This window comes from Artemia franciscana, chromosome 7 (genome assembly GCF_032884065.1).
Source record: "Artemia franciscana chromosome 7, ASM3288406v1, whole genome shotgun sequence".
Lineage (NCBI taxonomy): Eukaryota > Metazoa > Arthropoda > Branchiopoda > Anostraca > Artemiidae > Artemia > Artemia franciscana.
In genome coordinates, this window is record NC_088869.1 from 21,917,992 (window position 1) to 22,058,005 (window position 140,014).

The 140,014-nt window shown below is 35.1% G+C and overlaps 4 protein-coding genes and 1 long non-coding RNA gene across 5 annotated transcripts in view; 4 read left to right on the forward strand and 1 right to left on the reverse strand.

Annotated features, from left to right (window-relative positions):
- Positions 1-11,804: 11,804 nt before the first annotated feature.
- LOC136028990 (1,5-anhydro-D-fructose reductase-like) lies at positions 11,805-44,634 on the forward strand. The gene is made up of 8 exons (XM_065706989.1): positions 11,805-11,939; positions 27,954-28,121; positions 29,718-29,927; positions 31,544-31,660; positions 36,342-36,472; positions 39,716-39,878; positions 42,511-42,608; positions 44,412-44,634. The coding sequence occupies exons 1-8, from the start codon at positions 11,874-11,876 to the stop codon at positions 44,440-44,442; spliced, it is 984 nt and encodes a 327-aa protein (XP_065563061.1). The 5' UTR covers positions 11,805-11,873; the 3' UTR covers positions 44,443-44,634.
- A 2,899-nt stretch (positions 44,635-47,533) lies between these two features.
- LOC136028992 (proteasome subunit alpha type-3-like) lies at positions 47,534-66,542 on the reverse strand. The gene is made up of 7 exons (XM_065706991.1): positions 66,406-66,542; positions 64,483-64,565; positions 59,661-59,784; positions 57,436-57,537; positions 54,382-54,525; positions 49,466-49,578; positions 47,534-47,772 (listed from the first exon to the last, which is right to left on the reverse strand). The coding sequence occupies exons 1-7, from the start codon at positions 66,424-66,426 to the stop codon at positions 47,592-47,594; spliced, it is 768 nt and encodes a 255-aa protein (XP_065563063.1). The 5' UTR covers positions 66,427-66,542; the 3' UTR covers positions 47,534-47,591.
- Positions 66,543-66,551: 9 nt separating this feature from the next.
- LOC136028991 (pre-mRNA-splicing factor SLU7-like) lies at positions 66,552-118,779 on the forward strand. The gene is made up of 8 exons (XM_065706990.1): positions 66,552-66,801; positions 72,530-72,718; positions 73,576-73,687; positions 81,378-81,559; positions 84,819-85,042; positions 90,841-91,148; positions 107,163-107,416; positions 118,425-118,779. The coding sequence occupies exons 1-8, from the start codon at positions 66,673-66,675 to the stop codon at positions 118,710-118,712; spliced, it is 1,686 nt and encodes a 561-aa protein (XP_065563062.1). The 5' UTR covers positions 66,552-66,672; the 3' UTR covers positions 118,713-118,779.
- Positions 118,780-124,026: 5,247 nt separating this feature from the next.
- The window catches only part of LOC136028998 (uncharacterized), a 148,745-nt gene continuing 132,757 nt past the window's right edge, over positions 124,027-140,014 (forward strand). The window contains exon 1 of the long non-coding RNA XR_010617934.1: positions 124,027-124,654. This is a non-coding gene — a long non-coding RNA (uncharacterized LOC136028998). The remainder of the gene's footprint in view (positions 124,655-140,014) is intronic.
- LOC136028613 (uncharacterized) overlaps positions 139,743-140,014 on the forward strand; it is a 90,356-nt gene continuing 90,084 nt past the window's right edge. Inside the window, exon 1 of the mRNA XM_065706442.1 lies at positions 139,743-139,839. Coding sequence (XP_065562514.1) covers positions 139,831-139,839 — 9 coding nt within the window. The 5' untranslated portion in view covers positions 139,743-139,830. The remainder of the gene's footprint in view (positions 139,840-140,014) is intronic.

Consider the following 140,014-nt stretch of genomic DNA (forward strand, 5'->3'; position numbering starts at 1 on the left):
ACGACTATTGTTATATACAAATAAAAATAACAGGATGAACCACAAAGATTTTATAATCTGTAGTTACAGCGAATAGGCGCAATTAGGTATTAATAACGCTTTGATCTTGGGATTAGCTTTGTACCACTGTAGAGATATCAAGACAATTCAATCATCTCCTGTCTCAACCATTAGAGAAAGCCGGGCCAGGATGCTGCTCCTCCGGAGAATATATAAACCAAGAGAAACAAACATAAGCGATATTAGATTTGTTATGGGTAGGCACGCGGGTGGTATCGGTATTCACAGCTTTGAGAACAGGAAAAGAAATTAAAAAAAAATCGAGCGTCAAAGGAATAAGGAAAAATACAAACGTAGAAGAGATAAAAAAAGAAAAAGGAAAATAATTGATATTATGGCTGTAATAATGCAAAAGATAAAGATAACATTGGTTTGAGAATAGAAAGAAAAACAAAGAATGGATTGATCAAGGTAAAAATAAGCTTTATTTGAACAATGCCATAACGTGATGACATTTGATTAGGAGGTTTGGCGCTTCGTATTGATCTTTCAGCTCCATAGTTTTGTCAATTTTATCTCAAAGGGAAATTAGGAGGTCGGCATGAATGCAGACTCCCAGCTATATTAAATTTAGTCACTTCCTTTTTTCAAATATGTTTATTGCTTGATTGTCAAGTAATGCTTGACAATATTTTGATAGTACCAGACACAATTTTGCTAGCATCATTCTGGATTTTGATAATGACTTACAAGATTTAGGTAATTCTGATAATACAAAACATGATTTTGTAATATTGAAACATAATTTGGTAATATCATGCAAGGCTTTGATGATATAATGCAAGATTATTAATATTTGATAAGATTTTGATTTGATAAGAAAAATATTTTTGTTAATATTAGGTAAAATTTTTATTATACCATTTCAGATTTTGTTAATAGCTTCCATGATTCTGATACTGGTTTTGATATTGCCATAGAAGATTCTCATTATATCAGTCAAGATTTTGATAATGCAGTGCAAGATGTTTCATAATATTAGACAAGATTTTCATTGTATCATCCACGAGTTTTGCAATACATGGCAAGACTTTGATAATGTCTTGTAAGGTTTTGTAATATTTGTCAAGATTTTGATAATCATGATAAAAGAAGACACGATTTTGATAGCACTGTGTTAAGTTTCGTCAATAGATAACATGATTTTGATGGCATCATATTAGATTTTGTAATAGCAATCACGTTTCGATTGTCACTGAAGATATTTCGTCAATAACTTGCAAGATTACGATAATACCATGTAAGATTTTGGTACTAACTTGCATGATTCTGATAAAATCGTGTTTGGTTTTGATAATACAATTGAAGATTCTTGTTATATCAGAAGAGATTTTGATATTGTAGTGCGTGATGTTTGATAATATCAGACAAGATTTTGCAAGAACCATTCTAGACTTAGGTAATGCCCAAAGTTGATGGAATCACAACTATGGAATTGGGGGGGGCAGAAGGGGCGGAAACAGAACCGGAATTGGTAATGGTGGGACGGGAATTGGAATCGACGGAGCAGGGACTAGAACTGGAACCCGGGTGGGAACCAGTAGAATCGGATCTAGAACCACCGTACGCGGTGGGGGGGGGGCAGAAGTTGTAGAAGCGGAATTGGTTATCACATTATTAAAAAAATATAAAAATTGTCTTAGTAATTACCAGGGCTACCATAGCGTGCCAGAGGGCCACTCATAGCGTGGCACAGTGGTGAGAACTGACAGGGTGTATCATGGTGGGTCTGCTTGCAGAAACATGAACCAATGAATTTAATACATCATTTTTAACAATAAAATACCTGAAAATATCTTAGGAACGATGAAGGGTGCCAGAGGGCCAGTCATAGTGTGGTGCGGTGCTGTGAATTGACGTGGTATATCACGGAGGATTGGCTTGCAAAAACATGAACCAATGGATTTAATGCATGATATTTAATAAGAAAAAATATGAAAAATGTCCTGAGAATGATTAAGAGTTGGTAGAAAGGGCCAGAGGGCCAGTTATAGCGTGGCATAGTGGTCCGAAATGACATGGTGTATCACAGAGGATTGGCATGGAAAACACGAATTAATGGATTTAATGGATGATTTTTAGCAAACAAAGATCTGGATGATTTCTTTTTGAAATGATGAGAGGGTGCTAGAGGGGCAGTCATAGTCCGGTACAGTGGTATGAATTGAGATTGTTTGTCACGAAGGGTTGGATTGCGAAAACATAAACCAATGGATTTAATACACGTTTTTAAAACAGAAAATATTTGAAAAATGTTTTAGGGATAATGAAAAGGTGCTAGAGGGCTAGTGGTAGTGTGGCACATTGGCGTGAAATGAAATGGTGTATCACTGAAGGTTGAGTTGGGAAAACATGAATCAATGGGCTTAATGCATGATTTTAACCATAAAATATCTGGAAAATGTCTTAAGAATGCTGAGGGGTGCTAGAGGGTACCCGAGAACAAGTAATAGTGTGGCATAGTGACGTGAATTGCTTGGACTAACGTTTTCTAAGGCTTAAAGTTAAGCTTGGATGTGTCAAAGAATTTTTTCGACTCAGGGGGATGGTATCTAACGCCCCGTCAAAGAAACGAGGTATTTTCATAAAAAGCCCGTTCTTTTTTCTTTTATCTTATCCTTTAAAAGCTTTTCATGTTTCGTTTTCCATTTTTTTGTTGTAATTGCTTTTTTCTTTGTTTCGCGGGCCAGCTACATATTGCCAAGGTGGTGTGAATTGCTTGGACTAACATGTTCTAGAGCTAAAATTTATGTTGGGAGGTGTTAAAGCATTTCTTTCGACTAAAGAGGAATGACATCTAACCCCCAGTCAAAGAAACGAGGTATTTTCATTAAAACCCCCTTAAAATATCTTAATGTGGCTTAAATTTACCTCTAACGAGATTGTGTGAAATTTTAAGGGAAAATATAATTCAAACGTGCCCTTGTCAGTCGGGAATTTATAGTTTTGGCTAAAAGAAAACAGGAGAAAAAACTCCCAAAATATCTTAATATGGTTTAAATTTACCTCTAGTGTAAACCCTCCTCTCTGGAATTGCTTTGTAGCATCCTTGACTTTCTTTAATGCATGGTTCTTTTGCTTATATTTTATCCTTTATAAGCTTTTTCTTGTTTCGTTTTTGCCAGCATCCCCACCTTTCTTTGATTCATGGCTCTTTTTGCTTATATTTTATCCTTTATCAGCTTTTTTATGTTTTGTTTTCGCCATTCTGTGAGTTTGAATTGCTTTTTTCTGTGTTTTACAGACGAGCCACATATTGCCATGGTGGCGTGAATCGTTTGGACTAACATGTTCTACAGCTTAAAGTTAAGGTGAGAGGTGTTAAAAGAAGTTTTTCTACTGAAGTGGAGTGAAATATAACACCTAATCACAGAAATGAGGCATTTTCATTAAAAGTTCTCATTTAATTGAATTGAATTTATCTATAACCCTTTATAATACACATGAAAAACGGAGTATAATGTTAATAAAAGAAAAGAGGCAAAAGAAAATGACCTAAAAAAACTAAACGACACTCTATCTTACTTAAAACAATTAAAACATTCAAAAGCAAAAGCAAAACATTCATTATTTCAAAATAGCACTCCATGGGTGCGAACCAATTCTACTATTATAAGCTTCTATGATTTTTCTGATAGAAGCTTTCGGGTCTATGATGCCGTATCTTTAAATGACCCAGGAGTTGCTTGACCATGGTGGAAGGGCAAGCAGGTATCTGGCATACCGGGAATAGATTCGCTGAAGCTCCTTCGTCTCCGTACACGTTTACAGTTATCGTAAACGTACACCAAAAAAGTGCAAGGTATAGGAAATTCGGGAGTGTAGAAGCATTGTAAAGTTTAGCTAGCAGTTTGCGGTTGAGTCGAAGTTTGTTTGCTACCAAACTTCCGTATGCAGTTGCTGCTCGACACTGGAAATGAAAGATCAAGAGCCTTCTAGTTGCTTTAAGAGTGTCACTGATAGGAAGCCCTAAATATTTCATTTGTGATTTTGGGGTAACTGGTGCGCCGTCAAGATTAACAATAAATCGTGCTCGAGTTTCACCCCAGTTGAAGAGATCCACATCCGATTTTTCTCTATTGAATGTAAGGTTAATCTTAGCATATTCTTTTCTTAAAATAGCAAAATTTCTTTCGAACGACTGTACTGTTCGACTGGGGTTAAAAATATCATCTGAATAAGCGATTAGCGACACATCGATCCCTTTTAAAATACAAGGAACTGCGCTGGACTGGGCGTTCAGGATAGAGTTATTGAAGGCAACTGGAGAAGTGAGGGCACCCTGCCTGACGCCTCGACGGACTGGAATAACGAAACGTGTTATCGTCCCATCAGGTAGCCTGATTACAACAGCAAGATGGTTCTACATATCATACAAAGCACGAATAGCAGCCGTGTCAACTCCACGTTTATACAGCTCAAGGAAAATTTGTGCGTGAATTAGAGAGTCGGAAGCACGGCTCACATCATGACTCCTTAGAACGAGCGAATCACCAGACTTATCAGCATCTATAAGCATTGACTATAGTGCAGTAAGGACGTGGGCACACCCTAGGTCTTTCTGGAAGCCAAACTGATATGGCGGCATGTAGCATTTATCTGGCATAAGTTCTGGCATTACAAGTGTCTTGCAGTATTGACATGTGCGCTTGTCAATCGGGAATGCAGTCTTGGCTCAAAGAAACGAAGGATTGTCATTAAAAGCTCTCAAAATATCTCAATCTGGATGAAATTTACCTGTAACAACAAGCCTCCCTTCTGGAATTGGTTAATAGGATCCCTGCCTTTCTTCAATTCATGGTTTTTTTTGCAAAGAAACAAGATATTTTCACCAAAGCTTTCAAAAATACCTTAATGTGGCTCAAATTTACCTCTAACGAGATTAAGTGTAATTTGAAGGAAGAATATCATTCAGATGTGCGCTTGTCAATTAGGAATGAATAGTCTTGGCTGAAAGAAACGAAGAACTTTCATTAAAATCTCTCAAAATACTTTATTATGGTTTGAATTTACCTCTTATAACAAGCCTCCCTTCTGGAATTGGTTAGTATTTTCCCAGCCTTTTTTTTTTATTTCATTATTCTTTTTGTTTCTATTTTATCCTTTATAAGCTTTTTCATGTTTTGTTTTTTCTACATTTTTTTAGTTTGAATCGCTTTTTATGTCTTTTATGGGGCAGCCACATATTGCCATGGTGGCGTCAATTGCTTGGACTAACATATTCTACAGCTTAAAGTTAGGGTGGGAGGTGTCAACTCTAAAACTCAGTGAACTCTAACGCTCAGTCAAAGAAACGAGGTATTGCCATTAAAAGCCCTCAAAAATATCTTAATGAGACTTAAATTTACCTCTAACAAGATTATGTGATATTTGAAAAGAAAATATTATTCAAATGAGCGCTTGTCAACCGGGGATGTATAGTCTTGGCTCAAAGAAACGAGACATTTTCATTAAAAGCCCTCAAAAATATCAATGTAGCTGAAATTTACCTCTAATGAGCTTATGTGAAATTTGAAGGGAAAATATTATTCAAATATCAACTTGTCAATCGGGAATCCATAGTCTTGGCTCAAAGAAACGCGGAATTTCATTAAAAGCTCTCAAAACATTTTAATGTGGTTTAAATTTACCTCTAATATCAAGCCTCCCCTCCAAAATTGGCTGGTAGGATCCCTGCCTTTCTTCAATTCCTGGTTCTTTTTGCTTATATTTTATCCTATATAAGTTTCTTCACTTTTCGTTTTTCCGTTGTTTTGTTATAACTGCTTTTTTGTAATAATGCTTTGTAAGTTTGTTTTTATTGATAAAACTTGTACTTACAAAAGTCTGTGTCCTTTAGATTTACCGTCCTTACGTAACACCAAAATATGTGTCATTATCAGTAACAAGAGGGGACCCTCCATGGGTGGCCTGAAGAATTAAGTTTTGTGTGACCGTATGCGTCATCCTTAACATAATTAAACATTCCCTATTACGTAAGAACTAAAGAAATCATGAAGGAAACGTCTTTTAGAAAAAATGTCTTAAAACGTACTGAAATGTCTTGACAAAATGTCGTGAAATGTCTTGAAACGTCTTGAAACAACGTCTCAAAGAAAAGTGTCTTAAAAACGTCTTGCAATGTCTTGAAGAAAAATGTCTTAAAAACGTCTTCGACAAAATATCTTGGAAATGTCTTGAAAAAATCTTCTCTAACAACCTTATTACACTTTAACAAACCGTATTACCTAACAGTCAAAGCCCAATTATGTAACAACCAAAAGTAAACGAACCCTATTACGTAACATGAACCTCCATATCTACGAAAACATTCCTTATGACGTAACATACAACACTTCTCCTGAGGGAATCGCCGTTAAGCCTTCTGCGTCATTAAAGAATGAAAGGAGTAGTGGATATGTGTGTCATCAAAATCATCTTGGGGATACTACTTACATTTATTGAAATACATTGAAGTACTTCATATAAATAAAAAAGAAAAATATTACCATTTAAAATGGCTGAAAACTAAGTTTTTAGCAGTATTTGCCTCCCTAAAGAAATCTTCTGACGGGGTTGATAATGGCCTGTCTTGCTTTTCCCACCTCTGTTTCGGTAGATGTCGGAATGTAACATTTTAGGTGTATAGAGAAACATTTTAATTAATTCCTACTCGCCCCTACCTCTTTCAGCATTTATCTGAAACCTCATGCAGAGTAACTAGTTTGTCCATTAAAATGTTTTTTTTTTGGAATCTAGCCTACCCCCACCTAGACAATTACTGATCCCCCCCATTATAGTTGATACGAAATTAAAGATCACCAAAGGTGGCATAATTTCATCACAAATAAAGCGAATAAACTTGGTTGAATCGAGTATTGGTACCGTGTGGTTTGCTTCTTTTGCAACTGGGAGGCCTGAAATATAGTTATTGATACTTTTAAATCAATTAGCTTCTCGGAATTTTAAATTAATTATAAAATTCGACCTCTTATGGGTAAAGTCGTAGTTTGGTGCCATAAAATGGCAGAAAACAAGACTTTAACCTGGCCCAATCTGTATGGTCACTTAAAAAAGAGCTTTAAATTTACGCTTGAATGAACTCACTCTCAATTATCCTGGACCTTCAGTTTGATACAATCACCCTTGGTAAAAAAAAACAACAAAAAAACAAAATAAATATGCATCGACGATGTTTCTTCTGAAAAAAGCCAAATTCCACATTTCGAAGATTACTTGAAACGTCTACGGTAGGGTTCTCGGATATTATGTATCTAATAAAAGCATTTTCAATAAGATCCCTTGCTCTTTTTGGGATATTTCCCCTTTTTTCAAAAATCAGACAAATTTTCTTAATTTTTTTGTTTTGGGTGGGTAACAATAAACTGAAAGAATTTTGTATATTTAGGATCAGCATAAAAAGCAAATATTGCTGGTGTAGCAATTGTCACGAGAATTCTATTTTTAGTTTTAGTGAATGTTGGTCCAAGTAATTTTTTACTTCCAGTTTTTTTTTTATCACAAACTATTTGATAAGATTCTTTTGTGAATTTTTTTTTTTAACCTGGAAAAAGAAAGAGGGTCGATTTGACAGCTGGATAGTTAAGGTTAAATTTTGTTTTTCTTTCGCTATTCTATTTTTTTTAATGTCTGAATAGGCTATACAGGGGATTTGTTCGAGGGGGAGAATTGTCCTCTTATGAAAGAGATACGTTTTACATGTCCGTTATAAAATCAAAGCGTGGTATCTATGCAGGCAAGATGATTTTTGAGTATCTCTATTCCTTCTGTAAACTATTCTAAGACGCTGGAAATTGCATAAGGACAAGTCTAAATCGGTTATAATCTACCAGAGCAATAAATCTTTCTGTAATTTTGGTTTGAGTTTGATTTTCTTTTAAGATTAAATACATAATAAATATATTATTGATTAAATAAATTGGTCCCTTTGCTAGGAATCCTTGTCGTTTAAAATTTCCTGTATTTTGTTTCATTTTGCATGCAATTTAATCGCTCTTTTTGTTTGATATTTTTTTCTTAAAAATATCGAAAAATAAACTTGTTCCTACGAAAGAAATATACTGAAATATATTACCTGCCACTCAACCACCAGTGCTATTTTGGCCTCTGCCACCCCCTGGCAAATTTTCTACCGGCGCCCTTGCTATCTATCTGAATCGTAATTTTACTGTTCTTTACTTAGGCAGCTTTATTGCGCTGCCAATAAAAGCCAATTTCAGCATACATAAATTGAGCGTTTAAGCTGCTTTCTTATACGTACGTGATTTACTACGTTAAGTGGTCAAGATACATTACATTAAGCATAACATTTTCCACTTAAACGAGTCCTTCCACACTAGACTGAAGTAAAAAACTCAAAGAGCAATCATAATTTTAGTCTAAAATTATCACAATCTCAAAAAAGTATTTGAGCTACTCCTACCGAAAGGGATAGTTAGCCCCGCCATAAACCTACACAGTATGAACAATATAGTTTGCCCCGTTTGCCTGCGAGTGCAGGGGACTTGCGGTCATGTGTCAATCCTTAAACTCGGTCGCCCGCCTCAAAACTTCGACCTTCAAGGTTTTATTCATTTCCAATAAGGAATTATACAAAAATTAAAAACATGGAATGGAGATTACGGCAGCTGTTTACTTTCAAGTGAAAGTAAACAATAACCAATTGAAATAGTCGTGGATGTTAACCTCCCCCTCTTTACGCTAATATCAAACTAGTGCTCTTTTCGAATTATTAAATTTAAAAAGATTAAATTATTGAATGGTTGGAAAGAAACCAATTTAACTCCTTGCAACTTTTTTTTGCCTGTGGAGTTAGCTTAAGGAGCAATTTTCTTCTGTTCGTTTTTCCTTTATACAGCTGGGGTGCACCAGTTCATGAACTGACTGACAAAAATTTAAGGATTTGCGAGAGCGCGACTACTGTCGAGTACAAAGATTTTTTAAAATATAAATATAAGGGAGCCCAAAGGGCCGTAAAGCGGTCTACCAGAGCTGATAAACGGATTTTTATTGAGACAAAGCCACCTGGAGCAGAGGCAGCCACCAGTAAGGGCGACAGCTGGACAATCTATCGTATCACAAAGGAAATAACTGGAAATCTCCGAAAGCCGGCTCCTGGGATTGAAAGTAAGACTGGCCAACTTCTTACAAAAAAAGGAAAGAATACTGAGATCCATCTTTCCATCTCTTCTTACAAATAGATGGAAAGAATACTTCAATGAGGTACTAAACTTTCCGCCATCTACAAACCCTGTATGTCCTCTGACTGTGCTACCGTTCCTCCATCTTTACTTAAGGGAAGAACCTGTAAGTCTGCTTGAAGTCATGACAGTTTCGTATAAGCTTAAGAATAGCAAAGCTGCAGGAGTTCACGGCTTACAGCCTGAACTCTTGAAGTATAGAGCTGAAGTCATTGCCGAGCCTTCACAAGGCTCGGAGCCTTCTCGGGAAACTGAGACTATTCCCATCGATTGGAAGAAAGGGGTTATCGTCAATCTCTTTATTAAAGGGAGAACAACTGACTGCAATAACTAGCGATGTACCACTCTGCAGTCTGTAGGGAGTAAAATTTTGTTCCAAGTACTACTGAACCGCATTCAGTCAATTCAATGCTAAGAGATGAGCAATATCGGTTTCCATCGGGCGCTGATTTGATATTCAGTTTGAGGGTACTCAAAGAAAAAGCAAACGAATGGCAGATTGAGATTGACATTGCCTTCATTGACTTTTTGAAAGCGTTTGTTTCGGTCCACAGAGACTCACTATGGAGAATGCTATGGTATTATGGATTCCCAGGCAAGATTGTTTGTATGATTTTCACGCTATACGAGAATCAGTTATATGCTGTGCGGACTGATCATGGGGACTTACCGAATGGTTCAGTGTGAAGTCTGGTGCCCGTCAAAGATGTGTCCTCTCCCCAGTGCTATTCTTATCGACCATGTACTTTGAATATGTAATTTCAGAGGTGGAATTCAGCTGAACCAAAACCGCACATTCTGTGACGGTGATTTCGCTGATGATATAACCCTCCCATCTCATTTAAGAGAGGAAACATAGATCGGATCTGACGTACTAGAGGAGGTTGAAGAATTCAAGTACCTCGGTAGTGTCATTAAATGTGATGGTAGCCTTGAGCGGGGAATAACCACACGCATTGCATGCGCAGGAAGCGCCTTGAATAAATTAAGAAATGTGTGGAGGAATCCAGCATACTCCCTAAAGCTCAAGCTCCGACTTTTCAATAGTAACGTCCTCTCCGCACTAATGTACGGCTCCGAATCTTGGGCGTCGACTAAGTAGCTGGGAAAGCGAAACCAGGGTTAGAGAACATCTGTCTTCGGTGCGTCCTTTGTATCCCGTGGACGGATAAGCTCTCTAACGCCTCTATACGTGAAAAGACAAAGCAGCCACTCGGGATCGATAGAATTGTGACTAGACGATGGTCATATTGGGGTCACATGGTGCGGATGGGTAAGGGCCACCTACCTCATTGGGTTCCTTCTGGCATCAGAAGACGTGGGCGACAGAAAGTAGCACTAGGCAAATTCCTGGAGAAGGATACCGCGCTTTTGAGATCGTCAGTTGAAGAACTGGTCAAAAGCACAAGAGAGGTTGTCATGAAGAGGTGTACCGTTGTCACCTTATGCGACAGCTGGCGTGAGAAGACCTAAGTCTAAGTAAGTAAGTAAGAATCAGGGTATGGGGATTGTGTTTCTGTGGGGGATTTTAAACAGAAGGAGAGAAGGGGCATGCCAGACACCGTTTTATGTCTAAAACTTGCTTCACCAAGTGAAGTTCGGTCACCTGGAAGTAAAACTTAGAAGAACCGAAATAAAATCCTATAATGATTCAAACCTAAACGGTGCCTGATTGATGATTAATAATTCAATCCTTCCTTTTTTTTCTTTTCTTTTTATTGACAAACCAGGCAAAGATGTCACAATTTTTCAACTTTTCAAGGGAGTTAAGCATATGAACAAATACTTTTTTTCACGCCCGAAATTTTTTTTTCAAATGGAATCCGTCACTGCAGAGGTAAGGGGATACCCCCTGGTGTTCAAAAAGGGTCTCCTGATGTCCCACTAATAGCTGGTCAGCAACTATTCAGTATAGTGTACCCGTTCGTATTACTCTATAGGCCTGTACGTTCTATAGTAACCGTTTATTTTGTATTGACTGTATGCATGTTTAGGGACGACTGCACCACCCTGTGTCAGAATCCCCTTTGGAACGGGGATTTTATGTAAATAGCTTTTCGATAGTTCTGAGCTAATCTTCCAAACCTAACTTTACATGTTTAGAATCAGTATTAAAGAAGTTTCTTTTTACGTATTATTTTTGATCAGATTTTTTTTTTAGTTTCGGATGATATTGAAAAGGGTCGCTCTTGCGTACAACTACTGATCACGAATGGTCTGATGAAGGCCGTTGCTAGAACTTCAGTTTGGGGGGAGGGCGGAGGTTACAGAAGAAATCGTTTAAAAACGCATCAAAAATTCGTTTATGTGCGATTGTTCTGTTTTTACGAGTCGGACAAAAGTTCTGGGAGGGGTGGGATTAAACCTCCTAAGCCCCCTCCTTAAATCTGATATTCGTCTCATTAGTGTTTTGTAGAAGTATCAGCTCTTTGTATCTATAAAGTAGTTGTATCTATAAATCTATTATTCAAAAGTATGATTATGCTTTTGAATAAATTCTTACGGTAATGGTCTCCGGTCTGCAAAGAATAAGTTATTCAAATTGCGTAACGGAGATAAGGATCTGGCTGACTAAATTTCACTTTTTTTGACAGTAATTAAGAAGCAGGCAAGATGAAAGACCACGTGGAGTTTTATAATGGTTATAAGATGCCAATATTGGGACTTGGAACTTGGTCGGTAAGTTTTATTTTTTTTTGGCTCAGTCCCCTTCGTTTAGTATCCTTATTGCCTTCTATATTGCAGAAATTGATAAACAGTTAGTTTTTTTTTTTCGCCAGCGACCCCCATAGATTCTGGCTATGACCGCTGTAACTTACAGATGATAAGAAGGAAATCTGTCTTCGGACTATTTTGGATCACCGACATTAATTGTCTAGGTATATTGTCTAGGAGTCCTATTCCATTAAAATTATTTTTTGCAAAAATCAAAATTTATTGCTTTTCTTTGCCCCCCCCCCTCCCCCTAGATTTCAAATATACCTTTCAGTTGGCAATTGAAAAAATGCCGCTAACTGTTTTAAATATATATTGCCTCCGCCCCCCCCACCCTACAAAATAATATGAATTGGTACCACTGGTTTGAGCTATAATACTATTCAGTATAAATATTCGTCGAATAACGTTGAATAAATATTTGACAAGAAATTTTATACGAAAGAGATAAGAACTATCACATATATTGTCTTATTTACAAATTTCACAAGTTAGCACGCGCTTAAAATTTACCAAAGACATAAACCTAAATTGAAAATTAATGATTCGTTCACACTACACTGAAGAACCCTTCATACTAGTAAAATAATTAATGTTGCGTTATGTAGTAACATAAGTAGTGCCATGTAGACTCGAGCCTTACCTAAAATTTTGCGTTACGTAGGCTATTTAGTAGCGACAAAGTGGAATTTCTGGATGAGTTATTGATAATTTAGTAAATTAATTTACCGTCCCTAGAAAGCCTATCACTCTAGATCTGGGATTGAATCTCCATTCCATGTTTTTAATTTTTGTATAATTCCTTATTGGAAATGAATAAAAACTTGAAGGTCGAAGTTTTGAGGCGGGCGACCGAGTTTAAGGATTGACACATGACCGCAAGTCCCCTGCACTCGCAGGCAAACGGGGCAAACTATATTGTTCATACTGTGTAGGTTTATGGCGGGGCTAACTATGCCTTTCGGTGGGAGTAGCTCAAATACTTTTTTGAGATTGTGATAATTTTAGACTAAGATTATGATTGCTCTTTGATTTTTTACTTCAGTCTAGTGTGGAAGGACTCGTTTAAGTGGAAAATGTTATGCTTAATGTAATGTATCTTGACCACTTAACGTAGTAAATCACGTACGTATAAGAAAGCAGCTTAAACGCTCAATTTATGTACGCTGAAATTGGCTTTTATTGGCAGCGCAATAAAGCTGCCTAAGTAAAGAACAGTAAAATTACGATTCAGATAGATAGCAAGGGCGCCGGTAGAAAATTTGCCAGGGGGTGGCAGAGGCCAAAATAGCACTGGTGGTTGAGTGGCAGGTAATATATTTCAGTATATTTCTTTCGTAGGAACAAGTTTATTTTTAGATATTTTTAAGAAAAAAATATCAAACAAAAAGAGCGATTAAATTGCATGCAAAATGAAACAAAATACAGGAAATTTTAAACGACAAGGATTCCTAGCAAAGGGACCAATTTATTTAATCAATAATATATTTATTATGTATTTAATCTTAAAAGAAAATCAAACTCAAACCAAAATTACAGAAAGATTTATTGCTCTGGTAGATTATAACCGATTTAGACTTGTCCTTGTGCAATTTCCAGCGTCTTAGAATAGTTTACAGAAGGAATAGAGATACTCAAAAATCATCTTGCCTGCATAGATACCACGCTTTGATTTTATAACGGACATGTAAAACGTATCTCTTTCATAAGAGGACAATTTTCCCCCTCGAACAAATGCCCTGTATATCCTATTCAGACATTAAAAAAAATAGAATAGCGAAAGAAAAACAAAATTTAACCTTAACTATCCAGCTTTCAAATCGACCCTCTTTCTTTTTCCAGGTTAAAAAAAAAAAAAAAAAAAAAAAAATCACAAAAGAATCTTATCAAATAGTTCGTGATAAAAAAAACTGGAAGTAAAAAATTACTTGGACCAACATTCACTAAAACTAAAAATAGAATCCTCGTGACAATTGCTACACCAGCAATATTTGCTTTTTATGCTGATTCTAAATATTCAAAATTCTTTCAGTTTATTGTTACCCACCCAAAACAAAAAAATTAAGAAAATTTGTCTGATTTTTGAAAAAAGGGGAAATATCCCAAAAAGAGCAAGGGATCTTATTGAAAATCCTTTTATTAGATACATAATATCCGAGAACCCTACCGTAGACGTTTCAAGTAATCTTCGAAATGTGGAATTTGGCTTTTTTCAGAAGAAACATCGTCGATGCATATTTATTTAGTTTTTTTTTTTGTTTTTTTTTACCAAGGGTGATTGTATCAAACTTGAGAGTGAGTTCATTCAAACGTAAATTTAAAGCTCTTTTTTAAGTGACCATACAGATTGGGCCAGGTTAAAGTCTTGTTTTCTGCCATCTTATGGCACCAAACTGCGACTATACCCATAAGAGGTCGAATTTTATAATTAATTTAAAATTCTGAGAAGCTAATTGATTTAAAAGTATCAATAACTATATTTCAGGTCTCCCTGTTGCAAAAGAAGCAAACCACACGGTACCACTACTCGATTCAACCAAGTTTATTCGCTTTATTTGTGATGAAATTGTGTCACGTTTGGTGATCTTTAATTGCGTATCAACTATAATGGGGGGGATCAGTAATTGTCTAGGTGGGGGTAGGCTAGATTCCTAAAAAATACATTTTAATGGACAAACTAGTTAGTCTGCATGAGGTTTCAGATAAATGCTGAAAGAGGTAGGGGCGAGTAGGAATTAATTAAAATGTTTCTCTATACACCTAAAATGTTACATTCCGACATCTATCGAAACAGAGGTGGGAAAAGCAAGACAGGCCATTATCAGCCCCACCAGAAAATTTCTTTAGGGAGGCAAATACTGCTAAAAACTTAGTTTTCAGCCATTTTAAATGGTAATATTTTTCTTTTCTATTTATATGAAGTACTTCAATGTATGTCAATAAATGTAAGTAGTATCCCCAAGATGATTTTGATGACACACATATCCACTACTCCTTTCATCCTTTAATGACGCAGAAGGCTTAACGGCGATTCCTTCAAGAGAAGTGTTGCATGTTACGTCATAAGGAATGTTTTCGTACTATGGAGGTTCATGTTACGTAATAGGGTTTGTTTACTTTTGGTTGTTACATAATTGGGCTTTGACTGTTAGGTAATAGGGTTTGTTAAAGTGTAATAGGGTTGTTAGAGAAGATTTTTTCAAGACATTTCCAAGATATTTTGTCCAAGACGTTTTTAAGACATTTTTTCTTCAAGACATTGCAAGACGTTTTTAAGACACTTTTCTTTGAGACGTTGTTTCAAGACGTTTCAAGACATTTCACGACATTTTGTCAAGACATTTCAGTACGTTTTAAGACATTTTTTCTAAAAGACGTTTCCTTCATGATTTCTTTAGTTCTTACGTAATAGGGAATGTTTACTTATGTTAAGGATGACGCATACGGTCACACATAACTTAATTCTTCAGGCCACCCGTGGAGAGTCCCCTCTTGTAACTGAAAATGACACACATTTTGGCGTTACATAAGGACGGTAAATCTAAAGGACACAGACTTTTGTAAGTACAAGTTTTATCAATAAAAACAAACTTACAAAGCATTATTACAAAAAAAGCAGTTATAACAAAACAACGGAAGAACGAAAAGTGAAGAAACTTATATAGGATAAAATATAAGCAAAAAGAACCATGAATTGAAGAAAGGCAGGGATCCTACCAACCAATTTTGGAGGGGAGGCTTGATATTAGAGGTAAATTTAAACCACATTAAAATGTTTTGAGAGCTTTTAATGAAATTCCGCGTTTCTTTGAGTCAAGACTATGCATTCCCGATTGACAAGTTGATATTTGAATAATATTTTCCCTTCAAATTTCACATAAGCTCATTAGAGGTAAATTTCAGCTACATTGATATTTTTGAGGGCTTTTAATGAAAATGCCTCGTTTCTTTGAGCCAAGACTATACATCCCCGGTTGACAAGCGCTCATTTGAATAATTTTCTTTTCAAATATCACATAATCTTGTTAGAGGTAAATTTAAGTCTCATTGAGATATTTTTGAGGGCTTTTAATGGCAATACCTCGTTTCTTTGACTGAGCGTTAGAGTCCACTGAGTTTTAGAGTTAACACCTCCCACCCTAACTTTAAGCTGTAGAACATGTTAGTCCAAGCAATTGACGCCACCATGGCAATATGTGGCTGCCCCGTAAAAGACATAAAAAGCGATTCAAACTAAAAAAAATGTAGAAAAAACAAAACATGAAAAAGCTTATAAAGGATAAAATAGAAACAAGAAGAATAATGAATTAAAGAAAGGCTGGGAAAATACTAACCAATTCCAGAAGGGAGGCCTGTTATAAGAGGTAAATTCAAACCATACTAAAGTATTTTGAGAGATTTTAATGAAAGTTCTTCGTTTCTTTCAGCCAAGACTACTCATTCCTAATTGACAAGCGCACATCTGAATGATATTCTTCCTTCAAATTACACTTAATCTCGATAGAGGTAAATTTAAGCCACATGAAGGTATTTTTGAGAGCTTTGGTGAAAATATCTTGTTTCTTTGCAAAAAAACCATGAATTGAAGAAAGGCAGGGATCCTATTAACCAATTCCAGAAGGGAGGCTGGTTGTTACAGGTAAATTTCATCCAGATTGAGATATTTTGAGAGCTTTTAATGACAATCCTTCGTTTCTTTGAGCCAAGACTGCATTCCCGATTGACAAGCGCACATTTGAATAACATTTTCCCTTCAAATTTCCCATAATATCGTTAGAGGTAAATTTAAGCCAAATTAAGATATATCGGCCTATTACATTTGCTACTACTTTCTGCAAGACACTTGTAATGCCAGAACTTATGCTAGATAAATGCTACATGCCACCATATCAGTTTGGCTTCCAGAAAGACCTAGGGTGTGCCCACGTCCTTACTGCACTATAGTCAATGCTTATAGATGCTGATAAGTCTGGTGATTCGCTAATATTTTTCTTTTTTATTTATATGAAGTACTTCAATGTATTTCAATAAATGTAAGTAGTATCCCCAAGATGATTTTGATGACACACATATCCACTACTCCTTTCATTCTTTAATGACGCAGAAGGCTTAACGGCGATTCCCTCAGGAGAAGTGTTGCATGTTACGTCATAAGGAATGTTTTCGTAGATATGGAGGCTCATGTTACGTAATAGGGTTTGTTTACTTTTGGTTGTTACATAATTGGGCTTTGACTGTTAGGTAATACGGTTTGTTAAAGGTTAGAGAAGATTTTTTCAAGACATTTCCAAGATATTTTGTCCAAGACGTTTTTAAGACATTTTTCTTCAAGACATTGCAAGACGTTTTTAAGACACTTTTCTTTGAGACGTTGTTTCAAGACGTTTCAAGACATTTCACGACATTTTGTCAAGATATTTCAGTACGTTTTAAGACATTTTTTCTAAAAGACGTTTCCTTCATGATTTCTTTAGTTCTTACGTAATAGGGAATGTTTACTTATGTTAAGGATGACGCATACGGTCACACATAACTTAATTCTTCAGGCCACCCATGGAGGGTCCCCTCTTGTAACTGAAAATGACACACATTTTGGTGTTACGTAAGGACGGTAAATCTAAAGGACACAGACTTTTGTAAGTACAAGTTTTATCAATAAAAACAAACTTACAAAGCATTATTACGAAAAAGCAGTTATAACAAAACAACGGAAAAACGAAAAGTGAAGAAACTTATATAGGATAAAATATAAGCAAAAAGAACCAGGAATTGAAGAAAGGCAGGGATCCTACCAACCAATTTTGGAGGGGAGGCTTGATATTACAGGTAAATTTAAACCACATTAAAATGTTTTGAGAGCTTTTAATGAAATTCCGCGTTTCTTTGAGCCAAGACTGTGCATTCCCGATTGACAAGTTGATATTTGAATAATATTTTCCCTTCAAATTTCACATAAGCTCATTAGAGGTAAATTTCAGCTACATTGATATTTTTGAGGGCTTTTAATGAAAATGTCTCGTTTCTTTGAGCCAAGACTATACATCCCCGGTTGACAAGCGCTCATTTGAATAATATTTTCTTTTCAAATATCACATAATCTTGTTAGAGGTAAATTTAAGTTTCATTGAGATATTTTTGAGGGTTTTTAATGGCAATACCTCGTTTCTTTGACTGAGCGTTAGAGTTCACTGAGTTTTAGAGTTGACACCTCGCACCCTAACTTTAAGCTGTAGAATACGTTAGTCCAAGCAATTGACGTCACCATGGCAATATGTGGCTGCCCCATAAAAGACATAAAAAGCGATTCAAACTAAAAAAATGTAGAAAAAACAATACATGAAAAAGCTTATAAAGGATAAAATAGAAACAAAAAGAATAATGAAATAAAAAAAAGGCTGGGAAAATACTAACAAATTCCAGAAGGGAGGCTTGTTATAAGAGGTAAATTCAAACCATAATAAAGTATTTTGAGAGATTTTAATGAAAGTTCTTCGTTTCTTTCAGCCAAGACTATTCATTCCTAATTGACAAGCGCACATCTGAATGATATTCTTCCTTCAAATTACACTTAATCTCGATAGAGGTAAATTTAAGCCACATTAAGGTATTTTTGAAAGCTTTGGTGAAAATATCTTGTTTCTTTGCAAAAAAAACCATGAATTGAAGAAAGGCAGGGATCCTATTAACCAATTCCAGAAGGAAGGCTTGTTGTTACAGGTAAATTTCATCCAGATTGAGATATTTTGAGAGCTTTTAATGACAATCCTTCGTTTCTTTGAGCCAAGACTGCATTCCCGATTGACAAGCGCACATGTCAATACTGCAAGACACTTGTAATGCCAGAACTTATGCCAGATAAATGCTACATGCCGCCATATCAGTTTGGCTTCCAGAAAGACCTAGGGTGTTCCCACGTCCTTACTGCACTATAGTCAATGCTTATAGATGCTGATAATGATTCGCTCGTTCTAAGGAGTCATGATGTGAGCCGTGCTTCCGACTCTCTAATTCACGCACAAATTTTCCTTGAGCTGTATAAACGTGGAGTTGACACGGCTGCTATTCGTGCTTTGTATGATATGTAGAACCATCTTGCTGTTGTAATCAGGCTACCTGATGGGACGATAACACGTTTCGTTATTCCAGTCCGTCGAGGCGTCAGGCAGGGTGCCCTCACTTCTCCAGTTGCCTTCAATAACTCTATCCTGAACGCCCAGTCCAGCGCAGTTCCTTGTATTTTAAAAGGGATCGATGTGTCGCTAATCGCCTATTCAGATGATATTTTTAACCCCAGTCGAACAGTACAGTCGTTCGAAAGAAATTTTACTATTTTAAGAAAAGAATATGCTAAGATTAACCTTACATTCAATAGAGAAAAATCGGATGTGGATCTCTTCAACTGGGGTGAAACTCGAGCACGATTTATTGTTAATCTTGACGGCGCACCAGTTACCCCAAAATGACAAATGAAATATTTAGGGCTTCCTATCAGTGACACTCTTAAAGCAACTAGAAGGCTCTTGATCCTTCATTTCCAGCGTCGAGTAGCAACTGCATACGGAAGTTTGGTAGCAAACAAACTTCGACTCAACCGCAAACTGCTAGCTAAACTTTACAATGCTTCTGCACTCCCGAATTTCCTATACCTTGCACTTTTTTGGTGTACGTTTACGATAACTGTAAACGTGTAAACGTGTACGGAGACGAAGGAGCTTCGGCGAATCTGTTCCCGGTATGCCAAATACCTGCTTGCCCTTCCACCATGGTCAAGAAACTCCTGGGTCATTTAAAGATATGGCATCATAGACCCGAAAGCTTCTATCAGAAAAAGCATAGAAGCTTATATTAGTAGAATTGGTTCGCACCCATGGAGTGCTATTTTGAAACAATGAATGTTTTGCTCTTGCTTTTGAATGTTTTCATTGTTTTAAGTAAGATAGAGTGTCGTTTAGTTTTTTTTAGGTCATTTTCTTTTGCCTCTTTTCTTTTATTCACATTATACTCCGTTTTTCATGTGTATTATAAAGGGTTATAGATAAATTCAATTCAATTAAATGAGAACTTTTAATGAAAATGCCTCATTTCTGTGATTAGGTGTTATATTTCACTCCACTTCAGTAGAAAAACTTCTTTTAACACTTCTCACCTTAACTTTAAGCTGTAGAACATGTTAGTCCAAACGATTCACGCCGCCATGGCAATATGTGGCTCGTCCGTAAAACACAGAAAAAAGCAATTCAAACTCACAGAATGGCGAAAACAAAACATAAAAAAGCTGATAAAGGATAAAATATAAGCAAAAAGAACCATGAATTAGAGAAAGTCAAGGATGCTACAAAGCAATTCCAGAGAGGAGGGTTTACACTAGAGGTAAATTTAAACCATATTAAGATATTTTGGGAGTTTTTTCTCCTGTTTTTTTTAGCCAAAACTATAAATTCCCGACTGACAAGCGCACGTTTGAATTACATTTTCCCTTAAAATTTCACACAATCTCGTTAGAGGTAAATTTAAGCCACATTAAGATATTTTAAGGGGGTTTTAATGAAAATACCTCGTTACTTTGATTGGGTTTTAGATTTCATTCCTCTTTAGTCGAAAGAAATGCTTTAACACCTCCCAACATAAATTTTAGCTCTAGAACATGTTAGTCCAAGTAATTCACACCACCATGGCAATATGTAGCTGGCCCGCGAAACAAAGAAAAAAGCAATTACAACTTAAAAATGGAAAACGAAACATGAAAAGCTTTTAAAGGATAAGATACAAGAAAAAAGAACGGGCTTTTTATGAAAATACCTCGTTTCTTTGACGGAGCGTTAGATACCATCCCCCTGAGTCAAAAAAATTCTTTGACACATCCAAGCTTAACTTTAAGCCTTAGAAAACGTTAGTCCAAGCAATTCACGTCACTATGCCACATTATTACTTGTTCTCGGGTACCCTCTAGCACCCCTCAGCATTCTTAAGACATTTTCCAGATATTTTATGGTTAAAATCATGCATTAAGCCCATTGATTCATGTTTTCCCAACTCAACCTTCTGTGATACACCATTTCATTTCACGCCAATGTGCCACACTACTACTAGCCCTCTAGCACCTTTTCATTATCCCTAAAACATTTTTCAAATATTTTCTGTTTTAAAAACGTGTATTAAATCCATTGGTTTATGTTTTCGCAATCCAACCCTTCGTGACAAACAATCTCAATTCACACCACTGTACCGGACTATGACTGCCCCTCTAGCACCCTCTCATCATTTCAAAGAAATCATCCAGATCTTTGTTTGCTAAAAATCATCCATTAAAACTATTAATTCGTGTTTTCCAAGCCAATCCTCTGTGATACACCATGTCATTTCAGACCACTATGCCACACTATGACTGGCCCTTTGGCCCTTTCTACCAACTCTTAATCATTCTCAGGACATTTTTCATATTTTTTCTTGTTAAATATCATGCATTAAATCCATTGGTTCATGTTTTTGCAAGCCAATCCTCCGTGATATACCACGTCAATTCACAGCACCACACTATGACTGGCCCTCTGGCACCCTTCATCGTTCCTAAGATATTTTCAGGTATTTTATTGTTAAAAATGATGTATTAAATTCATTGGCTCATGTTTCTGCAAGCAGACCCACCATGATACACCCTGTCAGTTCTCACCACTGTGCCACGCTGTGAGTGGCCCTCTGGCACGCTATGGTAGCCCTGGTAATTACTAAGACATTTTTTATATTTTTTTAAATAATGTGATAACCAATTCCGCTTCTACAACTTCTGCCCCCCCCCACCGCATACGGTGGTTCTAGATCCGATTCTACTGGTTCCCACCCGGGTTCAAGTTCTAGTCCCCGTTCCGTCGATTCCAATTCCCGTCCCGCCATTACCAATTCCGGTTCTGTTTCCGCCACTTCTGCCCCCCCCCAATTCCATAGTTCTGATTCCATCAACTTTGGGCATTACCTAAATCTAGAATGGTTCTTGCAAAATCTTGTCTGATATTATCAAACATCATGCACTACAATATCAAAATCTCTTCTGATATAACAAGAATCTTCAATTGTATTATCAAAACCAAACACGATTGTATCAGAATCATGCAAGTTAGTACCAAAATCTTACATAGTATTATCGTAATCTTGCAAGTTATTGACGAAATATCTTCAGTGACAATCGAAACGTGACTGCTATTACAAAATCTAATATGATGCCATCAAAATCATGTTATCTATTGACGAAACTTAACACAGTGCTATCAAAATCGTGTCTGCTTTTATCAAGATTATCATAATCTTGACAAATATTACAAAACCTTACAAGACATTATCAAAGTCTTGCCATATATTGCAAAACTCGTGGATGATACAATGAAAATCTTGTCTAATAATATAAAACATCTTGCACTGCATTATCAAAATCTTGACTGATATAATGAGAATCCTCTATGGCAATATCAAAACCAGTATCAGAATCATGGAAGCTATTAACAAAATCTGAAATGGTATAATAAAAAGTTTACCTGATATTAACAAAAATATTTTTCTTATCAAATATCAAATCAAAATCTTATCAAATATTAATAATCTACATTATGTCATCAAAGCCTTGCATGATATTACCAAATTATGTCTAAATATTACAAAATCATGTTTTGTATTATCAGAATTACCTAAATCTTGTAAGTCATTATCAAAATCCAGAATGATGCTAGCAAAATTGTGTCTGGTACTATCAAAATATTGTCAAGCATTACTAAAATCATGTTTAATGTTATCAAAATCATGCCTGAAATTATCAAATATCTTGGGCTACATTATCAAAACCCCACGTGGTATAATTAAAATTCTCTTTGATATATTATTCTCTATGATATGCTCTTTGCTTATATTTTATCCTTTATAAGTATTTCTCGTTTTTTGTTTTTTTTTCCATTTTTTTAGTTTGAATTGCTTTTTCAGTGTTTTACAGGGCAGCAACCTATTGACTTGATGGCGTGAATCGCTTGGACTATCATGTTCTATTGGTTAAAGTTAAGTTGGGAGGTGCTAAAAGAATTTTTCAACTGAGGGGGATTGAAATCTAACGCCCAGTCAAAGAAACGACGTAGTTTTTATTAAAAACCTTCAAAAATATCTGAATGTGGCTTAAATTTACCTCTAACGAGATTATGTAAAAGTTGAAGGGAAAATATTATTCAAATGTGCGCTTGTAAATCGGGAATGCACAGTCTTGGCTCAAAGAAAAGAGTAATCTCATTAAAGGCTCTCAAAATATCTTAATATGGTTAAAATTTACCTCTAATAACAAGCCTCTCCTCAGGAAATGGTCGGTAGGATCCCTGCCTTTCTTTAATTCATGCTTCTTTTTGCTTTTTTTCCTTTATAAGCTTTTTTCATGTTTTTTTTCTATTTCTTGAGTTGAATTGCTTTTCTGTGTTTTACGGGGCAGACATCTATTGCCATAGTAGCGTTGGACTAACATGTTCTATATCTTAGACTTAAGGTGGGAGGTGTTAAAAGAATTCTTTTGACTGAAGAAGAGTAAATTCTAACGTGCTGTCAAAAATGGATGTGTTTTCATTAAAAGCCCTCATAAATATCTTAATGTGACTTAAATCTACCTTTAACGAGATTATGTGAAATTTGAAGGGAATTATTATTCAAATGTGCGTTTGTCCATTGGGGCTGTAGATTATATATGAAGGTTTAGCATATTTTAGCCATGATGAACCTTTTGCTTTTATTTCATCTCTGATAGCAATATTATTTGATAACACTCTCTAAAGTGTTACTGAATATTCTGGTGCATAACAAGTGTAAGCAATTTCTAGTAATCGATTTTTCCCACTGCATTACAATTATTGCAGACATAGGAAAGACGTAATCAATTACTTAACCATTCTAGTAAGCGGGACATGGGAATTCTCCGAGCAACGAATTTGTTTTTTCGTAGAATTTATTTCCTGAATTAACATATTAGAAAAGGTTTCATGGTCCAGATGTCTAGGACTCCATTCCATTGATGGGAGATCTTTTTAGAATCCTAAAGTGGACATAAATATTTAGAATATAAAAGTTCCCTGAGAAAAAAGCATTGAAAGAAAATGCAATCTCTTAAAGTACTATGTAACATCCCATGTATGTACTGTCATTACGTAGAGAAAGAACGTCTTGAAGAGAAATTTCTTAAAAAACATCTTTAGATGTCTTGAAGAAAAGTTTCTTAAAAAAAACTTCCCTGCTTGACTTGTGGACTCTAACAAACCCTATTATGTAGCAGTTAAAACCCTATTATGTAAATCAAAAGTAAACGAACTTTACTACACGACATGCACCTGCATATCTTAGAAAACATTCCCTATGACATAATATCCACCTTTACTTGCCCTGGGGGAATCGCCGTTAAAGCTTCTTCGTTATTAAAGGTAGAAAGGAGTAGTTGGTATGTGCGTCATCAAAACCATCTTGGGGATACTACTAATGTATGTAATGTATTTATCGATAAAAAAAATACAATTGAAGATGTTGTGATGGCTACAGTTATGTAAAAGATCCAAAATCTCACAAAATTCCTATCCATACAAGCAACGATACTTCTTTTCATCCAACCGAAATTCTTTAGTAGTAATATTAACAAAGACTTTTTACCAAAATTGCTATCCATCGCCAATTTTTAATCATATTCAAGTCTATCCGAAATTGAAATTGCAATTTAAACGTAGGACGGCACTAATCAACGTACAATTATTGATTTACGCATTTTAAAAGAAGTTAACCAGGGACTTAAGGTAGGGGTACCTCAATTATATCTTGGTTAGCCCTGGGTATGATTCGGAAAACAATCAGAAATTAAATAAAAAAGGAGCTTTCCAACTTAAAGCAAGGAACAGATTTGAAATCTGTTTGAATAGATTATTCTTTATATGAAGGTGGCTGTCTTCTCCTTTGCTCCTTACTCTTTACTGTAAGGTTTGGCTTTTGTCCTAATTTTTAAAGAAAATTTGAAATTGAAAAAAAAAGATTTTTCAAAGCACTAAAAAACTTTAGTCAAATGAGCAAGGTGTTGAGAAGAGGGCAGTCCCCCTTTTATACAGAGTAATTTCAAGTTGTTTTAAGTTTAAACTTGCTCCTTACTTTAGTTGAAAAACGTTTTCTATTTGCTTAATTACATTTCATGAAACTATAAAATTTTCTAAATACGATAATTTTGGCAATACAGAAAAAACGATCAATATTTCAGTATACTCTGTTTGGATTTTGATGGGTAATCAAACAGTTCGTCCTAACGAACTGTAAATAAGGAGCGACCCGACTCAATAGCAATCAAAACTTAAAAAAATGGAATTTTGATGCTAGAATTGTCGTTGACTCAAATGTTTGTTGTTAAATAATGTTAAAATTATGTTGACTCACAATATATAAGTTTCATTAAGTTTAGTCTTAGCCATCAAAAGCTACGAGCCTGAGAAAAGTTGTCTGATTTTCGAAAAAAGGCGGGAAGACCCTATAGAAGTCATAGAACCTTAATGAAAAACACACCAGCCAGACCAATTTGTTTGCATATACCACTTCATACTGAAGGAGCTGTTGTAGAAACTTCGCAGAGGATCATTAGAATGGAAATTGGAAGTTACAGTGCCCTTATCCAGTGTAATTCTAGCAACCACGACTACTGAAACTCACTGAGATTGCGACTGGGGCTGTAGCTACTTACGACAACTGTAACTGCGAATACTTGCCCCGTGACCACCTGGGAGTGTTACTACGGCTACTTGTGACTGCGACAGTAACTACTTGCGAGTGCAACTTCTTGAGGATCAGCCAGTGACCGTGTTTACTTACGACTACGACTACTTGCGGCTGCTTGCAACTTTACTTACTTGCGACTGACATTGTGACTGTGACTACTTGCGTCTGCGACTGCAACTACTTGCGATTGTGACTATTGTGACGATTGACACGACTGAAACTGTGACTACTTGTAACTGCCACCTATGTCTACTGACGAAAAGTTATGAAGAAAGAAAACTGAGGATGTTTCAAGCCAGTGAAAAAAAAGGATAATTATGCAGATATTTCGGTCGAGACCTTCGCTCAACCGTTCTGAGTACAAAAAAGTAAATAAAGCGAAAAAATATACGGATACAAGTCCTACGGACAAGATAAAAACAAAACAAACCTCAAATACTAAATTAATAGGCCCACTCAAAGGAACAGTGAGAGGGTAATTGACTACTTGCAAGTGTAACCACAACTACTTGTGGCTGTGACTGCTTACGACTGTTTACTGTGTTACCAGTGTTATCAACTCTTTGACATAAACAGTACCAGTTTTCCGACTAAAACTCTACTGTGAGAGATTAATTTGTACCATCTGAAGAACAGGTTAAAATTTGCCGAAAAAAGAAGGAAGTTTTCGATAAACTGAAACTTGAAGAAAATAAACTGAGAATAAAATAAATGAAAACAAATGAAACTTGCATAAAATGCTACTAACTTTTTAAAGGAGACCAAGGGTAGGGGACAGGGGGCAAACCAATGAATATTTGTATGGAAGAAGTTTCTTGTCCAGGAAAGGGTCGCATATTTTCTAAAGATCACACATTTCTAAAGATCAATTTAGATTATTTTGCTGCTTTTTTTCACGAGGAAGGGCCAATTCTTCCTACAGATGACAACGACCAGTAAGGGATGTCCTCGCTTATTTCTTTTTTATCTGAATATAGTACCAGTAGGTATTATATCTACGAAATTATAAGAATTGTTTAAGCATAGAATTATCCTTTTCAATAGAAAGTTATGCAGAGCTTCAGTGCTGAATTACAATACAGAATGTATAAATTAATGGTTAACCAGTTTAAGTAAATATTTTTATGACTAAATGTATGTCAGTATGTTCTTCATGTTTTCACGGTGACGCTCAAGAACTGATTTAAGCACAAAGTAAAAGCTTTTATCCCCACAGAGAAAATGATTTTTCACTATCACATCTTAACATAAAAAAAGTCTTATACAAAGCTACATACTAATGATTTCTAGTACTCTTCGAAGCTCCGATGACCTTAAATTAGAAGCTAGATACTAAATTAAGATCCGATGAACAACAGTAATGATTTGTTATAATCTACATCATGCAAAAATATATGATACTCTTGGAGTAATTGAAGAAAAAGAACCAGAAACAAAAATAAATAACAACATAAAACTATACTACGCATCAATTAATAAAACCAGCGAATTGAATTATGATTCGGCGAAAATAGAAAACACTAAGACTGACAACTATGTGCAGCCTGGTCAATTGCTCTTACATCTGATAAAATCTGTGAAAAAATCTAGCGTTACTATTTCAAGGATGGAGATAAAGTAAAATTTACAATATCTGAAATAAAATGGACAGGTGTCATAAAGCCATTCAATTCTTGAAGAGTGGAAACTGGCACAATTATTGGGGAAAAAACAATATCAATGCCATCTAGTATTTGGTGACACTTGGTATTTTTCAAGCTTCGTAATCGTCTTTCTGTCAGAAACTGAGATCAGACTCTTATTATTGCACTAGTTTTACTAACAGCACAAATTACATGAAGTTTGTATTGGTATCAAAAACATCATTGCATAATCAGAAAAACCCACTAGAAGCCGAAAGGGGTCTACTGTAGATTCCAGGTGCTGTTTTTCAGAAGAAGAACCTTACCATATGTGTATACATTACAGAGCTGAGGCGATGTGGCAACTATTTTATCTCAAGGGAAAAATTGTTTGATAAAGACTAGAATAGTAGAAGATAAAATGCAGTCTCGGTTGTTTAAACACTCATATAAAGTCCACTTTGTATGATATGTCATTTTATTTTTAGGGTAGATTATTACGATTCTCTATTAGACATATTTAGTTGAAAAAATTTAATAATGTACTACTTTAAAAAGTCCATAATTAAAATATCCTTCCAGAACTGACCTTTATTTCTAGGCAAGACCAGAAGAAATGAAGATAGCTATCAACGAAGCCCTGAAAGTGGGCTATCGTCATTTTGATACAGCTTTCACATATATGAACGAAGAATCGATTGGTGAGGTTCTTGCTGAATGGATATCACAGGGTAGAATAAAGCGTGAAGAGCTTTTCATTGTGACAAAAGTAAGCTTTGGAATAGTACATGAGATAGTAAGCATACTATACAATAAGGAAACTTTAGCATATCATCGAATTCAGTGATTTTCCACATTTTTTAATACCTTTTTCAATACCTCCACAAAGATGTGGCAACAGATTGCCACATCTAGATCAAAGGTAGGAAATTATGGCTGAAGATTAGCAGGCCGTTCGCGGTTGGGGTGGGAAGATGTCGTAAAAAAATATTTAAGAAAAATGGGAACTTCCTGGGAGGGTGCAAGGAGTGAGGCTTTTAATAGATTAGGATGAAGGAGGCTCATGCGTAGCTGTGTTGGCCTCAGGTGGCATGGTGCTGTAGTGAATTGTTAGCATTAGTAGTATTAGAGGCTTGTCTTCTGGGAAATAAAAACCGAATAAATAACATTATCGAGCAGGTCTATGTTTTAGTGAAATTTATAAGTTTTCCATGCCTGAAGTTCTGTAGGGATACACCCTTTGCGGCGCTAGTGTTCTAGATTTTTCTTTTCTAACTCAGCAAGGTGGCACTGTCGCTTGCTCTTTGTAGGGCTGTCAGCATGTAGTTCCCTTTAGTTTACTGTTTCCTTTAGCCTGGGATTTAGGCAGAGTTTGTACAACCAATTTTTTAGGGGTTTCAAATAGCAGACATTATAAACTTGATAATTTCTCTGCAGAGAGGAGTTTATTGATGAAGCTCTTGATGGAGATTTTTGAGCCATTTATGGGGATTGGACAGTCAAAGCGTTTTATAAAGCTTCTCCTTGGACATTTTTTAACCCGTTTGATGCTGATCTCTCACATAGGAAAAAAAGTGTGTGCTGCGCCTAACCTGCCGGTATAGTTTCTCTGCAATAAGGGGTTCATTATCAAAATTCTTTACTTGAGGTTTGCAGCTATTAATAGGGGTTAGACAGCCAAAGGCTTTTGTAAAGCAGCTCCTGGACGATTTCAAAGCCATACACAGGCTTGTTAAATTGACTTTGAGCAGACGGAAAGTAAGACCAAGTCTAGAAAATATCTATCCAGTTATCCTCAAGGATTAGTAGAGAAAAGAGAGCAAGGAAGAAAGAAACGCGACAACATATGTGTCCCTTGTACTGAGCGGATCAATAAGTTATATTCCCAAAAGAAAAAAAAACAGTATATTACGATTTGAAAACGTTTGTTTAAGCTCTTTGATTTATTTCAAAAGAAGAATGAATGACAAACAAATTGAGTTATGAAGCCCGCCAACATAGACAAACTAAAAATTCGAAATGTCTAGAAATTATTTATCAAGTTATCCTCAATCATTAAGGGAGGAAGAAAAATAAGGACGTTCTCATTGAGACATGTCCTCAATGAGGACCCATCTCATCCCTGCTGAATTGGGATAATTTCAAATTATCCCTGCGACCAATCCGCCTACCTTTTGAGGAATATTACAGGTGTGAACAGTAGATAAATCTACGACTGACTGTGGGTGCAATAGCTTGTTTTTAGGAAGCGAGAGTCTCATCTATACCTTCTTGTTGTGTACAATACAATATTAATTTCCACTAGTTACTCTCTACAATCGTCATAATTTTGTCGTTTTCTTAAAATGATATTTTTTTATTTCAGCTGCCAATGATTGGAAATAGGAGCTCAGATGTTGACATTTTTCTTAAAGAATCCCTGAAAAGACTTAAACTTAGCTACGTGGATTTATATCTGATTCACGCCCCAACTGGATTAAAAAGAGATATGAAGGATATCAATAATGTGTTTCCTGAACAAGAAAACGGAGAAATGGATTGGGATATGGACACAAATTTACCTACACTTTGGCAGGTTGTTTTCTTATGTCGATTGATAATTAATTATTTGAAAAGATTGCAGATTTGGTTCCCTCCGAAATAAATATTTATAGGGCCTTGTTAAAACAAACGTTGCCGAAATTGGCTGAGGCCAATCTATGGTAAGTGTAACTCATTTTTAGGCGTAGGTAATTCCCCGAACCCCAAACCCGGTTGTCAAAGATTTTGACCACTGCAGTATATTTCAAAGTGGCAAAGGAACGCGGGTGCTGTTTGCTGCTTGGTCCAAAACAAGGACTGCAAAGCAGCAATACTAGGCATCCTGAGGTATAAAATCCTTTTTAAGTTCTGCTGAACAATTCCCTTTATTCCTTGTTTATCAGTATTTTTCCTTATATCTGATCTATACGTTGATCGGTCTTTATTTCTTTATTGTACAAGTCCCCAAATCAAGTAAACTGATAAAACAAGCAATGGAAGAAAGTTGAAAATATTATATTAGTTTGTTATTTTTTTCTTGTAATTAAGTTATGTAATTTGTCTTAGTATGGAGTTGACTGACATAATCAATTTGTTTTGAATTCCCAAAGACTAAAATGTTCGTCATTCTGGGGGAAGGTGGGTGCTATTGACTATTTTCTTTTATCCAGAAAATTTTCTTTTGAATGTACAAAGTTACAAGCTTAAAAGCTTTTAAAATGTTTTGACTCTATATCCCTACGACATTTAATAAAGGCAGTTAACCTTTTGCTCCTGATGGCTTAAATGGTATATACGTATGAGAGATTTACGGATCTCCGAGATCCGTAAATAATACGGATGGCTTAATACAATATTAAATATGGACAGGGAGCATATTGTCAAATTTTTCTCTTTATTAGGTCCTAGGACTGGTTCAAAATCTTATTTTGACAGAAGAAGTTTTTCGACGAGTGATCTAACTAGATTTGTATCGATTTTCGAAATCGTTTGTACTGAGAAATGGTAAAATCAAACAAAAACTAAGAATTTATACAGGAATAGAGATTATTTTTGCAAATACAGTGACTGGAATAGAAACCAATCGCATATTTCGGACGCTTTTTCAACAGCGACCATGTTATCCAAAAAAATACTTTAAGATTTCGGAAATAATAAAATCGACAAAATCAAAAGGTTTTCAACGTCACCAATCATCCCAAGTTAGACAAGATCCTTATAAGAGTTCCTGGATCATCACTACAAGTTCGGCTGGGCGAAGCTTGTGTAGATCGATGCCACCGAGAATCATTTTATTTTAAGTGGTTGTTTTTAATTATATCTTTTTTCATTTGGTTTTTATTGTTCACTGAGATAGCTGTTGACCATATGAAATATCCGCTTATATTTCGTTGCAATCATTGTCACACAACAGAGACATCTATTTCTACATAACTTTTTTTCCATGATGGAAAGGCAGGGCAGTATTTGACGTTACTTATGAAATCCTTGTCTATTTGACCCTTTATATATATATTAAGTATCTTTATAGAAATGACACGAAATCATAATGCATAGTTATTGCACTTACATCGCTCTTGCTCACCAGATAGCATAGACTACATATGGTCTTCTTTATTATTTTATTTTAAGCTTAATATATCTGGTTAATGCTTTTATTTTTTCACACAGGCTATGGAGCAACAAGTAGACCTAGGATTAGCCAAAAATATTGGTCTTTCTAATTTCAATGAGTCTCAAATTCGAAAGATCATGAATGACTGCCGGATTCAACCTGCTAATAATCAGGTAAGTAAACTAAACCAATTCTAGACTAGAACCAGTTTATTAAAAAATTCATATATCTATTTCAATCAATTTAAAAAATAGACAAATAACTTCACATAGTTGTGAAGTTATAAAACTACAAAGACTTCACAGCATATTCGAAACTTCTTTACTTTGCGGCATGCAATTAAGCCCCTATGTAGTTGAATCTAACGAGACAAACTTCCCACGCCTTATGCTTCACCAGATTCAACTCATCAAAGGACCCTATTGTAGATGTTTCAAGCTCCTATCTCCAAAAACGTGGAATTTCGTGTTTTTCGCTACAAAACAAATCACGGATGTATGTTAATTTCTTGTTTTATTTTCCTCAGTGGTGATCGTATCAAACCAATGATCCTTGAAGATCGGTAGAGGCATAATCATTTTGTTCAGCATACTTGAAAGGCTCAATAACTATTGCTCTTGGATGACATGAACCCCCCGCAGCATCTGTGGAAAGGGTTGTAAGTTGTAGAATTTGACCATTGATTACATACAGTATCTGTTATTGGGATGAATACTGACACTATTGGGGAGGGAGGGGGTATTTTACATGGTGATGATATTCCGTGGGGAGGAAAGTTTTCGAGGTGAACTTTCCTGGAGAAATTTGCCAGAATTCTTGAATGGAATTCAGGTTATTTGCCTTATTTTCGTTTTGGCAACTAAACCTTATATGTGGAGATGTTCCGGGGAAGCCGTACGGGGAAATTTTCAGCGGGGTTGGAAATCTCGGGGGGGGGATTTTCTGCGGGAAAAACTCTCCTGGAGAGGTTCCTAGTGGATAACTTTTCCTTGGGGAAGGTAGATTTCCAGAAAAATTTTAGACAGGGCGGGGGTTCCGACAGGATATGAAAAAAGACAAGAAATTAAATAAAAAATAAGCATTTTTCAAATGAAAGTAGGCTAAGGAGAATTTGTAAGGCAGAATTGACCGCAGTAAATTTTCGGGGGGAATTTACAGCGAGGAGGAAATTATCCGTGGGAAATTTTGCAGGGAGCAGAATTTTACGCTGGAAGAAATTCCCATGGGTGAATTTTCCGCAGAGGGGAGGGATTATCAGGCATTATTTGAAAACAATGAGAAATTAAATAAAAAACAAGTTTTATACTAAAAGTAAGGAGTAATATTAAAACTTAAAACGAAATTAATTTATCCCGTATATGAGGGATGCTTTCCCTCCTTGATTCTTCACTATTTACACTAAAGTTTTACTTTTTGTCCCAATCCTTTAAACACAATTCTTTAAAAACACAATCCTTAAAATTTAAAAACACAATCCTTTAAAATTTAACTCCTGAAACACGATTTTAATTGAAATTTAAAGCTTTCTTAAAGTACTAAAAACTTTAGTGTAAAGAGCAAGAGATTGGTTTCATATTTAATCAGGAGTTAAGCAAGGTTGTGTTCTATCCCCATTTATACGAATCATTTTAATGGACTTTGTCTTAAGTAGTATATGAAAGGCAATCGGAGAACACAGAATCAAATGGGGGGAGGGGAAGAATTTCTTGAACTAAGATGATTTAAGCATCCTAGATGAAGGTGTGTGCAAAAAGAATGAACTTTTAAAGGTTTTGTTCAAGAACTTTTAGAGGTTTGAGTTCAAGATGCAAGAACAGGTTTGAAAATACATATTAAGAAGACTAAGTCGCTAAAGCTAGGAATAAGTGCAGATGAAAAGGTGACATTGGGTAACACAAAGATCGATCTGGTGGACAGCTTACTTACCTTGGTAGTATTACTAGTAAAGACGATGGGAGCAGTGAAGATGTTAAAAGTAAACTAGCCAAGCCGCAGGGTGTTTTTCATAGTAGAAAAAAGTTTGGAAGAATAGGAAGATAAGTCTACAAATCAAGATAAACGAAAGCTAAAGGAAAAGCAGGCTGTCCGTGGTTGGGAACAAGAACTTCCGGGGGGGGGAGTGTAAAGAAGAAGGCTTTGAACAGATTGGGATGGAGGAGGCGTGTGCGTAGCTGTGTTGGCCTCAGGCAGATTGGTGCTGCAGTGAGTTGTTAGTAGTAGTAGTAGCATTTTGATAGCAAATCCCTTTCGAGCTTCAACGTAATATTCAGTAGAAAAAATAAGTCATAAACATTTGGGAACAAAAACTGTAAATTAAATGCAAAATGATTAAATTATCTATTGTAAATATTTCTTCTTCTATTCATATAATTCAAGATATAAACAATAAGTGACATTAAATAATTATGATGTTTTTGGATATTTTACTGAAATCCAAATGGGGGCGTTCAACAACTAAAACTTGAGTAAAAATGTGGCTGTTCTATTTGTAACCATTTTTGGAAAACAAAACCTAAAAATTAATTTTGAGTTCACTTACATTGCTAGGTCTCAGTGCACTTGGGAGGGCGCTTTCAAGGCACTTTTATTATTCAAGCACATGGTGAATTTAGTCCCCGATGTCAAGCATTTGAGAATCGATAAAACTCTATTTTCCTTGAATTTCCTACGGACATAACCTAAATCCACTGAATAGCTGAAGACATTTTTTTTACAAGCAATTTGAAAAATTTACAGAGGAAAGGAAAACCAGGGTTCCAACTGGCTGATTCATTTGGCGGTTTGTCCATAACATGCCCAATAAAACACGGTTTTATAAAGCAATAAACAAGTTTTATGGTGTCCTTGCGGGGTAAAAAAATATAGCCGAAACTGAAATGCTTTTGAAGGTTCGAAAAGGAGAACCTGAAAAATGAAATGTTACAGCAAAATTTTTACTAAAAAAATAAATTAATTTTCTCCCAGAAACTAAATGTCAACAATTTGATTTGGACAAGAAATCCTCAATGAATATTCAAGTTTCATTTTTATTCTAAGCAATTACACTGACAAACACAGCCTACGATTTTGTATGACTGACAAGACTGGTCCACTTTACGAATCATACAAAATTAGCATTGCGTTAATATCTGAAGGAGAAAAAATAGACTTTCAATACATGATTTTAGCTTCAATTTCTAAGTTTTAAAAATACCACATAATAAAGGAATTTACAATATTTTTTTTCTAAATTTTATTTGCAGTACAAAATCTATCACCTTTTTAAACATAATATTCATTCATGAGATTCTCAGAGCTGACATACATCTATTACTCTATCTGTCTAGGCACCTGGTTGTTACAGAATTGGACATCTGAAGACACCCAGCCTTCCATAGAAAAGTGTTAAATTCGAAAATGAGTGCTCAGTTGAGATAGTTCTTACTATTCATGTAACAAATCTAAAAGAGTTAACACCTATACTATATATTAATAAGGAAAGCAGAAAATACTTATACATATTCCGAAAAAAAACTTATACTTATATATATTAAGGAAGCAGGAAATACCTCTTCTACAGTTGTTTTATGAGATTTTGCGTGATTGAGTCTATGCTAAATTTTCGTGTTTCTGCTATTGTCTTCATTGTTCTACAAAACCAGTGCACATAAATGAGTAGAATTGTGGAAGATTACATGCGAAATACTGGAATCTTTAGTTTTTTTTTTTATAGCAAACAACAGTTATTACTGTTTTTTGCTTAATTACCAAAACGCCTTTCAAATTTCGCTTGTCCCATTTCCCTTCTGTTGTACCCTATGAACACACCTTAAGAACATATCCCCCTTGTGTTGATACAGATTGATGTCCTTTTTGATTGGTGCTGTGCTGAATAAAAACAAGAAACCTCTTCACTACTTATGTTTAGCAGCCAATTAAGTGGATGCATCATATTCAAGAGTGTTAAAAATCTAAATATTGTCTACTGATTCTGATAAACTGGTCTATTAGATATGCTACTTCGGAAGAAAAACCAGTCATAGGAGTAAATGTCTCCTAGATTGTAAATTCAGATTAAACGACTTCAGAGATGGGAAAGGAATAATAAGTTTTTCCACAAAATTCTCAAATGCTTTGAAACATATATTAATCTTTCAGAAGAAACATAATTCGCCATGCTCTAAAATTTAGAAAGTTAGACAACCGGTAATTTAGTAACCTGACTGCTATTCTTCAGAAAATGACTAAATTTCTTTCAGTAAATTTCAATTTGTTTCCATTGTCAGTTGGAATTTTCAAAATTTTTCTTAGCTCAGTTAAACAACAATTTGCGTTTCTTCTTGAAAATGATAGCCAAATCGAAGATTCATTGATAGATCCATATTACAAACACTTTGAAGTTTTTTGTTGCCCTTTTCCAGTAAGCTCGAGGTTACTGCCAACACACTTACTGGCACCAATCCAAAAGATCTAGAATAGGGCTAATTGATCAGGGTCTGTCGTTCCCGATGACCTTTTCAAGTCTGTTAGTGAAAGGTTTGATGTATCGTCGATGACCGTTTTCTACAAGTACTGGAGTTCACCTTCTTCTCCAGACCTTTTTCGTCCAATAACCTCGAGTTTGGCACGCCAAGAATAGAGTGTTTGAAGAACAGCTTCATTTGACAGTTATACTTAGATTTGGACCGATATTCCTGAGGACGTTATCCCTAAAAGTTTCTCTGTTGGCTCTTTCAGAAGGAGGTTCAACAGCCATCTAAAACCTCGCTAAAAGACTAGCGGCAAATCAGATATTTAATTATACCCGGCACCGCAAATTTAGGAAAAAAAAAATTATATATGATGACATACTCATAAACAACTTTCTGTTTTTAGGTAGAAATTCATGCTTACTTCTTACAAACAGAATTGCGGGATGTCTGTAAAGAATTTGGCATTACAGTATGTGCCTATTCACCCTTAGGATCACCTGGTCGACAAGTTCTTTTCGAAGAACGAGGAATAGAGTGAGTTCCTTGTTCAATTATTGTTTATTTGAGTTACAGGGCATCTATAACACAGAATAATTTGAGAATCTAAAGATACACTAACAAAAGGCAAGGCCTTACCACGGGGGAGGGGGTTGGAATCCCTATCCGCCCAAAATTTTTGTCCAACTGGTAAAAACGTAATAAAAAGTAAATAAGCAAATTGTCGATACGTTTTTCAGTTTTTTTTGTAACAATTCCCCAAATAAAAATTCTGGATGCGCCCTTGACTAAGGGAGAAGATAACTTTTGGGTGGAGGTGGGGGAGGGGAATACCAAGCAATCGAAGCTATATTTTGAAAAGTGGCGATGCCGAATAAATTTTTAATTTTTTTTAGGGAGGAGGTTGAAGTTTGAGCCCTTCTCAAAGTCTATAAGGTTGGTGTTACTGTCACGCAATGAAACAATATTTTTACTAAAGAGGCACCATGAGGCCATATTTTTGTCACCGATTGGTGCTTAATAAAGCTGGCTGATCAACTGCCTGATCGATAATAAATTGGTCAAGCAACTGCGTGATCGATAATAAAGAGCGTTTAAATATTCCTTAGAGTGTTGCCGGCAATAAAAGTTTAATAATTAGAATGCGATGGTAGATATAATGCATTTTTCAGCGATTATTCTGATTGTTTAAAAGGATTTGAAAAAATGTTCTAAAACAGGTCATTCAAGATAGAATAAAGCAAATTAGATAAAGAACCATTAACACTTTTAGACAACTAAGTATGTTTTAAGAAGCATTGATTGAATACTAAATGGCACCTTTGTATCCAATATGGCGATAGAGTCAAGTCACGATTTACAGATGATAGACCCAAACACTGCTGCAATGTTGGTCCCGCCAGGCTGGCTTATCTTGATGGTGACTGGCGAGTAAATTTTCGAGTTATGGTTGTTTTCAAAGGATCTGGCTTATTTTTGGCTTGTTTTTCAAAGGCTCTGGCTTACATTTTGTCCCGCCTTCTGGCAACTCTGGACCAAAAGGGTCCTTCATATCAAGTCCAAGAGAATATACACAGGTGCTTTGGAATCCTATTTCAGTCAAGGCGCACCTAATACTCCTTTTCTCGAAAACTCAGTTTAACATAGCTCATATTATGAAATATGAGCTATGTGATCGTCGATCTTAAAATACAATTTTACTGTGGAAAAAAACTGTCCAAAATGGAACCGTTATGGCTAAAATTCCATTTAGATTGTTTGTCGAACCGTCTTTAGTTAATCTAGACAGCCAGTTTTTATCATCCAGACAACTCAGATTGTCACTGGAAAACACAAAACTTACATACATCAGCCCATACGGATAAGCTATTTTCTAACTAGTTGGGATTTAACTATTGTGGTCTGAGAAAAAAAAGAACAAAAACAAAAAAGAAAAGTAACACAAAGGGGCCCTCATCGATTTATCAGTCCGTTAACCTTATTTTACCGATTTAATGTATTTACTTTACGATGATTAGTAATTGATTTTCTTAAAAAATAAGACAATGTTTTTTAAAACAGGAGAAAGCTTGTAAAATGTTTCTAAGACTATCCTAGACATATGACATTTAGCATTATAAATACAGCAACATTGCCAATACAAAATGCACGCTGATAATCAATTATGCATAAATTAAACATTTTAGATAGATAGATAATTTTTATTTGCAACAATTAAATAAATAAATATGACAAACCAGTGCACATGCCTGGTGGAATGCTTTAGCACTGACAATGTTATATACATACGAAAATAAAAACTAGCGCTGACAATGTTACATACTTGAGCACTGACAAAATAAAAATAAATCAAGCCGAAGTAAATACAAGCCTACAGCATCAGCATAAATATAAAAAAAATAAACAAAAAATAATTCCCCGCAACATATTAAACACAAATGACCTAATCATTTGATATTTAATTAAATACTTGAAAACCCGTCATAACTTACATATAAATCCGCCATACCTTTACTCCTCGCACCCAATAATATTGACCAATTTCAACTTTGCGATTATATTTTGCAACTTTTTAATAAATAGTAAGTTCATTAATTCTGAAAAAAAATTTTTCATCACTGCTTTGTTAAGTTTTTTTTAATAGTTTTAAAAACTCTCGCTTATTGCTACATTCTCGTACTGATTAGAACATGATTGTTGAGATCATACAGAAAAAGAAAGTTAAAATCTTAAGATCCTTAAAAAAGAATCATAAAAAGAGGTCATTGAGAACTTGGTCTTGGTCATTTGATTACCAATTTGTTATCCATATTTCTACGGTGTGTATTCGTTTATTTATGCTTTTATTGTACATTTTTACTTTATTTTGTGTTCATTTTATTCCAGGGAGTTCATAATTCTCTTGAAATAATTCAAATAAGAACAAATAATACCTAAGCTATATATTCTGACATAAAAAGAGTGAATACTGTTCTTTTCATCCACTCAACTTTTACATCCATTACTAGAAAAAATGAGGCCTCACAGTATACTATGAATAATTTTCTGCTTGAAATAAGGCAACGTACATGGTGATAATGAGTTTAGGCCCTCCTACCTTCTCGTAAAAATTGTACCTTGATTTTGATTTTCAGGTTTTTAAAAAAAGAAAGGAAAAGCTAAAGTAAAGAAGTCAAGAGTTATATTAAAACCTAAAACGAGCAGAAATGAAGTTAGATAAAAAATTTAAAATTAAAATGACCATTAATTCCTATTAATGAATAGATGGAATCCAAAACTTACAGAAATTTAACTAAATAACCGAGTCAAACTTAAAACGAACGTAAATTATCCATTAAAATTTTGTTACTCTAAAGGCCAGAGTTATTTCCCCCGGAGGCAAGAAGGATACATGAAGGGAGCTGGTGGCCCACCAGTCCCTTTGGAACCTTAGAAATAGTGTTAGAGTTTTCAGTCTCTAATCAAATTACTTCCTCCCATGTGTTTACAGTTACCACTTCCATACGAAGTCGCAAAAAAAATGGAAGGTGCTTCATTCTTTAATTTGTACATTATTGTATTGGCTCTGAAGAGACATGACATCTAGGCTCAAAAAGGTCAAAAGTTCAAAACTTTCTATAGGAATCTCAATTTCGGAATACAAATTCTTGAGCCCTTGTGTTATAGCGTGTGTAATCACAACGTAGGCAATAATGCTCCTAAACTAATGAATCAATAACGAACTCTTAAGAGTTCGTTAAAAGGGATTTTCTTAAGAGTATTTTTTTTGTTTAATTAAAGGAACGGATTCATTCCTGACATCCTGCAAAACCCCGTGGTTTCTGAATTGGCAAAGAAGCATGAGAAGACTCCAGCACAGATACTTTTGAGATACCTTGCACAACTACAGGTTGTAGTTATACCGAAGAGTACAAACCCAAAGCGGATTGCCGAAAATTTTAAGGTAAAGTGCCCATAGGCGACACCTTTTATTAGTCTGATAACCGCAACGGAATTACTTAGTTCATAGACTGGAGAGGGGTGCTTTAATAGTTTTGCAAACAGTATTTATTATGAATCAAACCACAAACAATGGAAAATTTTCTGAATAAAAGAGTTTCATAATATGGCTGAGACTGACGTGAACATCATTCATGGAAGGGAGAAGTAGCGACAACCTTCTCGTGGTGCCCCTGAGAGAATTAGGTGCAAAAAGGGCCGTGCTAATTTCAGTCACTGTCCAGCCTCCCCAAAATGTCCAACCATGAGCCACGGTATTTTTTCGAATGCATTGCCCAGATTGTATGGATTTAAGCCAGTACTGTCAAAATTATACCCGAGGGATCAATCCCCCTGAATATTTGAAACGTCAGCCATGGCGTAAAAAATCCCTGGGAGAGCAATCCAAGGTGATAGAAAGATGCTCTCTTTCTAGTATCGGCTCTGAGGATCAAGGACTACTTGCCTTTGATGACTAGCGAAGGATGGGAGACTCTCCTCTTTATCTTGAGGGAAGAGTGTTGCCTATCTAAGTCTTAATCTAGCGGATGGGGTTCTTGGGACTGGGGAAAACAACAGCGAACCCGCTTACACTACCTAAGAAGGCTTTTCTTCAAATAGACATAAAAAAGATAGACAAGTCCTAGCTCAAATAACCACCCAAGAGGGCACCATTAATCCAGTGACTATTGGTGCTATTTTTTGGAGGGAGAGGGAGGGGGTTGAAAGTAAGTCTCGGGCCTAAGTCTTGACTTATTTTGTGAGTCCGACCATAATAATAATAATCATTTGTAGAAGATTAGAGAATTAAATTGAAATGTGTCAATTATGATAAACAAAATCAAAAAAAAGTTTTGAAAACAACAAAAACAGAGTATGCCAGCAAAAAAATTAATAGGTTGCGAGATCATTCTAACCATTCAGTTTTTTTCGTTTATTGCCTTATTATTATTTTTTGTCGACAAAAAGACAAAATCATATGTCCTTTAGTTTTATGTGATTCTACGTTCCACAAGGTTCACATAATGAAATTTGCTGCAATAGGTAGTAATCGTGAATTGCATAAATTCACGATTACTACCTTCACGATTCCCATTATATTCAGAGAGAATTGTCTATTTTATAACTGGTGCTATTGTTTAAAAGAATGAAAATAACAATTTAAATTGCTGTTGGTATTGTATAAAAAAAAAAATGCTTAGAAACCCCACAAAACTGAGTTTGTCAACTCAATAATCTGTTTAAATTAAGTTTTATCATAATTATTTAAATAAAATAGAATACAATTAAAGTAACTAAAGTTTCTTAATTTAGAAACTAAATTGCGATGACAAGCGGATATTAACCCTCTGTGCGAAAATCTATGTAAACCAAGAGTTATGCTAATTTAAAATGGAATAAGGTAAAGTTTTATACCACTTCCTTAGGCCATGGCCTAACTTGACACAGGAGCAATATCCACTTGTCACGAAATATTAGTTGTCGACTTTGAAGAGTATGGGTAGCTAACAAGAGTGGAACTGGCGCTAGTGTGGACAGAAAACTCAATGCTATCTAGCGTCTGGCGACACTTGGCATTTGTTTTCAGTCTAATAAGAATGATTAATTTGATTTTTGTGGTGGTAGAATAAGTGTAGTAGTAAATATCTGATCTCAGTTCCTGACGGAAAAATGCTTACAGAGCTTGAATATACCAATTTTCGCTAAATGACGTTGACAGTTTTCTTTTTTACCGACACTAGCACCAGTTTCCACTCTTAAGTAACTCATGCTCTTTGATCGACTTCAGAATTTGACGAGTTTAAAAAATCCAGTCTTTATCAGGCAACTTGGCAATATTTCTGAACAGTAGCAATAGTTACTTAAGACTGCTTATACAATTGAAGTTGAAATAGAAAAAACAAAAATTGATTGAGGCATGTGTTAAGGAAACATAGCTTTACTTTGTTGAAATTTTTAACCCAAAGTTCTTGGCCCAAGAATTAGAAGCTTGACTATAATTTATTTCAGCAAAGCACCGGAATCTACCTTTGAATAGGAGATATAATCTGACTCGGAAATTTAGCCGAAGATGTTCAGGCTATAGGCATGGCAGTATAGTTAGAAAAGCATGGGAACACTGCATATCGTCAGTCGGGTATCAAAAGGTCATATCTCCATAATTGTAAATTTACAGAAGGGCGAATAATAAATCCTCACATTTTTTTTTATTTCCCCTCCGATGACTATACAACAAAACGCATTGATATGTTAAATCAATACATATCAATCTGTTTTTGTTTTACAGTTATCAAAAGGGGAATGGAAAAGTTGTGAGGTTTTTTGTTTGCTCTTCTACAATACGACCTTCAATACCTCTTCTAAGATACAACGTTTTGATACCTGACTGACGATGTTTCGCATATTTAAGAGGTTTTACGCTTTTCTGGAAAATGTTGCCACATCCCCTTCCAGTAAAAACCCCTGCCTATAAGCATAGCTTAGCATATTTGCTGGTTTCCTTTTTTCAAACATTTGACTGAACTCCTTCTAGAATAGACCCCCCCACCAAAGTGCCTGAATTTCGACCTTCACCTTGTATCTTTTATTTTTTATAGATATTTGACTTTGAATTATCTCCAGAAGATATATCAGACTTAAATTCCCTTGATCAGGGACAAAAAGGAAGAACTTTTGACTGGACTTTCTTCAAAGGGTAATATTTTAACTCGTCTTTTTTTTTAAATTCAATTTCTTCATTCATAGAAACTTATTGTAATTCTACTTACTTGTACTTGTAGCGGGATCTGACAAGGACGCCTCACCCGGCATCTAGAAGACTACGTATGGTTGACTCCCGTTTGTCGCGATCTTATGCCAACTCTTCAGCAAACCGGAGCCAGCAGCTCTCCCACTTCCTGCCAAATCTTCGAAATCCGCCAACGGGGTTGAGGTCGTTTTTGGCAGCTGCCCACCAATTCTTTAATTGACCACCAGGTCGCCTGACCTGTTGAACCTTGCTGCTAGGTACAATATGATAACACGACCATCCTAAACTTACTACACATACCACGGGTACAGAAGAAAAAACCTTTAAAAGCATTGACTTGAATAAATGCTAAGATCTCAGTAAAAGTACAGTTTAGTCTACAAGCCCAATTGCCTCCTATAACTAGTCTGGAAACTCCTGGGACCCATTTGAGCTGAAGTATCAATACCTTTCTGAGTAAAAATGGAGCTTCGTCTGTCAACATATCGAAAATTTTCTAAATATTATGTCCGATTCATCGTCTCTGTCGACAGCAAAGACAACACAGGCTCGTTCGTTCTGCGTAACCAATTGACAGAAGAGAAAATTTGTGTTCGATTTGTATTTATGTCAACTGTACAGCGTTTTGTTCATTCTCTGTTGACACAAGGTTTGTCTTTTGATAACGTAAAAATTATATATTTTCTTCTTCGTTATCATTTTTTGGTTTAAAAGAATTAGAATAAGTTAAAATAAATACAGAGAAAGGAAAAATCATATATGGTTGAATCGTTTCCTCAACAAATTATGAATAAATAGTGAAGACGTATTAAATGGGTTGATTTATGCAGCGCAGCCGAAAGAGTGTGACAAAGTGATAAGAGAAACGCGCGTTCTGCGCTGCGAAAACACCATCTAATATCACCCACAAAAAACGTTAGGCTTACTAAAAAAACTTAAATAAAGATTTTAATTAGATTTTTTTACTTGAACCATTTTTGATAAAAAGGCTGAATGGGTCATTTTTTATCGACAAGTCTACGATTTGCATACTAATCTAAAATTTTTATAATCAGAAAAAATAGTTAAAAACGAATCTCCCTACTTCCATCAAGTTTATTGTTTGGTCCAGATACTTACACTTCTATCAAAAACTAAATTTCAATAAATTAAAAGAAATCTATAGCTTTGCTAGATGATGTTGCACTCCCTGAGAATCTAGTATTTTCAATTCTATTAAACCTGTGTAAAAGTCTCGAAGATTCATTCCTCACTTCCAGTAATCTTTGTCAGGGCTGATAAGCATATAATGAATAATAATTTCTGAAAATCATGGTTGGAATTAAGTGTTCGCCAGGATTGATAGGACAAATTTGTAAAACTATAGAATAAAAACATGTCTGTGTTACTTCAGTTTCTTTTATGATAGCGTTAGGTCGCTTCCAGATAAAAAAGGGAGAACAATTTAGGCTAAATAATACCCTGAACCTTCTAAATGTTTTGGAATAACAGCTGAATATTTCAGAGATGGGAGAACACATACGACTTCTATCAAGGAATCACGGCTCGTAGATTTATGATTTAAATTTTTCGCTTAAATTTATGATGTAATGAAAAACTCCTAAGTTGGAGATTAATTTAATTCATTAACAAAACAGCTCATTTTCAAAATGATTCAACTGAATGATTCAGTAATGATCATCTCAAGCTGAGAAGCGCTGAATGTCACTGATGACTTGTCAGAAATCAGCTTTATTTCTGTATTTTCAGGGCGCAGAAGCATCCTGAGTATCCTTTTTAATGCTGCTCGACAAGGAAGTTTCACAAGACCATCATTTTGAATTCAAATCAACGTTTTGTTCATTGTAATGAGTCACATTGAAGCAAAAATGGAAAATTCAAGATTCAAACATGATGGTTGGAATAATTTTAACTATTCTCGAGATATAATATTAAAAATTTTGGTAGCCAAAATAAAATTTATGATTCCTAAGAGTTGTTGAATTTAGGCTGAGCAAAACACAGGTTACGACTGCCTCATTTGTATTTTATTTTGTATGACTAAAGCGTACAAGTCCAACTTAAAAACATACGAAAGAAAAATATCAATATTCGAGTAAGGCCGACTAAAGCTCCGAGTGAATATGGCAACCGAAAATGTTTACATACGAAGTAGTGAAACTCCAATCAGCAAACGAGTCACAAAATAGTGGCTTGAGAATACCCTTTATATGGGCAAAAACGACGCGCTTACGATAGTGAAGGGCAGAATAGATGGAAGACCACAGATTAGACTCTTTCGCAGTAGAAACGGAAGACACACAGTTGTAACTAAGGCCAAAATGCATAGCTAACAAAAGTTGACGTGAAACATGAGAGTTGAAACTCCCATGAACTTTGGGGTCAAATCTATAGCTGAAAGAAACACCACCACTTACAGAACTTGTGCAATATTACTTTCTCATGTGGCTAAAAGCACAAAGTAATCCATAGTAGTATAACCTACAGAATGTTAGAATTTGACATTAGAGCTTCTGAAAAGAAACTCAAATTCTCAAACATTTTAGTATATCTGTTGTGGCCCATATCTCGAAATTCCGTAATATCTACGCGTGATGTCATTTCTTCTTTTATTCTTGATGTTACCAGCGATTCCTCAACTTGTAAAGTAACCTATAAGTTGGAGGAAGAGAAACATAATGATACACAGTGTTAAGCACACAATATTACTGTTATTCTATGAACAACTCTCTTAACGAATTAAAACTCAATATATTTGACAAAAGCAGTTTCCTTCATAGGAAATGCTCTTTATAAGAAAAAACTTGGTTTGAGGGATAATCTACCTCCCCCCCTAAGCACTATGTATACTTAATTATTGAAAACCGTTTTCTCTTGGTTTCGTCTTGAAGACCAAGAATTATTTTTCTTTCCACTGGTTGAATAAGGAATAAAGGCTTGAAAATTCTAAGCCATTTTCCCTTGGCAAAAATTCTTGAAGTTTTCAAGTGGAGCAAGTTGCACGGATAGCTAAGCAACTTTTGATTCACAGAAACAGAAATTTAATATAAACAGATTTGAAACAAAACAAATCCTTAGACAAAAAAAAATATGCTTTACAAGCGGAGATTCCCCTTCCTCAGCCCTCTCTCTTTGCACTAAAGTCTTAAAGATGTATGAAATATTTCTTATTAAAATAAACGGCCATAGTGTTTGAGCAGTCTTTCATAAAGAAATGTGAAAAAAAGAAGTCAAAATTAAAAAAACAAAACAACAAAAACACTAATACAACTGGTGACTGTTAATAGTAAAAACAAAAAAACATTTTTTTTCTGCCTTCCAGTAAAAGATTGTCTCCAAAAGCCACGTGCTTTTGCAAGACATGTCCTTATACTTACGTTAGTAAAAAAAAAAAACTTTTCATATGCTGACGAATGGTTTGCGTTGCGCAGGTATCGATCTCTAGATACGATGCTTGTGCCAGGAGTGCAATATGTGGATGGCGGCAAATCATACGACACTTTTCGTGTTTTCCCCTTAGATTTCTCCAGGTACCTATTTAGAGCGGAGTCGACTCTATCTGAGCTCACAGGGTCACACAATTGCCACTCATTCCAAACCAAAATAACCAGCGACACGAGGACTCGAACCCTGACCTAAGGATTCCACGTCCAGAGTGCAAACGGTAGTTACATCCAAATAAAAATAACCGTTAAAATGATGTAGAAGTCATAACTATTAGTCAGGGGCCGTATCGACGATTTTTTTTTTGCGGGTGTTTTACAGAAGAATTTTTTTCCATTAAAAAAAAAAACTTTGAAAAACGCATCAAAAATTAGTTTATATTAATTTTTGTTACGTTTTACGAGTCGCACAAACATTTCGGCGGGATGGAGTTCACCCCTTTTCCTGGATACGGCCTGGTCATTTGCTTCTATTGCAATAAATTAATATGCGATTAATAAATTAATAGAGGAATACGACAATGGCTATTATTTATATAAAAACTCTGCGCCTAAGGACGAAAGATAACTACTACTACTACTAACTCACAGCAGCGCCAAGCCACCTAAGGCCAACACAGCTACGCACGCTCCTCCTCCAACCTAATTTGTTTAAAGCTTCCCTCTTTACACCCTCCCAACCCAGACAAGGACGACCTGCTTTCCGTGTTGCTCCAGACGGTTGGCCAAAAAGGACAATCTTCGGTAATCTGTCATCCTTCATCTGTAGAATGTGGCCTAGCCATCTCAACCTTTCTTTCATTATAGCCATAGAAAGCGGGATTGAACCACATTTTTCGTACAACCTACTGTTTGAAATACGGTCAGTCAGCCGGGTACTCAGAACAATCCGTAGGCAATTTCTCTGGAAAACATCTAGTAAATTTTCATCTGCTTTTCGGAGCGCCCATGCTTCAGAGCCATATTTGACCACTGTCATCACTGTAGCTTCCAATATTCTAATCTTGGTAATTAGGAATTCTCCTCCAAATACACCTTGATTGTTTTGAAGGTTATCGTCTACTCTGATTACACTACTTTAGCTTCTTTTTGCACGCGAAATTTTTTTTGAATGGTAATCAGCATAATCTGAGTCCTTCACTTTTGTTCCATTAAAGTAGACATTGCCGCGATTTAAGCTCATTGATCTGCGATGAAACATAAAGATGTGGCAATGCCTAGTTTTTCTATAGGCATCTCCTATCTAACAGCAATCAGTTGAGATAACACAGCCTCAGTACTACTTCTACCCCCTCACTTTCCTTGGATTTATTATTCAAGGTAATTTCTTTGAAAAAAAAAACAAAAAAAACTATGGACACCATTGGAAAAATAGCTTGTCTGTGATCTTTTATTCTTCGAGTTTTGGCTTGAAATTTTAAGAAACAATTTGAGGAAATCAGAATATAATTATCATACAAAATCTGGAAAAAAGGCAGAGAAACATTTACATTTCTTGATCCGAGTCTGATGACTCGGACTCTTCGAGGGATTGCTTGGCGTATGTTTCAGCTTCATCAAATAAGTCTTTGGGTACCATTTCATGTTTGCCTCCCGTTTCTTTGCCAACCCAACTAAGCTCAAGTTCAAACTGTTTATCTTTGACTTCATCGTGGACAACATAAATGCTAGAAGAAATGTAAAATAACTATTAAAATGTAAAATAATAACTATAAAATAATAAATAATAATTTAAAATAAATAATATAAAATAATCGAAAATACTAGAAGAAATGTAAGGAATATAAAATAAAAGAATATAAAAACGTTAAAATTGCAAACTTTTCAGGGAGTCGCATCTGAGAAGTACCAAAAGTCTTCCCCTCAATTACTTTTGACTAACAGAAAGGGCACTAGCCCTTTCAGTTTTCAATGGAATGAGTCTTTTCCTAAGCTTCTACGACTGAAAATGGTCATCCCAAATTTCTAATTGAATTAAAAGCAAGTAGTTGTGGGCATCAAGCCATGGCTGATTGTAAAAAATGCCAAGACAGATTGTTGATTGTTTGTACATTTATATTATAATTTATAATAAGGGTCTTTTAATTTATGAAAAGGGGTATTTATGAAACCCCTATTGAATAAAGTTGCGACAGGGCCATCTAGTAGCAATACAATTGCACTACAAAAAGCTTTACAAGCTTTACTTCAGAGGATCTTACAATGGAGGAATTTTCATGGAGGTGGAGTCGGATTTCACAGCATTATTTAAAAACGATAAGAAAACAAGCAGGATTGTTTATACAGGAAATGTTTGTACTTGGGGCTTCAAAGCAAACCTTTTGTCAGGCATCAGACCCTCCCAAATCAAAAGAATGGTTTACCCTAAAGTGTTGGCACTATCCGCACAAGTCAAACAACTGGCTATTTGCTATTAAAAAACAAAAAAATACTTTAAAAAAAACTTGAAAACGCCGAAGACCCAAAAGGATAGCTTAGCGGCCATACAATATACAGCGGCCGTACCGTAAAAGACAAACAAACAATTGTAACGGGAAGTGATATAAGAAGACCACGAAAAAAAACAACTAACTTGTTGCATATATATACCTTAAATAAATTTGTATTTATGACGTCACTCTGAAAACTAATTGGACAAGCTCTGTGCAAATCATTTTAGATTGAAGAGCTTGGATGAGGCAAAAACAGTGGCTACGTGCCAAACTTATGGCAACTAGGAATAAAAAGAATCTACAATATCACAGAAAAGGCACACAAGTAAAAGAAAAAAAAACTAAAATTTTTAACTAACAATAGAATACACTTTATCACGCAATCAAACACAAACTACACAATGAGAATATGACTTATTTTTTTCCAAGGTATCTTTTTTTTTGCAATAACAATGGACGTATTTTCTTGTCGTTAGATAGGCTTTTTATTAAAAAGCCCAACAATATGATATCGACTTAAAAGCAACATATACTGCTATGTTGACAAGCAGAGAGGGGAAGGGGGTGGTACACCTTATTGAAGAACAAAACATGTTTAACTCATTAAATTTTACTGCTCATTGTATCATCCCAGCCTACTCAATCATATCAGCCTGACCTTTTCTCCCAAAACAAATTTTTCAAGTTTATTCATAGATATAAACGAATCTTTTTTCTTTTACATTCTTAATATTTGTACCCTTCCATAAAGATGTTATAATTATGTGTAAATATTTCCCTATTCTATATCATAGAATATAAAGTGTACCAAATAGTTCAAGGACCTTATAGTTTTTTAAATAATACATGTTGCATATAATTAAGCATTAACTAAAAGCTTAGTTTCAATGAACAGCTTGACCTAAGATCTAATAAAAATAAAACTTACATTTTAGCTGCCTGTTTGACCAGTTCACGGCAAGTGAGTTCTTGAATTTTTAGTTTTTCCATCTCTGTTTTGGCTGCTTGCTTCGCCTTGCCCATTGCACAGCCCCAATAGCCCTTTAAGTAAGATAAATAAGCAAAAATGCATAAATATTTTAACTTAATACTAAAAATTAACCGAGAAATGTGTCAAGCCATAAAAATAACAATGACCTTTGTACAACTGAATTCACAACAAACACAATTCTAACAATAATGTTTGTACAAGTAGGTTTTAAGATTGGTCGAAAGGCCACAAAATAGTTCTACAATTCCATATCTTCTCAATAGCCACAAATGCTGCTATGTCGGCAAATTAAGAAAAAAGGATGGCACCCCTTACCTTAAAAGATAAAAAACCTCCCCCTCCAACAACCACATGAGTCAGAAACCGACGTCTTATAAATATATATTTTGCCGCAAGGAAACAAGATTACGTTCCCAGTGGAAACTATAATTTAGTACGTATATACTTTGACTTGGTACAAATTAACTGCAAACCTGGAACTACTGCCTTAATACAATGACGATTACTAAAATATGATTAATTCTTAAAGAGTACTCATGAATTTGACCAGTTGCCTCCGACTCTAGGATTTTACTCGGGAAGGAAGGGGGGGGGACAAGAAAAAAACGTGTTAAAATTTGTTCATATGCATATTTGTAACGTTTTTTACGAATCGGAAAAATTTGGGTGGGGAAGGGGAGATTCAAACCCTCTCCCCCCAGGAACAAAATTGAATTTTTCTATAAAATCTTGAATTTTTCAAGAAAAACTGTTATACTCAATATATTTAATACAAATAATTCCCGCGTACTGCAGAATAATGCCATCAGATCATTTTGTGGAATGGGGAACCGGGATTCGGTCAGGTCAATGTACAGTATCATTATTATAATGCCTGCAGCCGGATTGCGTGATTTTTAAACACTGGTTTTTATGTATAAGTACTATTATGGGTGCGTTCCAGAATGTTTTACAGGAATTTTTCGGGAAAGATCTAATGTTCATGGTAACAGAACTCGAACAAGTGGAGATATTGAGGTTCCTCGCCTAGTTTCAACTAGGACTGCTTTTTCAGTTATTTATAAAGGGGCTAAGCTGCGGAATAAGCCTGTTCCAAGTACCAAAGAGTTACGTATTAATCAATTCAAAACCGAGCGGCGTGTGGGGTTGCTTGGTAGGTACACCTTTGAAATCGTTTGAGAGTAATGGATTTCATATTGGCAATAATTGTTTATTGTTTTTTTATTTGCTTTGGGATCATGATATTATGTTGTTTTATTGTGTATGAATCATTTATGTAAGTTTTTTTCTCGGTACACGGTTTCACCCTTCTGCTTATTATAGATTAACTCGTTGTTTTTATTATTTTTTTCTCTTCTATTTTTTGTTCTTTTTTGTTAGTAGCACATCCTCTGTTATTTCTTTTAAATAATAAATTAATACTACTACTAAATAGTTTCCCCAATAAGGAATCGTTTTTACGAGAAGTTGAATAAAAAAACAAGTTTTTTAAAATGAAAGTAAGGAGCGATATTAAAACTTGAAACGAACAGAAATTACTCCGTATGTGAAAGGGGCTTTTCCTCCTCAACGCCTCGCTCTTTACGCTAAAGTTTGACTCTTTCTCTTAACCCTACTTCTTAAAAAAGTAAAAAATTTTAGCGTAAAGAGCGGGGCGTTGAGGAGGAAAAGCCCCTTTCATATACGTAGTAATTTCTGTTCGTTTTAAGTTTTAATGTCGCTCCTTAATTTCATTTAAAAAAACTTGTTTTTTTATTTAATTTCTGGACGTTTTTAAATTAATGTATGTGTTGATCTTGGCTCTCCGCACATAAATAATTAAAACGAAATTTGCATATTAATTTTTTTTTTTGGCTAAATGGCTTTCTCATAGTTTTAATCGGAAGATTTTGAGAAAAAAGGAGAGGGAGGAAGCCTAGTTGCCCTCCAATTTTTTGATTACTTAAAAAGGTAACTAGAACTTTTAATTTTTTTACGAACATTTTCATTAGTAAAAAATATACGTAATTTACGAATTAACTTACGCAACAAACTTCTATATTCGTATGTTTTTATTGCATATATGAGGGAGTTCAGCCCTCGTCGATACCTCGCTCTTTACACTAAAGCTGAAGTTCTGTCCCAATTCCTTAAGAATGACCCTTGAATCACAAAGGCCGTAGAATAAATAGTTGAAATTGTTGAAATAGTCGATTTGTCGCTCTTTACACTAAAGCTGAAGTTCTGTCCCAATTCCTTAAGAATGACCCTTGAATCACAAAGGCCGTAGAATAAATAGTTGAAATTACTAAAAATACTTTAGCGTAAAGAGCGAGGTATTACGAGGAGGTAAACCCCTCATATGCGCAATAATTTCTGCTCGTTTTAAGTTTTAATGCTGCTCCTCACTTGCAGTAGAAAAAAACTTTTTTGTATTTTAAATAATGCTAAAAAATCCTGCGCCCCATTCACTGTAAGTCTCTTCCCCCATGAGAAGTTTTTCCATGGAAAGATCCTCCCACGTAACCCCCACACCTCGACTCTCCCTCCCAAACCAAAAAAATCGTCCTGAAAACGTCCGTACACTTCCCAGTAACCATTACTATATGTAAACACAGGTCAAAGTTTGTAACTTGCAACCCCTCCCACGGGGACTGCGGGGGAGTAAGTCGTCCCCAAAGACATAGTTATTAGGTTTTTCGACTATGGTGAATAAAATGGCTATCTCAGAATTTTGATCCAGTGACTTTGGGGAAAAACTGAGCGTGGGAGAGGGCCTAGGTGCCCTCCAATTTTTTTGGTCACTTAAAAAGGGCACTAGAACTTTTAATTTCCGTTAGAATGAGCCCTGTCGCAACATTCTAGGACCACTCAGTCGATACGATCACCCGTACCAAAAGGGTCTTAAGGTTTAGCAGGTTTTTTTTTTGCGCAAAGAGCTAATTTTCCACAAACAATTTTTTCGTTTTTCACTTGTTTAATAAAGATAAAGATTGGTCAGCAAACTATCACTTAAGATAAATTTCGTCAGCTGGTTCTTGACGTATAGCTTTAATAGCTACACTGATAAGCATTAGGAACAATTCACATTCGTAAGCATTTTTGAAAAGAGGCCAAAAATATTTATTATGTAAATATTTTTTGAATGGTAAATCCAAGCTTCATCATCTGCATATATATCTGAAAAATTTCAAAAGAGAAATTTGTTCTCCCTATCTAGAAAAGACGTCCTAACAAAAACTTGATTTTCAAATAAAAATTTTAAAGCTTGAGCCCCTTCAAGCAAACTCTCCTTTAAATCTCAAACTCGAATGATTTTATTGTCAAACGCCTTACACAGTCATGCCAATCACAAGATAAGGCACTAGACATATAAAAGTAACAGCCATCGAAAATTTATATGCCAACTCAAAATAACACAGAATCAACTAAAACCTGAGACGTTGAAATATTCACCTATTTGAAAAAAAATTAAAATTAAACAAAAAGCTTTAAAATCACAGTGAATAAAACGAATAAGGAACTAAAACAAATATATATATATATATATATATATATATATATATATATATATATATATATATATATATATATATATATATATATATATATATATAACAAAAAGAGAAATCACCAAACAGCACAAACACATAAAAAAAAAAAGAAGAAAAGAAGACAGAAGGAGAAAAGGAAGACTGTTTTCCTAAATTCATGATTAATATAGATCAGCACTTGAATGAGGCCTTAACCCTACTCATCCATACAATCACATAGGTCAAACAGCATAGCCATACACAATCAACCATAAAGAATAATCCATGGACAGGCAGTCGTGTCGTCAATAAGTATAAGTCGTCATTTATCAAACAATAAAAACAGTAAAAAAACAAACAAACAAATAATTCAGAGGCAACAGCCCAACAAAAGGGCTCATCAGGAGAATACGCACTTGCCTAAAGGGTTTCGGCACTTTAAATTCTCTACCATATATATATATATATATATATATATATATATATATATATATATATATATATATATATATATATATATATATATATATATATATATATATATATATATACTACTTGCGTAACAAATATGACGTGCATTACCGGCTGAGCATTCCAAGCTTTAAGTTTTAATTTGAGACCAACAGAAATAAGAGACCATCTAGGCTTGCACAATTTTTTTTCTGGACACCTAATAAAACAGACATTAGTTCTCCAGAGGCAACACTGAGTCACACCGTATGGGACTATCCTTGATTTGTCTTTTTATCTCTTGCGTAGTCTAATACAACTGATTCACAAAACCTAAATTATAAACTTTGAGAATATATTTTTTCAGTTTTTCAAGCTTCCTATCATAAATGAAAAAGTTTATACTTAAACTCTGATGCCATAGCTTGACAAAAGAGGATTGTCTTATCTATAGGAAAAAGGATACATACGCCATAAACTGGAACAATTTTAAATTCATTCGGAATATTTAAGTGGAAAAACTGTTACCGAAAAGAGCACAATAAGTCGGTTTAGAATGAGTTCCCTTTATCTTCATTAGTCTCATCCTTTTGAGCGACCACAACCGACAAACTTTTTTCTGTTTGTCGGCTCTCCCGGAAAGTTACAAAAACAGCGTATGTCGCAATTAATTATCATAACCGACCTGAGCTTTTGTACCATTCATACAGTTTTGCATCAAACTAGCCAGTTTCATGACCACTAACGTCATTGAAATGGCTATTGTAAAAAACATAAAGCCTATTTTGCTAACACATTCCTGCATTAGAATTAATTATGATCCCAACAGCAATTGTACAAAACAGAGAAAGCTAAAAGCTATATAAAAGAATTCAATGTTATTTTACTTACATAGGAGACACCCGAGCAATCTGCGATGAATAGTTCAGGCTTATCATGCTCATAAGAAGCAAAAGCCACAGAACAGCCAAATGGTCTCACCCAGGAGTATAGAGTATGGACGTGCATGTATGAAGCAACACGGTCAGTCAGGTACTAGAAAAGAAACAAATCCATCTATAATATCTTAGTCCTTTGTAGGGTCTATCAAAGCACCAGCGTTCTGACTATTACCGATTTCCAGGAAGATATACCGAATTTCCAAACCATCTCCCGACAACTAAGAGGATACCAAAACTACCAAATATCTTCAGAAAACTCTGAAACGCTAGAAAACGTAACTCTGTGACCATTTTTGACAATTTGAGGAGATATTTTATTCAATTTTGGCAAAAATGATCAACAAATTCCAAAATCCCGCTTTCCTTTTCGGACTAGCATCTGGCTCCTACAGATCTACCCTTTGAGGTTTTATAATGTGGTGCTTTATTCGCCAAATACTTAAGCACCTTCAGAAACTCAATACAAAATAGAAAACAGTCCGTCTGAAAATACTGCAAAAGTTAAGAGACATCAATGGATTTCCTACCGAAAATATCGAGGTTTTACAGATCGATTGACAAGAAAAACGGAAAAAGTGCAACGAATATACGAAACTGAACAAAGCCACCGACAGCGGCTTTGGGTAATCTGGCAAGAAAATTGAAAATAATGACAAAATGCAGTGTCTCTTATCATTTTGACCCCCCCCCCCGTTCCCAAGGGTCGAACCTATGAGTATAATCTACTAAATTAAAAAGTGAGACAGCTCTAAGTGGATCGAAAAGTTTGCAAATACTATCATTATATTACAATGTCGGTATTGGAGGAAAAATTACAGGAATTCAATTTGAAAAGCTACCAAGGGATTCTTTTTCACTAGTTCACCTAACTAAACCTAATAAGGAATAAAACCTACTAGCCTAACACAACCAAGGGATGAAAAAGCGGAAAACTGGGCAATCAAGCATATTATTACCCTTGCAAAACATATTTTAAAAGCAATTTAAGGGCTTAATTGGTCAAGCTAATTATTTCCAAGTTCTTTTTCTTTTAAGTTGGGATTTGGGTAGCCCTTATCACGCCAGCGGTATGATTAGTTTGGGTCTGTCACAGCATTGCCATCTAACGTGGCAGTTTGACTGACCATTTAGCAAGCAGTAAGCTGTGCGTAAAATGTGGCTTGGTCCCACTTTCTAGGGCTGTACTGAGAGAAGGTTAAGGTGTGCAGGCTCTACAGATGAAGGGTGAAAGATAAAAAAAAGAATGTCGCACCAAAACCAGATGAGGCATTCTTTCGACAATCATCTCAGAATGGACACTAAATCCACCTTCATATTAGAAAATTTTATTTGCCCTATTAACTGACAACTTGAAATTGGTGAGAAAAAAGTGGCCCAGGTGAGGCTCGAACTCACGACCTTAGAATAATTGGACATACGTTCTACCGACTGAGTCTCCGAGACTTATTAATTGGTACACGTTATTGGCCTACTCAAGAATAAAGAATTAAACGTCCCTCCACCCCCCCCCCCCCGATTGGTCGAATCGGGGAAGCAAATATTTCTAATTTAATCTGGTTCGGTCCCCTGATAGGCCTGCCAACTTCCATCGTCCTAGCTTATCTGGAAGTGGCAGAACTAGTAAAAGCGAGACCGACAGACAGAAATTGCGATCGCTATATGGCATTTGACCGACGGACAAGTGCCATAAAAACTGACTACAAAAACAGTCTTTTTGATTTGTTAATTTTTCCAGAACCAGTAAGTATGGAAAGCTTATGAGGAAGGCAATGCATAGTGGTCAATCAGAAAAAAATATTGAACACCATTGACTGTTATTTACAAAAATCTCAAAGCTATCAATTTTTTGTTTAAATTTCACTCAGTAACACCATATTGCTTCTAAATCTAGCACAACAGACAACGTTATTCCGATAACTCTGCTGACGTACATGAAACTTAACCAATAATTTCAACTAGTTAACGCTATGGTGTCTGATGCTCTAGTAGCTTTTAACACTGTAAGAGGTGCGTTACAGAGCCAAAAAACCCAATTACCTTATATATCCCATTTTAATCGTTTGAATATGATTTCAAAAATTTATTTCTCTTCTAAGTTTGATTGAAAAAAAAAAAAAAAAAACTGTACAAAAAACAAGACATTAATGAATTTTTTTTTGAAAACAGTAATGAAAATAAAATACCAATGAATATTACGGCTGTTTGACTAACAGCCCTTAACTAAAACAAAGAAATCAATAAAAACTCTTTCTCATTCAAAACTTTTTTTTATTAAATAATGATCAACCACAACAAAATTTCCGCAAAGACTCTTTGTTGAAATTCTATGAGGCGAGGCACAAATATTCGTTTACGGTTATTTTCATCAGTTTCTACAGAAAACTCCTCATTCACCTCTTGCTTCTCATATGATGAAAAGGCAGTGTGATCTGCGTGTATATATATATATATATATATATATATATATATATATATATATATATATATATATATATATATATATATATATATATATATATATATATATATATATATATATATATATGTTTGAAAAGGATGAAAAATGTTTGGTTAAACACTCAATCAAAGCATAGATTTTACAACTAGTAACATTGTTCACATTATATAAACACAACATGAAAAATAGTAAAATGCGAGAAATTAAATTGTTCATTTAATTAGTTTTAGTTAAAGTAAAAACCGAACTTTTAAAAATCCGTTTAGAACAAAACGACAAACTTTACATGTAATCTGTAGCTGTGTCTGGAAATGTAGCTGCCATATGAACTGGAAAATAAGAAAAGTGAAAAATGGAAATTTTACAAACTAACAAAGAATAAGTGAAAACACGAATTTTCCAGCCAACGACTTTCACATTTGCAGAGAAGAAGGGTCTTTTGGCCAATCTCTGAGGGGGGGGGGGATTCCTCCTCTGTTGGCCTCTATAGTTTCATATAAAATAGTTGAGTACACATGCAAAATAAGTTCTAATGAGTATACTCACCTTCAGAGGGATATTAACGCCATACTGAGATTTATAGTTGCTAGCTTCTATCCTGGCAGTTTCAACTATCTGTCGAGAATCAGCTAACAATCCAGCTACAGCCTAAAAAAAGAAAGAAAATTATAGTAATACAATTTATGAATATAGTAAAAGAAGATCAATATGCATATATGCGTAAGAAGAAACCAAAAGAACGGTCGACCCTCAGGGAAAACTGTGGCCCAAATTCACACATTTCATGATGTTTCGTTTTGATATGCAGCCTTTATGTACGTTTAAAAAAAAACACATCTTACAATAAAAAAAGACAATTCTCTAAACTTGACATATCAAACAGTTCGTGGTAACGAACTGTATAATATACCAACGTTTTTCAGGGGGTGGGAGAAGATATTCTGGGGAGAAATTTTTCTACAGAGCGAATTTCTAATTAGAATGGAAGCATTCGGGGTGAACTTTCCAGAGAATATTTTACACGGGGAGAACTTACCAGAATTCGCATTCAAAATTCTTTTTATTCGGCCTACTTTATGCTTCGGGGACCCATTTTTCATTTTGGTATACTTTTGGTGAACTGTCTGGGAAAAGTTTTTAGCGATTTGGAATTCTCTAGGGAATTCAAATTCCTCTTGAAAAGGATCAGAAATTAAAAACAAAAACAAAAAACAAGTCTTTGTTCAAATAAAAGTATGCTAAGGAGTATTTTCCAGGTGGTATCGTGAGCAAGAAGTTTTCTAGGGGAGTTCGCAGCAAGGGTAGAATTGCCCAGGGGTAATGTCCTGGCAGAAGAATTTACGTGAAAGGAACTTTCTAAGGAGGAACATCTCGCGGAGCAGATTTTGCACGGGGGGGGGATTTCATGGGATTATTTGAAAAACAATCAGAAATTAAATAAAAAAAATTTTTCTGCTGAAAGTAAGTAGCAACATTGAAATGTAAAACGAACAGAAATTATCCTGTATATGAGGGAGACTGCCCCTTCCTCAATGCCCCGCTCTTTACACGCTAAAGTTCAGCCTCATGTCTCAATTCTTTAAGAATGATTCCCGGAACACAAGGATCACGTAATTAGAATCAGAACCTTTTTTAAAAGTTCCTAAAAACATTACCGTGAAGAGAGGGGTATTGAGGAGGGGACAGCCCCCGTGATATACGGAATAATTTCTGTTCGTTTAAAGTTTTAATGTTGTTCCTTATTTTCAGTAGAAATTTTTCTTTTTATTTAACACGGAAAGGAACCAGTCAATCCGATCAAGTCCAAGCAAAACAAAATAAATGGAAACCAAGACTTCCTGATAATTCCCTTATTCCTACCCTCAAAAAAAAAAAAAGAAACTAGTAAGCATTTTGGGGTTACTAGATGGCATTGATTTTTCGTTCAGGTAAAAAATACTGCTTTCGGTAATAGTATTAGTGCAAATAATCTAGAATTCATCACATTGTAAATAACTTCGTTCTTGAAAGATAGTTACCAGTTTTAAGCTAGAAATCATGCGCAAGATCTTCAGATATTGATGCTTACGCTCAAAACATTTATAAATAGAAATCCAATATTTATCAAGGCTAAAAAAAAGAAACCAACTTCCCTGTCCCTGATTTGGCTCACAAGAGATTACCCTACTATGTACAGTGCTTTGTTCCAATGTTAAATACAAAAAAATTAAACCCCTTCATAAGACAATTTAAAAACACTCTTAATTTTATATTATTCTTTCTTTTTCCTCCTTTTTATCAATTTTGTTAAACATATAAAATTTTCGGTATAAATATTTTCTTTTTCAATCATTAAATCCAACTAAACTCAAAATTAAATTAAGCTAATGTTCCCCTTACTTTTTGACAAAACCCTTGAAAATAGCATAAATGGGTATACAAAGGCCAGGCTTTTATGGCCAGGTCAAAATAAGAATATTATGCATTTTTGGCAACTAATTCCAATTTATCAAGGAGAGAGAGAGAGAGAGAGAGAGAGAGAGAGAGAGAGAGAGAGAGGAGAGAGAGAGAGATGAGAGAGAGAGAGAGAGAGAGAGAGAGAGAGAGGAGAGAGAGAGAGAGGAGAGAGAGAGAGAGAGAGAGAGATGAGAGAGAGAGAGAGGAGAGAGAGAGAGGAGAGAGAGAGAGAGAGAGAGAGAGAGAGCCGAGCTCTGGGAGCCCACCCCGCCTATGCATACATATTACATATTATAGAAACAAACTTATCTAACCGAAATTGAGTATATACTTACCATTCCAACGTAAGGATTGACATTGACGATTCTCCTATTTGCACCCTTCTCAATCAGCTTTGAATGTATCAATTTTTCTACTGCAAACACAACTCCATCTTTTCCACGAAGAGCTACAGCAGTCCTAGGAAAATAGCAATTTTATCGAAGTCTACTCTGAAAAAATCATCAACAATAATGTCTTCAAAGATCCACATTTTGTTACATTTCCACTCATCACTTTGAAACAAAGCCAATTGAAGCAGAAAATAGCCAATATATAATCTTTCATTGAGAATTCACACATATTTGCTGAATAAATAAAAGGTAAAAAGATAAAGAATACGACATTCGACTTTACAGTCCCTACCAAGCGGTGCTAATCTCCGTTTCATGACCCACCCTTCCGTTTTGCGCACCTTCCTATTTAATTTCCACAGATTTCCCCAGGTAAGCATTTAAAGTTGGGTCGACTATGGCTGAGCTTACAGAATCGCGCCATTGACCCCCGTTCCAAACCAAATAACTTGCGACACTATGACTCGAAATCCTGTTCTCACAGGCAAAGAATTTGAAGTCTAGCGTGCAAATCCCTCGGCTAGGACAAATAAATAGCTTCCAAAAAAGAAAATTTTCATTTGAAAGACAGGTACAAATTATATCGTTTATAGTGGTTCTTCTATACAAGGATCTTTGATTATGAAGAATCAAGTCTTAAGCAAAATAATTTTTAGCCCCATGACTTTGGAAGAAAAGATGACACAAATCATAACAAATTAAACAGGAAAGAGGAAATAAAAATTATATAAGCCAGAATAAAAACTTTCAAAGGAGAGGGAGGACAGGAGAAACACCCCTTTTCTTCCAGGACTGATCCAAAGAACTCCTCCCCTTCTCCCATAGACTGAACATGCGCAACATGGTCCAAGATATATCTAAACATGGACATGTTTGTGTCAATCTAAAAAAAAAGATTAAGCAGTTAAGGTAAGATACTGTTCTACTTGATGTTTGTGTCTGCTACCACTACTTGTGCAACTAACTACACACTGCAGCACCCGAGGCCAACACAGCTGTGCTCACTAGTTGCCACCCTGATTTATCCAAAGCTTCACTCTACCCTCCTAAGAAGTTCCAATTTTTCTTATCACCTTCCTTCCGCCTCACTCAGGCACATGCCGTGATTTTTCGGCCCAGATGGATAACTATAAAGCCTGATCTTTGGTAATCTGTCGTCCTTTGTCTATAATTTGTGACCAAGCCATTTTATCCTTTCTTTCATTATTAATTAACAAAACTTTCCGAAAAGAAGTTTTTCAAAGAAAAGTAAAGGCCATATTAAACTTATGATCAGCAGACAAAAATATCTGTTAAAATTCAAACTACAAACGAACAGAAATTAAATAAACAATCATAGCAAAAAAAAACGTACAACAAGCACTAATATAAATGAATAAATTGCAAGAAATTACTATTAAAGAATAAATGAAACCCAAAACGAAGAGAAATTAAATATACAATCATAGCAAACAAACACTTAATAGGTACTAGTATAAATGAATAAATAAATCTTAAAACGCGTGAAAATTAAATTGAATATGCAAATCAACCTTGAAACATAGAAAAATCACTACAAACAAGAGGTTGGGTTTCCTCCTTCTCTCACTGCAAAAGTATAAAACCTACTGCGTCATTGGCGCTTTAATGAAAATGAATTATATTACAGGTATTTTCTTTTGTACTTTACAACATTGAAAATAAACAGGAAAATTAGATTAGAATTTTGAAGTGATGAACTTTCAGCAATTAGTATAATTATACATCAAATATTCAGTTTAATTTCATTAGCCCTTTCTAAGATTATTCCAGACACAGTTCCACTACAAACAAGAATTTGGATACCACCTCCTTCCTTAGCTGTAAAAGTCTACTCTGCCATTGGTGCTTCACTAAAAACGAATTATATTACAAATATTTTCTTTTCCAGCTGAAGATGAAAATTAAATAACAGCAAAATTCAAGTCATGAACTGATCATCTCAACAATCGATATCATTATGTCAAATATTTGGTTTGATTTTATTTGTACTTTCCAAGACTGTTCAAGACACATAATTTCAGTAAAGCGCCAATGACGCAGTAGGTTTAGACTTCTACAGTAAGAGAAGGAGGTAAAACCCAAACTCTTGTTTGTAGAGATTTTGTTTGTTTCAAGGTTGATTTGCAAATTCCATTTAAGTTTCACTCGTTTTAAGAATTATTTATTCATTTATACTAGTACCTATTGTGTGTTCGTTTGCCATGATTGTTTATTTAATGTCTCTTCGTTTTGGGTTTCATTTATTCTTTAACAGTAATTTATTATAATATATTCATTAACATTAGTACTTGTTGTATGTTTATTTTTTAGCTATTTTTTATTTAATGTCTGTTTGTTTTGGGTTTTATTTATTCTTTAATAGTAATGTCTTCTCGTTTCTCGTCTGAATTTTAACAGGTATTTGCATCTGCTGCTCTTAAGTTTAATATGGCCTTTACTTTTCTTTGAAAAAATTATTTTTTGGAAACTTTTTCTAAATTAATTTTTGTTTGTTTTTGATTGCAAAGGTTTCAAGTTTTTAGTAAATGCGTGTTTTCAACATCAAACTTTCATAAACTTATCAAAGTAAATAGAGCATTCAAGTTAACAAGGTAAACAAAAGCGTCAAAGTAACAGTAAGTAAGTTCTGTAACTCAAGAGTCATTTCCCTGGAGCTGGGAGGGGTCAAACCTGGAAACATATTTATTTGACCTTTAAATAATTTTGAACAAAATGGCTATCTCAAAATTTTGACTGGACGCCCTTTGGGAAAGTGGGACGTGGGCTAGTTGCCCAATGATTACTTTGACTCTTAAAAAAAGAACTAAAAGTTTCAATGTCTGATCAAATGAGCCTCTCCAAATTTAGTACAGCCCCCTCTTCTGCAAAAAATTATATTCTAATAATGGGCAACTTACATAAGTTAAAACTCTTTCTCTGGGGGCTTTCTCAACTCCTAAGTTACAGCAATTTGAATTTAGGACTATTTTGAACAAAATGGTTATTTAAAAATTGTTATAAGATGAATTTTGGGGAAAAAGGAACAGGGGGGGGGGGGGATTACCTTTTGATCATTTTTGATTCTTAAAACAGGCACAATAAATTTTGATTTCTGATTAATGAATTTCCGCTAAAGTCTATATGACCATGCCTTCCATAAAAGCTATATATCTTAATGACAGACTGCTAGTATAACTTACAGTCTTTCTCACGGGGCTGGGGGGGGGGAATTCAAACCTGTAACCATAGCTATTTGACGTTTGGATGATTTTGAAGAAAATGGCTCACTCAAAATTTTGATTGAAAGCATTTAGAAAAAAGGTGTGATGGGGGGGGGGGGGCTACCATCTTATTGCTCTTGATTTTAAAAAATAAAGCTAGAACTTTGAATTTAAACCTAGTGAGGCTTTTCTGAAGTCTATATGATTAACCCTTTGATAAAAATCTTATATGTGAGCAATGGACAGCTTGCATAACTTGAAGCACTTGCCCTGGGGGCAGTGGGAGGTTTTGTCAACCCCCAAGGAATAAATATTTAAAATATTTCACCTCCTGACTATTTCAGACATAATGGCCATCTCAAAATTTAGATTGGATGGATTTGGGGAAAAAAGGCATGGAAGGGGGGGGGGGGGGGCTTGATGTCTTCCAATCATGAGTGACTTTTAAAAAGGGCACTAGAAATTATTACTTCCAACTGAATGAGCCTTCTTCCAAAGCTTATAGCACTACACCTTGCATATGAAGTGCCTCTGGAGAAAAAAAAAATGGAGAATTATGGCCTTGTGGTTGGTGGGGGGAGGTCAGTTGCCATTTGATCACTTTTGACTCTTAAAAAGAGAACTAGAGCTTTAGATTTCTAATCATTTGGACCCTTCTGAAATTTATATGACCAACTTTTCCATAAGAACTTTATATACCCCTAGGGCATAAGTTACAACACTTCCCCCAGGTTTCAGAGGGGGGAGGATGTTGATCCTAAAGTTTTGTCATCTGATCATTGGAATATTTTGAACAAAATGGCTACCTCAAAATTTTGATCTGATGCATTTGGGGAGAAGAGGGTGGGAGGAAATATATGTCCACTGATCACTTTTGATGATTCAAAGATAATTAGGTAAATAGAAATTTCAATTTCCCATCAAATGAGGCAACTCTAATGTTTATACAACCATGCCTTACAGAGCAACCTTATCTGCCCCTTGATCATAACTTACAGCACTTCCCCTGGGCTCTGGCAGGGGTGTGTTGACCCCTGAGTTTTTGTTATTTGATCTTTAAACTGTTTTGAATAAAATTACTATTTCAAAATTTTCATCAGATGCATTTAGGGAAAAAGGGGCCTTGGAGACGGGGGGGGGGGGGGGCTAGTAGCCCATTGATCCCTTTTGATCACGCTTTCATGGTAGCTTTTGATTGTTTGACTTGTACTCTTAGAAAACAAATAATATTTCCAAACAAACACTAATGCTTGCCTAGAAATTCCCATTCACTTTCTTTGAAAACAATAGGAACACAAACACAAAATATTATCAACATGCCTCATTCATAGCATTCTAATAAGCTTTCAGGAAAACTGAAGTTAACTTAAGTATCAAGAGCATAATGCTGAGGGAGAGGCAACATCCCCCTAAATTTGTGGTAGTTTCTGTTATTTTACAAACTATTTGCATGGTAGAAACATGTAAAAAAAGTGAATTGAGGAGGTAACAAGAAGATAAGGAAATACAAAGAAGCATATAACTTAAAAGTAGAGAGAACCTACCCACTATTTTCAACAGCCTTCTGTGCATATTCCACTTGAAATACTCTACCATCTGGGGAAAACTGAGATGCAGATAAATCATACTGTAATGAAAAAAATTGTATAAACATATAGTTCAACAGACACATGAAGCAAGAAAACCATACATCATTGGACAGTGTGATTCTTCTTTTTTTTTTTTAAATAAATGGAGCAGGATTTTCTTTTTAAAGTTCAGGAAAGGGCAGTCACTAAAATGTCCAAGCATACCTGCTAGGAAAATACAAAAATTTGGCTTAAAGGTATAAGGTCTGTGCATCCTAAAACCTCTCTCTGTTTCTTGGCCAACCAACTACTTTAATGGAATTTCAGGTCTAAGTTAGTTTATATACTTAGACTAAGAATCCTTGCAGGATTCTTACCTAAAGAAAGTATAATATTTCTACCTTTTGTTAAAATCTGAGCAAAGGAGAGGTGGAAGGGGACTTGTTTGAAGGTTACATGAGCCCAACTTGTGTTTTCATTAACACATGTTTGAGTTATATGTATGATCTTAGTTTTAACATGATGTAACAAGTCCAATTTTAACTAAAACTTATCTACAAGCTATGATCAATTGTATAATTTGAGGCCCTTGCCAGAGGAACTCCTTGAATTATGCCCCCCTCCTCCTCAATTCATTTTTTGGGCCTTTCAATAATCACAAGAGAAATGGCTACTTCAAAATCTTTAATCAATGTCATGGAGGGTTATGGGGACATAAAAGGATATAGGAGGAACTCTTATTGCCATTCAATCACTTTTGAGTCTTAAAAGGTGTAGTTAAACTTTTAATTTCCAATAGAAAAGAGCAGGTAAAATCTTGATTTATAAGGTTTTAAAGATATGCAAATATATTTCCTAAGTTTTAAAAAACAAACAACATTGATATGGCCTAAAATTCTTCTCAAATAACAGAAACTGCATTTCCAGAACTAAAGCTAAAGGAAAAAACTGATAAGTGGGAATTAAGGTTAAATGTAAACTTATGACAGTTCATATAACTGACTTACCAATAAAATGAACATACCACTTGAAGCCTTTTTTCTTGTTCTTTACGAATATAATAATTGTTTCTACCATGAATTCAAATTTAAGCACTTTTTAGCCTAACCTAAACTAACCTTAATATAAATTATTTTAGCACTGAAAAAATGCTAGCATTATTTTTTTTTGGAAATGATGGTAAAAGATTTCAGTGATATATTCACTTTATTGGTAAGCCAGTTATATGAACTGTCATAGTTTTTTTTCATGTTAAAAGTTTTTTTTTCAAAATTCTAATAGCTATAGACCTGTCATGTAGGCAAATTACAGGACACTAGAGGGAGAAGGAGTGGAGAGAGGCACTTCAAAATACCTTCCTGGGACATACTTCAGCCTGTAGACCCATTTCTCAAAGTTTCATTTACCTAACCTGAACCTTTCCCAAGCTAGCCAATAGTAGCTAAAGTAGAACTTTACCTAAATCTGCACCTTGAGGGGAGTGCAATGAAGTTTGAGCTTACCTTTAGTTTGCATCTGAAATAAAATTGACCCCCACCCTAATGCGCAAATATATATCTTGAATTGGTATATACAGGGAGTGGGGTAAAATTTATTTACAGCAAAAGTGATAATCTAACTATATTTGGAAATACCTAACATAAAAAAAGGCATTGATGGTTATGTTCACTTTAATTGTAAGTCAATAACATGAACAGCAAAATATTCATCCAAATATGCACCCGTAAATCGTAAATATGCAATGTATTTTTTATATAGGCTCTTTTCCCCCAATTAATTCAGGCCTAGGCTAATGGCCAACAAGCAATGTCAACTTTAGTACTACCCCTTTTGAAAAAATGCCTCATCCATGTTCAAAAACAAAAGAATTTTTATTCAAGGTTGGTTGGTTGAACTTACGCCCGTTCCAATTGAGCTCATATTTTAAAATAAAGAAAGTCCCCAACTTTTACAATTTTTGCCTGTCAGCGCAAATACTCTTTTGTTTCTTCTATAGGTATGCGAAGTGAACTGACATCTGATCAGCTCATCAAAATCATCACCGCTTATCTTTAAACGAAGAAGTAAAGGATTATTTTAGTAATACTTGAGCAATTTTATTTCATCAAGAGATAAATACTGTAGCTGGATTTTAATCTATTATACACTTTATTGTGTTTGTCCATCATGGCAACTCCTATGCCTTCAGTGCCATTTTCAGCTTTGCTGAGAGAAAAGGCCTCTAGTAATAATGAACCTCAGAAAAAGTCAAGAGAAGATTATAAAAAAGCTAAGGAGCTAGAAGAGGCTAGGAAGGTGAGTATTTCAAGCGTCAAACTAAGATAAATTGCTGATTTTCAGACCTTATTCCTGGTAAAATTGTCGTGTCTGACTCTTTTGAAGGAAACATGCCAATAAAAATATGCTCTAGGCCTTTCATTAGATTCCTTATTTGATGCTCTTTCAAAATGTCATGGTTGATTTTCTTACAATGCCTCACCCACTTCTCCTGTCGGTTCCTAATATAGCCTATTTGGTATTATTCAACAATAAGCCTATTCATCAAGTAACACTATAAAATTCCAAAGGTGATGTTGAAAAAAAATCCTAAAACCCTTACAGTGCTCATATTGTTCCTATAAGTGCTTAACTTTACTTTATCCCCCCTTGATGTGGTAATATATAGCCAAAATTACATATTTCCCATCTGTGATTAGGCCTACTTCACTCTTTTGTTCAAATAGATATAGGCCTAACAGCAAAGATACAACATCAACAAGATCAGGAAATGGTAAAATGTAAAGCTCTAGTTCTTGAATTGGTTCCAATAATAGGAAATAATGCTGGGAGAGTAGGCCTATTAGCCCTCAATAATCTGTACAACAAGCATTGATGCTTACTGCTATTTGTAATAATAATTAAATAAAATAGCACTCCCTCTATTTCTCCTGTAAACAAGCATAGAGAGATTCAGTTTGAATAGTGTTAAAGGGTAGGAAAGCTCCTGCATGCCAGATTTTTACTTTAGTGGCAGGTCTGTGTACATCTTCAAGAACTTGTATGTTTTTTTTTTTTTTTTTTTTTTTTTAAGAGACAAGAGACATTCCAGCTTCAAGCTTAAGACACACAAGTCCCTTACATAGATGACTGATGACTTTAGGAGAACAAGTAGAAATAGTACAATTAGTCATTCCCATGGTTGAACCAGTTTAGAGCACTTAGAAATGCTAATTCTAAAAGTATATTCATTTCTGGTTGACCCTCCACTTCAGAGGATTTTATTGAATTTAGAAAGCTAAAAAATGGATGCACTTCTAGAATCAGCATTTCCAAGTGCTCTAAACTGGAAACTATGCTGTTTTGCTGCATAGTTTCCAGTTTAGACAGCTTGTAATGGAAGTAAGCAATTACCAAGTGGCAAAGATTCACTTTGCTAAAGTGATTGATAGAGTAATCAAAGAACTGAACACATTGAGATTGCAAATAAAGAAAATCAAGCATCCAGGGCAGAGACTTATCTTCAATCTTGACTACACTAAATTCAATTGCAACTCACTTGTAACACACTTTGTCAGAAGTTTTAGAAAAATCAAGCAGAATCATGTCATCTGGCTCCCCAATGTTAAGCAACTTGGTAATGTGATCATACAATTCAAGGAGGTTGTTGTCAACAGATCTTCCTGAATGAAAGCCGTGTTGTGACTGTGTAAAATATTATTTGCTTCAAGGTGTCTATCAACTGCAGAGTTGAATATTCTTTTAAGAATCTTAGCAACTGCTCATGTCATACAAATGGGTGGATAATTTTCAACAAGGTCCTTTCTCCCTTCTTTAAATATAGGAATGATATGGACAATTTTCCAATCCTGAGGTAGTCTGGAAAGATTTAATTATAACTTGAACAGCAGGAAAATATGTTGACACAAAACTGTGCAACATTCATGTAAGATATGTGAGTGAATACCATCTGGACTGGTAGATTTGTTCAGTTTGAGGGATGTAAGTTCCTGTAGAACCAATTTATCAGTAATCAGAATTGGCTCCATCTTTTGTGATACATCATATACAGGAGGTGTAGGATAAATTATGCTGTAATTGAAAGAAAAACAAATGAGAAATATTGGTTTAAAATTTTAGCTCACTCTCAGCAACAGATTGACTATTGTGCAGGATATCTGGGAATGTGTTTCTTGCTGCTACATTTTTGAATGGCATAGTGCCAGAAATATTTATGGCTATGCTTAACTTCCTTAGCCAATTTCCCCTTAAATCTTCAACACCTTTTTTTGGTTTGTTGTTTAACTAACAAAACTGATAAAGATTTGAAGACTTTATCATTTTCTGTGGTCTTATTTTTTCTATAGCAATTCCATGCTCAGGGTTTTCTGTTGATTAGCTTGCTTACTTTAGTAGTTTAAAAAGGTAAACTTTTTACCTGTTTTGCCAGAAAAATTCTGGTATAAGACTTTTCAACATGCAGAATTTTGGTTTTTATATTTGACAAACTATCATTAATATCATCAATAATAAGCTTTTTCCAATTAGCTTTCTCGCTAATTGGTGATGATGCTCATTAGGTTTTCCAATAAGCTTTTTCCAGTTGACATTGGCAAGTTTCTTAAAGACTAGTTTGTAGTTTACAAATTTTTGTTGCTTAGAAGAAGGTTATTTGGTAAATAGACACAACTCCAAAATAATTACTACATGGTTGCTATTATCAACAGGTGTGGTTACACAGATACCAAAATTCAAACCAGAAAGAACCCTTGATGCCACATGACATCCCTCACTTGCCATGGGAAAAAATCAGGTGTGACATCTTCTAAAAAAAACAGAGAATATCACCTTGTTACCATTGACTATTACAGTTGTTTTTTTGAAGTTGTCTGATTGGGATGCAAATGCATATGCACATCAAGTCATACACTGCCTGAAGAGACACTTAGCATGTTTCAGGATTCCCCATGTACTCATTACCAACAATGGCACAAAATTCACCTCATCACTCTTTCAAAAACTTATATTAGAATAGGAAATATCACAAACAACATCATCACCAAATTTCCCTCAGTCAAACAGATTGGCCAAGGATATACTTAGCAAAACCAATATGGCTGGAAACAACTTTGAGTTAGCATTACTAGAATATAGGAACACCCTTGTTGACAGATTAGCCTCCCCATCCCAATTGGTAATGAGCAGAAACCTAAGAGCAATAGTTCCATGCACAAAAGAACTACTTGTACCAAAGATCCTCCACCACAATCTAGTTCAAAGAAATCAGATTAAACAGCAGTCATGCCAGATCAAGTATCATGACTGACACTCAAAAGAGCTGATGCCACTACAAATTGGACAACCAGTCCAGACACAAATCCACTGTAAACTATGGAAAACTGGCATCATCAAAAGAGCCAACATAAATCTGAGGTCCTACATAGTCAAGATGATGAAGGGGCAATCTACAGAAGAAGCAGATGCCACATAAAGATACTATGTCACTAGCATCCATCACCAGGTCAGAGATTACCCAATATAAAGAGACATCAACAGCATTGCCAAGTCTACTTGGAATAGCCCTTACCCCATCCCACAAAACACCAGATTAAAACCATCCACAGCCACTAAGTCATAATCACCACCCAGTATTTCACATGCTGGTATTTCAAATGTGGTATGGTTTACTATCTTGTACCAGGTCACTGGTTTGGAAAAGAGGGAGAATTTAATATTCTGATCTCTTTCTATTCTAGGTGACCTGGGTTTCTACTTATCCATAATAAACATTGAAGCCTTCTGCATTAATAAGAAGGTTAGGGTTCCTGAGATTAAAAGTTCAAGAGTGTTGGCAACTTGACCAACCCTAAAACAAGTTGGATGTGGGATTGTTTGACAGAGGGAATTTTCAAAGAAGGTAGACAAAAAAGAAGAATCTATTACAAAAACCAGATCCATCAATCCATTAGATTTCAGCCCAAAAGGACAAGATCATAGTTGGCAAAATAGAGTCCAAAACACAGGGAGCACTGGGGCTTCTGTAAACAACACCCAATACAATTGAGATTGTTGGATTGTGTTTTTTTTATCCACACAGACTCAATGCCATCAGTAGTCTGAGAATTAAATTGAATAAGATTAACCTTTAGTTCATCTCTTATGTATGAGCACACTCCTCTTTGACAAAGTGGGGAATTCAGCTTAGAAAAGAGTTGGTAATTATTGATTTTGATTTCATTGGGAGATAAGACTGACAAGGTGTTTTTTGGTGAAACTTCTGTAATTGCTGCAACATCAATTTCTTCTGACATCATATGAAAGGAAAGTTCAGAAAGCTTATTAGGGAGGCTATCATCATTGGAGCTAAGCAACCACATTTCTTGTGAGGCAGGAATCTGAGAGGATGCAGGACTACAGTAAGCAGGAACCAAAGGTTTGGTAAGACTGTTGGATACAGCACTATGAAACAACAAAGAAGAAACAACAGGTGAACTAGTTGCTACAGAAGAAACAAGAGAAGTGTCAACATCAGACAGGGAAACAAGATTATGATTACTGTTTGACAGTTGGGGAGATTGCTCCAACTGGCAAGTTTTTTCTTTAATGATGGTACCTTTACAAATTATGAAATCTGTCTCTTTCCATAAGCTTTTCTTTGTTTCAACTCCTCAACTAGAGCTCTGTGCTTTATTTGATCTTCTATTGGACTATTTAAGGTAAGATTTACGATCAAAATGTTGAATTGTAAGTAGGTCACAGGATTTGAAAAAAAAAAGAAATTACAAATTTTAAAAACTTTTTTTTTCAGAATTTTAAAGTGTTTTCTTTTCAGTAGGCTAGGTCTAACTATATACTAAAACCACATATTTCATTGTTGTCTTGAATTTCATAATGGCATCATTCTTCTTTGATAAAAAAGGCTTCTGTGTTATCAATTGGAAGAAATTTATCTTTACCTTTGTAACCCCAATGAACTTGTTAATACTTGTAGCCCTGTAAAGTCCTAAGTGATGTTTTCCAGGGAACTGTTCTTAGACCCATGTTGTTTCCTCTTTATATTAATGAAGTGATACCTGAAGTCAGAAACCACTTAATCCTTTATGCAGATGATTCAAAACTATTTAGTGTGCCTGACCAATCATCAATACAATACAAGCATAGGTAGACAGATGGCTTCTGTTGTTTGATATATCAGGTTGTTTCATTATTCATTTTGGTCACAATAATCCTCTGCACCAATATACTATGAATATGATAGGGAGATATTATACCCATTCCCTGGCAATTTGCACCAGTTGTAAACACCAGGGAGTCACTATAGATAATCTTCTATAGTTCCACAAATGCTCTGCACAAACTGTCTCCAGAGTAAATATATGCTTGAAACTGAGCCTATTAAAAGGACAATTACTAGCCAATCACATAGATTCTTCTTGAAGCTGTATAAGACAATTGCAAGACCAGTTTTGACTTTGGAACTTGCGTTGTTGGTCCTTTTTACAAAAGAGCATCTCTGGACTTAGTGAGAAACCATAATGTAAAAAATTATCTGCCCTAAAACTATCATCTTTGACTTTCAAATGTGGACACTATGACATGTTACTGACATATAAATATGTTGACCAACCCCAAAACAAGCCCTTTACTAAGTTACTTAAAGAAAGACCAACATGAGGTCTCTCTTTAGAAGCTTCATAATATCTTTTACTACAGGATTTGACTAACTGATTGTCTAATTCTGCAGTTGACTGCAGAAAAACGTTGAATGCAGAAGAAACTCATTGCAGAAAAACAATGAGAGAATGAATTAAGACAATTAAAAAAAAAATATGGGGGACTAAAAACAATTGTAAACTACTAGTGTATGATATGTTGTCTTTTTTCCAAGCAAAGGGGAAATCCAAACTGCCATCAAAGCTGTTTAACAAGTATTTACAATTTTCTTCTTATCTCCTCCAAAACGTTTCAAAATACTGATTTTCAAGCTGTTTTTTTCATCTGCCAAGTTTAGAGGATGGGCACTCATTATTATTTATTTTTTTTCTAGGCTGGAACAGCCCCAGCAGCAGTAGATGAGAGTGGCAGAGACATTAATCCTCATATTCCACAGTACATATCTACTGCACCATGGTACTTTGGAGCCAAAGGAGCTACCCTCAAACATCAGAGAGTTCAGTCAGAGAAACAAAAACAAGTGGCTCGTGTTGGCGAGTGGTATGTTAAAGGAATTGATACTGTAAGCTCAATTTGTTTTTATTGATTTAAAATTACCTTCTTTATTATATAAGCATATGAACTCACACTTTGATTAGGAGGGTAATAAGGAGAAATTGCTATTTCTGGGAATTAAAAGGACTAAATTGGAGACTTTCAATTAAATAAAATGGAAGTTGTGTCAGTATTTTCCCAAGTGAATAGTAAACAAGTGTACCATTAAAGGGCACTATGAAAAAAGAAAGGTGACCCTTTACTGCAATGTGGCTTTCTTTTAAAATATTTAAGGCATATAAGAGGATGTAGATAGTGCACTCTGCAGGGGAGGGGAGGGGAGCAGTGGCACCAAAGCCACTCAAAGCAAAAAAAAACGTATGTTTTGTCTTAGAAAGTAACATTCTGTACTGTTTGCTACTTGACATGCACTGTTTTTTTTTCTGTTGGGCAGCAAATTATTCAAAAAACCTGAGGAATTTTTTAAAAGAGTAAAGGAGTTGTAGATATATTTGTGCAATGATACATCTAATGTAGTTGCAGCTAAAATTTTCTATTTCCTTATGTCGTTTAGTAAACCACAGTACTAGGTGGTCAGATTGTTGGCTTTGTACAGGTACCAAGTTAGCCTAGTTGTCTCTTACTGTCTCTCTCTCCCTCTTGCTCTTTCATATACATCCTGTTTCTCCCTTTTTCTCCTCCTCTCCCTCCTATATCCCCCCTCTCTCTTCTTCACTTTCTCTTAATTCTGAGATTATACTAAGGGGATAGGGAAGGGATATCATTAAAATTAAATTCATTCCATGTAGTGAAGAAAAAAAATGTCTTTTTGGTTGTAATAAAGATTGGAGGGTTTATTACTATTTAAATTTTTGATTTTTGCAGACAAAGATTGCCACTAAGTATCGAAAAGGAGCATGTGAGAATTGTGGGGCTATGGGGCACACAAAGAAGAATTGTCTTGAAAGGCCAAGGATTAATGGTGCTAAGTTTACTGGTATGTCATAATTTAATTTTTGGTACATCTGAAAGGAATTTATAGTTCTCTGAAAGGAATAAGTTTCGGTATCTGATCAGTAGGACCGAAATTTTAAGCTAGAGGGGACAATAAGGCCAAACATTTGAGCATTATCAGTGTATGTGATTATTCTTAATTAATAAGATATAGCCTAGACGCAGTCTATATCTGTGTCGAATTAACGACGCTTCTTGACTACTAAGGCCCTTGTGTTGGCCCTGCAGTGTGTTGTTACACCCGGGTTCGGTTTCTGGGTCCTACTATACCAAGCTCAGGTCAAACACACTGTGGCACCACAGGACAAGTATATATCCTCTCGCCAAGACTGTGTATTTAAATCCCTTCCTAATTCTGATGCTAAGGGATAAAAATTACAAACCAATTATCTATAGAAAATATTTCATAAAAGACATATATCTCTGGTTCTATAATGCATCTCATCGCTCTCTCTTCCTACTGTAAGAATTTTTTTTTCATTAGATTAGTTCTTCCCAAGCCAGTTGGGGCATAAGGCGACAACGATGCATCTCCTTGATGACTTCTGAAGAGCTTGCGGTCACAGGCGGAGCAAAGATGTACCCAACAATGTAGCCTCCCTCTCTAGGCATCAGCCAAGCGACGCTTTTGCCATCCTCGTCTTCTAATAAGGGGGGGCACAACAACAAACATCGTGAAGGACCATGTAGCTCTAATACCGCCATTTACTGTTTCGAATTCTCTCAACTATCAATGGTTGCTTTGCTTTTTCACCTATGAAGGTGTTCGTAACCCTATCTGACCACTGGATGCCCAGAAAGCGCCAGAGGCAATTCAAGTCGTCCTTCAAGTTGGTTTGTCAATGCCCTTGTCTTGTATCCATACAATAGCACAAAGAAAACATTGTTATTTAGGAGTTGGAGTTCGACCTTTAGAGAGTTTTCCAGACCTTACCTAGTTTGGTAAAAGTGTTGCCTTCACATGCAATCCGTGATGATCCCCAAGATACTTAAATTCTGCTACCTCCTCTATATCATCAGAACGGACCATTAGTGGTCAGACCAGTTTTGAATTAATATTCTTGCGTATGACCGTTGTTATTTGGTTACTGATTGCCAATCCTACTCGTTCGGCTTTTTTTTTTTGCAAACTCTGTGATGTTCTGCTGTAAGTCTTTCCTTATATGAGAAAGGAGTGCAATATCCTCAGCAAGATCACCATTGAAGATAGAGTGGCTCTCATTCAACTGTATCCCTCAAATAAAATGACATGTCTGGGGTATGTAGTCAATGAGGATCGTGAAGAGCACAGGAGAGAGGATGCAACCTTTTCGTACATCGGAGTGGATCTTTCAATTCAGTCAGGTTTTCATCGTTGGTTCGTCCAGCGCAAGCTGGTCGTTATGTAAAGCAACAATTATACTAATAATCTTGTCAGGAAACCCATGGTGTCGCAATATTCTCCATAAAGATTGTATATGTACGGAATCAAAAGCCATTAGAAAGTCAATAAATGCTATTATTATTTCAGTCTGCCATTCATTTGATTCTTCAATTAACATCCTTAAACTGAATATTAGATCAGCACAAGTGTTTGGTTGAAAGCCAGGTTGTTCATCTCTCAAAATCTTGTCAATTCTCGACTGAATATGATTTAAGAGTATGTGGCAAAAGACTTTGCTTCTTATGGACTGTAAGGTGACACCTCGCCAATTATAGCAATCAACGGTTCGACCTTTCTTAAAAAGTTTAATAATGACCCCTTTTCTGAGTCATTGGGGACACTCTTAGTTTCCCAAATCTGGTTTAAAATTTCGTATTAGAGAATTCGCTAAGATCGCGACGCCGTATTTTAATGATTCAGGCTGTAGACCGTCAACTCAAGCAGCTTTGCCATTCTTCAGGTTTCGTAAATCGATTTCGACTTCCAGTAAACTAATGGGTTCAAGGCTAATATCCAGTTCAAAGAGTGGTAATCCAGACAAAGGCTCTTTTCAAAATTTACCAGAAATCTCCCTTCTGATTCGGTACACTCTTCTATTCTAGCTTTTGCTGGCAACTGCTTCAGCTTTGGCTCCCTTTGTTTCCAAGATGCAACGTCTGTGGTTCCCTGTAGACCACTTTTCAGCTTTTTGGGTTTGTTTATATTAGGGCTTTAGTTGGTCTTTATAGTGAGGGGTCACATTACTATCGTAGCATTCCTGCTGGATATTAATTTGTTTCTCCTCTTGCATGAGTTTCCAGGAGCCATTACTAGTCCACTGCTCCCTCTTTCTTTCCGTGTAACCAGCTGACTCTTCCACGACTCCTCTTATAGGATCCAAAAGTATGTTTGACTTCTTGTCAGCTGAGACAACTCTTTCATCGCATGTTAGACTTTCAAACTTATTAAATAGGGCAGCATAATAAGCTTGCCTTATTTTTTTTTATCATGGAGCTTTTGAACATCAAACACTTCCATAGTCTTTTTGCAGTTGGGAACAGTCTTTAGCTTTAATTTACAATTAGCAATCACTAGTTGATGATGAGAGTACGAATTGGCCCCACGAAAAGTTCGAGATCTTCTAGACAGTGTCTATGCCGCTTTCTGATAAGAACGTGACCGCTCTGTCTCCGTGTAGTCCCATCAGGCTATATCCATGTATAATTGTGTGTATCACGATGCGGGAACCAAGATCCACCAGCAATTAGGCTATTACTAGTGCAAAGGTCAGTTAGACGCACTACATTAACATTTAGTAAACCAAGACGATGCTGGCCAATCACTTGTGGTGCACAATAACAGTCATCCCAACTTTGACATTAAAATCACCAAATAAAACGAGAATATAATGTTCAGGTATCGAGTTGACAAGATCGTTTAATTTAAAATAGAACGTATCTTCTGATGAATCTTTAGCCTCATTTGTTGGGGCATAAGCAGCTATGACAGTCATTTTTGACTGTCAGTTTAAAAACGAGATTATAGGATTCTTTCATTTTTCGGCATGAACTCAAGCATCGATTTCTTAGCAGATCCTAAAACCTATGAGTCTGGCTTCCGATAAAGTCTATGTCAACGTTATATGAGCGGAAGGTCTTAATTTCACCCTCTATGCGGCCAGGATGCGTATTAGGGAGAATATTCCTTACATTCCAAAACTCAAGGCAAAAGAGTTGTTTCGTTGTCAGAAAACGTGTCCTGGAGCGGATTATGAAGTATAATCAGATCTGAGACTATCCATTGTCGACTCGAAAATCATCGTTTTTATAGGGATAGGTGAGAAGCCCATCGTCCAACCCTCCTTCTTATTTCCTGGCTTAGGACAGGCTGTTTCCCAAGGCCCTGGAGAACCTGGTTCTTTACAGGCGGAGCTAATATGCTTTTATGTGAAGGTCTTTGTTTTTTTCTTAGTCTTTTCTGCTAATAAATCTGTAGTTTCACAAATAAAAGAAAAAGAGGAACAGGGGAAAATTGTCATAGTAATATTTTGGCTTTCATAGAGCGGTTGACTGAAAGAGATTTAATATACCTGAAAAAATTTTCGTTTGGAAACATTACCATACAATTATTCAATATACACACAAAATAAGATTTATTGCTTATTTTTTCTCCTTTTTTGGTAAAAGTAGTTATAATATTTTGTCTAAAGATGCTTGTGCGGGGCGGAATATTATCTTTCCCTACTTCACATACTCCCTCACGAAAAATGTATTACTTATTTTCAATGAAATTCATGATACATGAAATAAAATAAATCGTATTATCCAGATTCTCATTTCAAGCTGATTTCACTCAAGAGATAAAGTAAAATTATGTTTTTAAAATATGTCTCACAAGAAAATATTGCCGGATTTCCATTTCTCGTAAAAAAAGAACTAACACAATGAAAAACCTAACTGCAAAAAGAAGGACGCAAATCTGTATGAAGGAACAATGATAGGGATTGGTGGTAAAAATTAAAATCAGTAGGAAAATAATCTAAATATGTAATGAACCTTAAAAAGTTTTTTCTTATGTTTGTGTCTTTAAATTGCAAAGCTAATAACTGCATTTACAATCACCTACATGTGCAGAAAAAAGGAAATAAAAAGACTTAAACTTTACTATATCAGTCAATCCTTGATATTGGGTAGTAAAAACTAAAAGGATTTAATTCTAGGTTAAATGGTAATTGTTTTCAATGGAAAATATTTCCTGTAACTCATTACCATTATCATATTATTTACTAATTATTACTCAAATTATTTACTAATTATCGTTATTTACCCGAGCGTTTTGGTCGATTCCCTTATATCATAGGGCATCCCTTCTTTGGAAGCGCCAAAATTATGTAACGGATCTTTTTTTTTTGTGCCTAAATCCCCCTATTTATCTTAAATTCTCTTCCTCACAATTAATTCAGAAATATCCTAAATTCACAGTGAAATTTCCGTTTTTTTAAATAATTTAATTCATTAATATTTACACCACGTTGTCTAACTGCTCCAAAAAAGAAGAAAAATCAACTAGGCTATAAAAGTGAACAAAAACATCCCAGAAAAATCTGAAAAATACTCAAAATATAGAAAATCGACGCCAATAATTATTGTCGTGAGTAAACCTTCAAATTTGACTGACATACTGAATGCACAGGAATTGAAGGGAAAAATTGAATTGCAAGAAACAAAAATCAGCAAAAATAATAAATAGGAAGAAGTAATCGAAACGATCTATTTTTTTGCAAAATTAAATCAATGACTCATCTGATAGCTGATTGACATTGAAGCTCCTTTTTAAACAAATCAATGTCAATTCATATCTTAAACCAAAAAATATAATCAAATTCCCACCATCCATTCCCTAAAACTATATACAAATTTTGCCTATTAGTATAATATTGAAGTAATTCATCAGGGGACAGCGGTTCCTTAATTCTCTGGCCGTCTGATTGCTTGATTCTTTCTCATACTGTCGCCTTCTTCGCTCGAACATTACCTTTCACCTGTGATTCTATCTCCTTCCAAAGATAAGTAGCTATACAACACTGTCAACGTCAGTACAGATTTTCCCTTTGGCTTAGTGTTTTAACCACCAGTTTCTGCTAAAACTATCTGCCGACCTGTTATCCAATCAGAAGGCATTTTAGAACTGCCTTAGCTGTCTTACCCATAACTCCTACTTCACTTTTGTTCTGTGCACCCTTTTTATGTCTATGCTCCCCTAGACGTTTTTGCCCCTCTTGAATTTTGAAATGTACATTTTTTAGGCATTTTCATTGAACAATGCCTTTCTTTTGTATTTTCTTTGAAAAATTGGGGTCACAAAATGACAATTCTCCCCCACCTAGATATTTAAAAATCTATTTTGCTCCCCCTCCACCCCCTTGGTTTTCGTGGATGAAAGTGAAATGGTTCATATTAACCGTAGGTAAAGTTTATGTGATAAAACAGTCCTGATCATTTCCTAGAACTAATCACACTGGAGACAAGGTCCCGGTTCATCATCTTCGTTGGCAGGAGATAATATAATCTTCAGGTCTGAGTTTTGACCCTGGTCTTGAAAGTGAGCTTTGATATTTTTTGTCTATTTCTGTTTCGTGCTGTTTACAAATCCTAAATCGTGAGCGATCAGAGCTCGAATCAATTTTTATGGCACTTGGTATTAACGAAGTGACATATAGCAATCGCAAATTCTGTCGGTCTGTCGGTCCCGGTTTTGCTACTTTGCTACCGGTTGGCACTTCCAGGTAAGCTAGGACGATGAAATTTGGCAGGCTTATCAGGGACCGGACCAGATTAAATTAGAAATAGTCGTTTTCCCGATTTGACCATCTGGGGGGGGGGGGAGTGGGGGCCGGTTAATTCGGAAAAAATAGAAAAAATGAAGTATTTTTAACTTACGAACGGTTGATCAGATCTTAATGAAAATTGATGTTTGGAAGGATTTCGTGTCTCCTAGCTGTTATTTTAAATCCTGACTGGATCTGGTGACATTAGGGGGGGGGGAAATTGGGAGGGGGAATCCTAAAATCTTGGAAAAAACTTAGAGTGGAGGGATCGAAATGAAACTTGGTGGGAAAAATAAGCACAAGTCCTAGATACATGATTGACATAACCGGAACGGATCCGCTCTCTTTGGGGTAGTTGGGGAGGGGGGTGGGTTAATACTGAAATATTAGAAAAAATGAGGTATTTTTAACTTACGAACGGGTGGTTGGATCTCAATGAAATTTGACATTTAGAAGGATATCGTGTCTCAAAGCTCTTATTATAAATCCCGACCGGATCTGGTGACATAGGCGGGAATTTGGGGGGAGACCTAAAATCATGGAAAACCCTTAGATTGGAGGGATCGGGATGAAACTTGTTGGGAAAAATAAGCAGAAGTCTTAGATACGTGATTGACATAATTGGAACGGATCTGCTCTATTGGGGGGGGGGTAATTCTGAAAAATTAGAAAAAATGACGTATTTTTAACTTACGAAGGAGTGATCGGATCTTCATGAATCGGATCTTAACCTGTCTAAGATACGTGATAACTTAATAGGTCGAAAACTGAAACCAAAATGAAAAAGAAACCGCAAAAAATATAAAAAAATAAGTCACGCATAAATCAAAAGCATGTAATTCGTCAAAGATCAAAAATATAAATCAATCCTCAAAAGTAAAAAAAAAAAAAAATACGAAATCGTATAGATTTAAAAGTGGTAAAACAATCTGGCAGAAGATCTCACGTATGTCATGCAGGGTGACTTAACTGTTTATTTTTTTGCTTTGTTTATTTTATTTTAGTAGAAGAGCGTTCGGTATTCGTACTTAAAAAATAATCTTTGAGATGTACTTTAAAAATAATGCTCTCTTTTGTATTGCTTCGATTCTATATTTGTTCCCTTTTGTTAGGCTGTAATGCCCAATGGGACATGCATTTCGATTTTTTTGTGTACTCTAAAGATGTACTGTAAAAATAATGCTCTCTTCTGTATTGTTTCGACTCTATATTTGTTTCCCTTTGTTAGGCTGCAATGCACAATGGGACATACATTTCAGACTTGTGGGATCTATTATTAGTCACTTGTTGATGGCATACCTTGCAAACTATACCTAACAAAAATCTTAGAAAATCTCTGAAAATTAGTTTAGAAAAAAAAAACCTTGTCCAATTCTATGAAATTGAAGCTTCGTCTATCAAATTACATTTGTGGACTTGTGGAATCTATTATTAGTCACTTCTTGATGACAACTAACCTGCTATTGAATCTAATGATTTTCATTTTCTGTTTATAAAAGAACAGAGGTTTCTGCTCTTTATTTTCTTATTCTTTTTTTTTATTTTATTTTTACATAAGAGCTTTCGGTATTTGTACTTGAAAAATAATCTTTAAGATGTACTTTAAAAATGATGCTCTCTTTTGTATTGCTTCGATTCTAATTTGTTTCCATTTGTTAGGCTGCAATGCCCAATGGGACATTGGGACTTGTGGGATCTATTTTTAGTCACTTGTTGATGGCAACTAACCTGCTATTGAATCTACTGATTTTCTTTTTCTGTTCATAAAAGCTCTCCCCTCTTATGCTTGAAAACAATATCATGATTCAGGTTCCCTCTTTAATTGTACAATTACTTGGGATTAGTTGTGATAATACACTATAGAATTGTTTATAGCGACTTTTTTACTTTTCCCCTTTCTTAAAGTGGTCAGAGACAGATTTATATTTTTTTTCTGATTTTTAGGTCGTAATATAGCACCAGATGAAATACTTCCTGGGGAATTGGCTCTTGATTTTGAAGGGAAGCGAGATAGGTGGAATGCTTATGACCCATCTGAATATCAAGCCGTTATTGATGAACATAAGAAAATGGAAGAGGCAAAAAGAGCTATGAAAGCAGAGCGCCTTGAAAAGGGACAGGAAGATGTAAGTTGAAAAGAATGTTCTAAAGTTTAAACGTTCTTTATTGCATTTAAGTAGTGTTCAGACAACTTTTTGAAGTCTGAATGAACTAGGTCGGAAAGTTAAATTTTCTTGGTTGGAAATAGAAAATGAAGATCGAGAATGAGGTCTTTCTAAGGCCAACGGAAATACTGGATGAAAAAAGACAAATATTTAGCAAAGGCAGATGCTTTCCTTCTTCAGCGCTATAAGAGAAAGTTTAAAGGAAACACGCTCATATTTTTTTTTTAATGAAAACGCGAACGAGACAAAGCAAATAAAAACAGAATGCTAAAAAAAACAACGCGAAAAAATAAAACAAAAAATAAAAACCCAAATTGTAAGAATTGTAAAAACCTGAAGTACGAAACTTCGCGAAAAAAAACCCAACAGAAATGAACGGCTATGCAGTGTACGATCCTTGGAGAAGAATCAGTGCTTGATGAAAACTTTCCAGAATTAAAGAATCTCAACCAAGAAAAACTTTGAGTTATTGCAAGTTCTTCGCGTTTGGTTGTTTTTCCATTGAACTACTTTTTAGTGAGTTCATAAACATACACACGGAATGTTGTCCAAAATATCTACCTGGGTAGTACTATTCTCATCTCTCCTATTTTATTAGAACCCTAGTAGGCATTTCGAGCTTTTTATTTTAGCCAATGATGTAGTCAACAAATTTGGGGATTTAATAAAAAATCGTTTAAGAAGTGTGTTTTAAGGCATAATCTTTTAAAATATTTTTGTGAAAGATCTCCGTTTTTACAAGATCGGCTTATTTAGCATTAAAATGATCCCACCGTAATTCATTATAACTATTGACTTTGCAAAAAAGCACTGGATTAATAGAATGAATCACAAGAAAGTTGAATGATTAAAGGATTTGCGTAGGACATTAGTAATCCAAGTGATTTGATTGTTTTTAGTTCTGTAGGCTATAGCATAAAATTTCTTATAGACTTCATTGGACTTTTCGAATACAAAGGTCGATGAGAGCAATCACAGGAACTTATATCAGACATGGAGAGGGGGGGGGGGAGGGGAGGGATTTGTTAAAATCAAAAACAGTCAAAGTATGCAAGAAAATACAGGCAAATGTAAAAATAATACCCTGCAATGTTGACACAGATGAATTACAGGTAGATGTTGACTATATAAGGGACATATGGGGAATTCAGAGTGGCTAACAAATTTGAGCTTCTAGTTGACAGCACTCGATGTGCTGACAGTGCTCTAACACTGTATGCCTATCTACCTTAGTTCTGCCCTAGGATGTATGATCGCCTATATTTTTTTTTTTTAATTTTGAAAAAATTATACCAGCTTTGTCTATCACAGAGACCATCTGTCTTGGCTTAACTCTATTTAGCCATGGCTCTCAGTTTTTTATTCACTTCCACCAAGTTGATTTTAATTCAAAAATTCAACAGACTCGGTTGCAACTAATAACAGATTGTCGTGAGCTATTCGTTGCTAGATTGACTGCATTTGAAATAAGTAGGAAAGAGCTCTATTAAATGCTGAAAAAAATATACCATTTTGAAGAAGAATCATTAAAAATCATAATTTCTTTGGAATCATACACAAATCCTATGTGAGAAAAAAAAAACTGATTTTATGATAAATCGGTGGTGATGGGGGCTTCTGTTTGCACTTCAGGTACTGAAAATGATAATATAAGGAGTAATGCAAAGAGTATGGATTACTTATAAGAGTGGAAACTGGCGCTAGTTTCGAGAAAGAAAAAAAAACTATCAACGTCATCTAGTGCCTGGCGACGCGTGGCATTTTCCCAAGCTTTTCCATCGCTTTTCTGCCCAAACTGACACCAGACATATTACTATCTTAATTATACCAATTGCACTGATTAAACTAATTATTCTTATTATTACAGTTAAAAATGCCAAGTGTTGCCAAATCCTAGATCGTTTTGATAGTTTTTTTTTATTTCTTTTATTTTTATCGACAGTAGCGATAGTTCCCACTCTTATGAGTGACCCATACTCTTTGGTAGTAATGCGAAAACTGTATGAAGACGGCTCAATAGTAACCGAAACTCTATAAAACTGAACAATTCAATAACAATAGACACATCAAAAGAATTGAATTTTTATGCTGATTCCAAATATATTAAGTTCATTAAGTTTAATGTTACCCATCAAAAGTTATGAGCCTGAGAAAATTAGCTCGATATTTAAAAAAATGGAGAAACACTCCCAAAAAGTCAAGTGATCTAAATGAAATTCACTCCATCAAATTCAACATATCAGAGAACCCTGTTGTAGAGGTTTCAAGGTCCTTTTTACAAAAAATATGGAATCTTGCATTCTTTGCAAGAAGAATAATCATGTGGTATTTTTTTCTCTCAGGGATGGTCAGAAATCAAAAGTGCTGGTGTCCTTTTTAAGTGACCAAGATGACTATAGGGCAACTAGCGCCCTCCCCCCACCAATGCCCCTTTATTTCCCAAAGGTATCCGATCACAATTTTGAAATAGCTATTTGATTTGGCATAGTTAAAAGTTCTGATGACTATACTTTTGGGGGATCACACGAACCCCTATTTAGTTCCAGGCGAAAGGCCTGTAAGTTAAGAAATTTGCCCATTGTTCATATATAATATTTGTTATCGGGAAATACACGGGGTTTTTTAATGCTATTTTCTGTAAGGGGGGGATTTCCCACGGGGAGGGAAGTTTCCGGGGGAATTCTATAGGCGTGGGGGGGGGGGGGCTACGGGAATTTTCTAGCAAGATAGACGGTCAGAAATAAAATAAAATGAAGAATTTTGTTCAACTGGAAGTAGGGAGCAACATTAAAACGAGTAGAAATTATTCCATATATGAGGGGGCTGCTCCTTCCTCAGCCCTTGCTCTTTACGCTAAAGTTTTGACTTTTTGTCAAAATTTTTTAATAAAGACTATTCAAACACAAGTGCTGTTGAATTCTAATGATATTTGTTTCGGAAGAACTTTTAAGACTTTAGTGTAAAGAGTGAGGTTTGAGGAAGGGACAACCCCCTCATATATGAAATAATTTCTAAACTTACGATAAAAACAAGAAAATTAATATTAAAACCAACAATAAAACATCCTGACTTAGAGCTGAAATATTCAATTAGTTGGTTCTACGATTTACTGGCTTTAGAAATTCCTCTTTGGATTATCCTCTTCATTGCTTGGTTTGATCATATTTTAACTTTTTTTTAAACTTACTGTTTCTGGGCATTAATTAAGTTTGTGTTACAGACAGATGAGGATTCTGATGAAGATGATGACAAGTATGCTGACAGCGTTGACATGCCCGGAACTAAAGTGGATTCCAAGCAGAGGATTACTGTCAGAAATTTACGCATTAGAGAAGATACAGCCAAATATCTAAGAAATTTGGATCCGGAATCCGCATATTATGATCCTAAAACAAGGTCAATGAGAGAGAATCCTTATGAAACAACTGGAAGAAGTCACGAAGAGTAAGTCATCTGAACTTACATCTAAAATTGCATTACATCTTGAGTGCTATTGAATACTGAGCCGTCCTGGCCGAGTGAGTTGGTGCGCTGTATTCAGGATCCTTTGTCTGAGAGGGCGAGGGTTCGAATCCTAGTGTACCCGATTGTTTAGTTTGGGACGGGGGTCAGAGGCGTGACCATGTAAGCTCAGCCAGAGTCGACCCAGCTCTAAATGGGTACCTGGAGAAATCTGTGGAAGGTAAACAGGAAGGGTGTGCGAAAGCACAGGATGATTGGCCCCCAAGCCCCCGTTGCACTTCGTGGCTGAAGGGTCAAGAAACGGAGATAAGCATCGCCGGTAGCAATCGTAAAGTCTAATGCCGTATTCTTTGCATTTTCTATTGAATACATGGCTATTGAATTTTTTTTTGGAAAATAAGGGGGCTAGTCTAACAGAAACTGTGCCGTATTTCAGGTTTTTCGGGGGAGAGGGGTAAAGTTTCATTGGGAGGCCTGAAAATAACTGATCCAATAAAATATTGGAGCAAATATTTCATAGTATGCACTGTATACCTTATAATGTTTGACAATTTATGTATTTTCGTTTTAACGCATGCGCCGTATTTTCTTTCATGTCTTCATAACATTACGATGTTGTTTTCATCAGATATATTTATGGTTTTCTATCAAGAAGCTTTTTCCTGTTTTTTTTTTTGGTTTTACTTATTTATTTATTTATACCGAAGATCCATATTGACAAGCAATATCAGGAATCAGATGTCACATGCGTAGCAAAAAAAATAATAAATCTTGAACAGAATAAGAAAAAAGAATTTTTCTCTGTAGATTTTGCATGCTGCAATTTTTCATTCTAATGGCAACTTTGATTTTAAAGTTCCTGTCATTTATTTTGCCCGATTCGGGGAACTACAGAAGAAAAGAGATAAGGAAAAGGTGGTAAAGTATTGATGGGCAATGTTAAAATGAAGTAGATGAGTTCAGCTCCATTTGTGATTATTGGGATCTATAGATATAGAATTTTTTTTTACATTCTGAAAATTCTTAGATGCTGAAGACACTTTTTGGGCTGTACCAGCGTAGCATTTGATTATACTACAACGGTCTAACAATAGTCTCTAATGGTACGATGGAATTTCTTGAATTAGAAATCTTGCTATTTGTCTAGTCGTAAAAGTATTTTTTTAAGAAACAGGTGCCGACAATAGACGACATCTATGCCATTTTCTGCCTTATATGATCATCTCTCTTAAAGTTTAATAAAACATGATTTCGTAATTACTGAAAATAAAAAGCATTAATAAAGTTGAATCTCGTAAGTTTAATAAAGGATGAGTGACAAAGCTAAATCAGATTGATCTAGGACAGTTGAATTTGACAAATTAGGACATAAGCGTCGTATAGAGAAAACTGATAATAAAACGGAGGCTGACTACGAAATAAGAACGCTTATTTTATTACACTAGTTCGAACTCTGAAATCTGAAATCGAAGTGATCACTACAAGAAGGAGAGTAGTTGAACGCATGAAATGAAGCCATTAAATTATTTATTATCCGGTTATATTGGAATAGTGTGAAATTAAGATGGATTTATGTGAACAAAAATTATTAAAATATTACCTGTACATTAATCATCAAATCAAGAATATGATAAATAGTAACACTTGAAATAAGCCAAATTTGGTATATTGTAGTAAGCTCAATAACTATAATTATTACAAGCCGTAATAATTACAAAATGCTTAACATATTTATCCGCCAGTCAGAAACAGTGTTTTAGCTTTAAATGCTATTTTAAAAGACTTTCTTCAAATCTTAGGGTGTAGTAGAGAATTGCGAAACCCCTGGCCAAATTTTTTAGTTTGACTCCAAACAGCCACGTAGTCAGAACTGAATTATCCAGGGCCCGTCTCTGAAATATGAAAAGTTACATGTGAATGTGTATCCTGTGGTAGCGTGGTGGATTAATCTTTGCTTAGTATTACGGGTTCGGGGTCTAATCCCATCTGTTACAAGGTTAGGCGACAGGCTTGCTACCTGTCTTTGTAGAAAAATACCTGTTTATTGAAACGTCGACAATTGCCGATGTCCTGAGCACCCTCAGTGGCTTTGGATGATCTTTTCCCTCTTCATCCTTTAAATATGAGTGTATAGTTTTGGGGAACATCATGGCCATACCTGACATACCTGGAATAGAGAGGGGACTAGCATCATTCACATTCCTCAATATTAAGGACGGTCGACAGTGTTAGGGTCCCGATTTAATTTCGTCTTTGCTGCAAAGCTTTCTGCTTTGGTTTGGTCTCCATCAGTGCCATCCTAAGGATCAAACCTTTGCCTTCATTGTCATTGCCAGGGCTGTCACCAAGTCAGACTTTCTACAAAAAGCTAGAAATTTGGCCAAGTCAGGATGAGTCCGATTTTTCTCTTTTTAGGCAAACCCATTGCTTCAAATAGGCCAAAATTCTGTGTTTTCGGTGAAGAAATGTGTTTGAGATTACTTTCTCTGTCTTTTCTTCACAAGGTTAATTGCAGGTTTGATGAACCTTATTTCTTCCTTTCTCTTCGTCATTTCTGACTGATGCCCTTCCCTTAATGTCTTTTTTTCTGATTTCTGAAGAAATAAAAGAAGAAGTAGTGGTTTTTCACAAGCATTACTAACAGTCGTTTTTCGTAACATCAATCGACTAGTTTTTTTGTGTTTTTTTATATATAATTTTGCAAGTAAATGTAGAAAAAAGGAATGCAAAAATTGGGATTGGGCCCTATGCTGATGATTAAATCAGATAAATTAAGTAAAGTTTTCTGGAGTTTTGGCTAAATATCTTTCTGAACCTAAGCTAGAAGCTATTGTCTTCTGACATATTGAATTTGTTTTTTCTTTGGGAAAAAGTACATTTTCAATTCAGTTTTTTGTCCATCTAGTCAGTTTTTTTGTCAGATTTTCCTGTCGTGAAAGTCAGTAAAATGAAACTTTTTCTGAATATTTTGGACGCGGTCCTGCAATAGCTGTATCAAAATATTTTCAGTAGATGGACGTGGTTCTTTCTGAAATTAGTTGATCCCGATCATTCCCAATTAAAATAAAATATTATAAATAAAATAAAAATAAAATATTCTAAATAAAATAAAATAAAAATAAAATAAATATATTGAATAAAATAAAAATAAAAAATTCTAAAATAAAAAAAAAATTCTAAAATAAAATATTAAAAATGAAATAAAAATATTATATGGAATTATATTATATGGAATATTATATGGTTCTAAATAAAAATATTATATGGAAGAAGAAACATCAAATTAGACTCTTGGACGTCAAATCTCCTGAAATATAGTTTAAAATGTAATGAGTCACAAAAATTCTAAGTCTAGTTGGTCACGTGACAAAACAGACCTATTAATTATAATTTTTTGCTTATCGGCTTGGTTAACTTTGCCTTCTGACTTTCTTGTGTCAGCAAGAGATGATGATAAAAAGCCATTTTTTCGTGGAAGCTAAAACGAGGTTTTCGCCCTATAAGCATTCTCATTCCTTGAATCGTTCAATTAGTAGGTGGACAGATTTGTGGTTACTAACGAGGGGATGAAACAAAAGTTGCCTATTCTTTATTGTTGACTCAATCAGTCTGACAACTAAGATAATTACTCCCATCACCCAAGAAGTTTAGTTTTCTGGAAAGTTAACTTTCGAAGTCGTTATTTTCTTGCTTTCAAAAGTTTGCTTTCCATGGTGTCTTTTTGTTCTCTAATATACTCCGAGAGACTTTAGATGTTTGGGTGGTTTCTTTATGGTATGTACGTACTTCAACTATTAATGGATCCTTTAATTAGTTCACAGTACACTAAAAAGATCAATGTTGACCATGCTGTAGTCAATGGCAGATCAAGGGATTTCTTGGAAGGAGGAATGGGGGCTAGCTAAAATTTTGATAATTATTTGGCTTGAGAAGTTCTTATTAACATAAGTAGAACTACACCCAAGCCAAGTGGGAGTATTTTTCCCTTTGGGGTTGACTGATTAGTATAAATTGAACAAAACTGTAGGAAACTAAATAGGGCGTAAGCCACAGGGAGGAGGGTCGCCTCCGCAGAGGCTGTCAGGAAAGATTACTAGTAATGTTTTGCATCAACTTAAAATACTGAACTAAAGATTGAGCCATTATCTAAAAATGCTTTGATAAACTGGATTCAATTCATTCAATGTACAATGTGACTTTTAGGGTATTTTAAACAATTCCGGGCATTTGCTTTTTTTTCTAATCAAAAAATGGAATCTGATTCTAAAAATTGGGATCGAGATTTCTAATTTAAATGAATTAACGTATGCAGCTATGCGTTTTCGTGTAGTAGCGGACGCCAAATTAAAAAAAGAAGAAAAGAAATCGGGGTGAAAAATAAGCCAAAAAATAGGGTAAAAACATGTAGGACCGAAAATTTAAGAAGATGTAGCTTTCCTTTGAAGGTGTAGTCTCTTTGGGAATCAACGCATTGCTAATGTTTGATTTTTACCGATGTATTGACTTATTAGGCTCAAACAGGTAAATATACCTATTTGACTTGTTAGATTTAAACGGTTAAATAGACTTACAAAGACTTAAAGATATTTAGAGTAAAATAGTTATTTCGGTTCAGTTATTTTCAAGGTTCAACGCGGTATAATGACGAGGATGTGTTACTAAAAACTGCATGATTTTGAGACAACCAAAAGAGAGATATTAGAAAGTTGCAATTTTCAGGCAGGAATAGATTTAAAATGGGCCTTAGGGACAAAAAATGTTTTGATTTTGATGTCCTTGGTACTTAAGATAGATACGAAGACGTACCTATTCCTACCCAATTGCAACTAAAAATATCCATTAGCTTTCCTTGAAGGTGTAGTCTCTTTGGGAATCAATGCATTGCTAATGTTTGATTTTTATCGATGGATAGACTTATTATGGTTAAACAGTTAAATATACTTATTTGATTTATTAGACTTCAATAGCCAAATAGACTTATTAGGCTTAAAGATATTTAGACTAAAATAGTTATTTCGGTTCAGTTATTTTCAAGGTTCAACGAGGCAAAATGACGAGAATGTGTTACTGTCGTAAAAACTGCATAATTTTGAGACAAGCAAAAGAGCGATATTAGAAAATTGTAATTGTCAGGCAGGAATAGATCTAAAATGGGCCTTAGGGACAAAAAATGTTTTGATTTTGATGCCTTTGATACTTAAGATAGATACGAAGACGTACCTATTCCTACCCAAAGGTTGTTATTTACAATTTTCAACAGCATACGGAAGTCATAGACAAGCATTCCATTTCTATATTCGGATCATAGTAATCGACTGCCCGATTGCGCTATAATTGCAACTAAAAATATCCATTAGTTTTCCTTGAAGGTGTAGTCTCTTTGGGAATCAATGCATTGCTAATGTTTGATTTTTATCGATGGATAGACTTATTATGGTTAGACAGTTAAATATACTTATTTGATTTATTAGACTTCAATAGCCAAATAGACTTATTAGGCTTAAAGATATTTAGACTAAAATAGTTATTTCGGTTCAGTTATTTTCAAGGTTCAACGAGGTAAAATGACGAGAATGTGTCACTGTCGTAAAAACTGCATAATTTTGAGACAAGCAAAAGAGCGATATTAGAAAATTGTAATTGTCAGGCAGGAATAGATCTAAAATGGACCCTAGGGACAAAAAATGTTTTGATTTTGATGCCCTTGGTACTTAAGATAGATACGCAGACGATATTATAAGGTATTCGTAATTTCCTTACCATTTCTGTTTGCCTTTTAGGGTTGACTATGCTGGTGAAAACTTTGTCCGGTTTTCTGGTGACACAGTTTCTCATGCTCAGACGCAAATGTTTGCATGGGAAGCACACAAGTCTGGTATAGATGTGAATCTTCTAGCTGAGCCTACTAAAATCGAAGCTCTCAAGAGAGAATTTATGGTTAAAAAAGAGGAGATCAAAAAGGGAATACAACATGGTATTCTTGAGAGGTATGGGGGTAAAGAACATCTCCAAGCGCCGCCGAAAGAGCTTTTACTTGCGCAGACGGAACAGTATGTGGAGTATTCGAGGAGTGGTAAAATTATTAAAGGTTAGACTGTCTTTCTTTACTTAGTTTGCTCTGATACTGCTACTACTAACAATTCATCATACAATACTGAAGCCAACACACTAGCATAGCAACATTAACAGCTTTGTAGTTAGAGGAGGTTTAAGATTTTTTCTCGCTAAGAAGTTGTAGCCTAGTGAGTAGGACTAGGTTCTGAGAACGTTTTGTGAAGACCCCAGGAGTGAAGCTAAACGAATCAGCTTATTCAGAAGTTCTTACAGATGAGCCCAAGTTCATGGCCATACCTGGTAAGGAGAATCCTAAGAGATTTTGGAGTGGGGGAAATATGGAAGAATAGAATAGATATAAATGAGTGGCAACGACGATAGACAATTTTTACGGAATCCAGAGATACAGGTTTGGTATTATGAATGAAGCCTTTTGATTTCCTGTAGACGGCAAGGTGATAAAGGAGATATGGGATAGAGAGGTGTTTTTAACGTAAATTTAAAAAAGCAATAGTTAAAGTTTACCATTTTAGGCAAGAAAAAGATATCATTGGAGGAGGTAAGGGTTGGGTGGTCCTTTCTTTTGCCATATCTGTAGAGACATGGATTGGAGTGTGGATCGTTTGAGGTGCGAGTGTGAAGAATTGAATGATATGTGTGAGGAAGCGTATGGAGGGTGTAGGTTTGATGAAAGATGGCGGGTGAGTAAAGTGAGTGATTAGTGTTTTGTAAGTGTTGAATGGTTAGGATGATTTCTCAGGTCAGCAATGGTGCACAGAAATCGATTTTTGTGATTTTTATTAGGTTTTTGTTTATGTAGTGTTAATTAATTAAAATCAAATTTTAAATTTTGTTAAAGATTTTGGCTTTATAGAGCGATACAAGTTATTATGTCATTGCCATCCTCTTCTCCTACTCTTTCTATGCACTCTTTATTCTAGTTTATTTTTTCACTCGGAGCCTTGTATTTAATTCTCTTGAAGCATCCCTCTCATCTTTGTTGAGACGAAAAAATTACCAATGAAGCCCCCCGACAAGTTGGCTTCCGGGGTTAAGTTACCTGGGATATTGGAAATAAATTAGCAAATGCTAAACATTCTCATCAATTCTAGCTGGATTCTCTGGGCAACAGATTTGAAGCATTGCGAAACCTGGAAAATCTGATATTTCTGCCTCAGCGAAGAAAATATATAAGCTAATAATTGAAAATTACCAACTAACTATTTTGAATCAATAATCGTGAATGTCCTTAGAACATCAGACGAAATTTGATTGAAAAAATGCTATTTCTTACTAAGAGTAACTTTAATCTGATAAACCAATTATTTTATCTAGAAGTTCAAGAAAGAGCGCGTCTTTTCTTGCTGCGGATTATGCGTCCTTTCGAGTCCCTGCGACTAAGGTTTTTGAGGGGGTTTAGTTTTGGAAAACTTTTTTACCCAAGAAGTAAAGTTTTTGAGGGAGGTTAGGATTGGAAAACGACTGATTTTTCTTGTATGCCGTTAGTTTTTTTTCTTGTTTTGCAAAAATCTTACAAGAAGCTGAAGATACTGGTTGTCTTTTTGATAAATCGATAAATTTACAAAATTCATTTCTTTCACAAAAATTTTAATTTGCGAGCCTGATCCAAGAAATACATTATAGGATACGTTTAAAGTTTTAATGGATTGGAAAAATCGAAACGAATACTAGTCTTTGCCTCTATTTTATTTTTTAGTTTTTTTTTAGATTAAATTTTGAAGTTTGCTATTTGTTTTGCTTATTTAATAATTTTCTTATACTTTCGAGACGCCTTTGGCAAGATAACAACAAATTAGGGTCATGATAATAACTATAATTATAAGCCGTAAGTCGTTGATGACTATAATAACTGTAAGCCGTAATTCGTTTATAATACGATGTATAATATGTATAATTATATAATATAATATAATATGTAATAATAATATATATATAATATTATATATAAGATATAATAATATATATAATATATAATAATATATATAATATATAATAATATATATAATTATAAAATAATATATAATGATGATAACTATAAGCCGTAATTCGTTTTTCCTCGGTCAAAGCCATCTATATACATGAAAAAAAAAAATATAAAAACCTTGGCTTCCCAACTTCGGTTCTATTCTTGAGTGAAAGAGAGGAAAATAATTGCTTATTTTACTCACTCCAAGAAAGAGCAGGTTTTGGCTTTGTGCCAGAAACGTAAATTTTGAAAGAGAGCTTTTTTTATCTTTTTCATTGCAAAAAAAAAACAAACAAATATCCCCTCCTTAATCTTGAAAACACTGTTTTTGTAACTTTTTGGTTGGTTTGGGGTTAGAATTATCCAGACAATCCTGAGGGGAGGGTTTCTCCTCCTTTTGGGTTCAACTGTACTTGTTGTTGCCTTGCTTTATTGTGCAAAAAGTATGAACTTGCAATAGCCATCAGTTTCTTTCAGCTGAGTGTTTTATTTTCGTTGTATCATAAAACTAAAAAAAAAAAAAAATGTTTTCAATTGAAAGTAAGAAGCAATATTAAAACCTAAAACGGATTGCCCCCTCCTCAGTACTTCGTACTTTGCGCTAAAGTTTGGCTTTTTGTTCCAATTATTTAAGAATGACTTCTGATACACAAGGACCGTTTAATTAGAATATTAAGCTATTTTTAAAATTCAAAAAAACTTTAGCATAAACAGTGAGGTCGCCCCGCTCCTTACCTTAAAGTTTGACTCTTTCTCACAACTCTACTTTTTAAAACAATAAAAAACTTTAGCGTAAAGAGCGGAGTGTTCAGGAGGGGACAACCCCTTTCGTATACGGAATAATTTCAGTTCGTTTTAATGTCGCTCCCTACTTTCATTTAAACAACTTGTTTTTTTATTTAATTTTGATTAGACACATCCCGTAATTGCATTTTGAATGTTTTAAGTTTTCAATTTGGTCATATAAGAGAAAAAGAGCTTAATGCAGCACTTGCTACAGTGTTACACATGATGAAATAGTGCTAAAATAGCACTTTTATGCTACAGGTGGCATTCCTGACTAAGACTAGCATGCTAGTTGCGACTGTAATGACAGTTGTTAAGTATAGCCCTGAAGCGTGGGTGCTTCAGAAGGTTGAGGAAGATGCGCTAGAGGGCTTCGAGAGGAACTTCATAGAGGCAGCTTTGGGTAGGCTACTTGTTTCAATAACCTTATTTCAAAGAATAAGTTGCACAAAAAAATATGGCTTAATCCAGTTTTTTAGGGCTAAAATGAACTGAAGATTTAGATGGTTAAGTCAAACTTAATGGATTATTGGTTGCCCAAAATCTTGCCTTTTTGCTACCCATTTGGAATCGAACGAATAGTTGAACATCCTGGAACTTTCTATAAAAGGACGTGAGAAAGTTAGAACTCCATGGGAGGAGTAAAAGAGTAAGGCTCTGAATATATCGGGGTGAAAAAGGTGTGTGCATAGCTGTGTTTGCCACAGTCAGCTAGTGGCTGTAGTGGGTTATCAGTAGCATTAGGAGTAGTAGTAGTATGTTATTTGAGTGACCCTAACAAAAGGTATGAAGTGCATTTGACGCGTTAAATCTTTCATATTGCACAATCATAGCAACGGGTCGTGGGTAGTGTTCTTTAATTAAACTTAAACATAGTTTTGCAAAAAGAAATAAATATCTTTTTTTCCTATAACTTAATAGTAAAAAATGTGCTTTAATTTTATTGAATTACCTGTGCAATCCATTTTTTTTTAGCCAATCACAACGTTCTTTAAGCTTATTCTGGGAAGAGAACAGGGGCGCCAATTCACAAAAATGTAAGGTGGTGGGGCAAAAATTTTCTTCAGTTTTTTACCAATGAAGATACGAAGAAAAGGAATTTTTAAGAGTCTAGTAGGGGTAATTGTACTCTGCCCCCCTGCGTTCCTCAGGTAGCACCCCTGAGCATATGCTTAAATGGGAAGCTGGTGCCAATTCCCAAAATATAAAGTAGGGGATTTGTCTGTTTTTTTATTAATGAAGATATAAAAAAAGTTATTGAAAATACGAAAAATCTAGGAATGGAGTATAGTTTTTACTTTCTCAAAGAAAAAAAATATAGTGAAAACTAGGGGGTAATTGCCCCTCTCCTACGGCACATCTCAAATGCCGCAACTGAAAGGGAAGCCAACAGTCTCAACTTGCAAAAACTTATTGCCTTTAGCGTGAAAGGTAGAGTTGGGAAAAAGAATAAAAAGTTAAATTCAACCCGATCAGTTCTATAAAATTTTAATACAGCTAAAATAAGGAAAATATTTTTAATTATAAGATATTTTTTACATGTAAACTATCTGTTTCTCTGTGGTTTTAAGCAATCGTTATTAAATACATATTTCACGCAGAAAACGATAGGCATCCGCATGGCTCATAATTTCTTAAATATTATATCTTTCTACTAGAAAAGTCTGTTTTGAAAATAAATAATTTTTGCCAATCTTTCTCAGGCTTAAGACAATTTTTGCATTTGTTTGACGTTAATTGGGATTCAGTCCTCTATATACTTCGTAAAATTCATGACGATTGTACACTGTACCATAGACCCTTTAAATGTTGGTATTCTCGTGCTTCTTTTTTTTCAAAATACTAAACTCAGTATATATAATAGTAAAAAAAAAAAAAAAAAAAAAAAAAAAAAAAAAAAAAAAAAAAAAAAAAAAAAAAAAAAAAAAAAAAAAAAAAAAAAAAAAAAACTCGTTCTGAGCCAAAAGACCACTCATATTTTATTCATGTCGACTACAGTACTTCCTCTCTGACAAATTAGATTAAAAGCATTTGCGTAGCTCGGGGTTTCATTTCGAATGAAAAACCTTTATTATTGATGTCACTATCAATATAGGAAATGAAAACTTGAAGTATACAAGAGTAGATAAACAGTCAAAGTCGGGCGTTATTTAATCAAATGAAAGTAAATTTTCATGTCTTTTGAAAGCCGAGAACGGAACAATCTTTGAAACTGGGTGCGTAAGATGATATCAAAAGAAGCATTCCAAATAAAATTGCAAATGTATTGAGAGAGATTTAGAGAAAAAAATTACTTTTATTCAAAAAAGGATTGGATTACTTCCGAATTTTTCCGAAAATTTTTACTTGAGTACTGTCAAACAGTTCGTGGTAACCAACTCTAGTAAGCAGCGACCCGGCTCAATAGTAACCGAAACTCTAAACAACGGAAATTTTATAATAATAATTATATTAAAGAATCGCATTTTAATGCTGATTTTAAATAGATAAGTTTCATTAAGTTTATACTTAACCATCAAAAGTTACCTGCCTGAAAAAATTTGCCTTACTTTAGAAAATAGGGGAAAACACCACTCAAAAGTCATAGAATCTTAACAAAAATCACACCGTCAGATTAGGGTATCAGAGAACCCTACAGTAGAAGTTTCAAGCTCATATCTATGAAAATGTGAATTTTTTGCATAAACATATACAAAAATGTATTTGAACGGGACTGTTCCCTCCTCAACGTCCCGCTCTTTACGCTAAAGTTTTTTACTGTTTTAAAAAGTAGAGTTGAAAGAAAGAGTCAAACTTGAGCTTAAAGAGCGGGGTGTTGAGGGGGGAACAGCCCCTTTCATATACGGAGTAATTTCTGTTCGTTTTAAGTTTTAATATTGCCCCCTTACTTTCAGTTAAAAAAACTTGTTTTTTTTTAAATTTAATTTCCATACAAGATGAAAGACAAGACGTTTACTATGTTCATTGATTTCCAACTGAATATATCAATACGTGAAGTCAGGTGCGTAAAACGGGGAGGGGTATTCCAAAGCCTTCTTCTGAATGGCAATATCTCCCTTTTTCAAACGGGTTTCCCCCTCCAAACAAGTTCCTGCGTACTAACCTGAATATGTAGTCTATTACAAAAGAAGAAGAAATATTCAAAATTTAACTGAGTTTTTTTTTTTAGCTCAGAAAAATAAGAATGTCTATTACCTAGAATTGCTGTTAGCTGTTACAAAAGAATCAAACAGTTTGGGGTAACTATGAGTAAGGAGCGACTGGGACCAAAGTAATCGAGACTTTAAAAAAGGAATTTTTATAACGTTTAATACATCGAAACAATTGGGTTTTTATGCTGGCTTGTAATATACAAAATTCATTAACTTTAATATTACCCATGAAAAGTTACAAGCCTGAGAAAACTCACCTTATTTCCAAAAAGGGGGGAAACACTCTATAAAAGGCAAGCGGTCTTAATAAAAACCGCTTCATTTGAGCCACCATATACGGTAGCCAAAAAGTACCCCATTGGGGTACAGGGCCGCATTGTACCACGGGAAACTGACGTTTTATACCATTTTGTAGCACCCAACTAGGTTTTTTTGTCCCAAAGAGGACCATGTTATCGATTGAAAATTCTGAGATATCCAATCAATTTAAAAGTATAAAAAAAACTATATCTTGAGCTTCCAAACTGCAGAGGAATCAATGCTGCACCGCAACGCATTCGTTCCTGAAAAGTCGTCTAGTCCATAAAAGGATAAATGGTTAATATGGACATTTTAACATCCAAGATTATTGTGTATCTTTTTTGCTCTTTAAATGCATTTTGGAGTGACATCATTCACATGATTAATGTTTTTTTTTTAAATTGAGGCTCTAAAGTATAGTCAGTCGAAGGGTGTACATAATGCCCATGACCCACCAAAATATTGCTACGCCCCACCATCCACCAGTTGGATATGCGCCCCACGTTGGGAATAACGGGTCTACGCTTTATTATTGCTGCTAGGGGGAAGAGTATAGTGCCCCTTTCATTGAGGCAATCTTTTTCTGAGTGGTATAAAAGATTACATTTGCCTGCCTACCAGGCGGAGCGGGGCATCATGTGTCTCGCCAGTAAATTTCGTGAGGATGGTGGTGGCAAGTGCTACCAGGAGTTTGGTTTTCAGCGATATAAAATGGCAATATCTCTCTTTTCCAGCATATATGCAATGTTTCAATGTATTTAAACATATGTCTACGTTATATTTAAAAGTCAGATAACTTTATTGTAGAGATCGTGACGGCTTCGCCCACCGAGAAGATGGAAATTCACGCAGATTTAATACCCGTATGAGCAACAATACCCCTTTCCGTCCACAACAAATTATGTAGTAAAAGTTTTATGTTCAACAAAACTACTGTTCATCGAAAATTTTTGACTAAATGATCAAGTTGTGTCCAAAGTTTTAATTACAATCTAACATTTGAATTCTTAAGCAGAAATACTGTAAAAGGGGAACGCTACCAAACAAGTTAAAATTATAAATATATATGTAATTTACTAGCAAGAAATCGGGGTTTTGTATGACAGGTACTCAGCATCATATCTTGGTTAGGCCCGGGAATGATTTGAAAAACGATCAGAAAATAAATAGTTTTTTCAACTGAAAGTAGGGAGCAATATTAAAACTTAAAACGAATAGAAATTATTCTGTATAAGAGGGGGGCTACTGCCTTCTCGAAGCCTCACTCTTTTTGCTAAACTTCGACTTTTATCCCAATTTTTAAAGAAGGACTGCTGAAACAGAAGGCCGTTGAATCAGAATAAGAAGGTTTAGCGTCAAGAGCGAGGGCTGAGGAAGGGGGAGACCCAATCACATATGGAATAATTTCTGTTCGTCCTAAGTTTCAACATTGCTCCTTATTTCTGTTTGAAAAAATTTGTTTTTCTTTTTATTTAATGGAGAAAAAAACATTTAAGACAGCTATTTAACAATTGTTAAATAGCGGGACAAATGCACAACATAAATAACTAGACAATACAAAAGTACGACAAACAAGAAAAAATATATATAATAAATGTTGATATGCTTCGTGACATACGGAATAAACAGGTTTGGAAGGGGAGGACTCGTCGTTATTATTCAAGGTCCTAACAATTTAGTCCAAAGAACGGAGTCAGTTGACGACGTCTCATCTTTAAAGGATCCGGTACACGTAGCTTTGTTCGGGCATTGATTTCAGCAGCTCAGTGGGCAAATGATAGCGGTACAAAAACAATGCCCTTAGAACGGGATTTTCAAAACTAAACATCATGGACACCAATAGTCAACTGCATCTGTAGTGACACAGTAGACTTGACTTTAGCTTGGTAATACGGAATCCAGAGATCGAACCTTGCTTTAGCAACACACTACAGGGCCTATACAAGGATTTTATTAGTCAAGAAGTGTCGTTAATACGGTTATTATTATATATTTGAATAGTCAACTGCAGGTTACCAATAGTTGCATGATTTATATCAATTTATTATTTAATTTATTATTATTATTATATTATTATTAAGTTGTTTCATTAACAAATTTTGTTTTTATTTTATATTTTTATTTCAACAAAAAAATTTCATTAAGTTTTAGGGTATTCTATCATTTAATTATGAAGTTCTTTTATTATTAAATATTTAATATAAATATTATTATTATTGCTAATATTTAATATAAAACAGCTCATTCGATTAGAAATTGAAAGGGCCAGTGTTCTTTTTAATGGTGGAAAGTGATTGGAGGGCAACCAACCCCTCTCTCTTGGTCCCCATTTCCCCAAGCACATCAAATAAATTTTGAGATAGCCAATTTGTTCAACGTAATTGAAAGGACCAGAAATTACGTCTTTGAGGATGACAACCGTCCCACAACCCTCAGGGCAAGGTAAGATATGCCCTGGGGGCATATAAGGTATATAGAAAGGATTATCGTATAAATTTCGGAGGGGGCTCGTTGGACTGGTAATCAGAAGTTCTAGTGCCCTTTCTTAAGATTCAGAGTGATCGGTGGGTGGATAGCCCCCCACCCCAACCTCATATTTTCCCGTAATGCATCTGATGGAAATTTTGGGATGGCCTTTTGTTATCGTAGAAAGTTCGAAAAGGCTCTTTCGATTTTAAGTTGAAAGGACTATTGCCCTTTTTATTATTCAAATGTAACTTGAAGACAACAAACCCCCCTCCCCCACGCTTATCAATGCCCAAAAAACATCTAATCAAAATTTTGAAATAGCCATGTTGTTCAGTCTAGTTGAAAGGTCTAGAAATTATGTTTTTGTCAAATTCAAAACAAACGAAAAAACGTTTGAAAATTTTTCACTTTTCTTACTTTCATAAATGAAAAATTATCGAAAGTTTAACAAAGGAATGTCAGTATATGTCAATTTAACTGACAATCCACGGTTATTTGTTTGTTTGCTTTTTTTCAGTAAAGCGCAAATTGTGTTCTGGTCATAGGGGTTATCAGCCCTGCTCATGTTAAGTTTTGCTCATTTTGAGTTTATTTCGGCTATTTATTCTAATTTCTGTTCTTTTTGAGTTTCATTTACTTACTGATAGTTATTTTAGGTAGTTTTGCACTTGGAAGGCTATTTGACTTTATCTGGTAGTATTATTAGTAAAGATGTTGGGAGCAGTGAAGATGTTAAAAGTAGAATAGCTAAGGCTCAGGGTGTTTTTTCACAGTTAAAAAAAGTTTGGAAGAATAGAAAGATAAGTCTGCAATCCAAGATTAGAATATTGTAAGCTACAGTGATGACAGTGGTCAAATATGGTTCTGAAGCATGGGCGCTCCGAAAAGCAGATGAAAATTTACTAGATGTTTTCCAGAGAAATTGCCTACGGATTGTTCTGAGTACCCGGCTGACTGACCGTATTTCAAACAGTAGGTTGTACGAAAAATGTGGTTCAATCCCACTTTCTAGGGCTATAATGAAAGAAAGGTTGAGATGGCTAGGCCACGTTCTACGAATGAAGGATGACAGATTACCGAAGATTGGCCTTTTTGGCCAACCGCCTGGGGCTACACGAAAAGCAGGTCGTCCTTGTCTGGGTTGGGAGGATGTCAAAAATAAAGATTTAAAGGAAATGGGAACTTCCTGGGAGGGTGTAAAGAGGGAGGCTTTAAATAGATTAGGTTGGAGGAGGAGCGTGCGTAGCTGTGTTGGCCTCAGGCGGCTTGGTGCTGCAGCGAGTTATTAGTAGTAGTAGTAGTAGTTTGCTCATGTTAAAATACATAAAATATCATTTTTACTCGAAAGGTTATCATTTCATAGACACCATATAGCTAGTATATACGTATATAAGTACACAATGAAATGGTATTTTAGTGTGACAAAACCCGAAATGCCTTCTTTCGGTTGTTATTGAAAATTCTTTTGTTCGGTAGCTACCCGAAATCGCTTGTTGGTCCCAAGACATTTGGACGTTGAAAGAGAACTTCTAAATCTCATATTTTTAAAATTAAAGTGTCAAATTCTTAAATTGTAACAATTCTATAAGTTGTTTCGCAATAAACTAAGGGGGCTAAAAGCTCTTAAAATATGCAACATACAACATGAAATATTCTTATACCAAATACTAATATACTTATATTATACTTATACTAAACTAGGGCTGACCAACGTGGTTCTTGGGCAAGTCAAACTGAGTCAAGGGCTTTGGCACTAATTTTTTTTCTACTCTAGAAGTTTGAGTAGATGCATTTGACATGCAGACGGGTTAAACATCACTGTGGCTTGTGCCTTTAAATTCAAATCAAAGAAATAAATAGCTCGTTAAGAATAAACGTCTAGTTCCATTCCGTTTAAGAGCCCGAAAAAACCTTCAAAGAATTGCTTCGGAGATCCTTTCCAAATTCTATTCCCTGTTTTTATTACAGTTAAGCGAATCTCAGGAAGTGTGTCAGAGGCACCGCTTTTCATTTTGTTCAACAAAGCGTTCATATAACTTCTACTAAGGCAACATTAACAAGCTATTTAACCCTAACTCTAATTTTTTCTAAAGTGAAGAAATTTCTTCTAGCACATTTTTCCCTGGAAACGGAGTCATCTCATAGAAGTCAATGCTTTATATTGTCAGGAAAAAATATAATTAAAAAAGCACGAAACAAAACATCATTCTACGTCATAACAGAAAAAATTGTTTATTAATTATGAATATTTAACAATTTAGCAGTTGAGAGGGTAAACTGGCAAAGTCCATAAATCTGGAAAATTAAGCTGTAAAAAATTATTTAGTTTTCAACAGGCAAGTTATTTGTCCCTATCTTTGGCGTCAATCCCTATTTCCTATAGTTAGAGTGCAATATAAGTAAGATTATGATTTTTGAAAAGAGTTTTAGCAAGTTTAGAGTATAAATAAATAAAAAATGAACAATAACCAGTTTTTCCCGCGTTATATTAGCAAAATGAAAAATGCCGTTGTTTTAAATTGAATTAGTTTCATCCATTCGAGTCAAAAAAGGAATGGCATTGTAATTCAATATTCAAACCTTCTTAGACGACGAAGTCTTAAAAAAAGTTAGAGTTAGTCGCTTTTAAACAACTATTCGACGATAGAGTGCAATGTAAATAAAAGTGTAAATTCTGAAAAGAATGGTTGCAAGTTTACTATATAAATAACAAATTGAAACATTACCAGTTTTGACAGCGTTATGTTGGCAAAATGTGGACACTAAACATCTATATGGTAATTTCTAAAAATATCTTTTCACTGAAAAAGATTGTGAAGGAGAAACAACCCTTAGATTTTCCAAAGGAGAGCCAGGACAAAATCTAGGAAGAAAAATCCGTGTTTGTTGAAATTCCAATTTTGAAATTTTTTCCGATAAGCGAGTTTTCGCTAAAAGAAAACAAGTCGGAAAGACCTTTGTGAGATATGGAATATTCGGTGAAAATCTGGAACGTATAAAGTCTTATATAGTAAATATTTGAAATTAAATATTTTATTACTAAGGACGTATCTTTTGAGTCTATGGTCTTTTAAAATATATGTTAAAGTTTTAAAACCCATTCTCTGGATAAACGGGCCTTCAGATTGAATGCCTAAGTGTTGATTGAAACGTAAAGAAGGAGGAAGAATTCGATTTCGCATAAATTTCTAAAAAATTGAACTGACAAATACGATTTGCATGTTTTTTAACACAATTTAAAAAATCTTAAACAATATGGGTCAAATGCTCCCCGTAAGCTTGACGTAAACACATTCTAAGAACACACTGGCTATACATGATGTTTGAAACCAAGAAAGGAAAGGATGTGATAAATGAAAAATCAAATCAAATAGGTGGGCAAACGAGGATTTTGTCAGCCAGTAACAAAATATAAAGACAAAAAACAAGCAAATATTTCGACATGGACCTCCACCAAGTCGTCCTCAGTGCTCATAAAAAATCTAACCTTTCGAAGTTAACTCGACAAGAGGAGTACTGAATTAAAGAACCAGCCAGAAATAAATGAAAGATAATTCAAGTATTGGATTGGAGGTTCGGTGGATCTTTGCGTAGGGGGAGAGTTTGCTTGAAGCTTCATTACTAATCGTAGCTAGGGACAACAGTGCAATCCTTATATTGTATTAATTAAAAGAAAAAGTTTTTTACTGAAAGTAAGGAGCCACATTAAAACTTAAAATGGACAGAAATTATTCTGTATATGAAAGGGACTGTCCCCTCCTCAACGCCCCACTCTTTATGCTAAAGTTTTGTATTATTTTGAAAAATAGAGCTGTGAGAAAGAGTCAAACATTAGCATAAAGAGCTGGGCGTTGAGGAGGGGACAGTCCCTTTCATATATGAAATAATTTTTTGTTCCTTTTAAGTTTTAATGTCGCTCCTTACTTTTAGTTGGAAAGACTTGTTTTTTATTTGTTTAATAGTTGTTTAAAATCGACTAACTGTCGGTCTATCTAAGACTTCGTGGACTACGAAGGTTTGAATTACCGTGCCTTTCCTTTTTTGACTTGAATGGATGACACGGATTCAAATCAAAATAACAGCATTTTTCAAGTAAATTTGATTGTCATACAGAATCTTTAGGTATGTTGAGATTGATATAACTATCTCTTGACGACATCCCCAATTTGAAATGTTGTAATTCCCCATTTATGTCATGTTGAATTTGATTTTGTTAATTGAGAAGTCAATATGATTGTCTACTTTTGGCTCTTTTTTTCAAAGCTATATGTGTTGACAATGGTATTTTTGGGAAATAGGGATTGACGCCAAAGATAGGGACAAATAACTTGCCTGTTGAAAACTAAATAATTTTTTACAGCCCAATTTTCCAGATTTATGGACCTTACCAGTTTGACCTCTCAACCGCTAAATTGTTAAATATTCGTAATTAAAAAACAATTTTTTCTGTTGTGACGTAGAATGATGTTTTGTTTCGTGCTTTTTTAATTATATTTTTTCCTGACAATATAAAGCATTGACTTCTATGAGATGACTCTGTTTCCAGGGAAAAATGTGCTAGAAGAAATTTCTTCACTTTAGAAAAAATTAGAGTTAGGGTTAAATAGCTTGTTAATGTTGCCTTAGTAGAAGCTATATGAACGCTTTGTTGAACAAAATAAAAAGCGGTGCCTCCAACACACTTCCTGAGACTCGTTAAACTAGAATAAAAACTGGTAGTAGAATTTGGAAAGGATCTTCGAAGTAAGTCTTTGAAGGTTTTTTGGTCTCTTAAATGGAATGGAACTAGACATTTATTCTTAACGAGCTTTTTTGTTTGATTTGAATTTAAAGGCACAAATCCTAGTGATGCTTGACCCGTCTGCATGTCAAATGCATCAACTCAAATTTCTAAAGTAGAAAAAAAAAATGAGTGCCAGAGCCCTTGACTCTATTTGACTTGCTATTGAACCACGTCGGTCATCCCTAGTTTAGATAAATAAGAATATTTTGTGCTGTATGCTGCGTATTTTAAGAGCTGTTGGTGCCCTTAATATTGCGAAACCACTTATAGAATTATTGCAATTTAAGCATTGATACTTTAAGATAAAAAAACTTGAGATATGGTGCCTCGAATGGAGCTCCCTGATGTGGTGCCTCGAATGGAGCGAGTTTTATTAAGACCGCTTGCCTTTTATAGGGTGTTTTCCCTCCTTTTTTGGAAATGAGGTGAATTTTCTCAGGCTTGTAACTTTTGATGGGTAACATTAAAGTAAATGAGTTTTGTATATTACAAGCCTGCATAAAAAGCCAATTATTTTGAGGTATTAATCGTTTTCAAAATTCTCTTTTTAGAGTTTCGGTTACTATTGGTCTGAGTCGCTCCTTACTCATAGTTGCCACGAACTGTTTGATTCTTTTACCAGTTAACAGCCATTCTAGTTAATAGATATTCCTATTTTTCCGAGCATAGAAAAACTCATTTAACTTTTGAATATTTCTTCTTCTTTTGTAATAGACCACATATTCAGGTTAGTTCGCAGGAGCTTGTTTCGAGGGGGGAAACCCATCAGAGCCCTAAAAGAGAGATAAACTAACTGTTTGAAAAAGGGAGATATTGCCGAGATATTGCCATTCAGAACAAGGATTTGGAATACCCCTCCCCGTTTTACGTACCTGACTTCACGTTTCGAAATATTCAGTTGGAAATCAATGAACATTGTAAATTTCTTGTCTTTCATCCTGTATTGACACAGTATTCAAATCAAAATTTTCTGGAAAATCCAAGTAATCCAGTCCTTTTTTGAATAGAAACAATTTTTTCTCTCTAAATCTTTCTCATTACTTTTGTAATTTTATTAGGAATATTTCTTTTGCTATCATCTTACGCACCCAGTTTCAAAAGATTGTTCCGTTCTCGGCTTATAAAAGACATGAAAGTTTACTTTCATTTGATTAATTAACGCCCGACTGTAGCTGCTTATCTACTGTTGTATACTTCAAGTTTTCATTTCCTATATTGACAGTCACATCAATAATAGAGGTTTTTCATTTGAAATGTAACCCTGAGCTACACAAATGATTTTAATTTAATTTGTCAGAGGGGAAGTACTGTATTCGACATGAATAAAAGATGAGCTGTCTTTTGGCTCAGAACGGTTTTTTTTTATACTTAGTTTAATATTTTGAAAAAAGAAGTACGAGAATACCAACATTGCAAGGGTCTTCATTGCTCTACTCAGTATTTTTGTTGGAGGGGGGAGGGGTGTTGATTAAACAAAAGGTTGTTGTTAGATATTTTTTAGCGTTAGATAACCGAAATATAGTTATTTTCAGTGTAATTCTTCTCATGTTGGGAGGGTGCTCAAATCTGTAACTCCTAAACCCCTAGTTATGGAATTCAAAATTAGGCTCTCAGAATTTATGCAGGAGTGAGAGGTTGTTCAGTTGAGGAAACGGAATTTTTAGGCCCGCTTTAGTCCTTAAAATAACGAAGGTTTTTCTCATTTGAGGGGTATCAAAATTGGACTTCTACGGTACGGTGTACAGTCGTCATAAATCTTACGTAGTATATATAGAGGACTCAATCCCAGTTAAAGTCAAACAAATGAAAAATAGTCTTTCAATTTTTCAAAAAATCAGATGATTTCTTATGCCCCATTATGCAACGTAACATTCTGCTTATAAATCTACTCAAGTTTTTCTTCCATTTCTATTTGGACTTTAAGTATTCTTTTAAAATTGCCAGATAAGTCCAGGGCACGTCTCGGAAGGCTACTTATACATACTAATTTATAAAACAAAAAGTGCGTTGCATATGACCGATATGTACCTAGAAACTTATATCGGGGACAGAAGGGGTCAAATTCGTGGCATCACTTTCCCAAACCAGGCACATATTTAGTGTGTTGCCAACTGGGTGAGGGAGGATTTCCTTGCTTGCTTAATAGCCGTCGTGTTACTTGTCTAAGCTTCAACATTTATTTGGGGATTTTCATTTAATCTCTCCTATTTAGGAAGAAGCTGTTTGCATAGTAGTAAATAAAATTTTTTGCCATGTCGAAACTGTTCTTAAGTGACTGACGCAGACATGCATGCATAGATTTAATTTGATGTCTCAACATTTCTTATAAAAGGCACGCGTTCCAAAATTCACAAAATAAGGTGAATTATATAGAAAATATGATAAATTATAAGAGCAGTTTTTAAAAAAATCCGAAATTTCCGGGGGTACCAGAGCGTGCCTTGGTTGAGAGAGTTCTTTTTTTTTATTAGTCATTCAAGAGCCTGTATTTTGTTTTGACCTCTTTTAACGTTTTTTTTTGACGGAGTAATGATAATTCGGTACTCAAATTTGTAATCTTAAATTTTATAGGTGGGGAAAAGCAAGTAATAAGGTCTCGATATGAAGAAGACGTTTTTGTCAACAACCATACAACTGTCTGGGGGTCCTGGTGGAATTCTGGACAATGGGGATATAAGTGTTGCCACTCTATGGTGAAAAATTCATATTGCACTGGTGTTGCTGGGATAGCTGCTAGTGGAAACCTGTTGACACTGCCGCCACCTTCTGAAGTCATGCCTCCGAAATCTCCTGTTCCTTTCAGTAAAGAAGAAACAAAGAAAAAGGTATTTGACCTTCTCCTTTTTATATAAAATATAGTAATTATATTCAAATATAATGATTATAATTTCCCTAATTCAAACACCAATTTGAGTTTCCATTATAAAAGAAGACAACAAAAGCTTTGATTTTGAAGAGGATGCCATCTAGGACCTATACTATGTGGTCAACAGGACAACTAGCTGCACACAATACATAACTTGGGGGAAGGGGTGTTTGAAAGTTTCTTTACTGTAACCTCTAACAACTCATCGCACCACTAAGCTGCCTAACACGAACATAGCTGCGGATGCTCCTCTTCCATCCCACTCAATTTAAAGTTTTATCCTGTACTCACTGACGTGGAACCCTCACTCTAAATCTTTTCTTGTGACCCCTTCTCACCTCGTTTGAGGACGTCGTAATTTTTATTTAGTCCCACCTGTATTGGGGAAAAGAACTATTTTTGGCTACCCAAATTTTTCTTCCGTAGAACATGATGCAGTCACATTAATCCTGCTTGATTATAAAACTATACTGTGAGAGTGGACCATTCTTTTTTTCTATACTGCCCCTTAAATGAATACTTTAAAATTATCCTAGGACAATTAAGCATACTACCTCCCTCAACTTTTTGAAGCGCTCATGTTTCAGACAATGAATAAGAACTGACATTTCTGTAGCTTCTACTCTCCAAATTATTGTCCATCACATATATTCCTATTCGTTCAAGTATTTTTCAACAAGTAAAGAAACCTTGTGTCGTGGATGTTTTACTTTTCAGGTCTTCTTTGCATCCAACTTCCTTTCCTAATAATTCCACTTGGTAAGTGAAGCTGTCCACTTGTTCTTCCCTATCTGTTCGTATTTAAGTGGGTTAATCTTCTTAGTCATGGTTTTCCAGGCTGCTCTCGCACTTAAGATTCCCAAAACCTTCAAAATTCATTCAGTTCACTAGAAAATTTGCCTAGGAAACTCAACTCGACTGCATAACCTAATCTAGTTTGATGGATTCATGAAAGTGGTGTAAACTCTCAACAAATTGGTATGGGTAGGGGAGGGTAAATATATTTTTCCATTTTTTTTTGGGGGGGGGGAGAAATTTTTCATAAAAACAATAAGCAAAAAGAAACGCTTTTCTTATAAGATACCCCCCCCAAAAGTGTTTTTTGTTTTAAAAATGTAGGGGAGGGTACAAGTGCCTTCTGCCTCCCCCCTATTAATATAACTGAACCTAAATCTAGGAGTTTTGCCTTCCATTTACTACTATTTTCTCTCACAGGCTTTGGTGTGTCCCATAGGAGGTAATCCTTCAGAATAACTTATGCAGCGTAAATATAAACTAACCCTGATTAACCTTTGATTCGAGATTGAACTAACTCTTAACATCCAGTTTTACCCTACCCGCAGCAATATTGCTTTCGTGCATAACGTTAAATTCTTAAAAATACTAATCTGGTACACGCTGTAAGGGTAAAACTTTCTTTATAGGTTTTTATCTGCTAAATTAAATACCTCCAATATCAAGTCCCTCTTGTGACCTCATCTACAATATTTCATAATTTGACAAGCATTGCCGTGCTAAGTGATTTGCTTCTGACTGAAATCAAACCAATACCTTTATACGTAATCACTACATTCAGTCTTATCACCATTTTTACATAGGGGTTTCATCAAAGTTTTCCTAAAATCAGTAGGTAATTCCTCTTTGTCAAGATCACATTCATAATGTTCAATATCTTGTCTCTAACTGGGTATCCACCATATTAAAAAAAAACACAGATAAGAATAAACTATTTCTATCATAACTTCTATTGCAAAAAAATTAATTCAGGGGAATATGATTGTATAATTCTATTCTAGTCAAAAGATAATATACTTTGAATTGCGAAGAAATCAGTATTCTTTACATAACAAATTCCTGAGAGTCTTTATTTCTCTTTCTTTTTGAAAATGTAAAGACAATCAACATTTACTGCCTATATTCTAAACTTAAGGCGACTATATGACTTCAGCCCCCCTTCTTCTAAAAAAGGAAGAAAACTTACATTTCTTTCATTGGTAACAAATCTTGTAAAATAAAGCAGTATAGCCTTGTAAAGCTAATCATCTGATTGACATTTGGCGTTCCAAGATTTGATTTTCCTTTAATTCAGTACTCATTGGAAATGCAAGATTGCTCTGAGCAAGGCTGTAATCCAGGGGTGGGTAAGGTGTTTGAACCCCCCCCCCCCCCCCCTTAGATGTTTTGTCCGACTCGTAAATACATAATAAAAATGAATATAAGCAAATTCTTTCTGCTTTTCTTGTATTTTTTGTTTACCCCCCCCCCCCCCCCCCAAAAAAAAAAAGAAGAAAAATCAATGTCAATGGTCTATATAAGTCAATTGCTACTTCTGTTGAATTATGTAGCCTTATGGACAGATAAGCTTTTCTAGATATCCCATAAGGTCGTGAAAGAATATTTGGACTGGATATTAAGCTCGGATGGTATTATATAAAAAAAAAAAACTTAAAATCTTTAATGAGGGTGAAAGAGGAGTGTTTACCAGTTTGTTGGCTTTAGGTGGCTTTACGCTGCGTCAAGCGCATAGTAGTAGTGGAATTAACTTACCTTAATTTTTTTTATAATTAGCATTAATTATGAGAAATTGAGTATCTAATCATGTTAAATTAATATTTTTTAAAATTTTGGGCACCAAAGCAATAATGTATTTTGGAATTTTAAATGCTTAAAATGAGACTTCCCAAAAACAATATCATAGAGTTTTGATTTGCTGAATATCTAGTGCAGTTTTACTAAGTTTTAAGCAAAGCCAACATTATTGTGCTTGATCTTTTTACCCAATTATAATAATAATAATGATAATTTATTGTTACCCTCTCTAAACAACAAAAATACACTGAAGAAGAGTATAAGAAAATAAAATAAAAACAAAAAGGGCACAGACAAAAAATCACGCGCAATCCTTGACAAATCTAACTTTCAAACACTCATTCAGCATCCAGTTCCAATTCTAAAATTTTGTGTAAGGGTATATGGACTACCTAATTAGTCCATTCCCCTCTTTGACTCCACAAAAATATCTTCAGATAAAAAGAAAATATCATCCAATCAGCTAACAATAGGTTCTCCTTGTGAAATCACTTAATTCTGATGATATGTTGTTGGAAGTGTTGGTAGTTGAGCTGCCTGTTCCCAGTAGTTTAAGGTCTATAGCCCGGTCGGTATCTATACGGCTCTTCTCACTCACTCCCGCTATCTTCTGCACATTCCATAAGTATTACTGAATCAACCCTTCTTCCATTGTCTTCTTCATGCTTTAGTACATAGGTCAAACACTATAAGATTTCACAACTAGCGACGCTAGGCACTTGATAGAAGGCAAGTCAGTGGAAAATCAATAACGTACCGTCGTGAAATATAACTATTACGATTCAAAATGGGGATACTAAGAAAATACTTGCAGAACCTAAAGAAAAGCGATCGGATTTGCCTTTTGTCAGATGCAGAGAATAATTTCCAAAAAGGTGTAAAAAATAACAGAAGTAGTGCAAAAATGCAACCGACCAAGCGTTCTCTTATCAAAATGGTCCTTCATCCTGGCGAGAAGACCATAAGATTTTCTTAGTTTCTCTTTCAAAGAAACAATCACAAGCTGCCTAGTGGATCTAATTGAAGTTTCAAATTGAAGGCCTAAATACCTAAGTGAACTGGAAGATGAGATTTTGGTGGGACCAACTGGGATTGTATCATTGGAGATGATCTCCAGGCCAAAGACAAGAAACTCTGTTTTGGAAGTAGCAACTGAAAGACCGATTTCTTTCAGTCCGGAGCAAACAACATCAACAGTGTTCTGGAGTGCTCCAAGATTATCAGCCAAGAGAAGAATGCTATCGGCATTAGACAAGTGACTTGCGTCGATATATGGCTCAAAAAGAAAGCGTGCCGAGGAATCACAAGAACAACATGAAAACAGGCTTGCGTCTCAAAGAGAAATTACCAAAAAAAATTGTGCCGAGGAATCACAAGAACAACGTGAAAACAGGCTCGCGGCTCAATGAGATAATACCAAAAGAAAGCGTGCCGAGGAATCACAAGAATAACGTGAAAACAGGCTTGAGGCTCAACGAGAAATTACCGAGAAAATCATGCGGAGGAACCACAAGAACAAAGTGAAAACAGGCTTGCGGCTCAAAGAGATAATGCCAAAAGAAAGCGTGCCGAGGAATCACAAGAACAACGTGAAAAAAGGCTTGCGGCTCAAAGATAATGCCAAAAGAAAGCGTGCCAAGGAATCACAAGAGCAACGTCAAAATTATCGCCTGGCATTCAGGTACTACCTGATCGATGATTATAGCTTGAGTAGATGTGTTCAAATCGGGACTATGTCCAAAATTTGTCCCTATTGCAAGGCCTTGAAATTTAATGGAGAAACAATGGGAATGTGTTGCGCCTCTGGAAAATTTATAAACTTCCTCAACTGGTTGCACCACCAGAGCCATTGAAGACTTTATGACGTTACAGACTGGGACACCGGGACACAAATGACGACCAGAACATTGGGACACAAGGAATATAAATGACGACCGGGACACTCAAAGAGGAATTACAGACCGGGACCGACCGACACAAATGACGACCAGGACACAAGGAATATAAATGACGACCGGGACACAGGAACACAACTACAACGGGGACGCCGGAAGGGTACAGGGGGATATATAAATGACGACGGGGACACAGGGGATATTCGATTAGCAATCACCATCAACAAAGCTCGGTGTTGGTGTGGCGCAACAGCTAGTTTTATTATAGATAAGCTTTTCAAGAAGCTTGCCAATCGTCAAACTTAAAGTAACCAGTCTGTATGCGTCATGGGATTTCGGGTCTTTATTTTTCTTAGAAATGCACGCTACTAAACCTTCACATAGCGAATAAGTATAATCGACGTTTGAGATTGTAATCGGTGTAAGACTATGATTGATCCCATAATACTAACATAAATAAGAATAAAAAGGACTGCCTAAAATTAATCAAAAAGCCTTGTGCAATGGGTAGTCAACCCAGAATTTAACAAAATAAAGTCTTTAATGCTTATCAAAAATATTGAGTGAAAATTTGTAGAACTTATATGTATGACATCATATTGTGACGCAAATAGAGATTAGTAATCCTTCTCTTATTTGGATTGCTGGATGTAAGCAATCAAGAAGATTACTTGGAATAGCAAAGATAAGGGCGAGTATTAATTGAATAAATACTCTTCACAGTGTCGGAGTACACCCAAAGATGTTAGAAAGGAGAAAAACTGTATTTGTCATTCGTTGTGTTATTTGAATTAAGTTGAGTGGCTTTTGCTGGGCTTTGGTGAATTAAAGCGAGCTACCTATTTTATTAATCTGGGAAATTTATCCTATCCAAATATGAAGCAGGTTTCTGCCTAGTGGGTTCCTTTTAGACCTGTATTCACGCAGTATTTTCAGGTGGCGTATGATGATCTTTTGCTAGGTTCCCTCGGAGTTTATCCCACTGATGTGCAAAAATAACGCCGCCTTTGTTAAATTGTATTCTTTGCTTTTCCTAAAAATCAGTAGGTACTTCCTCTTTGTCTAAACCCACATTCTTAATGATCAGTATCCTGTTTTTAACTGGGTATCCACCATATTAAAAAAAGATATGATTAAACTGTTTCTACCAGAAGTTCTATTGCAAAGAAAAACTTATTTCAGGGGAATATGCTCGCATAATTCTATTGTAGTTGAAAGGAATTACGCTTTGAATTGTGAAGAAAATCAGTATTCCTTACATGAAAAATTGCGAGGAGTCTTCATTTCTCTTTCTTTTTGAAAATTTGAAGAGAACCAGCATTTGAAGCAATAATAGTCTATACCCTAGACTCATGGCGGCGATACGAAATCTGAAGTATATTCCTGCCTAGTGAGTTACTTTTAGACCCCTATTCACTCAGCATTCTCAGTGGGTGTATCATTGTTCTTATGCTTTGTTCCCTTGGAGTTAATCCCATTGATTCTGGGTCTCAACGCGAGTTTTGTCACAGAGCAGTGTACTTTAAGTTTAGTTATTTCCTTTTTTTAATTAAACCCGATTGAACCTTGAAAAACCTTGATTTGCGGAAATAACGCTACCTTTGTGAAATTGTATCCTTTGCTTTTCAATTGTTTACGAGTGATCATTTGAAGTTTTTCTACTTTTATTGCACTCCAGCTTCTAAATAATTATAATATTTAAACATATGTAAAATGTCACATTTTGTATGCGAAATGTATGTAAATTTGAAGATATAGCGCGTTTATTACTACAACCTGAAGTAAAAACATTGCATGGATCCTATGCGAAATTTCTTAGATTGAGTGAGAGCCAAAATGAGCAGTTAATGGGTGCAATACCGTTTTGTCATTTGGATCAATCTTGGGTGATATACCCTCCCCTCTTTCACCATTGTATGCTGGTATTAGGGTCTTAATTGGGCTATTTAGTGATGCAGTAACGTCCTTGATCTCATTGTTTTCAGTCACCAGCTCCAGGGACTAATCATTGATGTTATCGGTTGAGAAGACTAAGTTACTAAGGCTGGGAATAAGTGAAGATGTAAAGGTGATGTTGGATAACGAAAATATTGATTTGGTGGACAGCTTCTCTTACCTTGATAGTATTACTAGTAAAGACGGTGGGAGCCGCGAAGATGTTAAAAGTAGAATAGCCAAGGCTCAGGGTGTTTTTTTCACAGTTAAAAAAAGGTTTCGGAGAACAGGAAGATAAGTCTGCAAACCAAGATTAGAATATTGTAAGCTGCAGTGATGACGGTGGCCATAATGGCTCTGAATTATGTGCGCTCCGAAAAGCGGATGAAGATTTGCTGGATGTTTTCCAGAGAAATTGCCTACGGGTTGTTCTGGGTACCCGGCTGACTGATCGTATTTCAAACCGTATGCTGTACAAAAAATGCGGTTCAATCCCACTTCCTAAGGCGATAATGGTAGAAAAGTTGATATGGCTAGGGCACGTTCTGCGGATGAAGGATGGCAGGTTGCCGAAAATTATCATTTTTGGCCAACTGTCTAGGACTAAACGGAAAGCAGGTCCTCCACGGCTGGGCTGGGAGGATGTTATAAAGAAAAATTTAAAGGAAATGAGAAGTTTCTGGGAGGTTGTAAAGAGGGAGGCTGTGAATAGATTGGGATGGAGGAGGGTGTGTCGCAGTGTTGGCCTCAGGTGGCTTGGTGCTGCGGTGAGTTGTTAGTAGTAGTAGTTGAGTTAGGGGAATGCAACTTTCAGGGACGGCTCCAGAGCCTAAATCATAGATCCTAATAATAGAGCTTAAGTTATAAAAGTATGTCATAAATTGGTCTAAAGCACAAATGAGACCCAAGAAAAGCATTTTGATCGTCTTATGTTTACTGAGCCCTGATTCGTAAGGCTTTAACAATTTGTAATGATGCCTTAGACTGAAAAAAAAATTCTGATTTCAAACTATTGCAATTGTCATACTCAAATAATTGTAGCTGTGTTTTCAAAACCTAGATTCAAACCCAATATTGAGAGGAATGTTTTTTTCCCCAAGGTTATGACAGGTCTTCTGTGCGATCTTTTGAGGTTTAGAAATTGGCAAAGATTATAGATTGGAGCTTGAAAGCCACCTGTCCGTAGCATAATTTAGGCTTTGAATCCGTATTCCTGTCACTAAACTTAACTAATTTTCTGAAACAAAGAAAAGGCTATATTCTAGGACTCTATTGCTTTAGCAATCCTTAAATTCCCTGTGGTCTCAGAAAAGAAGAGATTTAGTTCCAAAGCCCTTTACTGAAAGAAAAGCACTAGCCCTCTAGGTTTATTGAATATAGCTACCTTTGAGCGGAAGAGCCTTAAATCCTCTTCTTTAAGAAGTCAAGATTCATCCGTTTAAAAACATTGCATCATATCGCTGCTTTTAAAGCAAGATATCACCATTTTTTTTCTTTTTGTCGTTTAATTATGTAAAATTCGAGCAATTATAACATAAATCACATCTCATCCCTATGAACAGTTGACAGCTTTTCTGTTCGAAGATTTGAACAATTCCTTGGCGTTTAAATAAATGGTTACTAAGCCATGAAATGGTGATTCAAATATTACGCGGGAATTTACTGAAAAAACTATTAACAAGGTGGGTGCCAATAAGAATTGATACATTACTATCTTTCTCCTCTGTATTTATTATGGATCTTGGATAGTATTCCACTTTATTTGTTTTTGCTAGTTCTTTTTGTCGTTTAATTTTGTAAAATTTGAGCAAAGATTTATAAACTACATCTCATCCATCTGATCAGTTGAAAGCTTTTCTGTTCGGAGTTGTGGACACTTCTTTGGCGTTTCAGTGAATCGTTAATAAGCCATGAAATGTCAATTTAAATATTACGTGGGAATTTTCTGTAGCCCAAAAACTACTAACGAGGTGGGCACCAACACGAATTGAAGTACGACTAACTCTTTCCTTTACGTCTGCTATGGATCTCGGATGATATTCTACCACCGTATTTTCTTTTTCTTTTTTTAGAGAAAGAACGTCGTTCTTTCAGTGTCATTTCTGATTATCGTATTCAGTTGGCGACTTCTAAAAAAATCCAATTTGACAACGAAAAATTATAGCAATCAGATATATTGGCTGGCTTTGACATTTTTAAGAGATAAATCTTTGGCTGGCTTTCAGAAGAGAGTGGGGAGTTAATTTGTTTGTGTGTCATTTCAGTTCAAGCATAAATCCAATTTTCGCCCCTTTGTTTTCTCTTCTTTACATGTTATTGCCTAATAATATGATGTTTTGGTTCCTAAACGCAATTTACTTTTCAAAATAGGCATGAATATACTCTCTATTGGAGCTAATTCGTGAACAGTATTAGCGCAATTATTTGTATTGTTCTTTTGTTTTTTTTTATTGATATTGTTACTACTTTCTTTGGTTCAACACTGGCGACTGATGCTACAAGCGTTACTAGTGTTATCATCACATCTAATTTCCTTATTAATATTCACAACCTAACCCCCATGCATTCTCACCCCCCCCCCCCCGACATTCTCTCGAAAAAGGGGTTGACATTTAAGAATCGTTTTTGGTTTGATTCGGTCAGGTTTAAACGTTTATATTTTTTTTTTGTTTCGTTTGTATTGACCATATTCATATTAATAATAATATTCACAACCTCCCCCCCCCAAAAAAAAAAAAATAGAGAGAGGCTTAAAATTATTTGGTTAGGTATTTCAAGTATAAAACCGTATAATGGTGAGAATAGTAATAAATTTTGCGTTTCCTCTGCTATTTAATTTTATTGCTCATTTATTATTTTTTTCTTGTTTGTCATACGTTATGTATAGGCAGTGTGGTCTTAGAATGTATTTAAAGTAAATATTGTTATATACCAAATTTATCTGCAATTTGTCAAAATCACAGCATGAAAAAAACAAAAACAAACAAAGAAGTGCTTTTGCTTGAAACAAATAGCCAAAATAATCGTTTATATTTTCTAATTGGCCCTGTAAAAAAAAAAAAAAAAAAGCCGTGATGGTAATCGATATAAAATGGTGATGCCAACAGCGGGAAAATGAAGCAATTACCTAGCAATTTTCTGAATTAGTTTTAGAATACTTTATGCCTTCAGAAGGTTTTTATTGAAGTAGTAAGATTTTCTGCAGTAGTTATAGATTACAAAAGCTATATTTCGTTCGGAATTCAAGTCTCTACAGCAAATTTTACAGCTTATAAAAGAAGTGAAAATAGAAAGGACCTTCTGTTTGCTCAGAAAAAAAGTTAAGAATTCGAAAACAGTCATTTTTTTCCAAAATAATGGTGGGATCGGTATAATAAAATCGTTTTCCGTCTGCCATGTATTATGCTCTTATTCAATGAACTCAAATAACTAGATTTTTTTCCTCCAAAATTTAAAATGTACACATAAAAAGACAAACTAAAATTTTTCAACTTTTTTATTCAGAAATTACCAGAAGTATTCCATCTCAAAACCACTTAATTCACAACTGTTATACGCATTGCTTCACACAGGAGAAAGTAATATTTTTATAAAAATTAGATTGCTTAAAAATGTAAATGCTTTTACAAAAGATTCCTAATAGCCTATGTACAACCATGCCATGTGTACATAAATTGATCATGCATTAAATAAATAATATCAGTCAAATGAATAATTGTTTGTAATAAGGGTTAATTTTTTATGGACTGTGCATATGTTTAGGAACAAATGTGGGATTGTGTGGTAGGCTGGAGTCTGACATTTGGAGGCTATTTAAAAAGCTTTTTAATTGTTCTCAGTCTATTGACTATCTCAGAATTTTCGCCCTATATCATTTTGCCTTAATCCGGTCAACATGGTTACTCTGCGCTCGAAATGGCAGAAATGAGAGCGATTTCCTTTGCTACTTAAAATCTTTCTAGAGACTATCTTCATTTGTATTTTTAGATATGGGCCTAGAACATCTGCTCTAGGACTCAGAGAGGTTAAACTTGATGGTGAATTCACCTGCCGTTCATAAGATTCAACGGTTTGACAGTGGCTCTTAAAGAAGGAGTTGAGATTTAGGCAATTTTTAATGGGTTGTTATATTTCTGGGGTTTATTACTTAGACTAAAGGCTTTCTTTAGGTTAAATATTTGGTTGGGCATAATTTTACAATACTTGATTTATTACAAATACGAAAACATCTGTAACAATTTTATGAAATATATTTTGGGCCTTCGTTGGCATTTTACCGATCAATGATAAAACCAATTAATATATTTTTGTGCTACAAAATATAATAATTTTAAACGGAGGACACTTGGAATAATTATGAAGCGAATTATTTTCCTTCTACAGTTGGAATGAATTTTATCTTTTTATTTTAGTGCACGCTTATCCGTTGAACTTTTTATGGTATTTTTTTAAACCCTTTGTTCTCTCACATAATTGGCGCCTATTATCCTTTTTTAGGAATGCCTATGTCTTCTGAATGCTTCAGTGCTTAATAATGTTGCATTTTAGGTATCAAGACGAAAGAGGCGAGAATCTACGTCATCCAGTTCTTCGTCATCTTCGGAATCCTCATCAGCATCAAGCTCCTCTGAAACAAGTGATGACGAGGAAGAAATTAAAAAGAAACGACTAAAGTTAGCCATCGAAAAGGAGGAAAAAGATACTGAAATTGAGCTTGACGAAAGGAAACGGAAATACAATTCCAAATATGAAGCTAAGGCTCCTACTGAGGAAGAGATGGAAGCTTATAGAATGAAAAGGAAACACTTCGAAGATCCAATGACAGATTTTATGTGAAGTAATTTTTTCTCCATGTTTTGTTAATACTTGTTTCTAATGTCTATAAACCGTATTTTTTTCTCTCTTTTTTTGACATTTGAGTCAGCTAAATAAAGGCTTGCTTACACTTAATAACAGTTTATCGAAATAATCTTGTTGCTGAATATCAACATTAAAATTGAAACCGAGTTTTTGCTAGAAAAAAATGCACAAGGCTGGAGACTAAAGTGGTTGTAGTCGGTAAGCTCGGGACCGACCACAAATTTGAGGAACCGTACTCTTTACAGAATTTTTTTTTCTAAGGTTTTATTGGCTTTTGCGGGTTTTAGATTGTCTTTTATTCTTCTATTAAAAAAGAATTCATCCCCCAAACGCGATCTTCTTAACCGAACGACAAAATGAAAGCTTATGACCTTCTGCAGCTGAATTTTTTTTTCTAAGGTTTTATTGGCTTTTGCGGGTTTTAGATTGTCTTTTATTCTTCTATTAAAAAAGAATTCATCCCCCAAACGCGATCTTCTTAACCGAACGACAAAATGAAAGCTTATGACCTTCTGCAGCTTTTGCTGTATTCCCCCCCCTACCCCCCAGAAAAGCGATGAAATTTTGTCAACACTTTTTTCTTTTCACTGAAAGATCAGCTAAAGAAATCGAAACAGCAACGTGACAATTTATGTAGAGTGATTTTAGACCGCTAGAAGGGCTGTAGGTTATAAAACTAGTAGGCCATAACATACCCGGTTGACTGAGATGTATTCCTCCTGTCCTTTGCATACGGAAGAGTCACGTGAAAGGCAATACAGTGTCTCTGAAGTCCATGAAATTTCTAATAATTTCCAATGAGATAAATAATTTGTTTCCTAGCTTACTATTAAGTATCAAAATGAAACAGAATAAAAGTGTCTGACCTCCGAAAGTAAACTTCCTAGGGATCATGTGATTTGGAACATTGTGGATTCCTGTAGAACATTGCTTTAGCCTTTCTAATACTTGATTTCAAGATTAACTATCTATCTTAGCTTTCCAGATTTTTTCAAATCCAGTTTTGATGAACTTTAAAAAAAATTTCTTGGACATAAAACCAGTAGAGAACTAGACTGAAAGAACTCCAACTGGGGCGTGGAAAATTTTTTTAGGGTCTAACTAACCAATCTCAGTTAGAAGCAACAGTCAATGTCCTGGTTATGCACGGTCATACGAGAAGGAGTGGTTGAACCCAAACCAAACGAGAGGTAAATCTAGGAATCTATATATTTTCTTAGGTACAGTTTAATTTTGTGCAATAATTACTTAGCATGAATCCGTCGACCACCCCTTTCTCTCAGCTTTGGTGCAGTTTTTGCTTACCTGATGACAAATGTTTTGAACCAAAAAAAGGTATTCAAAATTCTCACCATTTGCCCTCGTCTAAAACAAAATTCGTGGGAAGTAAAGCTAGGCTCGTACTTATGTCTTTTCCAGGGTCTAAACCAATTTCAATCTCCGTGAGGGGGGACGGAGGGGGAATTTAAGATCTATTGTCTTCACTCAAGTTTATGGGTGGGCTAATGGGCTTTACTAAAACCTGGCCAGCAGCTATTTATACGATTTGGAGTGTCTTTGCTGGACCCTACCTCCGAGTGGAAAAGGCACCTTTGTTATGCGCATTGTATCCCTCGTACTTAATGGATCTCAATTAAACGTGGTTGAGATGACTGGCCCAGCTTTTAGTTGCAGCATTAAAGAGGCTCAAAACTGATTTCATATCTTATTGAGCTCTTACTGCTACAAGCAAGTACCATTTAGCTCTATAGATTTCATTTAATTTTTTGTTAAGGTACATCCTCACATCTGTAAGAAGAACAACATACGGGCGATTCATAACGGTATTTCATCCAATTGGTCTAGCTCGTACCGCTACCTATCTGTAAATATTATTGGCTTTGACGGTTATAAGCATTAGTCATATTCTCTGCTTAGTGTGCTACGGTATTTTTTTGTTAACAAAAAGACTATGTAGAAAGATATGAAGAATCGACTTTTACACAGTTACACTATGGTCCTTACTTAAAAAAATAAGTTGTTCCTGATGCCGGACGAGTGGCCAATATCATTCAGCGGACATTTAGTTGAGATGAAATTCAAGGCAATTGCCAATTTGTTTGCACAGCTTAGCAACTATATCAAGATATAAATCATTGGTAGGATCATCACTAGGCAAAATACTTTTCTTCGGAGGCGGGGGGGGGGGGTAGATTTTTACCGACTATTCTTGTTTCATCAATAACTAACACAATGTCTTTTTTTCATACGATAGCATAAGGGATAATTTTCAGAGATGGTACATGGGCGTCAGCTTCTCTAAACTTATTTTTGGTGTACAGACCTTTTTGGCTTTAAAACTTTCATGAGAGAGATTAATGCCTATAAATTTCCGTCTTTTCCTTGTTGTCGACGGTCCTCAGTTTCCATTTGGTTGATTAATCTGAAATAATATCCCGCCTTTGCCGTCTGTGTTTTCCTCCGTAAGTACTTAAAATGAAATATAGCTAGCTTACTTTTCTTAAAAGCTCTTTGAAGGTGTGTCGGGCATTAAGTAGGGAAATAGAGCTGGGATTTTAGTATTGTCGGTTTCTATTTAGTTTTTTCTTAGCTGAATTAGCCTTATATTTAACATTGAACGGGAATTAATGACATTCATATGACTGGCACAAATTGGCACGCCCTTTCAAACTAGTATGTGCTACCGAATATATTCCTTAGCTTAAAATAAAACAGGAATTACAACTAAGGAAACTTAGGAATGTCAATGTTAAAAAATATGCAGCAATTACGGTACCATCTCGGTAAACGAAGCGAAAATTTTCAATATCGGAAGTATACCATTCATAGGATATAATTATGCTTCAACCCGAAACAAATGAGTAGTACCGGAAACGAAGAGAGAAACTGGAGAACTAAAACTGTGGTACAAACTACATAGACCCTTTCGATTAAATCTACCTTTCTTTGACGAAATTTGCTACCCTTAGATTCTTAATCGCTCTATTTATCAGGATTGAACAGGTAGAAGAAAGAAAACAACCAAACGAATTTCCGAGCCAATTAACTGAATTAGGGCAAGGAAGACAAGTATTGTCAAAATCTAAGGCGACACATGGTATCGACTATTAAAACAAATACACTCATATTTAGAAGGGTTAATTGACAGGCCAGTGCAACCAAGACGCGACTTAAGCATGGAAAAACTTAATAAGGCTTCTTCGGCTACGGCTGAATAGAAGAACGTCGTCGGCATATGCGATAGATGATAAAGCGACTTCACCATACACAAAGATCTGAGGCATTGAGCTAAAACGCATTTGAATATACTGGGCAACAAAATAGCTCCTTGACGAGCCCCTTTGCAAATGGGAATGAGGTTTGAAAGCTTCCCGTTCCATTTTACCCGAACATTAGCACCAGAATACCAATACCCCAAAACTGCCAGGAGGGTTTATTTACACCGGATAAAGCAAGCCAATGTAGGGTATTAGAAAGAGTGGATCTTTGGATTTAACCACATCTTTCGTAAGGCGAGTGAGAATGTGGTTAGCCTGAAAGCAGCTAAAACCCCTTGGATAAACAACCTACTTAGACGTAAAATCACATTTAGAATTAATTTCTGAGTAATAAATGTTCAAATACTTTGCTCAAAAATACGATACAGTGATTGGTCGGTAGCTACTGCAACTACCAGGATCTTTTCCCCAATTAAGAATAGAGCTAACATGACCGACTAGAAAACTTTATGGTGCAACAGATTGATCCAGACACGCTTGAAATAGCAATCACCATTTGCATGTGGTTGGCCTTTTCTCGTGAAAACTCTTCATTTTCTTTCTTGGCCAACTTATCAGAATAAAATTAAGTGTAATACTGTCATAGTGGTTAAACATTCAACGGTATTAATTCGTTTTTAATCAGCTAAATTTAAAAATTTGAATGTAAATGCGGGAAATTTGATTGAATGCGTATACAAGGCTGGATTGACTAGGTGTGGGGTCCAATTGGATTTTGTTTTGTGGGGCCCGTTCTATGTATTAAAATTTTAAGCAAAATTAAAATCATGTATAGGCCTATATATATATATATATATAAATATATATATATATTAGCTGTTGGGGTGGCGCTTCGCGCCACCCCAAAACCTAGTTGGTGGGGCGCTTCGCGCCCCCCCCAAGCCCCCCCCGCGCGCGTAAGTCGTTACGCGCCATATTAGTTACGCGCCATTGTAGTTGTGTCCCTGTGTCCCATCTGTGAATAGAGATAGATATAAATATATGTTTTTAACTACGTAAAACATGCGAATATACAACATTCTTCGCTGTCCCATTGTCTGTGCATATAAATAGATTGTCAGGTTTACTGACTCTTGAACATGCAACATATAATTGTCCATGGGAAAAACAATCCGTATTCAGATCTATACCTCATTATTCTAATGATGTGTCCCTGTGTCCTGGTCGTCATTTATATTCCCTGTGTCCCGGTCGTCATTTGTGTCCCGGTGTCCCAGTTTGTAATTTCTCTTTGAGTGTCCCGGTCGTCATTTATATTCCCTGTGTCCCGGTCGTCATTTCTGTCCCGGTGTCCCGGTCTGTAATTTCTATTCGAACAATCCCTGTGTCCCGGTCGTCATTTATATATCCTGCCTGTGCCCCCGGCGTCCCCGTTGTAGTTGTGTCCCTGTGTCCCGGTCGTCATTTATATTCCCTGTGTCCCGGTCGTGATTTGTGTCTGGGTGTCCCAGTGTGTAATTTCTCTTTGAGGTTCCCGGTCGTCACTTATATTCCCTCTGTCTCGGTCGTCATTTGTGTCCCGGTCTGTAATTTCTCTTTGAGTGTTTTTTCTTTTTAGTTTTTTTTTTAGTTTTTTACATTTTTTCTTTTTTCAGTTTTCTTTTTCTTCTTTATTTTTCAGCGTCACTATGAAGTACATATCGACGAACCTTTGTTTTTTTAACTTAAATCTGGTAGGCATTGATGACCTTATCCAAGTCAAAATCCCAAACCCAATAGGTTCTTCAGTCATTTTACAATTAAACATTTTTCCGTGAACAAATGTCTTAAATACCGTTAATGACGTCACCGTCAAAGCAAAAATGACGACAACTAATTTCATGATGTCAGCCGACACAGAAACATGACGTCACCTGATCCACAGATCCACAGACAGACAACTTATTTTTATATATATAGATATATATATATATATATATATATATATATATATATATATATATATATATATATATATATATATATATATATATATATATATATATATATATATCTATCTATATATCTATCTATATATATAAAAATAAGTTGTCTGTGGATCTGTGGATCTGTGGATCAGGTGACGTCATGTTTCGGCTGACGTCATGAAATTAGTTGCCGTCATTTTTGTTATGACGATGCTTAGTATATTGTAAAACACATTAATTTGGTTAATAATATACCATTTAAAACACCAAAATGAACATGCTGGAGTAGTCACTCGGTGAGAGAGGGTGTCAGAACGGAGAATGAAGGTCCCAGGTTCAAATCCTGGTTAGGCTAAAAAAGGTAAAAAACTAAAAACTAAAAAAAAAACTGAAAAAACTAAAAAAAGGCAAAAACTACAAAAAAAACTAAAAACTAATATAAAAATAAAAAAGCCGAAAAACTAAACAAACTAAAGAAACTAAAAAAAGGAAAAAACTTAAAAAACTAAAAACTAAAAAAAAACTAAAAAAAGGAAAAAATGAAAAATAGAAGAGAAAAATAATACTAATAAAATTAAAAATAAAAATAAAAAAAAATAAAAAAGATAAAAAGCTAAAAAAAGGAAAAAACCAATAAAAAACTAAAAAGAAAAAAAGGTAAAAAACTAAAAAAAAAATTTCATCTAAAAAACTAAAAAAAACTAAAAAAGGTAAAAACTAAAAGAACTAAAAAGTAAAAAAACTAAAAAAAGGAAAAAACTGAAAAATAAGCGGGATATAAAACAGGGGGATATAAATGACGACCGGGACACCGGGACATAAGGAATATAAATGAATCAGAAAATACAACTCATGTTTCCAAATCACGTCGTTTGGAGCCCAAATTGAAAATCCAGATCAATTTATGTCTACTTTCAAAGTAAAAGGGCAAATTTATCATAGAGCAGGGTCTCTTCTACCATTCTCAGGCGAGAATCATAAATTTTTACAATTGTACTTCATCAGTGATAGAAATTCTGAATTGAATGCACGTTGCGAAATTTCTCCCAACATTGAAAGGACAATCGTTTCCCAATTACAACATCTTTTCCACGAAAATAATAATTTAGTGCGTCTGTTCAAAACAGCCATCGATTTGATGCCTACTTATACGCATAAAATTGTTATTTCCGCTGACAAAACGCCTCCTGGCCAACATGTGCGTAGATACAATGCTCCAACTATCGACGAAGTGGCCATCGTTATGGTCGGTGATCAGTTTTTACCTCGAGATATTATTCTCAGGGTTTCCACCACACGTGCTACAACTAAAAATAGGCCTACCAATAATACTTTTAAGAAATATAAACCCACCAAAGCTTTGCTATGGCACTCGACTTGCCGTAAAAAAAAACAATGGAAAACCTAATAGAGGCCACAATCTTGACAGGGCCTTTTGAGGGTGAGGCTGTTCTTATTCCTCGCATTCCCAAGATTCCAACGGATCTGCCTTTTCAATTTAAAAGATTGCAATTCCCAATTCGATTAGCATTTGCAATCACCATTAACAAAGCTCAAGGTCAATCATTAGAAAAATGTGGTATAGATCTTAATACTGATTGTTTTTCCCATTGACAATAGTACGTTGCATGTTCGAGGGTCGGTAAACCTGACAATCTATTTATATGCAGCGACAATTGGACAGCGAAGAATGTTGTATATTCGCAAGTTTTATGCAGTTAATTTGTATTTTATCTATCTATCTATCTATCTATCTATATAAAAACGAGTTGTATGTATGCATGTTTGTTTGTTTGTAAAAAGAGCGTTTGCATATGATGTCAGTATTAGTACATACGGCTTTGTATATGCAGAGACAATGGGAAAGCCAAGAATGTTGTATATTCGCAATTTTTACGTAGTTTAACTCCTGCAGACGAAATGAATGCTTGCCTAAAAAATTCTAATTTATAGGCACACGTAAAAATATTAAAATTACAAACAGTAGACTCAATTTCAGGACGTATACAACTACCTGCTGATTTCTGTAATTTAGTGACGTCCAAAAATGAATTGATTGAAAAAGTACTTCCGAATATTCTAAAAAATTATAAAAATAATAAATGGCTAAGTGAAAGAGCGATTCTCGCACCCAAAAATATAGACGTCCACGAAATCAACAATATTGTTTTGAACAAGATTCGAGACCAGGCAGTCCTTTACAAGTCAGTCGACACAGTTTTGGAACCAAATGAAGCGGTTAATTATCCATCTGAATTTTTAAATTCCATAGATCCTTCAGGGTTTCCACCACACGTGCTACAACTAAAAATAGGCGTACCAATAATACTTTTAAGAAATATCAACCCACCAAAGCTTTGCAATGGCACGCGACTTGCCGTAAAAAAAACAATGGAAAACCTAATAGAGGCCACAATCTTGACAGGGCCTTATGAGGGTGAGGCTGTTCTTATTCCTCGCATTCCCATGATTCCAACGGATCTGCTTTTTCAATTTAAAAGATTGCAATTCCCAATTCGATTAGTATTTGCAATCACCATTAACAAAGCTCAAGGTCAATCATTAGAAAAATGTGGTATAGATCTTAATCCTGATTGTTTTTCCCATGGACAATTGTACGTTGCATGTTCGAGGGTCGGTAAACCTGACAATGTATTTATATGCAGCGACAATTGGACAGCGAAGAATGTTGTTTATTCGCAAGTTTTACGCAGTTAATTTGTATTGTATCTATCTATCTATCTATCTATATAAAAACGAGTTATGTGGATGCATGTTTGTTTGTTTGTAAAAAGAGCGTTTGTGTATGACGTCATTATTAGTACATACGGCTTTGCATATGCACAGACGATGGGAAAGCCAAGAATGTTGTTTATTCGCAATTTTTGCGTAGTTTGAAACACATATATAAATCTATCTATATTCACAGGTGGGACACAGGGACACAACTACAATGGCGCATAACTAATATGGCGCGTAACGACTTACGCGCGCGGGGGGGCTTGGGGGGGCGCGAAGCGCCCCACCAACTAGGTGTTGGGGTGGCGCGAAGCGCCACCCCAACAGCTAGTATATATATAAAAATAAGTTGTCTGTCTGTCTGTGTGTCAGGTGACGTCATGTTTCTGTGTCGACTGAAGTCATGTTTTCGACTGACGAAATTACGAAATTACACTGGGATACAAATGACGACCAGGACACCGGCACATAGGGAATATAAATGACGACCGGGACACTCAAAGAGAAAGCGACCGGGACACTCAAAGAGAAGCGCCCCACCAACTAGGTGTTGGGGTGGCGCGAAGCGCCACCCCAACAGCTAGTATATATATAAAAATAAGTTGTCTGTCTGTCTGTGTGTCAGGTGACGTCATGTTTCTGTGTCGACTGAAGTCATGTTTTCGACTGACGAAATTACGAAATTACACTGGGATACAAATGACGACCAGGACACCGGCACATAGGGAATATAAATGACGTCCGGGACACTCAAAGAGAAAGCGACCGGGACACAAGGAATGTTCGATTAGCAATCACCATCAACAAAGCACCGGGACAGAAATGACGACCGGGACACAGGGAGTATAAATGACGACCAGGACATAAGTAAAAAAAAGCTAAAAAAAAACTAAAAAAAGGTAAAAACTACAAAAAAAATAAAAAGAAAAAAACTAAAAACTAATAAAAAAATTAAAAAAACTAAAAAAGAAAAAAAATAAAAAAAGGAAAAAAAAAATGAAAAATAAAGGAGAAAAACAAAACTAAAAAAAATAAAAAGAAAAAAAGGGGAAAAATACAAAAATTTATTTCATCATATACCATTTCAAAAACGAATGTATAGCCTATACAAACCGGGACACCGGGATACAAATGACGAACGGGACACAGGGAATATAAATGATGACCGGGACACAGGGACACAACTACAACGGGGACGCCGGGGGGCACAGGGGGATATATAAATGACGACGGGGACACAGGGAATGTTCGATTAGCAATCACCATCAACAAAGCTCAAAGGCAATCATTAGACTCATGAGGTATAACTAAAAAAACTAAAAAAAGGTAAAAAACTAAAACCTAAAAAAAAGACCAATTCAAAAACGAATGTACATACAGACCGGGACACCGGGACACAAATGATGACCGGGACACCGGGGACACAGGGACACAAATACAACGGGGACGCCGGGGGGCACAGGGGGATATATAAATGACGACGGCGACACAGGGAATCGTCGATTAGCAATCACCATCAACAAAGCTCAAAAGCAATACAATGGCGCGTAACTAATATGGCGCGTAACGACTTACGCGCGCGGGGGGGCTTGGGGGGGCGCGAAGCGCCCCCACCAACTAGGTGTTGGGGTGACGCGAAGCGCCACCCCAACAGCTAGCATATATATATAAATGTAATGTCCGCCTGTCTGTCACTAAGTATGACGTCAATATATAAAAAAAAACTAACTAAAAAAAACTTAAAAGAATTGAAAACTACCTTCTATAAAAAAACTGAAAAAAAGAAAAAAAAACTAAAAAAAAACAAAACAACCAAAAAAGTAAAAGAAAAGAAAAAACTAAAAAAGAAAAAAAACAAAAAAAGAAAAAACTAAAATAAGGAAAAATTAAAAAAATAAAAAAAAGAAAAAACTAAAAAAAAGAAAACTAAAAAAAAAAGACAGACAAAAACTAAAGAAAAAGAAAAAACTAAAAATAAACTAAAAAAAAAAAAAAAAACTAAATAAAAAAGATTAAAAAGATTAAAGGGTGCAAAAATAAAAAATGACTTTTTATTTATTTTTATTACGTTTTAACGAGTCGAGCAAACCTTTTGATGGGGGTTCAAGCCCCCTGACCCCTTCCCTGAATACGGCCTTGGTGGATCGATTTTGTATTTCTGCTTCTTTTTAGGAAGAAGAAACAACTAAGCAATTAGCGGACAGCAAGATTGCAAATGCTTGGAACCACTAACAAACAGTATAACTCATGGAATACCTGTTAGCCCCAAAAGGTGAATAGCCTACTTCTGTTTTAGTTTGTAATTTTCTACCAATCGGTACTCAAATTTTCGATTAAAAACGCCTCCAGGTATTTCAATATTGGCCAGATTTGGTGAAGGTCATAAAGTATCTAGCATTGCTAAGGAACAGGATATGAAAAGAAAAGAGTGAATTGGTCTGGGAGGTTTCGCAACTTAATAAAATCTTCCCCATAAGTAGTTTTCCCTTTGGATATAGAAGTACAGACAATGGTCGAATTACTTTCCCCAATGAGAGATCGGAATTTCCACTTTGTGTTTTCAGTTGGAAACATTATAGATAAATTTTTTGGACATTTGCTTTTCTACAAATCCAAATGATCTGTTTTCGCTCTTTTCAAATGGATATAGCACACATAAATCAAGCCTTAGTTGCCGCGTAGGTGAGGGGAAAAAACCCATTCGGTAAGGTAGAACTAATCTACAAAGTAAAAGAGTTTACAGAAAAAAGAATCTAAGAACGAACTTTTTTCATTCGCATTATGACGATATTTTTCTTTTAACTTTTTTTGGTAACAATAAAGATGGTTCTTCAATGTCCAGGTCGGGGCTCATTGGATCTGGAATCGAGATTAAATAAAAAAAAAACTAGTTTTTTCAACTGAAAATAAGGAGCGACATTAAAACTTAAAACGAACAGAAATTACTCCGTATATGAAATGGGTTGTCCCCTCCGCAATCCCTCGCTCTTTACGCTAAAGTTTTTAATTGTTTTAAAAAGTAGAATTGTGGCAAACAGTCAAACTTTAGCGTAAAGAGCGAGGGATTGCGGAGGGGACAATCCATTTCATATACGGAGTAACTTCTGTTCGTTTTAAGTTTTAATGTCGCTCCTTTCTTTCAGTAGAAAAAATTAGTTTTTTTATTTAATTTCTGAACGTTTTTGAATTAATACATGTTTGATTTTGGCTCTCCACATATAAACTATTAAATGAAATTTGCATATTAATTCTTTATTTGGCTAAATGGCTTTCTCTTAGTTTTGATCAGACGATTTTGAGAAATAAGGGGTGGGGAAGGAGACCCCTTTTAATTTTTAACGAACATTTTTATTAGTAAAAAATATACGTAACTTAAAAATTATCTTACGTAACAAACTTTTATATTCTTATATTTTTGTTATGTATATGAGGGGGTTTTTACCCTTGTTAATACCTCGCTCTTTACACTAAATCTTAAGTTTTGTCCTAATTCTTTAAGAATGACCCCTGATTAGAAAGGCCGTAGAATAAATAGTTGAAATTACTAAAAATACTTTAGCATAAAGAGCGAGGTATTTATCACCTCCTAAATACCTCGCTCTTTATGCTAAAGTATTTTTAAACCCTCATATTCGTAATAATCTCTGTTCGTTTTAAGTTTTAATGCTACTCCTTACTTTCAATTGAAAAAACTTTTTCATTTTTATTTTTTCATTGTTTTTTTTTATAGTAGCCTAATGCTTGAAAATCCCGCGCCCTTTTCATTGAATTTCTCTTCCCCCATGACGTATTCCTCCAAGGAAAGATCCTCCCACATAGCTCCCTACCCTCAACCCCACCCCCAAACCAAAAAATCCCCCTGAAAACGTCTATACACTTCCCAATAACAATTACTGTATGTAAACACTGATCAAAGTTTGTAGCTTGCAGCCCCTCCCCCAGGGACTGTGGGGGAGTAAGTCATCCCCAAAGACATAGTTATTATGGTTTTCCACTATGGGGAACAAAATGGCTATCTCAAAATTTTGATCCGTTGACTTTGGGAAAAAAATGAGCGTGGGAGGGGGCCTAGATGCCCTCCAATTTTTTGATCTCTTAAAAAGGGCACTAGAACTTTTCATTTCCGTTAGAATGAGCCCTCTTGCGACATTCTAGGACCACTTGGTCGATACGATGACCCCTGGGAAAAAAAAAACAACAAATAAACACGCAACCGTGATCTGTCTTCTGGCAAAAAATACGAAATTCCACATTTTTGTAGATAGGAGCTTGAAATTATCGCTATAGGTTTCTCTGGAACACTGAATGCGATGGTGTGATTTTCGTTAAAATTCTATGACTTTTAGGGGATGTTCCCCCCTATTTTCCAAAACAAGGCAAATTTTCTCAGGCTCGTAACTTTTGATGACAAAGACTAAATTTGATGAAACTTATATATTTAAAATTAGCATGAAAATTCAATTTTTTGGATGTATCTTTTAGCCTCAAAATTCCGTTTTTTAGAGTTTCGTTTACTATTGAACCGGGTCGCTCCTTACTACAGTTCGTTACCACGAACTGTTTGATAGCAGCTTTGCGATGTTGGTTCCAAAAGAATGTAAAGGTGTCTGAAATTGAGTATGTCTATTGCTAACTTCAATGCTCATGAAAATTACTAGAATAGCAAAGACAGCATGAAATTAGCGGGAGAGAAATAATATTATATTGATTTATTTATTACCCAGACCAACCTCCAAGAACCAAAACATATACTCATCGGAATAAAAAAAGTAGAAAAAAGATGTTTTGCTATTATCTACAGTTGTCTAAGTATCCGTGGTTTCCGTGGTTGTTCTGCTTTATATACCGGAGATACTATCATGTCATATGTTTTATTAAGTTGTTTATTGGATGAAATAATTTTTTTTTTAACTGAAAGTAAGGAGCGACATTAAAACTTAAAACGAAAAGAAATTATTCCGTGTATGAAATGGGCTGTTCCTTCCTCAACGACCCGCTCTTTACTCTAAAGTTTGAATTTTTCTCTCAATCCTACTTTATAAAACAGTAAATAACTTTAGCGTAAAGAGCGGGACGTTGAGAAAGGAACAGCCCCTTTCATACACAGAGTAATTTCTGTTCGTTTTAAGTTTTAATGTCGCTCCTTACTTTCCCTTAAAAAAACTTGTTTTTCTTTATTTAATTTCTGAACGTTTTTGAATTAATGCATGTTTGATTTTGGCTCTCCGCAAATGAATAATTAAAACGAAATTTGCGTATTATTTTTTTTTGCTAAATGGTTTTCTCTTAGTTTTGATCAAACATATTTTGAGAAAAAGGGTGGGATAGGAGGCCTAGTTGCCCTCCAATTTTTCGGTTACTTAAAGAGGCAACTATAATTTTTAATTTATAACGAACTTTTTTATTAGTAACAAATATACGTAACTTACAAATTAACTTACGTAACGAACTTCTATATTCGTGTATTTTTATTATGTATATGTGGGAGTTTGCCCTTCGTTAATACTTTGCTCTTTACACTAAAGCTTTAGTTTTGTCCCAATTCTTTAAGATTGACCCCTGAATCCCAAAGCCTGTAGATTAAATAGTTGAAATTACTAAAAATACTTTAGCGTAAGGAACGAGGTATTTAGGAAGAGATGAACAGCCCATATGCGTAATAATCGCAGTTCGTTTTAAGTTTTAATGCTGGTCCTTACTTGCAGTGGAAAAACCTTGTTCATATATATTTTTTTATTGTTTTTAAAAAAATAATGCTAGAAAATCTTGCGCCTCCTTCGTGGAATTTCCCTTCTCCCTTGGCAAATTCCTCCAATGGAAGATCCTCCCACGTAGCCCCCTCGCCTCAACCCCCCTCCCCAGCCAAAAAATCCCCCTGAAAAGGTCTGTACACTTCCAAATAACCATTACTGCATGTAAACGCTGGTCAAAGTTTGTAACTTGCAGCCCCTCCCCTGGGAACTGTGGGGGGGGGGGGTAAGTCAGCCATAGTTATTATGTATTTCGGTTATGCTGAACAAAATGACTATCTCAAAATTCTGATCCGTTGACTTTGAGAAAAAATGAGCGTGGGGGGGGGGTTAGGTGCCCTCCAATGTTTTGGTATTTTAAAAAGGGCACTAATTTCCGTTAGAATGAGCTCTCTCACGACATTCTAGGACCACTTGGCCGATACGATCACCCCTGGTATAAAAAAAAAAACAAAACAAGAAAAAACAAATAAACACGTGCCCGTGATCGGTGTTCTGGGAAAAAATACTAAGCTCCACATTTTTGTAGATACGAGCTTGAAACTTCTACAGTAGGGTTCTCTGATACGCTAGATGCGATGGTACGATTTTTGTTAAGATCGTATGACGTTTAGGGAGTGTTTCCCCTATTTTCAAAAACAAGGCAAATTTTCCCAGGCTCGTAACTTTTGATGAGTAAGACTAAATTTGATGAAACTTATATATTTAAAGTCAGCATAAAAATCCAATTCTTTACGCGTATCTATTAGCATCAAAATTCCATTTTTTAGAGTTTCGTTTACTATTGAGCCGGGTCGCTCCTTGCTACAGTTCGTTAATGATTCCTACATTAGTGATTAATATAGATCAGTACTTGAATGAGGCCCTAACCCTACTCGTCCATACAATCACACAGGTCAAACAGCATAGCCATACACAATCAACCATAAAGAATAATCCATGAACAGGCAGTCGTGTCGTCAGTACAATTCGTTACCACGAATTGTTTGATATCGGAATTGGTAAATATATATATATATATATATATATATATATATATATATATATATATATATATATATATATATATATATATATATATATATATATATATATATATATATATATATATATATATATATATTCTGTGGTAGCCACAACACTGTGCTGGGTAGAGAATTTAGAGTGGCGAAACCCTATATAGGCCAGTGTATTCTCCTGATGAGCCCTTGTGTTGGGTGTTGCCTCTGAATTATTTGTCTATATTATTTTTTCTATTGTTTAGTAAATGAAGACTTATACTTATTGACGACATGACTGCCTGTCCATGGATTATTCTTTATGGTTGATTGTGTGTGGCTATGCTGTTTGACCTATGTGATTGTATGGATGAGTAGGGTTAAGGCCTCATTCAAGTACTGGTCTATATTAATCACTAATTTAGGAAAACAGTCTTCCTTTTCTCCTTCTGTCTCTTTTTTTTTTTTTTTTTTTTTTTTTTTTTTTTTTTGTGCTGTTGCATTGGTGATTTCTCTTTTCATGATATATATATATATATATATATATATATATATATATATATATATATATATATATATATATATATATATATATATATATATGTATATATATATATGTATATATATATATATATATATATATATATATATATATATATATATATATTTATATATATATATATATATATATATATATATATATATATATATATATATATATATATATATATGTATATACTAGCTGTTGGGGTGGCGCTTCGCACCACCCCAACACCTAGTTGGTGGGGGCGCTTCGCGCCCCCCCAAGCCCCCCCGCGCGCGTAAGTCGTTACGCGCCATATTAGTTACGCGCCATTGTAGTTGTGTCCCTATGTCCCACCTGTGAATATAGATAGATATATATATATACTAGCTGTTGGGGTGGCACTTCGCACCACCCCAACACCTAGTTGGTGGGGGCGCTTCGCGCCCCCCCAAGCCCCCCCGCGCGCGTAAGTCGTTACGCGCCATATTAGTTACGCGCCATTGTAGTTGTGTCCCTGTGTCCCACCTGTCAATAGAGATAGATATAAATATATGTTTTTAACTACGTAAAACATGCGAATATACAACATTCTTCGCTGTCCCATTGTTTGTGCATATAAATAGATTGTCAGGTTTACTGACTCTTGAACATACAACATATAATTGTCCATGGGAAAAACAATCCGTATTCAGATCTATACCTCATTATTCTAATGATGTGTCCCTGTGTCCCGGTCGTCATTTATATTCCCTGTGTCCCGGTCGTCATTTGTGTCCTGGTGTCCCAGTTTGTAATTTCTCTTTGAGTGTCCCGGTCGTCATTTATATTCCCTGTGTCCCGGTGTCCCGGTCGTCATTTGTGTCCCGGTGTCCCGGTCTGTAATTTCTATTCGAACAATCCCTGTGTCCCGGTCGTCATTTATATATCCCGCCTGTGCCCCCTGCGTCCCCGTTGTAGTTGTGTCCCTGTGTCCCGGTCGTCATTTATATTCCCTGTGTCCCGGTCGTGATTTGTATCCGGGTGTCCCAGTCTGTAATTTCTCTTTGAGGTTCCCGGTCGTCACTTATATTCCCTCTGTCTCGGTCGTCATTTCATGACGTCAGCCGACACAGAAACATGACGTCACCTGATCCACAGATCCACAGACAGACAACTTATTTTTATATATATAGAAGATATATATATGTTTTTAACTACGTAAAACTTGCGAATATACAACATTCTTTGCTGTCCCATTGTCTGTGCATATAAATAGATTGTCAGGTTTACCGACTCTTGAACATGCAACATATAATGGTCAATGGGAAAACAATCCGTATTCAGATCTATAACTCATGATTCTAATGATTGCCCTTGAGCTTTGTTGATGGTGATTGCTAATCGACCATTCCCTGAGTCGCCATCGTCATTTATATATCCCCCTGTGCACCCCGGCGTCCCCTTTGTAGTTATGTCCCTGTGTCCCGGTCGTCATTTATATTCCCTGTGTCCTGGTCGTCATTTGTGTCCCGGTGTCCCAGTCTCTGATTTCTCTTTGAGTGTCCCGGGCGTCATTTATATTCCTTGTGTCCCGGTGTCCCGGTCGTCATTTATATCCCCCTGTGCCCCCCGGCGTCCCCGTTGTAGTTGTGTCATTTATATTCCCTGTGTCCCGGTCGTCATCCCGGTATACATTCGTTTTTGAATTGGTATATGATGAAATAAATTTTTAATTTTTTCCCTTTTTTCCTTTTAGTTTTTTTTTATTGGTTTTGACCTTTTTTTAGGTTTTTTAGTTTTTTTCTTTTTTCTTTTTAGTTTTTTTTGAAGTTTTTATCTTTTTAGTTTTTTTATTTTTATTTATATTTTTTTAGTTTTCTTTTTCTCCTTTATTTTTCAGTTTTTTTCCTTTTTTTAGTTTTTTTTCTTTTTAGTTCTTTTAGTTTTTACCTTTTTTAGTTTTTTTTTAGTTTTTTAGATGAAAATTTTTTTAGTTTTATTCCTTTTTTTCTTTTCAGTTTTTATTGGTTTTTACCTTTTTTTTTTAGCTTTTTTAGTTTTTTTCGTTTTTTCTTTTTACTTTTTTTTTAGTTTTTATCTTTTTTATTTTTGTTTATTTTTATTCTTAATTTATTTTTATTAGTTTTTAGTTTTTTTTTGTAGTTTTTGCCTTTTTTAGTTTTTTCAGTTTTTTTTTTTAGTTTTTAGATTTTTGCCTTTTTTAGCCTAACCAGGATTTGAACCTGTGACCTTCATTCTCCGTTCTGACACCCTCTCTCACCGAGTGACTACTCCAGCATGTTCATTTTGGTGTTTTAAATGGTATATTATTAACCAAATTAATGTGTTTTACAATATACTAAGCATCGTCATAACAAAAATGACGACAACTAATTTCATGACGTCAGTCAACACAGAAATTAAGTTCTGAAATTAAGTCATGAAATTAGTTGCCGTCATTTTTGCTTTGACGGTGACGTCATTCAAGTTATATAAGACATATGTTCACGTAGAAATATAGATATATATATCTATATATATAAAAATAAGTTGTCTGTGTGTGGATCTGTGGATCAGGTGACGTCATGTTTGTCCGCATATGACGTCTGAATTATTTCACACTAATACAAAAGAAGAAAAAAACTAAAAAAGGTAAAAACTACAAAAAAAACTAAAAAGAAAAAAAACTAAAAAAGCTAAAAAACTAAAAAAAACTAAAAAAAGGTAAAAATCTAATAACTAAAAAAAAACTGAAAAAAATAAAAAAAGGCAAAAACTACAAAAAAATAAAACTAATAAAAAAACTAAAAAAGCTAAAAAACTAAAAAAAACTAAAAAAAACTAAAAAAAGGTAAAAAACTAAAAAAAACTAAAAACTAAAAAAGCAAAAAACTAAAAAAGGAAAAAACTGAAAAATAAAAGAGAAAAAGAAAACTAAAAAAATATGAATAAATATATATAAAAATAAGTTGTTTGTGGGTTATGTCTGTCTGTCTGTCTGTCGAGTGACGTCGTGTTTGTCCGCATATGACGTCTGAATTATTTCACACTAATACAAAAGAAGAAAAAAAACTAAAAAAGGTAAAAACTACAAAAAAAACTAAAAAGAAAAAAAACTAAAAAAGCTAAAAAACTAAAAAAAACTAAAAAAAGGTAAAAAACTAAAAACTAAAAAAAACTAAAAAAAGGCAAAAACTAAAAAAAAACTAAAAACTAATAAAAAAACTAAAAAAGCTAAAAAACTAAAAAAACTAAAAAAACTAAAAAAAGGTAAAAAACAAAAAAAACTAAAAACTAAAAAAGAAAAAACTAAAAAAAAGGAAAAAACTGAAAAATAAGAGAAAAAGAAAACTAAAAAAATATTAATAAATATAAAAAAGTAAAAAAATGGTAAAAACTACAAAAAAACTAAAAACTAATAAAAAAACTAAAAAATCTAAAAATCTAAATAAACTAAAAAAGAAAAAAAAGAAAAAAGGAAAAAAATAAAGGAGAAAAACAAAACTAAAAAACGAATGTATATACAGACCGGGACACCGGGATACAAATGACGACCGGGACACAGGGAATATAAATGACGACCGGGACACAGGGACACAACTACAATGGGGACGCCGGGGGGCACAGGGGGATATAAATGACGACCGGGACACCGGGACACAAGGAATATAAATGACGCCCGGGACACTCAAAGAGAAATCACAGACTGGAACACCGGGACACAAATGACGACCGGGACACAGGGAATATAAATGACGACCGGGACACAGGGACATAACTACAAAGGGGACGCCGGGGTGCACAGGGGGATATATAAATATTCACAGGTGGGACATAGGGACACAACTACAATGGCGCGTAACTAATATGGCGCGTAACGACTTACGCGCGCGGGGGGGCTTGGGGGGGGGGCGCGAAGCGCCCCCACCAACTAGGTGTTGGGGTGGCGCGAAGCGCCACCCCAACAGCTAGTATATATATATATATATATATATATATATATATATATATATATATATATATATATATATATTTATATATATATATATGTATGTATAATGAAACTAGAAATTACCAATGCAACAGCACAAACACATTAAAAAAAAAAAAAAAAAAAAAGGGAAGACAGAAGGAGAAAAGGAAGACTGTTTTCCTACATTAGTGATTAATATAGTTCAGTACTTGAATCAGGCCTTAACCCTACTCATCCATACAATCACACAGGTCAAACAGCATAGCCATACACAATCAACCATAAAGAATAATCCATGAACAGGCAGCCGTGTCGTCAGTACAATTCGTTACCACGAATTGTTTGATATCGGAATTGGTAAATTACTATCCTGACTTTAGAGACTTCTGATCCTACTCGAAACATTTGTGTGTATACAGGTGCATCCTTAGGCAAGTCTATACGAATATCTTTTCTTTAAAATTCATTGTGTGATTTCATGCCATCAATATTATTTTACTATTTTTACTATTGATTTTACTATTGATTACTATTAATTTTACTATTAACCCGATTGATATTCCGATGATACCACGGATGTAGCAAGCTACATCCCTGATGCTAAGTTATCATTAAATTTTATGGGTGCCAGGACATGCAACTTGTTTCCGTGTTTTTAGTAAAAGTCCTCTGAAATATAAGTGAAAATTAGATTTTGGCAGTCCGGACTTAGTCCATGTCTTGCCATGACTGATAGCTAGTAGTTCGTACTGAGGGAAAGATTATAAGCCGTAAAATGTGTGATAAAACAAGACTGAGAACAAAAAAGATCGATTTTAACCTAAATTTAACAGTCAACTAATTTATAAAACAATGACTTTATTTTAGACGATAAAAGCTGTTTTCTTTTAAACCACCCCCTTCTCTTTTTTTCTAATTTCTTGTAAATTCCACAAATACACAATGTACTGTATTTATTTATAAAATCTTAGAAAATCTCCAAAACAGTTTTAATATGCACCATGGCTTATTAGGGTTGAACCTATAGCTGTAGTCTAGTAAACAGCGTTGAAACAAAATAGGATCTAAAGGAAGAGAAGCCGAAGTAATGAAAGACGTACATAAACCACTTTCAAATATTTTCTACAGGATCTTGTCATATAACATTTGACAAGAAAATATTTTATGATTACGTAGATATACTTATGCTCTTCACCTTATCGTGGCGCATAAATCGTAGTGGATCAGTTATTTCTTTGTTCTTTAGTTTTGGGTTCAGTCGTCTCAAAACGTTACTGGCTACTTGGACCTTATACGCTGAATGTTAAGACAGATATTTTCCGACTTCTTGGTTTGAGACCAAGACCGTCCTCACAAAAAAAGGGTCAGGGGTGAGTTGGGACAACTATTGTCCTATCAGTTTAACAAGTGCAGAGAGACGACCATTGAGAAGAATTTCGCAGCACATGACTTAAAGACTTAAAAAGACTTTAAGTCTTAAAAATGTAGCTCGTACGAAATATAGACGAGTAATTTATATTTTTCATTCCATAATGAAAATCATGGAAAATAACGGAATAAACAATGAAGTCATGATATTTACAGAGGAGCAATGACGATGTAGAACTGATTTTGTTCTATTTATTTTAGAAAACAGTAGGATAATATCTTTTCTGGGCTGGAAAAATAGAGAAAATATTCTGGGCAGGAATAGATTCTCTTGTAGACCATTTGTCTTTGAAAATGTGCTTACTTGCATGTTCTTAAACATTAAATTGTATTGTATGATTGGTTGTTACACTACTAAAATCGATTATCATCTTCGTTTTTAAACATGTGTCTGTTATGCTTGAGTAAAAACGCTCTAGAGTTATTGGGACGCAACAGATGATTATGAGCTGGTCAATATGTTTAATAGTATTAGTTACTTTGAATTGATTTCAAGCGCACTACTCGAAGGATAGTATGAATAAGGTATTCCATTTTTGTATTCATTGTAAAAATTGTACTTTGTCTTCAATTTGCTTTCAATTTTCAAATTCAATGTTTGAAATTTTTGATATATAACAAGGTAGAAGTTTTAATTTTATTCTTAGGCTTTTAGGAAATCATTCTTAGGCTTCAATAGGTCCCATGGACTATGGCCCTT

Excerpts from the sequence above, each read along its gene's own strand:
- LOC136028991 (XM_065706990.1), top strand. The coding sequence starts at position 66,673 with ATGGCAACTCCTATGCCTTCAGTGCCATTTTCAGCTTTGCTGAGAGAA. Across the intron at positions 73,688-81,377 it reads TAATGGTGCTAAGTTTACTG|GTCGTAATATAGCACCAGAT; the intron begins GTATGTCATAAT and ends TCTGATTTTTAG. Across the intron at positions 107,417-118,424 it reads AAGAAGAAACAAAGAAAAAG|GTATCAAGACGAAAGAGGCG; the intron begins GTATTTGACCTT and ends GTTGCATTTTAG.
- LOC136028990 (XM_065706989.1), top strand. The coding sequence starts at position 11,874 with ATGAAAGACCACGTGGAGTTTTATAATGGTTATAAGATGCCAATATTG. Across the intron at positions 28,122-29,717 it reads AGCTTTTCATTGTGACAAAA|CTGCCAATGATTGGAAATAG; the intron begins GTAAGCTTTGGA and ends TTTTTATTTCAG. Across the intron at positions 31,661-36,341 it reads TTCAACCTGCTAATAATCAG|GTAGAAATTCATGCTTACTT; the intron begins GTAAGTAAACTA and ends TTCTGTTTTTAG.
- LOC136028992 (XM_065706991.1), bottom strand. The coding sequence starts at position 66,426 with ATGAGCTCAATTGGAACGGGC. Across the intron at positions 57,538-59,660 it reads TCAATCCTTACGTTGGAATG|GCTGTAGCTGGATTGTTAGC; the intron begins GTAAGTATATAC and ends TTCTTTTTTTAG. Across the intron at positions 49,579-54,381 it reads ATTGCTCGGGTGTCTCCTAT|GGCTATTGGGGCTGTGCAAT; the intron begins GTAAGTAAAATA and ends TCTTACTTAAAG.